This window comes from Saccopteryx leptura, chromosome 1, assembly GCF_036850995.1.
Source record: "Saccopteryx leptura isolate mSacLep1 chromosome 1, mSacLep1_pri_phased_curated, whole genome shotgun sequence".
Classification (NCBI taxonomy): domain Eukaryota; kingdom Metazoa; phylum Chordata; class Mammalia; order Chiroptera; family Emballonuridae; genus Saccopteryx; species Saccopteryx leptura.
Window position 1 is genome coordinate 367,709,193 of NC_089503.1, and position 144,179 is coordinate 367,853,371.

The window sequence follows — 144,179 nt, forward strand, 5'->3', positions numbered from 1 at the left end:
CTGCTGCAGCAGCAGCAGCAGTAAGAGAACTGTAAAAGCGGCATAGGCCTTGAATGTGTTTGACCCCACCAGTCCCTGTGAGCTTGCTGAGAGGTTTGGATGGGGCTTGTGGCAATGAACAGAGAACTTATGGAAAGGGGCTGAGACCCATTAATAAAGAGCTGTATGGCTAATTGCCTGTAACGGACCTTTACCTAGGTGATTTGCACAGACAGCTGGGCTGTCTATCATGAACATGATCATTGAGCAGTGTAATGAACTCTTGGATTGTGACCAGTGTAGGGCACTGGTTCCTCTGCTGGATGGACGTGCTGCTTGGGGACAGTACTCTGAGAGACCTTGATGGGGGGACGTGGCACCTGGGGAGGCCCTCCTGCACTGGGAAGCTGTTCCCATCCAGTTGCAGAGATCCACCAAGGACATTTTCTTCAATGAACAGAGGACATTTCTTCAATGGTGGGAGGGCCTGTATACAGGTGCTACCATGGGGTAGGAGGCTAGAGGTGGGCCCCCAGTTAACTCTCTGAACAGAGCTAAGGGAGACATTGTGAAAGACACCTTTGTAATTATTGTCATTATCTCATAATTTGTGCTGTTGCTGGGTCTGTTTCTGTAATGTACCTCACTCCTTGCACAGAGGCAAGTGTGGAATATACCTGTTGCATAGATTGTGGGGCGAGCAACCCTATAGGGGTGGAATGTGGGGCAGCTGTACTAGGCTTGCTCGCTGGTTTACCTGCTGCAAGCACTTGGCCCGATTACTGTGTGAGCACGTGGCAGCACCATATGTGGATAGTCTATGTGAAGCGACGGGCGCTTGTGCTCAGGGAAGATGGCGGATGTTGTTTGTGAGTTGCCTGCCCGCTACTGTGAGAGGTCAGTTTTGCTGTTTGTTTGCTAGCTGCCGTGAAAAGAGGTTTTCCCCTGCCTGTCTGCTCATCTGCCATCGGGAGACTTTATTAAACGGAAATGGCCCAACACTTTCTGGCTCCACTTTTTTTCTACCATCTGCCCGAATCCAATGTGCACCTGCCTGACCTCAGCCACTGGCGTTACACCATTTACAGAACTTTTCATCTTCCTAGTCAGAAATACTGTATCCTCTAAACAATAACTCCCCATTCCCCTCCCACCGGCCCCTGGTAACTAACCTCTGTTCTACTTTCTGTCCTCATGAATTTGCCTATACTAGGTACTTCATGTAAGTGGAATTATACAATATCTGTCCTTTTGCGGCTGGCTCATTTCACTTAGTATAATGTTTTTGAGGTTCAGCTCTGTCATAGCATGTTAGAATTTCATTCCTTTTTAAGGCTAAATAATATTTCACTTTATACATGCACTCAATTTTGTTTATTGAGCCATCTGTTGATGGATATTTGGGTGTTACCACCTTCTGGCTATTGTGAACAATGCCGCTGTGAACACTGGTGTACGAGCATCTGTTTGAGTCTCTGCTTTCAATTCTCCGGTTATATACCTACAGTTAGTAAAACTAATTCTAAAAATATATGTTACCTTGCCCTGGCTGAATAGCTCCGTTGGTGTCACCCAAAGCACAGAGGTTGCCGGTTCGCTCGCTGGTCAGGAACCTACAGGAACAGAACGATGTTTCTGTCTGTCTGTCTGTCTCTCTCTCCCCCTTTCTTCCTTTCTTTCTAAAATCAATAAATAAAAGTTTAAAATAAAATAAAATGATGTTTTATGCTAAAATAAATGTATTTTTACTTAACCCGATATATTCAAAATATTATCATCTCAACATGTAAGCAGTAGAAAAATAGAGATATTTTACATTCTTCATATAAATTTAATATACATACTTTGTGTATTTAATAAAAATATACATAAATTTCTATTAAATATATATTTAATAAAAATATAGATTCTTTGTATATTTAAAATCCTGTGTGTTTATAGTACTTTTCAATTTACTCATTTATTTTTTAATTTTATTTAGACAATTAATTTTAACGGGGTGACACTGATCAATTAGGGTACATAGATTCAGAGAAAGCATCTCCAGATCATTTTGACATTTTATTATATTGTATACCCATAACCTAAAGTCAAATTGTCCTCCGTCACCTTTTATTAGGTTTTCTTTGTGCCCTTCCCCTGCCGTACTCTTTCCCTCTCCTCCCTTCCCCTCCCCCTGGTAACCACTGCACTCTTATCTATGTCCATGAGTCTCGATGTTGTGTCCCACCTATGTATGGAATCATACAGTTCTTAGTTTTTTCTGATTTACTTATTTCGCTCAGTATAATGTTATCAAGGTCCATCCATGTTGTTGTAATGTAAATGATCCTATGTCATCATTTCTTATGGCTGAGTAGTATTCCATAGTATATACAGTACTTCTCAATTAAATGATAAATATTCACCTAAATTCTTGATCTGTATTTATATTTCATAGAATTTATAGTTGAAAAAAGTAGATTCACATGCCCACATTGTTTCAAATATACTTTATAACATGTGAATTCATTAAAATTAAGTAGAATTTAAAATTCAGTTTCTCAGTCACATTTCAAGTGCTCGATACCCACATGTCATTAGAGGCTTCCATACTGACCAGTGCAGGTCACCGATTGGATAGAAATGTATCTTTCTTTCCCCCACAATCAGGCTCCTTCCTCCCTTACTCAGCCTACCTCCTGCTATTCCCCATCATGTATTCTAGATCAACTGATTCTGAACATTAATTCAACAAATACTTACTGGGTCCTGGCAGTGTGCCAAGCATTGTGCTGCCATAAAAGCAAACAGAACCATGCCTACATGGAACTTCAAAATGGAGGGCCAGCAGACAGAACAACAAATAATTGCCCAAATAAATATACAATAGACCAGTGGTAGTCAACCTGGTCCCTACCGCCCACTAGTGGGCGTTCCAGCTTTCATGGTGGGTGGTAGCAGAGCAACCAAAGTATAAATAAAAAGATTTAACTATAGTAAGTTGTTTTATAAAGATTTATTCTGTCAAACTTAGCAAAAATTCAACATAAAGTACTTAGTAAGTAATTATTACTATATGCTTTAACTTGCTGTAACTCTGCTTTATAAATTTTATTAAGGAAATTTACTTCCCTACTTTATAAATCACCATTACTGTGGAACCGGTGGGCGGTTAGAAAATGTTACTACTAACAGAGATACAAAAGTGGGCGGTAGGTATAAAAAGGTTGACTACCCCTGCAATAGACTATAGATTGTTATAAGCCCTGTGTGGGGGAAAAGGGTGAGATAACAAGACAGGCAGATATGTTACAGATTATGATAAGTGTGTGGAAAGGGAAAAAAGGGGTCTGATGAGAAATGTAATAATGGGCTTTATTTAGAAGGGAAGCTTCTCAGAGGAAGCAACTTGAAGCTGAGATGGACAGAGAGGAAGAGACAGGAGTGAAATGATAAGGAGGCAGAAGGGACAGCATGTGTAAAAAGCCTGGGGTGAGAAAAGCGTTCATCTCTGAGAAGCAAAGAGATGAGCAGGATGGTGTAATGTAGACAGCGGTGCCCCGGATGGAGGTAAGCAGGTCAGCAGACCCAGCTCATGCCGGTCTTTACATCATATATAGTATTAAGGATTTGGGATTTTGTACCAAGTCCAATGGGAAAGCTATTTAAGAATGTTTAAGGTGTTGGACTGGCATTTCTTTTTCAACGATTTTATTGATTGATTTTACAGAAGGGGTGGAGAGTGAGAAATATGAACTCATAGTTGCTTCACTTTATTCATTGCTTTCTTGTCTCATGTGCCTTGACGGGGCTAGCCCAGGGTTTTGAAGCGGCAACCTCAGTGTGTCAGGTGGATGCCTTATCCACTCGGGGCTGGCATTTCTTTTGAAAGATCACTCGTACCGCTTGGTAGAGAAAAGTCCCGATTCCTCAGCTTGGAGCCTAAAGGGGCCTCTTTTCCTTCCTCTGCATTCAGACCTACACTGCTGGGTCAAAGCTCACCACAGCTGCCAGAATGGTTGCCTTGCATTTATTGTCACTTTGGGTGCCGCCTTTCTTGACTATTATTCCTACACTTGCCTCACTGATGTGTCTCCCCCCAACTGTAGTTTTTTCCAGCTGGCAGGAAAAGTTTCTCAGCTGTCCTTGCATGCCCACAGCATGGAGCAGATATACTGGGCCAATCGGTTCAATCGGATTGAGTTAAGTCTGCTTATAGTTTGCTACTTTCTCTCCCCAAAAAGGATTCCGTGACCTAATTAACTCTGTCTTTCATCCAACTTTTCTGTACTCTGCTTGTCACAAAGACTGAAGTCCTTGAACAAGCCTTGGGCAGCCCTCCAGCATGTGGGCCGGTAAGACTGAATTACGAAAAGGGGTTTTGTTTCGGGTCAGGCTAGGGTTATGAAACACATCAGCCCATAAATGACCTGGCATTTCAGAGCTCCTACCCTTCAAAGTTCTGGCATGAAAACTATGCACTTAACAGAGTTCTTAAGAAACTCAAACCCATCTCCAAGAGGTGCTTGCACTTGGCTAGACACACCATCCTTAGGTAAGGGCTGCAAAAGCATTGGATTCCTTTCCACCTTTCATTTATTGTGGATTAAAATTTCATGATCTGGGGGAAAGAAGGGTGGAAAGGGCCCAAACTTTGTCACAAATTGTGACCTTGGCCAGATTAATCTCTGAGCCTGCTTTGACATCAAAACTGGTGATAATGCCTATATGTGGAGATTGGTTAGAGGATTAAATGAGAAGTGAAAATATCTAGCCTGTTTGTGGTCAAACTGCTTTCTGTGCCTTTAAGGCTTTTTTTTGGGGGGGGGGGGAGGAAGTCGGAGTGAACTTTGCCACCAATAGAGAAGCCACAGGTGAATTTTTAAGACATTATGAAAAATATCTCAGAATGGGGGGGAAGGGAGGGAGTCCACTTATGAAATATACCAAGATAAATATTTTCAACATCACATAATTTATGATACAAAAAGTAAATACAATTTTAACATCAACAGGAGCAGCCTTTTATTTTACCCTCATTCTTGGCAGCCTGGAGGAGCATTAACAAAATCTACAATACAGGGCTAATTCACGGATTACAAAAGATGACTGTGAAAGCTGAGTGATTAATTTAAGGCTTCTCTCCAGAGGCCCTTCCCCAGCACCAGACTTGGGCTGAGAAGCCTGCACAGACACAATTTCTTGCTGCCAGTCAGGTGTCTCGGAACTGGCAAGGTCCGAAACGGGGATCTGGATGCTCTGAGCTCTGCATCCCAGCGGGCGTGAGACCACCAGCAGTCAAGCCCACCCTCCAACCTATTCCCCACGCCTCACAACCCTCCAGTTCCAGGACTCCGCCCCAGGTTCGCACAACTCTCCTCTGCCTCACTCAGCCCCTCCCCCCTCCCCACCGCTAGTCCTCCCGCGGGGGTCAGCAAGAGGACGAGGTCCGGTCATTGCCCCGGAATAACCCCGCCCGGGAGCGAGCTCCGAGCGGGGAAGAGGCAAGCGCGCGCCCCACGAGGCCCCGCCCCATCGCCAGATGCAACGTAGTTTGAGCGCGTTGATTGGCGGGTGCGGCCGCGGGATGAATGGTGTGACCGCAGCAGGGGAGGGGCTGGTGGGCGACAGCATGGCACCGCCCATCCGTGCTCAAGCCCTAGATGGTCCCCGCGCCCTGCAAGGGGAGGAGGGGGCTGCTGGGCCGCCTGGTCCAGGGTGGGTGTAGCGGCCAGGAAGTGATGGGGGCCCGAGACTGGGGGGTGGGAGCGACAAGGAGACTTAGGCTTAAGCAAGTTGCACCCAAGCCAGAGGATCCCTACTGGGTGTTCGAGCACCGAGTACAAAGATGGCTGGGCTCATCAGAGAGAGAGAGAGCTATGATTGGAATCCAGGTCTGGACACTCACGTCTGGAGACCCAGCATTTTTCCATCCCTACACCAAGTACCCGTTTCTGACTTCACATTTCACATTCAGTCATTCGACAAATACGCGCATAGACTTTATGTCAGGCACACCAACTAAACAAGGCAGACTTGTTTGTGCAAGCCTGAAGTTTAAATAATGGGAGAGTCTGGGTACAAATAAGTGAAACAATTACTGATTGTGAGAAATGCTGTGAACTAAGTACGGGGGGGGGGGGGGTGTCCTCGAGTTACAACAGTCTCCACATACATTTGGAGTTTATAACGTTCACTCCCATAAAAACTTTAAAAATTTGTCACGTGAGTGTTGCACTTATGCCGTTAGCGTCGTTTTTTGTCATTTTTTCTGTTACTGAGTACAGTGTACAGTACAGTATGTTTACGTGCTTTTCCTTTTTTTGTGGCTTAGTTGTGTTTTTATGTTCTAGATTATGATTTTACAACTGTTAGAATAGGTAAGTGACTTAGGCTAGGGTGTGTTTTGAGTTACATCAAAATTAGGGTTACGACAGTAAGAACGGAACTGTGTCGTAACCCAAGGACCCCCCTGTACAAACTAGGGGCTGAGGAAGGGGAAATAAAGAGGAGAGACCGCTTTTAGCCAGAGTGGTAGGAAAGACCAATCTGAAAAGGTGACATTTAAGTTGCAACCTGAAAAGGGGGAGAGGAGCAGTTTCCGGTACTGGGTGTAACCTTTGCTAAGGCCCTGCTCCTTCAATCTCCTCTTCTCCTGTCCTCTACAACATCTGAATTCCCATAGCACATTTTTTCTTTTGGCACCTCTTAAGACACATCACTTTTACCAAGTATTGTAGTTTTATTAGCTCAATTCCTCACACATACCAGGTCCCCAAGGAATACTCACTAAATACATCCTTAGCATCCACTGACTTCCAGATATCCTGCTAGGTTTCCAGGATAATTTAAAAAGTGGATAGAGCATTTATGAATGTTTCCTGAATATTAATTTTTGTCTCTTTTATGCTTTTCCTATATACCCACTGTGACACCATTTATCCCTAGTCTTTGGGAATTTTTCTTGATTATATAACCACAACCCATCTTTCCAAGCTTTCATACTTTCCGAGCTTAGTTACTTCTTAATTGGCTTATCCAGTAAACTAATTGGGTACACCCATTAGTGAATGAAAGCACTGTACAATGCATTATTCTTCTTATATAATGTTCATACTTATGTTTGTGTTTTAATAGTAACCTGCAATGCCTTAATCTAAACTAATAAATGACATGAAAATTTGAAGCACTTGACGAGTCCCTGGAGAAGATGTTTATTGATGAGTTGGAAGTGACAGTCCCTTTCCAGTAAGCCTTCATTCAATGAAGCAGCAGCTGAATTTGTTTACAGAGTGGCCTGCCTTGATATCTACTGCCTCCTTTTGAAATTTGATAAGCTATCCCCATATGTGTAAATGTTTTACTGTGATAGGAGAAAACCATACTGGGAAAGACAAATACTTATAGCTGAAATATTGACACAGTTATCAAAATACTAGGCATAATGTGATTATTCTGACAAGTAAAATAAATAAACTATTTCAATTCTTCTGCCTCTGATTCTGTTTTAAAAAGTTAAACTATTGATGCCATCTGTACTTGTTCTCTATTGCTTCGTAACAAATTACCCCAAAACTTAATAGCTCGAAACAACATGCTTTTCTTTATCTCAAAGTTTCTGTAGGTGAGGAACTGGGGGCATTGCTTACTTAACTGGGTTCTCTGCTTCAGGGTTTCTCAAAGGCTGCAATAAAAACGTCCACTGGGCTGGCAGTCGTCTTAAAGCTTTGTTGGGGAAGTTCACTTCCCAGTTCACTCATGTGGTCTGGCAGGATTCAGTTCCTTATGGGCTGCCAACTGGGGACCTCAGTTACTAGTTGTCTATTAGCCAGAGGCCACCCATAGTTTGTTATATGAGCATCTCTAACATGACACCTTGCTTGAAAGTATGCAAGCCAAGAAGCTATTCAGAATGCCAATAAGATAGAAGCCACTTCCTTTCTAACCTAATCTTGGCAGAGTCATTCCATCATTTTTCCCATGTTCTTTCTTTCCTTTAGGAGCAAGTCACTAGATTCAGCCAATGGGCATTAATATCATGTGCCAGAGATCACTTTCAGAAGCTGCTAACCATCTTATCAAAGCCTATTAAACTGATGAAAGAAATTTGAGGCTCCAAAAGTTTTTCTTGCATATTCTGAAACAGTCTACTATGCATTTAAAATCATTTTATTTTAACTTATTGAGGTGATATTGGTTAATAAAAGTATTCGAGTGTCAGGTGCACAATTCTACAATACATCATCTGTATACTGCATTGTGTGTTCAGCACCCCAAGTCAAGCATCCCTCCATTGACAGCTATCCCGCCCTCTACCCAACCAGCCTGCTATGTCTTAATTTGCTTTAGCATAAAGATAGGAAAGTCTTTTGAGAGTCTAGTTCAATAAGTATTTATTAAATGCCTACTATATACTGGCATAGCACAATGCTAAAGGAGCAAAAATGAATGAGATATTTTCTGGCCTTGAGTTGGGGAAGAGAAGTGGAAACAAGTAAGTACAATATTAATATTATAAGTGCCCTGGCCGGATAGCTCAGTTGGTTAGACCATCATCCCAAAGTGCAGAGGTTGCAGGAACCGATAGATGTTCCTGTTTCTCTCACTCTCGTTCTCTCTCTCCTACCCCTCCTCCCTCTCTAAAATCAATAAAAATAAAAAAAGAAAAATGTTATAAATGATAAAACAAGGTCTACATGGGGTACTCTAGTTATGAGGAGAATAGGAAATAAACATTCTGTTCTCAGTCACATTCAGAGAAGTAAAAAGGGTGGTGGGAGATGAAAAGAATTGAAAAGATTAGATATAAATTAAGACTATGTAGAAGTTAATCTTATTGATCAGCAAAATGCCAAAGTAATAACATATTGTACTTTTTATTTTATATACTTTAAAGAGCCTAAAGTCAGTTCAATTTTATACATCTAGGGCATTTATCTGATAGCTTTTTAAGTTTTTTACCTGAGTCCATTCCACTGAAATACGTCTGATAGAGGGCAGTTTGTCATTTTATCATTCAGATTAGAAGATAATACTGTAACGCTATTTAACCTGAAAGGGAATTGAACCTGACATTAGGGAATATATGAATTTGGGGGGCGGGGGGAGTGCTTCACAATCAGATGCCATGCAATACTTTGCAAAGTAATTGAACTGCAACACACAGAGAATTTCCTGAGTCTTACAATACCACCTTCTCTCTCAGCAAAATGTGACCTTGAGATTGTATTGTACAAAGAAATTATACTACTAGTTTTTTATATTACCAGACATGTTAGAGCAGTCTAATATTGCAGGTGCACAAAAAGCAAGGCCTTTTATGACACATTATGCATATAACTAAAAGATCACAGGACCTAGAATGGCTAAATCACTAATATTTGGAGAGCTTGTTTTGTAAATGATAGAGTTAGCCAAAGTATATTCTGTATTGTGTAATCAGCTCCAAAGTCATATAGAGCGCTTGTAGAATACTGATTAACAGAACACTGCTCAACAACAAAAACCGCATCACTGCCCTTTGCCAATTGCACGCAGGTTTTGGCCCAAAGTTTGGTTATCATCTGCTTTGTCTACATCCTAGAAATCTTTAGCTCTTTACTATGTTATAGAATGCAAAGCAATTATGAAATTAATCTTTCGATAATCAGCAAAGTAAAAGACACATTGACAATCTGTCCTGGTTTAACATCTTATCTTTAATATCGCTAAGCCTTGAAGAAGTTGAGAGCTGAGACCTGAGTTCAGTCTTAATTCTGCACTAACTGGCCTTGCAGCCTTGGGTATGCAACTTAAACCTGTCATCGCAATGTGGTGCTGAAAGCAGAAACTGAGAATGCATTGGGAAAGGCCTTAGAAATTCATAAGTAACAAAGGAGAAAAAATTAGTACCAAATTTGATTCATCTTGAAGTAAATATCATGACAGTTTCAATTTCAAGAGAAAGTGCTTATATTCGAGGTAACTGCAACATCTGTAAAAGAGTAAGCTATCCCCAATTCATACCAGTTTAAGACAATGGTATTTTTTCTTCATGATAACCACAATTAGAGTCTTTCTTCCTTTATTGCACTTTTACACTGTTAAATATTCCTTAGACCATGTCAATTTTTCAGATTTTATTAGTTCAGAAAAGTGGCAGGCAAAACATATTATCTTGAATTTAATGGGGTACAGAAAAATAATCCCCATAAATAATTATATTGATAAATTATCGTAGTTGGGTCTTTTCCTTCTCTTAGACTGAATTTGTGGTCAACTGGTTCTAGTCACAGCATATCTTACTGATTTGCATTTCAATTTTTCCATTTTTGTGTTCATTCATTTAGCCATTGAATAAATATTTATTAAGCTCTTACCAGGTGCCAGGCAGTGTTCCAAGTGCTGGGGGTACAGTGGTAAATAAACCAAAGTGTGTGCCCTCAATGAGCTTATGTGAAAGGGGGAGAAAAACAAATGCTGAAGGTAAACAAACCTATAGGATGTCGGGCAGTGATGACAGCTAAGGAGTTAAATAAAGCACAGTAAAGGGTTCCAAAATGCAGGAGACAAGGAAGGAGACAAAGAAAATTCAAAGAAGGATCAAGGAGAACTTTCTAAGGGGATGACATTTATAGAGATCACAGTGAAACATGGGTGCAGTAAGCCTTGGAGCTTTCTGGATTGATTATTCTATGCATTGGGAAAGATTAAGTGCAAAGGCCTTGAAGCAAGTCGAGGGCGTGGTGTACCCAAGGAATAAGAAGGAGGCCTTTGTGGGTGGAAGACAGAGTAGCTTTAGAAGGTCAGAGAAATGATTACGTGCTAAGTCACCAAGGACCTTATAGGCCCCTGTGAGGGTTTTAATTTGCACTCTTACTGATATGAGAGGTTGATAGATGGTTTTAAACCAACAAGTGACATGATCTGGCTTTGGTTGTAAGAGGATCACTCTGGCTCCTGGATTGGAAATAGACTGTAGGAGGCAAAGGCAGAAATAAAGATCCAGTTAGAGGGTTATTACAAAATTCTGGACAACTGATAGTGACTTAAACTCATGGTTTGGTACATACTGTAAAAAGTAAACAGATTCTGATGTTTTGAAGATTGAGTAGACAGGACTTGGCTGATGCATGGAGGTAGGACATGAAAGAGAGAGGGGAGTCAAACAGAAGTCTAAGGTGTGTGGCTTGAGAAACTGGATGAATGGAGCTGTCATTTCCAGAGCTGGGAAGACCATGAAAGGAGCAGGTGTGGGGAAAAAAAAAAATCAAGAGTTTCTTATTATTCTCAACTTAAGATGCCTTTTTGACATCCAAGAGGATAAGTCATTAATAGACAGTTAAGTATAGTATATAAGTCTGGAATTCAGGAGAAGTTCATGCTGGAGAAATACGCGTGGGAATGAGCAGAATATGGACGGAATGCAAAGCCATTAAAGTGGGAGACAATATCACCTAGGAAGTAGGTGTAAGAAGAGAGCACTGAGGACAAAGATTCCCTTTCCAGTCCACTTGCTCCCAGATAGCAGGAGCTGACTGAAGATGAAGGAAAGATTAGAGAAATACATACCGTATTTCCCCATGTAAAAGACACACGCTTCTTCGAAAAATTTGGGGGTCTAAAAACCAGATGTGTCTTATACAGTGGTTGTAGATATTTTTACTTGCATTTCCCGCTTTTTTGTGCTTGTTTTTGTGTTCGTTGTTGAAGACAGTGATTTGTCATCAGACACAGATGAGGACAAGCTAATGGATGGGAGTTTTGACAGTGACGATGAGTTGTACGAATTTTATGATGAATAAAACTTGAGTTCAGCCTGACCAGGCTGTGGTGCAGTGGATAGAGCATCGGACTGAGACACAGAGGACACAGGTTCAAAACCCCGAGGTCGCTGGCTTGAGCGCGGACTCGTCTGGTTTGGGCAAAGCTCACCAGCTTGATCCCAAGGTCACTGGCTTAAGCAAGGGGTCACTTGGTCTGCTGTAGCCCCCTGGTCTAGGCACATATGAGAAAGCAATCAATGAACAACTAAGGTGCCACAACGAAGAATTGATGCTTCTCATCTCTCTCCCTTCCTGTCTGTCCCTCTCTCTGTCTCTGTCACACACACACACACACACACACACACACACACACACACACACAAAACTTGAGTTCATTAACTTTATATAATACATATTTTTTCAAATTTCAAGCCCCCAAATTAAGGTGCATCTTATAAATGGGGAAATACGGTAGTTTAAATTTTCTGATCACTCAGCTGATATTTACTATCACTCACTGTTTGGCAGAGGTTCCACTAGCCATCAAGAAAACAATATGGCAGACAAGGCATGTGCAGTGCCTTCAGGTACACTTCCACCAAAATGAACATTGAGGGCAGGAAAAGAGCTTAGCCTCAGTACACATTATTGAATAGCAACGAAGAGGAGTAGCAGCAAGTCACAATGGGCGTGTGGAATTAACTCCAAGGTCTGAGGAGGAAAGGTAATTAACACCTTTACTCTCTATCTGCCTCCAGCAAAGACAAGCCAGGCCAATGGGAACCCCTGGTAAAAAGATAATAAAAAATACAAACTAGAAAAGAGGGAAAAAAGCAAGATCACAGGGAAGAAAAAAAAAGTAGAAACCACTGGTGACTACATAGTGGCATCCTTAGCGTAAACAAGCGTACATTTGGCCTATATTTTAGTCAACTTTCAAATGTCCAGAGATAAACACAGGCTTGTTGTATCTTATCATAAGAGGCAGGTTTCATCATGTCACACAAATACTTCTAAGGACATATAGTATGTCATCCTTAAATAAAACAAGTCTCACTAATTAGAATTTTATACTAATGAAACTTTTGATTGCATTTCTTTAAAGAATAATAAAGAATTGTATTTATTGATTGATTTTAGAGAGCAAGAAAAGAGAGTGAGAGAAAGAGAAACATCAATCTGCTGATAGTATTTCCTAATCCACCTACAGGTGCAATAGCAATAGATTTCTCAGGATGCAGTGCACAGTCACATCCACAAAGACTTTTAGAAGGTGATGTGTTTCAAGATCAGCACAAGAATATTTCACACTTACTTGTGTCTGTAGCAAATGTTAAAAATACAAACTAATTTGGGAGGATAAATAAAAGCCACAAAGGTTGTATTGAGCACAGAAACAAAAACATTCCCAGGATGTTAAATACTTTCCTTCTCAAGAGCAGTATTGAGGCAATCTTCTTAAAAAAAAAAATGCACTTGGGTATGTGGTGGGAGGGGATTTGAGATCACTGATGAAAACTAAGAGAAGGAAAAATGCTACCCACTTTAAATAAAAGCAGCAGGAGGAAAAGAAGTAGGAAGAAAGTAGTAACTACTTAATGAAGATGATTCAACAGTTATTTCTAGGGGATACTACCATATGGATGTTATTAAAGAAAGAGGCAAGAGTTTTAGGGTTTGGTTACTGCACCGTACCTGGGTTCATTTTTGATAGACTGAATATAAGAACTGGAATGGCGCCAGCACAGTGTCTAGAACCCAGAAGGCCAAGAATCTGATTGTGATGCTAATTAAAACACTTCCCATGAACAGTGGCATTGAATCCTGGGCACTCTTTTGATTTATTTTGAGTTGAGGAGCCTGACCTGTGGTGGCATAGTGGATAGAGCATCGACCTGGAATGCTGAGGTCACCGGTTTGAAACCCTGGGCTTGGCCACTCAAGGCACATATGGGAGTTGATGCTTCCTTCTCCTCCTCACTTCTCTCTCTCTCTCCTAAAATGAATAAAGTCTTAAAAAATAAAGTAAAATAAAATAAAAAGTTGAGGAGTCATTTCAGTTCTTGTGCTTTTCTTGCAGCTTTATCTATGAATGTAATGGTGCTACGAGAGGGAGCGATTCATCCAGTGGTCATGATTAGTTTACACTGTTGGGTGTAAGATGAGGTGTGTATGTGGGAAATTCCTCCTAACATATATGTATTGGGAAGCCCAAGACTTTTTTTGTGTGTGGGGGGAAGAATAAGAATATGACTTTACTAACTTAGATTTCAGAGGAATCAATAGTCCTGGGACATGATTATCTGACAGAGGGTTGAAACTCTAAAGCACAAATGGAAGCTCCAGGGTGATGATGGTAATGTTGAGAGGGAGTAAGAGTTGACTCATTCAAAACATATTTACTAAGCTGTCATTATACACAGTGACGGTACTGAGATCTGCAGATAAATAATAAGCAGAATTCAACATTCCCCCTCCAGTGGAGTTTATGATCTAAAGCAGTAGTCTTCAGGCTGACCAAGCAGTGGCACAGTGGGTAAAGTGTCAGACTGGGACACTGAGGACCCAGGTTTGAAACAACGAGGTTGCTGGGAGGGCGGGCTCATGTGGCTAGAGCGCAAGCTCAACAGATTGAGCATGGGGTCATAGGCTTGAGCGTAGGAACATAGATATGAGCCCTTCAGCCCAAAGGTTGCTGGCTTGAGCCCAAGGTCACTGCTCAAGCAAGGGGTCACTGGCTCAGCTGGAGCCCCCTGGTCAAGACACTGTATGAGAAAGCAATCAATGAACAACTAAAGTGCCACATAGAGTTGATGTTTCTCATCTCTCTCCCTTTCTGTCTGTCTGTCCCTGTCTGTACCTCCTCCCACTAAGATTAAGCAAATAAAAAAATAAAGCAGTAATTTTTAAAGTGGGGATACAAGCATCCTATGGATTCAGCAAGAGGTATAGTCAGGAAACAACAACAGTGCAGAGTAAAAAATGCGATAATGGAAATGAAAAGGCATCCTTTGTGGGACAGGAATAAGATATTAGAACTTTATTTTAAAATAAGAAAAAATTTGAAATTTAATGTATGCCTTGACAGTTGTATAAGTCAGCAATTTTCAGCCTTACTCATCTCATGGCACATATAAACTAAATTCTGTGGCACACCAAATATATATATATATCTTATATATACTGCCAATCTGATTGGTTTACAAAAAATAATAATAGTAATTACCTACTCTATTTACTCCAAAATGACTTTAAAAAAAGCAAGTGCCTATACTTGTATATAAGGATTTCTGGTACCAAGAATTAACTGAGCAGATGCAACCTTATTATGCAACGTGACCAATAAGATGCAACTAACTCTATTATATGACCTACATATTTATGGCTCAAGACAGGGCATTCACAGCCCGGCTATTGCTGAGTTGGCGGCTGTCATTATTTTATTCGACAATCTAAGAGAAAAGATGTCAGTGCCCCTGACTGAATAGTCAGGTATTGCATCTTTTAGAAATTCTTACATCACACAGGTTAAAAATCACTAATATAAGTCCACAATTTGAAATATAGATATTTTTAGTTATATGGATTTAAACATTTTAATAGATGAGCACAATAAAACAATTGAGCGTGACATAAAACTTGAGATTTTTGGAATATCAAGTTAAATTTGAAACTTTTAAAACCTGGACAGACAGAACTTGGAAAGGGTGACACAGTTGAACCAGCTCAGGTCTTGGGCTGCTGGCAGAAGAGTGAAGATACCTTTTCTAAACTCTTCTATTCCTCTAGTATGTTTTCCACATGTCCCTTGACAAAAAATTCTCAATCTGTGTATCTTGGCTTCCACTGTAGCATTTACAACTCTGCACAGTAGTTGTTTCTGACTACCTTTTTACACGCGGAGGGTGTTTTTGAAATTTTTTTATTCCTAACACCTAAACATAGTATCCAACAAACTGAAGTAATTCAGTCTTTGGAGCAACTGACTGTTAAAAAACTCATTTGTATATGTTTAAATTACCTAATTTGTACACAGTTTGTAAACCTACTTTCCTACTTCAAAGGTCCAGTGCCTGGAACACAGCTGGCACATGATAAACATTACATTGTAAATGTAAAAGAATAAATTTGGCTACATTAAATGGTTAACTAAATTGGACCCAAGGACATGGAGTAGTAGAAATACAGCAAGAGGGCACATAAGAAAGACAATTTCTGGGGGTTGCTATGGGGAAAGCATAGGATTCGAAGACGATGAAAACCTCAAATCATCCAAATATCAATGAAAAACAGAAAGAATCTTCTATTTGTGCCCTGAGCACAAAGCATTTTCTCTTAAGTGCTTAAATTTGTACAGCTGAAAAGATGTCACTTACTCCACCACCGTTTCTCCTTTTACAAGCCTTTGGAATAATTTCTGGAGTAGAAATAGCATTGGTAGTGACCTCCAAGGAAAAATCAGAATCCCCAAGAAAACCACGGTAAATCTATCAAAAGGGAGTGAAAGTATAAACATCAGTTCTGAGCGGTTTTTGTCATTGATTTATCTTGTACAACTGCAGACCTTCCTTCCGGGGGGTCTCCGTAGGAATTTAACCCTTTGAGTTAAGACCAAGGAGAACTAAGTCCCTTTCAGAACCCTAGAGAGGGCGGCTACGAGAGCTGACTTCAAGCGGTCTAAACACGACCACGCAACCCTGCCACGCCTGGCACAGAGAGAGTTCAGGGCATCGGGAACTTCACTGCCGCTATTGCGCAGGCTCTGGGTTCCACGCAGGCTTATTAGGAAGAAAGGAGCTAAAATTGCCCAGAGACCCAATGAACCAGAGAGGACCGACCCCGGGCCTGGGCTCCCCACTGCACCGGATTCTGAAATTTACAATCACGAAAGTTCTATTGTCTCGCGATTGGCTCCGAAGCTGCATGACATCATAGCACTTGATTCATCCTTGGGATCCCGATTGGCTGGCCGCGCCATTGTGACGTCACGGTCAGCCCACGTTCTGATTGTAGATAGCCGGCGCCTTCCTCTTCCCATCGCGGCGGTTCCTGGCGACCGTAGCCTCCCTACCACGTCCTCCTCGGCTCCGGCTGGCCCCCGGCGCCCCTGCCGCCGCCTCGCCGCTTCTCCACGCCGCTGCTGCCCCTCGGGCTAAGGGAGGTAAGCCGTCAGCTCCAGGAAACTTCGCCTGGGGCCGCCTCTCGGCCATGACACTCGCCCGAGCGTGCGGCCGGGACGAGAGGGCTGCGAACCGCCGTTAGGTCCGGAACCCGGTGCGGAGCAGTCGCTGCCAGCGCGGCCCGCGATCCGCCCGCGTGGCTTAGGCGCCCCGGCGGCCCGCGGCCGTCAGCCCGGCGGGCTTCAAGGGTCCCAACCCGGCTGCCCAGGACGGACGGCGGGCGCGGAAAGAGCTGTGCGGGCGCGAAGTGGCTCGTCCTGGGCGCCTCGGGAGTTTCCACCGGGATGCTGGCTCACCTGTTCTGCTCGTGGAAGCAGCAGGCGGGCAGTTTTGCCCGCTGACAGGCGCCGCGGGCACACACGCTGTGCCCAGACCCGAGGCAGGATGGATGGGGTTGTGCGCTCGGATCCGCCCGCTCGCGACGAGCTCGCGGGTGGGAGGTCCAGGGAGGCGCCTTCTGAAATAGAGCGCTTTCTTTGGGGAGAACAAAACCTGGGTGAGTTCGGAGAGCTTTCGGGGATTGTGGGTCCGGTCGGCAACAAGAACCAGGGCGCGCCCGCCTTGGTCCCGCGCGGAGCCGGCGGCTCGGGCACCCTCTGTCTCGCTTCTGCCGCCACCCCCCACCCCCCGTCCCCAGAGGGAAGCCTGCTAGCCCCGGACCACTTCGGTGTTTATTAAAACCAGATAACTTGCCGGAGGTACTCTGGGAGGGATGAGGCGGGTGCGAAAGCTGGAGGGCGGGGACTCGAGGGGGACCCGGCGGCCCTTTAAGGAGTCCGGGCGCTGAGAGGCGGGAGCGGCTGGCGGGGAGGGAGGCGCGCGGCCCGGGAGGGGCTCTGGGCTGGGGGAAGAAGCGCTTGGGTCGCGTCTGTTGGGAATTGTAAGAAAAAGTGCTCTTTACAGTTTCCGTGCCAGTAATACTCCCCCTACCCGCGGACTCCCCCAGTCCTCCCGCCTGCCTTGGGGTGGAGGTAGTCATGTTTGGAGCAAACGACTTGTTTTTTTCAAACTGTGTCTCGAAACCGTTCCGTGTTCTTGCACTTTGAGGGTGGTGTTTTCTCCACGATTGTTGTTAAGGCGGTCTCCTAGCTTCTTGCTTGCAATTTTAAAGAATGCATTTGACCAGGTTTGGGGTGAGGGTACGTATGGATGAATCCTGTGCATGACTTAATAGCTGGGCTGGGGAACCGAGGGGTGCGGGCGGGGGAATTGAGTGGAGCAAGCAGCCTTTATTCTTTAATAGCGGACCCGTGGCAGGAAGTGCTTTACAGGGTTGTATGGAAGAGCTAATGTTGTTTGTTAGGCTTTGTAACTTGTTCCCCTAACTGCTTGGTAGATAACCTGTTGGTTTGCACTTGTTTTGCCTGCACATCTCAGCTGACAGCATTTGGTGAAGAACATACAAATGCAGACACAATTAATTGGTTCTGCATTCTATGACAGTGGAAAAACACTTTTACTTTCTTCTGCTCTAGGGGACAAGTGAGTCACTTTTTTAGTCAGTTTAGATGCTGCCTGGGATTCTCCAGGAATACTCTGCACTTAAAAGAGAAATGTCACTCTTGTCCCTTTGATATTCCTACCCTAGATTATAACTTCTCAATGCGGGGGAACTTTCTGTGTTTCTCTCTCTCTCTCTCTCTTTCTGGATTTTCCTTTTCCATTTCTAACTGAAGACACAAGAGGACATGTTGATGGTAATAGATGGCTAATTTTACAGATTATAGAGTAGAACTTTGCTGAAAAGTTAAAGTAGAAAACATATCTTAAAATTTGTCTGGTCCTGGCTGGTTAGCTCAGTTGGTTAGACTTAGAGCATCCTCCAGAAAGGACAAGGTTGCGGGGTCCCATCACAGGAAACAACGATGAATGAACCACTGAATGGAACAACTGATGAATGCTTCCTTTCCTCCCCTTTCTCTCCTTTCATTGCTCTGTCTAAAATCAATCAAATAAAAAATGAAGCCCTGGCTGGATAGCTCTGTTGGTTACAGCTTCGTCTGGAAGCACAAAGCTTGCTGGTTCCATCCCCAGCCCTGGCACATACAAAAACAGCTTGATGTTCCTGTCTCTCTCTAAATTTAAAAAAGAAAAATTGATTGTCTTCAAGAACAATACCTCATCATTTAAAAAAGTGCCCCCACCCCCTTGACTCAGTTTCTTTTTCTGTCTCTAAATGGGGGGTTTTATGTTACAAAATTGTTATGTGGATTTCAAGAGAGGATACCAGTTAAAGAACCCAACTTGGGTCTACCAAATGTTTTATTTTTTCTTCTTGGGGAAGGGGAAGTGAGGTTGCAGTGGTCGGCAAACTCATCAGTCAGCAGAGCCAAATATCAACAGTACAACGATTGAAATTTCTTTTGAGAGCCAAATTTTTTACACTTAAACTATATAGGTAGGTACATTCCTTATCGAGGTAGCACCCGCACGTGGTATTTTGTGGAAGAGCCGCACTCAAGGGGCCAAAGAGCCGAATGTGGCTCACGAGCTGTGGTTTGCTGACCAGGGGAGGGAATGTGGCCAACAGTGAAACCTGAGAATCTCATATAGCTGGAAAAATATTCGAAACTAGGTTTTCACAAACATTAATTGAAAATGAGGTAAGTTATCTCATTCCCTGAGACCAGCAGAGTTTTTGTTTTTAGGTTAGAGCCCTCAATTTCTGGATGTTCCTTTGCAGGGATCTTTCTGGGACTTTGGTTTCACTAGCTCCTCGTTTCCTCTCAGCGTGATTAGCGGTTGTCCTCTTGCTGCTCTTGCTGAGTATATCAGTCCTCGGGCGTCTTATTTCCCACTGGAATTATACGAATCACAGTAAACCTGGTTCCTTTCCTGAGGGTAGCTCCGATGCCTGATGCCTACGCAGACATGGAGGGTGTGAGTAATGGTTTCACTTCGTTCTTACTCCACTACATCCTTTCTCTCCCCTAAGACATACTGTAATTATTTTGAACTTGAACTCCTTGTCTGTTGCCTCTCAACTGTTCTGTTCCTGATGGGATAATCGTTCCATTAGTTACCCATAAATAAGTCTTTTTTCGTTCTTTTTTTACAGATGGTTATAATAACCACGATTTCTTTCTTTTTATTAATTTTACAGAGAGAGGCAGAGGATGAGGAGTGAGAAGTATCAACTCATAGTTGCTTCACTCTAGCTGTTCATTGCTTGCTTGTTGTATGTGTCTTGACCTGGCAAGCCCAGGGTTTTGAACCAGGGACCTCAGCATTCCAGATCGATACTTTATCTTCTGTGCCACCACAGGCCAGGCACCCATAACTAAGCCTTTGCATGCATTCAGTTTCAGATTTATTTATTTTTTTACAGAGACAGAGAGAGAGTCAGAGAGAGGGATAGCTAGGGACAGCCAGGAACAGAGAGAGATAAGAAGCATCAATCATCAGTTTTTCCTTGCGGCACCTTAGTTGTTCATTGATTGCTTTCTCATATGTGCCTTGACCATGAGCCTTCAGCAGACCGAGTAACCTCTTGCTCAAGCCAGTGACCTTGAGTCCAAGCTGGTGAGCTTTGATCATACCAGATGAGCCCACGCTCAAGCTGGAGACTTCAGGGTCTCGAACCTGGTTCCTCTGCATCCCAGTCTGACGCTCTATCCACTGTGCCACCGCCAGGTCAGGCTCAGATATTTTTGATGTTAGTACCTTTCTGTAAATAGTTGCTTTCTACACATAATTCTTACACCATCCTATGAGAAGTGTTATCCTTACCTCCTTTTTTAAAGAAAGAGAACTAAGGCCTAGGCGTGCCAAGTGATTTTTCCAGGTTCACATAGCTCTGTCTCTTGTATCATACCTGCTCCTTTGTCTATCCTTGCGCTGCTGAGATTTCTTTAGTGGGCTCTCTGCCATTTATGTAACTCTGTAACTTAAAAACTTAACCTCATGTTTAAAGGCCCATCTTCAAGCCATCCAAGATTAATTACTTGTTATCTTTCAAATCTGTCTAAAATCTCTTTCCTTTCTTTTAGCCCATATTTGATTCATTCTTTTTATTAATTCATTGACTTGTCAGTTATTGAATGTGGTGTGTATGTATGTGAGAGAGAGGGGGGGGGGGGAGATATGACAGCAGAGGTTATATACAAAGTTGAATGATAAAGTTCCTGACTGCAAAGGGCTCCCTGAATTAGCTTACACTTTAATCCTTTCATACCTATCCTCGTTCTGCACCTTGGACTGAAAGGCAGTCAGAAACAGATGGCAGAGGACTTGTCTAACTGTATCTGGGAAAGCTTTATGGCAGAGCTGTCTATATTAGACGTATCAGTGCCTAGTACTCTGGAATTGGTTAGGGTGCTTGTGGTGCAGGAGACAGAAAACCCAACTCAGTTGGCCTTAAATGACCGCCTGACCCGAAAAGTTTGATGGCTGAACTTTTTAAAATTGGATTTTAGTGAGAGAGAGAGAGGAAGGTAGAGAGAGAAATATCAGTTGGTTCCACTTATTTATGCATTCACTGGTTGGTTTTTGTATGTGCCCTGACTGGGGGTCAGTCCTGCCACATTGGCACATCAGGACGATGCTCTATCCACTGAGGCCAAGGCTTTGATGGCAGAACTTCTGCTGTTTCTCCGAGGTGCTCTTGGATGTTATTATTTCCGTAGTCTGATTTGGCAAGATGACTGCCAGCAAACAGTTTGGACCGTCCTGTTAGCATCTTCTCAGGTGGGAAGTTTCCTTTCCTCCACCTTCCAGTGAGGGTCCTTGGCCCCAAAGTGAATGACTTAGGCCTTGTTTACTTGAAGTAATAACTAGAACAGTATATATAAATCTGATAACCTGGGGCCCATCCCCTAACTGAGGAGTAGATTTAATCTCACCTCACCTACCTAGCTGTTACTAGATCTTTAGGAAGAGCCTGCGTGGACGTGGGGAAGGGAGCCACAGGGGTGGATCTAGGAGCCTCCAAGGATGTCAGCAGTAAAGAGATGATTGGGTTAAACTTAATAGACTTGAAACTGACATTTGAATTTAGGCCTACATTTCATGGAGCGATCTTAACATACAGAGATAGTAGCACAGGCATTCTATGAGAGGGGTTTTGGAGAGCAAAACAGGGGTCCCCAAACTTCTTACACAGGGGGCCAGTTCACTGTCCCTCAGACTGTTGGAGGGCTGCCACATACAGTGCTCCTCTCACTGACCACCAATGAAAGAGGTGTCCCTTCTGGAAGTGCGGCAGGGGACCGGATAAATGGCCTGAGGGGGCTGCATGTGGCCCGCGGGGCTGTAGTTTGGGGATGCCTGGTAGAGTTAGTGAAGTAGCCCTGTGGGCTGAAGCTGATAGAGAGGGCAGATGTGGAAGAAAAGGTTAGAAAGGCAGGTTGTTAATAATAATGGCTAACTTTTATTGAGCTATTATGTGTCAAATCTGGCACTCAGCACTTTTTACATGGATTTATCTTAACTACTAACAGTTGGTACTGTGAGCATTCAACTCTACAGGTGAGGAAATGAGGCTCAGAGAAGTTTAGGCATTTGCCCAAGGTCACAAAGCATTCCAGCCAGGTTGTTGTGCCTCCTAGCCTGCTCTCTCTACAGAGATGTTTGTTTGGTAATGGCACCCTTGAAGCTTTTGAGCTAGAAGGAGTGCATTATGCATCCTGTGTTCCAGGAACATGAGTCTTGTCAGAGTGTGTAGGATGGATTGTGTGTACAGAGACTGAGAATGCGGAGGTGGGTTGGGAGGCTGTTAGAGGAGGCCAGGGCTGTGGTTAAGCCCTTCCCGGAGCCGTGGCCATGAACACAGGTTGGAGAGAGCTGATTGAACCAGCTTTGTGACATGACTTGGAAACCAATTGGATTCAACTAAATTACTGGAACTATGAGTTGATGCTTCTCATTTCTCCCCCTTCCTATCTGTCTGTCTATCCTATTAAAAATGCTAATGGCCATTCTTAAGACTAGATGGTAGAAGAATCATGCTATCATAAGGGGAGAAGGAGGAAGCTTTAATCAGGTGGAAATACCTAACAGTCCCAATACGGGTCCCCACGAACCATTTCTTCCCCTGGAAGAAGCGTCAGGTTCCTCCTCTTGGCCAGCGGTCTCTCAGCTGCCTTGTTGTTGCCCTTCTGCGAGTATGTGTTTCCACCACATTTCGTCCATTTTCAGACTCAGCTTTTCACATTTTAACATCTGGGTAGAGATGCAGCTTATAATCAGTGGCATATTAAAATCACTACAAGCATTTTCCGCATTTAATATTACAGTAGTGAGGATGCTTTCCACCTTTTAATAAAGTGTCGGTGGTGAGAAGAGGCAGATCCCAGGATTCTGAAGTTCACGCAGCCTGTTGCTGGTGGAGTCAAGAGTAAAAACCTAGGCTTCTGCTTCCATCAGCTGGGTTACCTCAACTCACCTAATAGATATTTAAATAAATGTTGCCTCATGATACAGGATTATAATAAAGCATATGCATAGTTCTTTGTCTATTACAATTGAAGTAATTTGAGAGGGTTGGGAGGCATAGTTGTTTAAGGTAGGATGTCTCACCCTTTTATAGAAGCTAGCTGCTATGGCGTCTTGTCCTAACTTGCCATCAACTGTAAGAAAATCAATTCTGGGCAATGGCCTCTCTTTCTTTAAAAATAAAAGATTAAACTAAGGTGATTTCCAAGTCCCTTTCAGAACTAAGTTCTTCAGTTTCCCTTTTGCCAAGAACAAATCTTTTGTTTATGTTTGACCAATGAAAGTTGAAATCATTTAGGTCTTAGAAAAGTAGATGTTAGAACTCAGTGATGGCAAGTACAGTTTTCTCTTTAAGTGGTTAAACATAACCTCGCGAGATGTTTTGGCCTTTGATTAGGAAAGTAACCTGACATAATTTTGAGTTTCTGTGATAAGAACTCGGCCTCCCCTCACACCTCCAGCCCCAACTTCAGCCTATAAATGTTGCAAGCAGTTTGCTTCCTTCTGGGCTGCCGCTGACATGTTCCTTCCATGGGAACATTTCTATTTGACTTGTTGGCTTTCACTTTTAGAATCATGTGGTGCTTGGATTTAAAATATTCATGCTTGGTGAGTGTCCAGAAAGACAGAATTCCCATCCTCCCCCCTTCTTTCCCTCCATTACTGTTTCAAAGACAGTTGTGTGTAATGTTTTCATATTCCTCATATCCTCATATAGACTTTGGTCTTCTTGCTGACTGAGATTTATGAAATATATAGTTTATTTGTTTTAGGATTTTTCATGCTGGTACTGTCACACTTCCTCTGGTTAGGAGAATAGCCATTTTCTTGAAGCATACCTGCAATAACTGATCCTGTACTGGGCTAGCGTCCTCCTGTGAGCGCGTGCTGGTGACAGGTCCACCTCCGGTAAGGTCCACCTCTCCCCTTTCCTTCCCGGTTGTCAGCCTTTCCACCCTGTCAGGACGAATCTCTGCGAAGCCCGTACTGAACAGACCTCGTCACGTCATGTCGGAGAGTGCCGCTTGGGTCTTGACTCTGTCTGCGTTATTCTGCACCCCACAGTCCCTGACCCCCTTTGTCTTGGCACAGCAAGTGCTATTACAAAGTATAAATAATTGTTAGGAATTTCTCTTTCCCCAAAGAATAATTCTCACGATACCAAATTCAATAATTACTCATTTGCTTCCCTGAGAGTTTGGCAGTGTGGTGTCTCTCCCTAGGGGTTGTGTTCAGTGTACATCTGCTTTGTTCTTTGGCAGAAGAGTTAAATAATATTAAAATATTTTTTTAATTGATTGAGTTTAGAGGAAGGGGGGCGAGAGAGAGAGAGAGAGAGAGAGAGAGAGAGAGAGACATCAACTTCTTGTTCCACATATCTATGCATTCATTGATTGATTCTTGTATGTGCCTTGACTGGGGATCAAACCTCCAACCTTAGCATATCAGGATAATGCTCTAACCAACTGAGCTCTCCAGCCAGGGTGGGTAAATGCCTTTAATATTTAAAGAAGTTTCTGACACCTCCATCTGCCCAGTTTGTGAGCTGATATACACCTCTGTGAAAATTTGAGTGTACTTTTTATACAACTTCTGAAAATTTATCACTACTATAAATCTGAGGTACATTGATAAGAGCACCTACTGTTGCTTAAAAAAAAATAAGCAAAGCTGTAGGAAGCAGATTGAAGAAAATACCTTTCAGTTTAGCAGTTACACATCTGGGCAGGGTTCCAGCTCTGCCACTTATGTGTGTATCAGCTTTGGCAGTAAGAGGCTCCACTTCTTTGAGACTTCTGTGTAGAACCTCGAGGTGACTATTCCTGTGCCTGCTTTGGAGGGTACTCAGACGGTCTGTGTTTTACATGAAAGTTAAATAGGGGACTGACTTAATTTGATGATCATGGTAAACAGTGAACATCCCTCTGTTATATAGGATGTTCACTGAAGCCTTGTTTGTCATAGTCAGAGATTGAAAGAGTAAAGGTCCTCAGGATAATAAATTACCTATACCTGGGCAGTGGAATACTTTGCAAGTTATGAAGAATGAGGCTTATCTGTAAGGACTGAATACAGCCGCTCAATACCACATAGCAGGCACTTTTCTAAAGTCTTCTACGTATATTAATTTTGGCCTTACAAACCTTCCTGATGTAGGTACCCCAGTTTTGCAGATGAGGAAACTAAGGCGCAGAAAGCTTACGTTACTTGTTCAAGGCTCTGCAGCTAGCAGGTAGCAGCCAGGGTTCAATCCCAGGCCGGCCGGCTGCAGTCTGCTCTTAGCCACCCTGGCAAGCTGATCGCCTGTTAGACCTAAATAGTTCTCTTTGCATTTGCAGCTCTTGATACAGAACTAGAGGAGACAAAGTTGAATTTCTTATTCAGCATTACATCCTGGGAGGTTGACAATGTATCGAACATAGAACTTTTAACAGTAACTAATCATTAGAGAAAGTAATCTAATAAGGGAATAACCTTTATAATTCGCCCTTGAAAGGGTGACCTTTTGTTCCTTTCTCAGAGATTATGCAAGTAAGTCTCCTCTTTTTGGTGTAATATTGCAAACACAGAAGAGCTCTGTAATTGTTGGTGTCAGAAACCAGGGTCCAAAGCCCAGTTGCCAGTTGGCTGGACTAGTATGACTAGCCAAGGGCATCCATCTGGCATTGATTTCTTTATTTGGCCTTACCTGGATTTGATTTACAAGGTGTAGAACACCTGAGAAGTGTGGGCTGGGAGGAAGGACACCCAGATCTTCTAGGGAACCTCCATCTCCAGATTTTCTGATTTCCCTTGGGCAGAGGAAGCCATGTATATTTTGAAAACATCTACATAATCTGACACAGGCCCCACTAAGGGCTATTTGTTCGTGCTGAAGATAGACACATTTTCCACCACCTTCAGTTCCCTTGGGATTAGTAGACTCTTTTAGAACTTCCTTATTTTCTTTCTGGGTGTGGTCACTAGGTCTGACAACAGTATGTTGGCTATGAATACAATAATTCCTAAAAAGGAGAATCACAAAATGCACAGAATGGCTTATACATTAACATGGAATATGACAATTTCTATAAAACACTTCTATAGCTACTCTATAGGAGAGATGAGTAAATGATTACTAGATTGTGCTTGCTTTTAAAAATGCCACATTGGCCCTGGCCAGTGGTGCAGTGGGTAGAGCATCATCCCTGAGTGCGGAGGTTGCTAGCTCAACCCTGAGGGCACTAGCTTGACCTGAGGTCTCCAGTTCAAGCCCCGGTCAGAGCATGTATGAGAAGGAATTAACGGGTGCACAACTAAGTGGAACAAGAAGTTAATGCTTCTCTCTTTACCTGTCTTCCTTCCCTCTTCCTCCCTCTTAAAAAAACAAAACAAAACAAACAAACAAACAAAAAAAAACACACCCACATTGACCCTGGCCACATGGCTCGTTGGTTAGAACATGGTCCAGATACCCAAACGTTGTGGGTTCGATCCCTGGTCAGGGCACATACAGAAAGAGACTGATGTTTCTCTCTCTCTCTTTCTCTCTCTCTCTTCCTCTCCCTCTCTAATCTTCTCCCTCTAAAATCAATAAATTTTAAAAATACCACAGTATAGCAAGCTTTTTTTTTAACAGATGGTCAGAAGCACCACCATCCACTAATTTTATAGGCCATCAAGTTGGCAGCAGTACCCGGGTCCTTCTCTCTTCCATCAACCACATCTTTCTCCTACCCCTCCACCTGTGTTCACCACATATTGTCCATCCAGGCTCTTCCCTGCCCCCCTCTGCCCCCCTCTGCTCCTCTGCCTCGTTCTGCCCCTCTCTACCCCTCCCTGCCCCCCTTGCCCTTCTCTGCCCCCCTCTGCCCTCCTCTATCCCTCCCTGTCCCCCTCTGCCCCTCTCTACCCCTCCCTGCCCACCTCTGCCCCTCTCTGCCCCCCTCTGCCCCTTCCTGCCCCCCTCTTCCCCTCTCTACCCCTCCCTGCCCACCTCTGCCCCTCTCTGCCCCCCTCTGCCCCTCTCTGCCCCTTCCTGCCCCCCTCTGCCCCTCTCTACCCCTCCCTGCCTCTCTCTGCCCTTCCCTGCCCCCTCTGCCCTCCTCTATCCCTCCCTGCCCCCCTCTGCCCCTCTCTACCCCTCCCTGCCCACCTCTGCCCTTCCCTGCCCCCCTCTGCCTTCCTCTATCCCTCCTCTATCCCTCCCTGCCCCACTCTGCCCCTTCCTGCCCCCCTCTGCCTCTCTCTGCCCCCTCTGCCCCTTCCTGCCCCCATCTGCCCCTTTCTGTCCCCTCTACCCCCCCTCTGTCCCTCCCTGCCCCTCACTGCCCCCCTCTGTCCCTCCTTGCCCCCCTCTGCCCTCCTCTATCCCTCCCTGCCCTCTTCTGCCCCTTCCTGCCCCCATCTGCCCCCTCTACCCCCCCCCTCGTTCCTCCCTGCCCCTCTCTGCTTCTTTCTGACTCTGTCTTCCCCTTCCATTGTCTGCCCCTGGAAGTACATCAGTCCTTTCCTACAGTTTCTCCCTGGCTCCCTGCCTCTTCCTCTCCTCATTGACCCCCACACCCAAACAACATTTATAAAATGTTGGTGTTCAGATTCAGTTTTTAAAAAGAAATGTGTTTTAATGTCACATGCCTTATTTATATTACATGCGTTTGAAGTTATGTTTCTCCACCCTCTTTTAATTTCTGCTACAGCGACAGCACTGCCTTTGTATAATTTGTACGAATGAGTTTGGGGAACATGATAATTTATTTTGACTATTTAAGCAATCACATAAGTTAAGAGGCTGCAATCAGATAAGCATTATTAATTGCATATAGCAGAAAATGTGTCCTAAAAGCCTCTTAAATGTTTGTCTCCCAGCTGTTTGTAATTACAGTCTGCTTTAATGTTAGGAATATGATTGAGGTAGAGCTCAGCCTCTTCAAGGTCTTCGAGGGACCCAGTAGAGGCATGCATAGGATCCTGAGGTCCATGACCGGCACTTTAGCAGTCATTGTCCTCTGTACAGTGTGCGGCGGCCGAGAAGGTGGCTGCCCTGTGAAACAGGTCGGAACGTCTCCAGTGAGCTTCTGAAGCACCCCCGGACTTCCGTGTCCCCAGGAGAGTGCTATAAATACTGTGCTTGCTTTATTTTCACAGTAGCTCCTTCTTCTTTATTTGGCAAGGAATGGTGGGTCTGGAACAGGCTCGGCGACCCTCGAGGAAGGTGGCTGCGACTGCGTTGCCCAGTGAGGGGGTGCTTTTCACTGGCCCTGGCACAGAGCTTCATTCTTGAGTTTCTCAACTTTTTAAGGAATGGAACTGCATATTTTAAAGGGCTTCCCAGAATTTTAGATTTAGTTAAATAGTATGCAAGGTACTATTGGAAAACCAATTTTCATTGGTGGTCTAGTTGGATTCACCACACACACACACCCAGTTACTCATTTCAGATATGTACTTATTTCCAATCCACTTCTTTCCTCTAAACTCCATGCTCATAACTTCTCGTCAGTGAGGTTCCCCTGGATCCATGCAAACCCCTTTCCACCGTTGGCCAACATGGCCAGAAGCACCACCATCCACCAATTTTACAGGCCATCAAGCTGGGAGCAGTGCCCGGGTCCTCCTCTCTCCCATCAACCACGTCCTTCTCCTCCCCCTCTACCTGTGTTCACCAGGTGTTATCCAGGCTCCCCACTGCCCCTCTCTGCCTCCACCTGCCCCTTCCGTTGTCTGCCCCTAGAAGTACATCAGTTCCTTCCTGGGTGACTACAGTTCTCCCCTGGCTCCTTTCTGACTCCCCAGTGTTCTGGTCCCGAATCTGCATGACAGTGCTCTTCTGAGGTGTTGATAGGGTCATTTCACACCCTGTAAACTTCATTTACTCATCTTTGGGGCTATTCTGGGTCCAGCTTCATTTCCTGCCACCTGCACTTTTGACCCAGAACACACCACAGACTTCATTTTCCCAAATGTACCTTGTCTGCTCCCATCTCTGTTCCATACAAGCTGTATTTGAATGCTTCCTCATCAGTTCTCCCTCCGAAAACAAAACCACAAAAGCAGGCAAACCTAAAAAGTCGTGTTCTTCATAGGGCAAAGCCTCACATTCTAGGACCTTGATTCTGTTGTCTTAAATGTTCTCCCCGTTCATACTTGTGCAACCCTGGTTCTGATACCTAACCTTTGTGTGCCTCAGTTTCCTTATTCTTTTTTTTTTTTTTTTTAAGTGAGAGGAGGGGAGATAAAGAGACAGACTCCTGCATGTGTGCTGACTGGGGTCCACCCAGCAACCCCTACCTGGGGCTAATTCTTGAATCAACCAAGCTATCCTCAGCACCTGGGACCGACACTGGGACCAAGCTATCCTCAGCACCCAGGGCCAATGCTCAGACCAATTGAGCCACTGGCTGTGGGAGAAAGAGAGAGAAAGAAAGTTGGGGGAAAGGCAAGGGGAGAGAAGCAGATGGTCATTTCTCATGTGTGCCCTGAGCAGAGTTTGAACCCGGGACAGCTGCATGCCAGGTTGATGCTCTATCCACTGAGCCCACTGGCCAGGGCCAGCTCCTTATTCGTGAAGTGAGGATAACCGTGTAGTTCTTTCCCTTCCTCTTTGCAGTGTCTGTCATGTTACTCTCTGTATCCTCGGTACCTATATACCATCTGACAAACAGTAGATACCTAGCAATTCTTTGCATACATATTTCTCTAGATACATGCCTTTCAAGTGTATTCCATTCAGTAATCTGTGCTAATATCTATGTGAAGGTTAGTGTACCTTGATAGCCTGAGAATACATACTATTTCACGAAAGGGAAGTCCACCCTCACAGGGGCTCTGGAGGTCTGGCTTCCCTGTACAGCGTTGCCATTATCCCCTCCGAATTAGAGCAACAACAGCCTACAGATCCTGCAAATTGCTAGACATCCCCAGGAACAGAGGTGACACGCTGTTATTTTAAAGGGCCTCATTTGCATATTTCCATGTAAAGCATTCAGGTAGCATATGCCTGCTGGAGACCACACTGGTGGCATGTCTCCAAACAAGCAATAGCATGACCTCTGGTGTCTAGACACCTGACTGTTCCATGATAAAATAATGGTGGAAACAGCCACGCTTTTTAACCTTACTGTGGCCACCACATTGAGCCCAGGTGAATTAGACCGTATAGATTGGGCAGAGCCTATCTGCTTCAGTAGCCACATGGTCGCTAGTTCATTGGTCAGTCACATTCACTCACTGTTGAGGATTTCTGTGTGCTACCTTCTGCTAAGGAGCATAGATTCGGCTGGGACAGATCACAGTCCATCTATTGGCAAAGAGATTATAATCCAGTAGAAGAGGTGAGGTATGTACTTGAGGCAACAGATAATTGTTGGTGCTGTGGATATGGCTATATGTGTTGTCCTTAGGTTTGGCTGCAAGTGATGGTGATCCTAAAATAGTCATGTCCCAAATAAGGGGATCTCAAAACAAGGTTGAAGTTTCTGTCTCCCATAGAAGGCTGGCAGGGGGAGAGGGTGGTAGGCCTACAGCTGTGTGCCTGGCCATAGGCTCCTTCTAGCTCAGTGTAGGCAGGCCTGGGGAGAGACAAACGGTGGACAGGGCAGAGGGATTACTCATGCTTTTTCCTAGGGGAAGTTCCCAGAAACTGCACCTAGACGGCCTTGTTTCTGTCTCTTTGGCCAGGACTTTAACCAGGAAACGGGCCCTGGAGAAAAGCGGGAGTCTGTAATGGAAAGAGGAAGTAGGCGCTCGAGCAGAGGCTCCGGGGTGAGGGGGCAGGTAGCTGGGGGTGGGGGAGCACGTGGGCGTGGGGGAGCATGTGAGGAGCAGAGGGTCAGTGAGGAGGAGGAAACGGGCCTGGTCGTGTGGGTTCTGGAGCCACAGTGAGACTTGGGACATTTTCCTAAAAGCCTTTGACCAGTTTGGGGGAGGGGAGTAACCCAGAAAGGTGCTTCTGAGGGGTTGTGGAGCAACACAGCATGGCAGGCAGGGAAGACCTGTTAGGAAGGGAGTATGTTTATCAGTTGACATGATGGTGGCCTTCATTATTAGGTAGTGGCTTCGGGGATCAAAAGTGACAAAATCCACCTGACCAGGGGGTGGTGGAGTGGGTGGAGCATCGGACTGGAACCCAGAAGATGCAGGCTCATCGGCTTGAGCGCGGGGTTGCCACTTGAGCATGGGATCATAGACATGACCCCATGGTCGCTGGCTCGAAGCCCAAGGTCACTGGCTTGATCAAGGAGTCACTCACTCTGCTGTAGCCCTTCCACCTCCATCAAGGCACATATGAGAAAGCAATCAATGAACAACTAAGGTGCTGCAACAAAGAATTGATGCTTCTCACCTCTCTCCCTTCCTGTCTGTCTGTCCCTATGTGTCCCTCTCTCTGACTCTCTCTCTGTTAATGTAAAAAAAAAGAAAAACAATTTCACAGAGCTTAGAAACTGGGAAAGAATTTTAAACCAATGTCAAGATGTTACGTGGCTTGCCCGGGATCACGCAGCTCGCTGAGGAGCTGCACCAGAAACAGTTTCGAGTTTTTTTAAACCCTTTTGTTAGTGCCGAATGTGCCAGTTGGGGGAACGGGGCATTGTGGGTATTCAGAGAAGGCAGAGAGATAGAGAGGTGGGTGGCGTTGGGCCTGGGCTAGAAGATAAGTTGAATTTGGACAGGAGAGTGGGGGGGCCTGCTAGATAGAGCAAGTTCTGTGAGAGTTGGTGGGAAGGAGGAGCCCAGGTGTGTTTGCTGCTGCTCAGTCCTGCAGTTTGAGAGTAGCGCTAGGGTGTGTTCAGGAAGGTAGTGTGAGATAATAAATGCTATGGAAGGGAGAGTAGCCGCCCTGGATTGTTTGGGTGGGCTCAGTGTAATCACAGGGGGATTAACTGGGAAGCGCAAGGCAGAAGACGCTAGAAAGATGGCAGCATGAAGAGACTGGGCCCGGGGTTGCTGACTTTGAAAGCAAGACAGTGGGACCATAAACCAAGACATGCAGGCAGTCTCCAGAGCTGGAAAAGGCTCGGGAAGGGATTTCCCACTGAGCCTCCAAAAAACACAGCCCTGCTGACACCGTGATTCTAGTCCGGTGCGACTCGTTTGGGAATTCTAAGAGAAATGTGCTGTCTTCAGCCACAGGTTTGCGGTGGCTTGTTAGAGCAGCCCTGGAGGACTAATACGGGGGTCAGTGTTTGCCGAGTGAAAGAGAGCTGTCCTCTAAGAGACCAATGTGGCAGGTTCATTTATGAGTTGGATTGGATAGGAGGAGGTCCTGGAGGCCAAGGACTCCCTAGAAGACAGTTCTGGTGAAGAGGTGATGAGCAGGAGACTGGAGATGGGGGGTGGAGGTAGAAATGGGGGCCGCTGAAGTTGCAGCACTGTCAGCAGGACCCGAAGCCTGGGTGGCCAGCTACCCAGTGCAGGGTGAGGGATGGAGCATGCATGCTTTCAGGACTGGCTTCCTGGGGAGGCTCGGGGCTCCTCACACAAATAAGGACAGAAGGAAGACAAGCTTGCGAGGGAAGTGTGCTGGATTCAGCTTTTGGCTGGTTGAGCTGGAGTTCAGGAGGACCTCGTGTATGTGGGTGGAGAGAGACCGGGCAATCTGGCCTTATCGCTGGGATTGGAGGTGCGGGACTGGGCACATGATGCCGCTGTTCTCCGTGAGCTTCTCCAGGGAAGAGTCTCAGCATCCCCTTTTAACAATCCAAGATGTCACTGTCCTTAAAATTAAGTTTTTCTTAGTGTTTTACCGAAATTATATTTGCTGCCATTTTAATTCTGTACAATATAATTTTTTAATGCATAAAAATAAGGTAATACTAAGTGAATAATTAACACATTTAAATAAACTAAATAACACAATTTGGTAACACCCCCTGCTCCTTTGCATATTTTTACCTTGTGTTGCTGGTCCTCTTTTCAGAAGCCTGTCTGCCTCTTTGTCACCCAGCCAGACACTCAGGGTCCTGTGTCCCTCCCCCCGCCCCCACAGTGACACTGTCAGATCTCACCCAGTGAGTGAGAGAGGATGGAGCTGTAAACAAAACTTGGCTTGTGCTGAAAAAAGGGAAGTGGGTGCTATTTGCTATAACATTTTCACATCTGTCTTTAAAATACCTATTTGCTGTGGAACTATATATAGACTTATTTTAGACATGGTTGCATCCTGGAAGTTCTTGGTTTCTGAATTCCTTTGTTCTTCATAATGAACTTGGTAGTAACCATTGAGATTATATCCTATTTCCTGAGAAATGGAGAGAACAACTATAGAATGTGTTTGAACCTTAGAGATTTTTTTCCTGTGGCATCACATTAGCTATGATGTTGTTTTATGTCTCTTTGATCACTGTCCTTCTACTTGGTGGCATTTGCACTATGTATTTATAATTTGGGCTTATGAGTAAAAAGATTTTCAATGGAAACTATAACAAATACAAATTTTAAAAAAATTTTTTAAAGTGAGAGGAGGAAGGATATAGACTCCCATACACACCCCTACCAGGATCTACCCACCAACCCTTGTCTAGGGCCTATGCTCAAATAAATCAAGCTATTTTTAGCACCTGAGGCCAATGTGCTAGGACTAAGCGAGCCATCTTTAGAACCAGTAGCCAATTGAGCCACCAGCTGCTGAAAGGGGGAGAGAGAGGAAGGAGAAGCAGATGGTCACTTCTCCTGTGTGCCCTGATCAGGAATCAAACCTGAGACATATGCCAGGCCAATGCTCTATCCACTGAGCCAACCCACTAGGGCCAATTTAAAAAATATTAAAGCCTATAAATTTACGAGGTATGGCTACTGATAAAGTAATGACTTCCATAAACTACACATGAACTTCACTTTCGATTTCAATTTCTTTCTCCAAAAAAGGCAATAAGATTGAAATAAGAGGAAATAAGATTGAAATAAGTTATTCTAACTTGACCAACTACACTATTCTTGTTTCCCTTTGATTTAATTAAAATAAGATTTATGTGTGTAATATTCTGGGTTGTCATTTACATCAGTATCCCTAAAAGACAAAGCCGAACACCCAGAAAGCATCAGCTGAGTGCAGCACAATTAAGCCATGTTTGAGGCAGGAGAGGGAAGAGATGATGTTAGTCCTGCACTTCAGTGCCCATTAGTACATTCCAACTGTACTGACCACACAGTCATGATTCTTTTGTTTTCCTTCTTGAAATCAAGTTGTTGCCCCTAAAGAAAACAGTCTACTTGGCTTGCAGGCACTTCTCTGTAATGTTTTCTGAACCAAGAAAGCGAACAGAAAAAAACATTTTGTAGAGAAAAACTTGCAAATATCTGTTCTGTGTTCATAACTAAAAGGTGAGTGCTCTGAGCTCTAGTTTAAAAGCACTGAGTGTCTTCCTGAGAGATGGGAGTATGTAATGTGCCTTTATATTAAGTAAGTGCTAAGCTTCACACAGGATTGTTCTCTCATTGACACTGCTGTCTTTCCAAGGGAGGCGCTTCTGAACAGTGGAAGCCATGCTTGGAGAGGTGAAATGTCCCTTAGAGTCTTAGTTTGGAGGAGAAGGGTGTGTCATGTCATTTTCTCCCTCTTTTATTTCTATTCATTCCTTTCATTGTGACTTTTGCTTACCTGATTTTCTTTTTTCAGCTGGAATTCTGCTTTCCTTCTGGTAATTATATTCCTGCATAATGTCAAGACCACACCAGCAAGTGACACCCCATTTAGAGGAAGAAAGGGAACCCACAGGCCCGGCCACTGATGCTGAGAGTAGATAGCAGCTGCAGCCTGCAGGGGAAGGTGGCTTTTTATGTGAGGAGGCCACGCTATGAATTTGGGGAAACCTCCTGCACAATGCTAACTTGATCCGATGAGCAGAATGAGTCAAAGAAATTAGGAGCTGGTGAAAATCGGACAACTGAGGCAATAGACAGGCAAATGGAAAGTGTTGTTCCTAAGAGGTGTTTTGTTGTGGCGAGTTAAAGTCAGGAATATGCATTTTTTACTTTGATTCTGAGCAAGCATTCTCTCTTTCTCTGTATGTAAATCAATAAACACTTCAGCATTTGTGTGTTTTTTGATGAAAGTGAATACAGTCTCGTTGCAGTACTGCCTAATGTGAGTTAGCCACAGGAAGCTTGTGTCTGTCATTATTTATTACTTAAAATTTTAGTTTTTGGTGACTAAGAGTATCCTCATTTGGAAAGGGTTAGTAACATGCTTTGCCTAAAAGAAACTTTCAGAGGTTTTATGCCCACATAGTAACATGAAAATCAGCTTACCCTGTTACATTCATTGGTGTTGAGTTTCTCATTATATTATAACATATGACATATGATTTGATAAGTTAGTAGAAAACCAGGAGGAACTTAATTATTTCAGAGTAAATTATTTATTGCAAGCTTTGTTTGTTACTGTTAGCTTACTTTCAAAGTGACTATATTAACAAATTTCAAGGATTTAAGTGTTTGGTTTTTAAACTCTGTACTCCAAGTTAAATTTAACTCCTCAAGTATAAAGACATTCTTTATACTTAACTTTGGATATTTGCCTTTAAGTTGGGAAGCTAATTTTTTTTTAAGTGAGAGGAGGGAAAATAGTGAGACAGCCCCAACCAGGATCCAACTGGCAACACTGTCTAGGGGTCAATACTCGAATCAACTGAGCTATTTTTAGCTACTGAAGCTGATGTGCTTGGATCAGCCGAGCTCCTCTCAGTGCCGGGGCATCGCTCAAACCAGTAGAGCCACTGCCTGTCGGAGGTGAAGAGAGAGAAGGGGAGAGGAAAGGGAGAGAAGCAGATTGTTGTTTGTCCTGTGTGCCCTGAAGGGGAATCGAACCCAGGATATGCACACGCCAGGCCGATGCTCTATCCACTGAGCCAGCTGTCCAGGGCTAGAAATATAAATTTAAAATATGTCTTTTTAGAAGTAAAACCTTATAGAGAGGAAGATTTCTGTACACAATTTTTAGTACATCAGCTCTCAAACTTTTGGGTTTTAGAACAAAAATTGAAGACTTCAGGGAGCGTTTATGTGGATTGGTATATACAGTCTTAAAAATTCCTTTGGTGTGTAATATTCTGGGTTGTCATTTACATCAGTATCCCTAAAAGACAAAGCCGAACATCCAGAAAGCATCAGCTGAGTGCAGCACAATTAAGGCATGTTTGAGGCAGGAGAGGGAAGAGATGATGTTAGTCCTGCACTTCAGTGCCCATTAGTACATTCCAACTGTACTGACCCCACACAGACATGGGGTGTCACTTGCTGGTGTGGTTTTGACATTGTGCAGGAATATAATACCAGAAGGAAAGCAGAATTCCAGCTGAAGAAAGAAAATCAGGTCAGCAAAAGTCACAGCAAAAGACAGAATGAATAGAAATAAAAGAGGGAGAAAGTGACACGACACACCCTTCTCCAAAATAAGAATCTAAGCGACATTTCACCTCCAAGCATGACTTCCACTGTTCAGAAGCGCCTCCCTTTGAAAGGAGTAATTTTTAAATAAAAAGTTTTTAAATTAATCATACATCTAAAAATAACAATTAGCCCCATTATATAACATAAATAACATATTTTTATAAAAAATTTTTTTTCCAAAACAAAAGAAAATTGTGAAAACAGACATTGCCATATGCCAATCTCTTACGTATCTGGCTTAATGAAAGGCAGCTACTTGCTTCTTCATCCAATCTTTCGAGATCACAGATCAGATAACCTGTGGGACACTGTACAGTGATGAGAGAGATGATACTGAAAAGGTCCTCAATTAATAGGATTACAAAACCAGTGTCGATCTTACGGAAGCTCTGAAGAGGGTCCAGGGACCCTCAGAGACGTCTAGGCTAAACTTTGAGAACCTCTATTCTAACCAGATCCTATTGGTTTTTAAGATATTGATCACCCTTCTACTTTTCTTCTTCTTCAGCAACTATTACCTCTTGTTTCCTTCTGCCTGAGTAAATGTCTTGATTTATGTCACGTGACCTCTCACTGCCACCTTTGTACTTGAACATCATCGAGTGAAGTGGTTTTGACCATTTTATCAAGTAGCTGTATCTCCAGGGCACCCTCTTGTAGGCAGGATAATATTTAAAAGTAAACTAAGGTCTTCTAACAACGCTGGTTGCTTGCATGGATGTTCTATTGGAGGTCTATAGTGATAAGCTAATTTGTTTGTTTAGAAAGTACGTTTATTAAAGCAGGGGACAATGACACAAAGAGGGGTTTAAGATAGAAGAAAACAATAGGAGAGCCTAGGAGGGCTTCTTTGGGTCATTGGAAAGTCCGAGAAAAGGGGGCATTGGAGACAGGTTCAGAGGGTTAGCCTGGGACAAGCTGCCACTGCCCACTGCTCCCCTACTTGTAAGTCTCATGGGGGCCCGTAGAGTTTAGGAGATACACGCCTGTGGGGGAAAAGAGGGAGGAGGGAAAAGGTGTGAGCATGCTCCCGGGGAGAGAGCCTGTAGTGTCCTGTTCTTAAAGTAAAAATCCAAACCAGAAAGGAGTGAGGAAGAGATTGAGGTCTCACTGTAACATAAGCAGCATTTTAGATGTCCATTTTATTTTTTTATTTTTCCCATTCTCTTTGCTATCTGTACATTGCACTATTGGGGCCTTTAAACTGGCTGTTCTTTGGAATAGTTTTTAAAATAGCTACTTCCTTTTTTGTTCATGCCTGTTTGATACATACTACTTGACCTTTTATTAATGTTGACTTTGGACAGTACTTTTGCCTTAATAAAAATGCACTGCATCATGTCCTACTCTCTGCCTTTTTTTTTTAACCATTTAACATTTATAATTTCATGTTACAAAAAGGTTCCTTTGGCCTTTTTTGGTATAATGTCTGATTATATAGAACTCTGTTTGGGGGATTAGTAAATGCTGCACCTGCCCGACCCGTGGTGGCACAGTGGATAGAGCATGCACTTGGGATGCTGACGTCCCAGGTTTGAAACCCTGAGGTCGCTGGTTTGAGCATGTGGTCACCAGCTTGAGTGTGGGGTTACTGGCTTGAGTGTGGGATCATCTACATGATCCCAAGGTCGCTGGCTTGAGCAAGAGGTCACTGGCTTGGCTGGAGTCCCCCCATCCCCATCAAGGCATGTATGAGAAGCAATCAGTGAACAACTAAGGTGATACAACTACAAGTTGATGCTTCTCATCTCTCTCCCATCCTATCTCTCTCTCTATATCAAAAAAAAATTACTGCATTATAGGGAAATCTATCAAGCTGTTTGTGATCTAGGTTCTGTATTATCTGAATCAGGTACTTCTACACATTGAGCTTCTGTATTTTTAGATACTGACATTTTTGTATGGATTATATTTTGTACTGTCAGATGTATGTCAGTAGCCACAGGTAGTCACTGAGCACTTGAAATGTGGGTAGTGCAACTGAGGAACTGAGCTTTAGTTTAATTTTAATGAATGTAGATGTCCACATATGACACATGTCCCAGTTACTGAACAGTGCAACGCTAAGGGTATCTGGCGTCTTCAAAGAATCATGCCTGTCTCATTCACGGCCTGAATTTCATTCAGGTTCATCCACTCATTTTCACAAGCGCATCTATCAATTTAGAAGTGTAGCAGGTAGTCCCTACGCCCTCTAGATAGCTTATTGCCAGAAATGGAACTTGAAGGGAATGTTGGAGCTGAAAAAAATGGAAGCTGTTGATATTGGCTGCTTTTTATGAGCTCTCGAGACGGTTCTAGATGGGAGTCACGGGAAAACAGGATTAAGGAAAGATTTTAGGTTGGGGAGATTTGAACCCATGTGTCAGCAGAGAAGAGGCATCCTACGGAATGGAAGAGAAAGGGGACAAGATCCAGGTGCAAGTAGGATGGAAAGCCGCTCTGTGAGCTAGGAGGGGAAGATTGACTTTTTAAATAAGTGTTTGAATTGTTTTGAAGTGAAATTCGCATAATTTAAAATTTATCTTAAAGTGGTCAATTCAATAACAGTAAGTGTTGTGCTTCTGTGACTTATGTATAATTCCAAAATATTGTCATCACTCCCAAAAGAGACCCTGTGTCCATCAGCGGTTACTCTGTTCTCTGCCATTCAGCCTCCGGGCAACCACTGGTAGCTCTTTCTGTGTATTTGCCTTTTCTACATGTTTTCTATAAATATGCAACCCCTTTGTATTTTTTTTTCACTTAGTATAATGTTTTTGAGGTTCACCCATGTTGTAGCATGTAAAAAGCTATGTGATATTTTAAGGAGAGGGAATTTTAAGGAATTCATGTTTACGACCTTAATCTCAGCAAAACGGCCAGTCCATTCAGCTGGGTTCGCCTTGCATTGAGACTCCACGGAGGTGGATGTGGCATCAGCACATTTACAGAGCGGCTGAGTGGGAGGCACGGTCCGAGCAGGGAAACACACCCTCAGCGCCAGAGCCGCGCGGGGCAGTAAGATCTGGGTCTGGTGCTGGTCGTCATCCAGAGGGAGCTGACTGCGGGGGCGAGGGGGATGTGGAGGGCGGGAGCTGCATCGAGAGGGGAGGATTGTTCTGTTTCAGCATGGGGTCAGTTTGGGTTCTCATGTCAGAGTAGACATGTGGAAGCGTGGGCCCACCTGAAGTGGGGGTGACCTCTTCTGTGTGTTGATCCGTGACACCCATAGCTGCCCACTGCAGATGGCTGGACCAGGTTTCCAAGGAGACCAGTGGGGTGGGGGATGAACCTCGCCCTGCAGGGTGACTGATGTTGCGCTGCTGCTCTGAGGGCTTCTGGCTCAGCTGGAAGAAGACAGACCTTGGACAGCAGACCTTGAGTTTCTCTCGGCTCCTTTGATGAAGGTTGGTAAAGCGGAGTCAGCCGTTGTGGTTGGTGCCCAGAGCGGTGATGAAGACCAACAGAGCCCACAGCAAGGCCAGTGCCGGGCCCAGCTCTCTTCTCCCGACTGCCTACAGAACAAAGGAATAAAGGGTAAAGGACTTGAGTGGCTTTCAAGGTCTTCCCATTTTGTCCCCATACTGCTCTGCACTCTCTCCTCAGATACGTACTGGGTACCCATTGCGTGCCAAGGGCTCAGTGGGTGCCACATGGCGAAGCATGCACAGCCTTTTGTCCTCAAGGACTTAGAGACTAAGTGTTATTGTGTGTTTGGAGTGTGATTGGAGTGTAAACAGAGGGTCCTAAAGTAGCCAGTGATTTGGGGGGAGGACTCAGAAAAGATGTCCCTGGAGCAAGTAATCTTTCAGCAGAGATTTACAGCATAAATATGAGGGAAGTGAGCCCTGGCCAGATAGCTCAGTTGGTTAGAGCATCATCCCAAAGCACAAAGGTTGCTGGTTCGGTCCCCAGTCAGGGCACATACAGGAACAGATTGGTGTTCTGTCTCTCTCTTTCCCTTCCTCTCTCTCTAAAATAAACATTTAAAAATATATATGAGGTTAAGTGGGAAGGGGGCTGAGAGAGCAAAGGAGCTGTCCTGCGTGGCTCCGCGTGAGTGTGGGGGCAGTGGAGGAGGAGGTGGGAGCAGGAGTGGGTGGGGGACACTGAGCAGGAGCAGGGGGCAGCTGGGTTGGAAGCAGGGGTGAGCCAGGGCATAAAGGGGCTGTAGGCCAAGTGAGGGACTGTAGGTTGTTTCTAAAGAGTAAGGGGACACATTTGAAAGACTCCAGGCAGGAGTGGCCCTGTCCATTCTGGGGGGTCTAGAAAGATCGCTCTGGTGCAGTGTAGGGATAAATAGGAGGACACGAGCAGATACCTGAAAAGCCAGCTGGGAGTCCAGGTGCTAGAAAACGGTGCCCCGGTCTGGAGTGGTGGCAGGAGGAAGTGGACCTACAAGGTGTTTGGGGAGATAGCATCAGCAACAAAGATGATTGCATTGCTCTGGTATCCCGTCCCTTCCCCTGTGTGTCCTCTCATGACTTCAGGCCTCTTTTCATGCTGTGCCTCCTGCTTGAAATACCTGCCCACATTCTGCCTTGTAAAGTCCATAGTAACCTGGCCACATGTCACGGGTGCGAAGCCGCCTTCCCTGATCGCTGCTCAGAGTCAGTTCATTTAGCAAATATTTGTAGAGTGTTCACGTCCTTGATTGTGCTTCCGATCGTGGCTGACTAGGTTTTCTGGAGGAGTGCTCATCACATGTCGATGGTTGCTTGGTAAAGTTAAGGCAGAATTTGAAACATTCCAAAGATCCACCCAGGATCTCGGCTCGTCACAGCATGGCGGCCCACTCCAACCTGCGTTCCTGGTGTTCGGGCGCCCTTCCTGCGTTCCCTGGCCCCCTCTCCTGCTCGTCTTTTCAGCTTCGGTTCAAGCCCCACTCCTCCAGGGAAGTCTCTTGTTGCCCCAGCCTGTCTCTTCCTCCCTCATCAGCCCTCACCCTTTTGTTGCTGTGTGGTATTGGTAACTTTCTGTTGCTGATGGCAGTAATGTCCAAACCTGTAAATAATTTTTATGAGAGCTTTACTTGAGCCCACACTGTCAATAGTAGCTGGGAAGCCAGACCTCAAATGCTCCAGAGAAGGACAGTTTGCAGTTTCTTTTATGCATTTGGAGGGAATTAAGGAAGGAATTTAAGGAAGATTGCATGAAGGTGGGAGAAAGCAGGGCAGAGATTGGATTATAGGCAAGCTAACAGCATTATGTGCTCTTGAGGGTGGTTATTTCAAAGGTGTGTTAACCTAGGTGCACAGAAACAATGGATAGGGTTTGCTTAAGAGAAAGAAACCTTTTACTAAAGGAGTTGTGTCCAGGGCATGACTAACCCACCATGACCTGCTCAGTTAAAAATCTATAGCCCTGGCCTAGTGGTTCAGTGAATTAGAGCATCATCCCAATATGCCAAGGTTGTAGGTTCAAACCCCTATCAGGGCACATACAGGAATTAACCAATAAATGCATAAATAAGTGGAACAAGTTGATGTTCCCCCCCCCCACATCTCTCTCAAATCAATCAATAAGTTAATTTTTAAAATTTATGATTAAGACACTTAGTGAGGTTACCGTCTATAGAACCCCTTTTCTGTCCACACTATGTATATGTGACTCCTGTTAGATTGGACAATTACAGACTCACTTGGGTCCACTCTATCCAGAATGCTTGCAAATGTTTGACATGCATAAGTATCTACAGATGGTTCATAATTTTTATAATTTCCCATAAATGACAGATAAGATATGGGCAATTAAACAAACAGCATTTGGATGTGTTGTAATTTGGAGTATGACACAGGAATGGATATGTTAACCTAGCATTTGTGTTTAGATTGAGTGGTTCACTTTGCTGTGTCTTCCCATAAATTGTTCATGGATAAGACATCCACACGAGAAGTTGGTCAGTAATAAATTGTTCATGGATAAGACATCCACACGAGAAGTTAGTCAGTAATAAATTGTTCATGGATAAGACATCCACACGAGAAGTTAGTCAGTAATAAATTGTTCATGGATAAGACATCCACACGAGAAGTTGGTCAGTAGTAAGTGGACTGTGGCACAAACGGCTTTTCGGAGGGTAAGGTGTGAACTGACCTTCCTGAGATAACTGAAGCAGAGCCCAGATTTTCCCGTTGGAAGGGAGGCCTGGAGGGTGGGGCAGAGTCAGGAGATGCGCTGACCTTTCACACAGTGCTTTTCTCCTTTCTCCAGGCTCCTGGAACAGGGTTCTCAGTGTCCAGAAAGAGTCCTTGGCCTCACTCGGGTCAATCTGTTCTTCCAGTCATTGAAGGGGAGTGCTTATTTATGCAGGACCCAGGGCCTTTTCTAGTGTTTGCATAGTTCTGAAAGTTCTTCCTTAAGTCAGACCTCAAGCTAATACTTCCTTGTGACCCTCTTTGGAGATGGAGACATTCTTGTTTTTTTATAATAGTTCATTCTTAAGCTTTTTGTTTTTAATCTAAGACTAAGTAGTTACCCCAACTCATCACCAGAGGCCCATTAAAAATAATCTTTTAACTCTATATATCTGTATATTTAAAAACATGTATTCTTAATTATATAAAGTTATATAGTTAATCTCTAGAGCTAGATCTCTTACTGATTTTATTATATGTTGCATACCCATAGTTTTGGGGGACTCGGAAAAAGTCATTACTCGCCCTGGCTCTGGAAACTGACCAGTGTCGAACATGACAGACACATTTCTCATTCCGTATCGTTATCCTCCAGTGCGCTCGAACCAGAAGTTTCCCACTGAGGTATTTTTCAGTCATTAGCCTCACTGAAATCACTTTATCACTATTCTTTGCTTTTGTGTCAGTTTCTTAGCAGGCCTGCTACCTGAGAGTTAATATGACTCATTTATGCTGTCTACAGGAACTAGTCTACCTAATGATTCATTTGAATGAGGAAGAAAAACTGAGTCGTGTGTTACATAGGCACTGTAACCAGTAGTAACCATTGGCTCACTGACACTGTTCTGGACGCCTGTTGCCTTGGACATAAGTTGTTCCTCGCAAAACCTGAGATTACTACTTACAACCCATGAGTATGTTATAGGTATTTGTAGGTTGTTAGTTTGATGCACTTTTGATTTCCCCAGCAGACAAGGTTAAAGTTAGTGTAATTTCACTACAAGAAGCAGGTAAGAGCTCAGGAGGTGGGGTCCAGGCAGCCAGGTTTTGAATCTCCAAGGCTCAGTGATTGTGTGCAGTAACTTCTAGTATGTGAGCCTTTATTTCCTTTGTAAAGTAGAAAAAATAACTTTACAGGGTTAGTGAGAAGATCAATGGCGTATGTAAAGTACATAATACTAAGTTTCCAGTGTTAGTTACTATTATTATTACCGTTGTTGTGTTTTCCATTTTTAATGATGTTATCTTGAAGCTAGCAACTCTCTTAAGAAAGAATATTATGGTTTCATAATGAAATCCTCTTAACTCATTAGTGAGGCGTTACAATCTACAATGATGCGCGATTTGTTTGATGCTGGAGCCAATTAGGCCAGAGTTAATGCCCTTTTATCCTATTAGACCTTGGATGGCTTATCCCAGTGCCTGCCGAACACTTTGCTATCGTTTCCTTTCTGTGTGACTTAATTCTCGGACAGTGGGCCACTTGTCATCGTGAGGATTTTTATGACCCAAGTAGGTGTTGGCTGATTCTAAATTGAAGCTGCTGGGCCCTACGCCACTTATTTATTCTGGGTGTGGTCCCTGAGCTGAGAGGTGTGGGCACTGGGATTCTAGGGTTTCTCATTTGTGTCCTGTGAAATACGTATGAAACGTCTCTGTGAGCAAGTCAGATGTTTTTCTAACTGCTCGCTCAGTGCCTCCACATGGGATTGGAAAAATCAAGCTGTTTCATGATGTTTTACTGACAGTATTTACTAATGACATAAACCAAAATTGGCTGACTTGGCTACTGATTAGCAAAACTGACCTATCTTATGCAAAATGTTATGTTCACAGTTAAAAAACAAACCGAAAGTCCTCTTACTCCAAGTTTCAAATTTCATAAAATATTTGTTGTCTTAAAGCTAGTTTTCTGAGCCTCTTTAAATAGAATTGAATTTACTGGTTTACAGGGCTTGTTTGTGGTTGAGTTTGTAGATTCAGTGTTTAAAAAAAAAGGGTTCATGTCCCTAGACTAGATAGTTGCTTAACAAATGCTTTACTGTGCTTCTTAAAACCCATACGTGTTCTCAGAGATTATTATTGTTTATGGAAGACTTAATGCTTCTCTTAGAGTTTTAAAAAACGGTAACTGCCTGGCCTGTGGTGGCACAGTGGATAAAGCATCAACCTGGAATGCTGAGGTCACCGATGCAAAACCCTGGGCTTGCCCGGTCAAGGGCACATAGAACTAGCAATCAATGAACAGCTCAAGCAACTATAACTTGATACTTTTCATTACTCCCCCCTTGCCCTTCTCTGTAAAAGCAATAAGTAAAATCTTTTTTAAAAATGATAACTATACTTAGTTCCTTGGTTTGAGAGGGAATTCTTGTGAAAAGAAGGCAGTTTCATTTACAAGTTTCCCCTGACACCCAAAGATAGAGTGTTCCTGTGAATTCCTATGAAACCTTTGGTAAGCCGAGATGGTGTGAAGAAGCAATCACTAATGATTTATATGAAAAAATTCGATGTCCAGACCCCATATGCAGAGCATGCACAACATCTAGTTCATTCACCATCATGGAGATGCTTAATTATGTCCAGTTTGATGCTAAACAGAACACCCTTACGAGCTCTCTCAGGCTTCTCCGATACCGCAGGACATGTCTTGCTAACACAGACGCACAAAATGAATGGAGATGAAGCTCAGATGCTCACGGACACAGTGCAAAGCTCTGGCGGCTCGATGCCGAGATGCTGAGTGTGGTTCCTTTCTCTGCAAACTAAACCTGAACTTTGTTCTCACTGCACCATTTTTCGTAAAAGCGAAAATGCTCTTAAGATTTCTTCCAATTAGTGAAATAGAGGCACTTTAAAGTGAAGTGGCAGAATGCAAACTTTTAAAAAGCAGGGAACACCTGTACTAATAACCTGAGTGAAGGAAAGACTCTTATGTGATCAGTTAACAAATGCCAGCTTATATTCACAATCCTTTAGAAAGTGGAAGGTGCACAGAATTTATCACTCATTTTTCTGTTCCATGGATTAAGCACAAATGGTTTTTTATTTATACAAGTTTTCTTTTTTATTTTATTTCTCTATTACAGTTGATACTTAGTATTACTTTACATGAGTTTCAGGTGTATAGCTGAGTGGTTAGGCAATTATATAATTTACAAAGTGATCCCCCCAAAATTTAAGTACCCACCTGACACCATACATACTTATTACACTATTATTGACTCTTCCTTATGCTGTACTTTACATCCTTGTGACTATTTTGTAACTGCCAATTTGTACTACTTAAACTCTTCACCATTTCACTTATCCTGTCCTAAACCCCCTTCCCTCTGGCAACCATCCATTTGTTATCTGTTTGTTTCCTTTGTTTATTTTTTTCTTTAGATTTCACATACAAGTGTATGTACATAGGGTATTTGTCTCTGTCTGATGTATTTCACTTAGTATAATACCTTCTAGGTCCATCCATGTTGTTGCAGATGGTAAGATTTCATTCTTTTTTATGGCTCAGTAATATTCCATTGTATATATGTACCATACCTCTTGATCCAGTCATTTATAGTTGGGCACTTGGGTTTGCTTCCATGTATTTTCTATTGTAAATTACTCTAAAATCAACATAGGTGTGTGTGTATGTGTGTGTGTGTGTGTGTGTGTGTCTGTATATATATTATATCATATTATATTATATATATATATTATATAAATAATATATATAGAGTGTGAAAGAGAGATATCTTTTCAAATTCGTGTTTTGGATTTCTTTGGACATATACCCAGAAGTGAAATTGCTATCTTATAATGTAGTTCCATTTTTAATTTTTGAGGAATCTCCATACTGTTTTCCACAGTGGCTGCACCAGTCTGCATTCCCACCAGCAGTGCAGGAGGGTTCCCTTTTCTCCACATCCTTGCCAACTCTTGATGTATTAATGATGGCTGTTCTGATAGGTATGAGATGCTATGTTATTGTGGTTTTAATTTGCATTTCTCTTGACTAGTGACGTTGAACACCTTTTTTATTGGCCATCTGTATGTCCTCTTTGGAAAAGTATCTATTCAGGCCCTTTGGCCGTTTTTAAATTGGATTGTTTGTTTTATTGATGTTGAGTTGTAGGAGTTTTTTTATAAATTTTGGATATTAACCCCTTATTTATATAATCTTCAGTATATATATCCAGTGTTTGTCTATTCAGCCAATTCAGCTATTGGGATTCCTGTATGATTTATAGTTTTAATATATGAATAGAGCATTTTATATTAGACTAAATTAGTAGGAGAAGTTTTTCCTTTATGTAATTATCTAGTCCTGGCCACAGTGCAGTAATATATATGCTGCTCGTATAGTCTCTGCTGGTAGTAACATTCGTAGGTAAAAATGTTTTGGAGAGAAATTTCGCAGTATACATTAAGACCCTTTGACCTACGTTTTGCTGGGAATCTCACCTAAGGAAATAATTTAATATACAGCTAAAAGTTTGTATGCAAAGATCTTCATTGCAATATTATTTAAGAGTCAAGTCTTGGAAACAAGTTAAATGACCGATAATGGGCAGTAATTAAAGCATTTACATAAATATTGCTCCCGAACTCAAATTATTGTTATCCTCATCTCAAGGTGAGTGGGAGACTGAGGCTTTCACAGCTGACTCTGTCTCCAGGGTGCTCTGCCTGCAGCACAGGGGAAAACAGGGACTCAGCTACATTCCTGGTTGCTTTTATTTTAATTTAAAATAAAACAAATAAAAAGCTTTTCTCTACATTGTAGATTTTCTGTAATATACATCTTTAAAATTTCTTTTTGTGCTAACATGAGGAGGCAGGTAGGTGTAGTGGTTAAAAGAGCAGGCTCTGGAGTCACTCTGCCGGCTGTCAGTGTGACGGGACAAACGTCTTAATTGCTCTGAGCCTCCGTGTGCTTCTTTGTGAACAAGGGGTATGTACAAAGGCTGGCATGAGGGGCAAGTGAGATCATCCTTGTAAATTCATAGCAGAAAAGCTACTGGTACTTAGTAAGGACTGAGTGTTAGTAATTATAACCATTATGATCTTCAAAGAAAGGGACTTAAATTTAAAATAGTATCATCTGGCTGAAGTTCTCAACAGTTATTAGATTTTCTTGGAGAAATATTAACGTGATGGAATGACTTTGGGAAACTCCCTTGTAGCAGCCAGTCATTAGCGGGCCATTTAGTGAAGAGGAATCGCGATTTGCTAAATAATTCAACCTCTCGAAGTATGTTCATTCATGGTGGAGCAGAGCTGCCTTTATGTTTTCTTAGGACAAGAGTTTATAAATCCCTAAACAAATAATATATGGCTCGGGTTCCAACTTAAGCTTGACCTTCTATATTTAAGAAAATTTTCCCTATAAGCGAACATGTCAGTACAGTGAATTTTCACTAATTTGCAGTCCAGTAATTCAAATTATATGGCCTGTCTCCTGACCTCACAGGCACACGTGAAACTGTATACAGTCTGTGATGGATAGGATTAGTGGCAGAGAAGTATATTTCTAGATGGTCAGAACTGTCCCCGTTCCCGTATTCCAGCCTGCTTGCCCCTGTGCTCCCTGATTCACTGAATAACACCCCCATGCGAGGCCTGGGCCCTCCGGTACCCCCCCTCGCCATCACCCCCCCCCCCCCGTGCGGGGTGCAGAGTGAGGAGCTGGAAGCCTGGGCCCTCCGGTACCCCCCCTCGCCATCACGCCCCCCCCCCCCCGTGCCATGGCCTTAGGGTGTCCTCCATCTCGCATGTGGACTGATGCAGTAGTTGACTGCTGCAGTAGTCTAACCAGCTCAAGCTGGTTCACACCCTCTTTCCAGCCTCCTGTACATCGCACTCTCAACCCCTCCCCTGTTTAAAATCAAACACTAGAGCCCTTAGCTACTTCTCCAACATTTTTCTCTCCCCCATTCCACCCCCACTGGCAAACCTTAACTCAAACAGTACTCTGGAGCCCCACCTGACCCACTTGTGCCTACCTAAAATCAACTATTGCCCCCCTCCTGTGCCTTCCTGTACATAGTTTGTCCGGGCACCTCACTTTATTGTAGTTATCACTTCTCTGTTCCTTGCTAGACTCTGACTTCTCTGTCCAGGCATCCCCAAACTACGGTCCACGGGCCACATGTGGCCCCCTGAGGCCATTTATGCGGCCCCCCACCGCACTCCCGGAACCGGCACCTCTTTCATTGGTGGTCAATGAGAGGAGCACTGTATGTGGCGGCCCTCCAACGGTCTGAGGGACAGTGAACTGGCCCCCTGTGTAAAAAGTTTGGGGACCTCTGGTAGGCAGATCGAGTTGTGGATTTCTGTGTCCGAGCACCTGCCACAGTGAGTTAAATGTATATTCCATGGATATTTGCTGATGAGGATTTTAAAAATAGTTGCCATGAACTGAGGTGCTTATGCACTGTGCCAAGTGTTTCATAGACTCTCAATCTTCACAACAACCCCATGAGGTGTGGGCGTGACCATGCACTTGTTATAGAGCAGGAAACCGAGGTATAGACAGGTCTAGCGGCATGCCAAAAGTCATGTCACAGTGTTCCGTCAGAGCACAGAGCGTGTAATTCAGATCATACGTACTGTAGATTCTGTTTTCTCATAGAAACACTGAGAATCTTTAGTCCTATAGGTACCACTTCATTATCAATTGAGTAGTTTAGGGCTCATCTGGGTATCTATCAACCACATGTAAGTAGGGTTCTTAATTTGGGGACTAAGGGTTCCTAGAATTTGTGGGACTATAAATGACACTTTACCCAAACTCTTTGTCAGTAGAGTATAGAGGGGTCTCTTTTGCTTTAGTTAACTTTTATAATTATTGTGGGACCCCCAAAATGTTAAGAACTAATATAACATATTTTCTATAGAAAATAGAATTGGAAAGTAATTCCCAAAAGAATTTTCCAAAGGCCAGAGGACTGGTTTACAAAGTAACATCTGGAACATGACCCTTTTGTAAAGTAAAGATTATATGTTTTGATAATTTGAATGAATGAATGAAAATGATCTGCCTTAGAAACTAGGTTTTTAAAAAGTAGCAATTTTCTCTAGACTGTATAAACAGTGATTCATTCTCTTTACCACGTAAATGGGAAACCACCTCTCTGTGATGGGCCAGATGGGCCCCCAAATTCATATGTTGAAGCCCTAACCCCATCATGGTGATATATGCAGGTGTGGGGCCTTTGGGAGGTAATTAGGTTTAGATGAGGCCATGATACTGGGGCCCCTGGGATAGCGTCAGTGTGCTTATAGGAGGAGGAAGGTCAGAGCCTTCTCGCCCCATCTTGTGAGGTTGAGGCTACAGCTAAAAGGTGGCTGTCTGCAAGTTGGGAAAAGGGCCCCCACTGAGAACTACCCTGCTGGTGCCTTGTCTTGGACTTCCCAGCCTCCAGAACTATGAGAAATCAATTTCTGTCTGGTATTGTTATAGCTGACGTAAGACACTCTTCCCTCCCTTCGCCAACCTGGTGGCATATATTAAATTGTTCATGTAGATGAAAAAAAGAAATCATTGGGGAAAAACCCGTAATGCACTTTAAACACATCACTGCTTCCATTGTCACATTAATTTTCTTCAAGTAATTGTTTTCATTTGGCTCTGTATAGGAAAATGTATGCTAGCTTTTCCAAATCAAAGTTGGATGTTTGTGGCATTCTGCCCCCCCAATAAAATATTCATGCTGTTCAGATGTGTGTGTGTGTGTGTGTGTATAAGTTGAGCTAGCTGTTGTGGATTTGTGCTATGTTCCTTTGTTTTGAAATGAGCTAAAAATATGGATTCCAACCGGATGACAGCTAGATTTCTGAGCTTGCGAGAAAGGACCACACTCCCTCTCTACCACCTACGGTAATGCCTTAAACACATTTGGTGCTCAGTCAAGGCATGTTGTTCAACAGTGATATGTGCCATTTTGCAGCCTAAATTTTTTTCCTAAAATTTTCAACTGAATGACTTCTCCAGGAAACAGTTTTATAAGGTCTATACACAACTAGCTATTTTTTCTCTGTTAACTATGTTCTTTTCATTTTTTGGACCTGTTAGTGTCTCTTCCTTGGTGTCCTGGCTGTAGGTAGGCAACTGACTTCGTGTTAATTTGATCACTGGCTTCCCTTTCTTTAATTTGTTACAGCAAAATGGCTTTTATGGCAGCGTAGAGTTGAATATTGGTACTTGGGGAGAATTGAAATGAAGAGAAAATCTTGTTATTAGTCAGAATATTCTGTCACATTAATATGACTTGCTAAAATACTTGCAGTTCCACTAAATGTAATCACCTTCGAGCCGAATTCTCAGTATTTCACAGGGGGGGTTAGACACAGTGGCACATTTGTTGAAAGTAGCACTTGGTGCAAAGAGGAAAAGCATTGCTAGCAAGAGATCTGATCTTGCTGGGGCGTTTCCTGCGAGGGTCACAGAAGGAGTCATCTCAGCCCTTTCTGGAAGGTGTCCACTGTCCTCTGGAGAGCTGTGGGCACTGAGCGGCTCCTCCCTGTCCTCTGCAGAGCTGTGGGCACTGAGCGGCTCCTCCCGTTACAGACTACAAAAGGCCCAGGACAGAGCACTCGTGACTCCAACACAATGCTCACCCCAGTAAGCTGCAGTCACATAATGATAGGACTCCTTCACTCTGTAAAAGTGCTTCTTAAACCACTCTGTTCTGCCTGTCAGTGGATTGACAAGAAAACGATGCAAAAGAAAGAAGGCGGCACAGTTTTCATTTTTCATGCTGCGAAAAGCTTTTATTATTTTTATTATGAAATAAATCTCAGGTGGTGAACATAATACAGTATACAGATGAGATATGGAATTGTACGCTGGAAACTTACGTAACTTTATTAGCCAATATCACTCCAATAAATTCAGTAAAAAAAACCAAAACCATCTCAAATCTGACAACCCGGTACTATTTATCATGCTCGCTTCGGCAGCACATTTACTAAAATACTATTTATTTAAAGTTGTCTACGTTCCGTTTATGAGCCTGGAGAGCGGCGAGGGCATGGCCAAGAGCAGGACTTGGAGACTGAGAGCAGAGACACAGGAGATGGACAGACTCACCTCAGTTATAAATACAGGCCTCTGCATCCGCAGTTCTGTAACACAGGGTTTGGCATTCCTGAGTCTGACTCTGAGACCCTTCAGGATCATAACATGTCTCTGTATCATCAGATTAAATTTTATCGGGAAGACGTTTTTGGATAGATTTAATGATTTTCTTATTCTATGAAGACTGCCCTGTGTGAGATGCACGACCCCTTGAAGTGAATCAGAACATTAGATCGGTCAAAACAATATTCCCCGGTGCCTGAGTCATCGGGATAAATGTTTCCTGGAGGCTAGTTAGACTGCTATGACAATTTAAACAGTGAAAACACCAGCGTGCCGGGGAAGGAAGGGTTAATGTTTTATGAATGGAGTCATAGTGCAGACTGTTCCTGTCAAGCACCAACCTGCTCCCTTTACAAGTATATATTTACAGGTGCCAAGAAATCACACCCACAAGGGGTGGTAGTTGAATTTTTAAAAAATCAAAGTCTTAGTCTTTTGTTCATTGTTTTTCTCACTTTTGTAGATGTTTTTAAAATGTAGCTTTTTATTTTGAGATAATTCTAGATTCATAAGCAGTTGTAAGAAATAACAGAACCCTGTTACATTTAATTTTCAAAGTAAAATGATAAAAAGAGAACTAATACAGACCCCAAGTCCCCTCTACCCGGTTTTCCCCAGGGGTGGCACTCGACAGGCTGGCCGCTGGGCATCGCCCCTGGACCCGGGCATCGCCCCTGGACCCGGGCATCGCCCCTGGACCCGGCCATCGCTGCGGTCAGGACCTGAGCCGCCTCCCCTGTCCTCCTGCCTCCCGACCCCCGGGGCCCCGGCAGACGCTCCGCTCTCCTCCCTCTCTCTAATTTTACCTTCTCAGAAATGATCTCTTAGACAAATGGATTGACTGTCTTCACTCAGCATAATTCTCTCAAGATTCGTCCATGTTGCTAAGTGTGTCGATAGTCTGTCCTTTTTACTGCTGAGTAATGTTCCACGGTTTGTTTAGTCAGTCACCTGTTGGTGAACAACTTGGTTGTTTCCAGTTTGGGGCTGTTATGAATAAAGCTGCTATGAACATTCCTATGCAAATTTTTATGTGAACATAAGAGTTTATTTCTCTGGAATAAATGCCCAACAATTTAATGATGCCATAATATTTAATTATATGCCTATACCATAATTTATTTTAGCAGGTTACTTTTGGATAGATATTTAAAGGTATTCCTCTCCGCATTTTTCTGCTGTTACACCAGTGGTGACCATCTTTTAGGTTAGTCTTAATGCATATCCGCTGTTTATTTCCTTGGTATAAGGATTTCTAGAAGTGGACTTGTATATGCGATATTTTAAAGCTTTTTAAAAATAAAAAGTACCTTTCCATTTTTAAAGTTTATTTTTAATTGTTTTAAGTGGCTGTAATTCCAGAACATTTTTATTACCTCAGAAATTCCATCCACGTAAGCAGTCCTCCCCATCATCCCCCTCGCAGCCCTTGGCAACCACTAATGAACTCGGTCTGTGGGGTCAGCCTGTTGTGGACGTGTTGTATAAATGCAATCATACAGTATGTGGTGGTGTTTTATTTTATGACTGGCTTCTTTTACTGAGCATAGTCTTCTCAAGATTCGTTCATGTTGTAGCATGTGTCAGTCTTTCATACCATTTTATGGCTGAATGGCATTCCATTGTATGGATGTACTACATTTAGTTTATTCATTCATCTTTGATGGGCATCTGCGTAGTTTCCATTTTCTGGCTGTTATAAATAATCTCGCTCTGAATATTTGTGTGCAAGTTGTGAAACGGACATATGCTTGCATTTCTCTCAGATATATACCTCGGAGTAGAATTGCTGGGTCATGTGGTAGCTCTGTTTCACTTTTTGAGGACCCACCAAACTATTTTCCACAGCACGTGCCCCATTTGACAATCTCACCAGCAATGTATGAGTGTTCCAGTTTCTCTTTATCCTTGCCAACATTTGTTATTGTCTGTCCTGATGATTGTAGCCACCCCGGTGGGTGTTATGTGCATGTCTTTGAAAGAGAAAAGGCCGAGCTGTTTGGGCTGTGCCAGCTTGCTGGTAGTTGCCCCTCCTGACCTACCAGGTGTGAAAACCACTTGTGCACGGCTTATGTTGAAGTGGATTTAGCTGGCTGTCTCTGGGCTTCTGCACAAGAGAAAATTGTGAGCCTGTGTACTCCTGCGGGGGTCTAGCCAGGATGCCTGAGCCATTGGAGAGCCTCCCTGCTGGAAGGGCCGCCGTGGAGGCCCCGGGGGGAGTTCCTCTCTGTGCATGGTAACTGAATTGCTGTTTTGAAACAAGTTTGCAGAAGTTCTTACACTGAAAAATTTCCATGCTAGTTTGTATCATAACAACGGCAATTGTTTTACTCTTTCACAGGAAAAACAAAAAAGTTTTTCTTGGATACTGTGAGGCTAAAGACTAGAAAGGCTTGTGGTTTTTATTTTCATAGGTGACATTTCAAAATACATTGCTTATTGTAAAGTGCCAAAATGATAGCTTTAAAATGGGCTTTTAAAAAAATGAACTGTGGTGACTTTCACCAGCACAATATTTGGACATAGTAGGGTACCCAGTGTTTCCAGGACTGGCCTTGACTTTTGCATCTTGGGAAACTCCCAAGGTCTAATAAACCAGGATGATTGGCCACCTGATACCATATAACCCTGCAGTTAACTCAATGGTTCTATTTGTTTGAGCAAGTTATTTAGACTCTCTGAACGTCAGTTTCCTCATCTATAAAATGAGGTTAATTCCTTAATGAGTCTTTGAAAAGCTAGGTGTGCAATCGATAATAAATGTTAGCTCTTTTGTCTGATAAGTTTTAAGCTAGTAATAAGTAATAATAATATGTATTATTTTCATAACCAAAGTCTGTACTTCAGATAACAGGCCTTTTTATTTCCTTCTCATTTCAATTAAATCAAAAGGGGGAGTTGTTTTTTTAAGGCCACGCTTCTAACCGGTGCCTTGATCCTGTATGGTAACCAAGAGAAGAGCTAGCCAAGGGGAAAGAGAGTTGACTTTGAACCCCACTGACCTCATTAGTTTCTTGGTCTTTTATCCATCACTGAGTAACAAGTTACTGAAAAATTTCAGCAGCTTAAAACAGTGAACATTTATTTTCCCACACAGGCGCTGAGGGGCAGGAACTCCAGAGAAGTTTTGCCGGGTGGGTCTGGCTCCGGGTCTTCATGGGGTGGCAGTGTAGCTGCGGTCACTTGAACTGACTGGGGCCAGAGGATCTGCCCCCAGGCTCACTCAGGTTGGTCACTAGCGGAGGGCCTCCCCATAGGACTGCTCACAATACGGAAGTTGGCTTTCCCCAGAGCTGGTGACCTGAGAGACAGAGAAACATCCTGCTTGACTCAGACGGAAGTCACAATGTCCTTTGTAAGCTCATCCCAGAAGTGCCTTACCCTCCTTTCTGCTGTGTCCTGCTGGTTGCTCACACAGTCCTGGTTCAGTTCAGGAGGGGGTCGTTGGGGGCCGTCTTAGAGGCCTCCCACAGTTACCGGCTTCACTTGAACCCTTGACCTCTAATTCAGATCGTGAGGCTGTTAGAAAGTGCCTCCATTTAGGACTGATGGTAATGGGGCCTGAGCCAGAGCCCACATCAGCCAGTATCCAGAGTCTCCCCATTGCTCCCCTTGTCTCCTTCCAAGCAGTATGTACAGTTGGCTGTGACCATGTATGTGCCATGGTGGCCGGCAGTGGCAGCCACTCGGTGGTACCTCACACTGTCCCAGTTCAATATGACTGGACAACTGGTCGCTCAATTCCTTCTGTGTACTAAGAACAGCTGCTGGGGATTACAGGGAACAAGGTAAATATGTTCTGGCCTGACCTGTGGTGGCACAGTGGATCAAGCGTTGACCTGGAATGCTGAGGTCATAGGTTCAAAACCCTGGGCTTCAAGTAAACCACTTAACTTCACACCTTAAGGAACTAGAAAAAGAAGAACAAAGACAACCCAAAACCAGCCGAAGAAAGGAAATAATAAAAATCAGAGCAGAAATAAATGAAATAGAGAACAGAAAACAAGGAGCTGGTTCTTTGAAAAGATCAACAAAATTGACAAACCCTTGGCAAGACTCACCAAGAAAAAAAGAGAAAAGACTCATATAAACAAAATCCAAAATGGAAGAGTAGAAATCACCACGGACACCGTAGATATACAAAGAATTATTGTAAAATACTACAAAAAACTATATGCCACCAAATTCAACAATCTAGAAGAAATGGATAAATTCCTAGAACAATACAACCTTCCTAGACTGAGGCATGAAGAAGCAGAAAGCCTAAACAGACCAATTAGCGGGGAGGAAATAGAAAAAACTATTAAAACCTCCCCCAAAATAAAAGTCCAGGCCCAGACGGTTATACTAGTGAATTCTATCAAACATTTAAAGAAGACTTGCTCCGTATTCTACTCAGTCTTCCAAAAAATTGAAGAGGAAGCAATACTTCCAAACACATTTTATGAGGCCAACATAACCCTCATACCGAAACCTGGCAAGGATGGCACAAAAAAAGAAAATTACAGACCAATATCTCTAATGAATACAGATGCTAAAATACTAAACAAAATACTAGCAAATCGAATACAACAACATAAAAAAAAATACATCATGATCAAGTGGGATTCATCCCAGAATCTCAAGGATGGTTCAGTATACGTAAAACGGTTAACGTAATACACCATATCAACAAAACAAAGAACAAAAACCACGTGATCTTATCAATAGATGCAGAAAAGGCATTTGATAAAATACAACACAATTTTATGTTTAAGACTCTCAACAAAATGGGTATAGAAGGAAAATGCCTCAACTTGATAAAGGCCATATATGATAAACCATCAGCCAACATCATATTAAATGGCATAAAACTGAGGACTTTCCACCTTAAATCAGGAACAAGACAGGGTTGTCCACTCTCTCCACTCTTATTTAATGTGGTGCTAGAGGTTCTAGCCAGAGCAATCAGACAAGAGAAAGAAATAAAAGGCATCCATATCGGAAAAGAAGAAGTAAAGGTATCACTTTTTGCAGATGATATGATCCTATACATCGAAAACCCCAAAGAATCCACAAAAAGACTACTAGAAACAATAAGTCAATACAGTAAGGTCGCAGGATACAAAATTAATATACAAAAGTCCATAGCCTTTCTATATGCCAACAATGAAATACTACAAAACGAACTAAAAAAAAAATCCCCTTCACGATTGCAACAAAAAAAATAAAATACCTAGGAATAAACATAACAAAGAATGTAAAGGACTTATATAATGAAAACTACAAAGCATTGTTAAGGGAAATCGAAAAAGATATGATGAGATGGAAGAGTATTCTTGTTCTTAGATAGGAAGAATAAATATAATCAAAATGGACATATTACCCAAAGTAATTAATAAATTTAATGCAATTCCCATCAAAATCCCTATGAGATTTTTTAAAGAAATGGAACAAAAAATCATCAGATTTATATGGAACTATAAAAACCCCCAAAAGCCAAAGCAATCCTAAGGAAAAAGAATGAAGCTGGGGGCATTACGATACCTGACTTCAAACTATATTATAGGGCCATGACAACAGCATGGTATTGGCAGAAAAGTAGACACTCAGACCAATGGAACAGAATAGAAAGTCCAGAAATAAAACCACATATATATGGTCAAATAATTTTTGATAAAGGGGCCAACAACACACAATGGAGAAAAGAAAGCCTCTTCAACAAATGGTGCTGGGAAAACTGGAAAGCCACATGCAAAAGAATGAAACTCAACTACAGTTTGTCCCCTTGTACTAAAATTAATTCAAAATGGATCAAAGACCTAAACATAAAACCTGAAACAATAAAGTACATAGAAGAAGACATAGGTACTAAACTCATGGACCTTGGTTTTTAAAAGCATTTTATGAATTTGACTCCAAAGGCAAGAGAAGTGAAGGCAAAGATAAATGAATGGGACTACATCAGACTAAGAAGTTTTTGCTCAGCAAGAGAAACTGACAACAAAGTAAACAGACAGCCAACTAAATGGGAAATGATATTTTCAAACAACAGCTCAGATAAGAGCTTAATATCCAAAATATACAAAGAACTCATAAAACTCAACAACAAACAAACAATCCAATAAAAAAATGGGAAGAGGACATGAACAGACACTTCTCCCAGGAAGAAATACAAATAGCCAACAGATATATGAAAAGATGCTCATCTTCATTAGTTATTAGAGAAATGCAAATCAAAACTACAATGAGATACCACCTTACATCTGTTAGATTTGCTATTATTAACAAGACAGGTAATAGCAAATGTTGGAGAGGCTGTGGAGAGAAAGGAACCCTCACCCACTGTTGGTGGGAATGTAAAGTAGTACAACTATTATGGAAGAAAGTATGGTGGTTCCTCAAAAAACTGAAAATAGAACTACCTTATGACCCAGCAATCCCTCTACTGGGTATATACCCCCAAAACTCAGAAACATTGATATGTAAAGACACATGTAGCCTCATGTTCATTGCAGCATTGTTCACAGTGGCCTAGACATCGAAACAACCAAAAAGCCCTTCAGTAGATGACTGAATAAAGATGTGGTACACTATGGAATACTACTCAGCCATAAGAAATGATGATATCGGATCATTTACAACAAAATGGTGGGATCTTGATAACATTATATGGAGTGAAATAAATAAATCAGAAAAAAACAAGAACTACATGATTCCATACATTGGTGGGACATAAAAACGAGACTAAGAGACAAGGATAAGAGAGTGGTGGTTACAGGGGGGGGGGGGGCGTGGGAGGGAAGGAGGGAGAGGGGAAGGGGAGGGGGAGGGGTACAAAGAAAACTAGATAGAAGGTGACGGAGGACAATCTGACTTTGGGTGATGGGTATGCAACATAATTGAATGACAAGATAACCTGGACATGTTTTCTTTGAATATATATGTACCCTGATTTATTGATGTCACCCCATTAACATTAATAAAAATTTATTTATAAAAAAACAACAACAAAGAAAAACAAACCCTGGACTTGCCTGGTCAAGGCACATGGGAGAGTTGATGCTTCCTGCTCTTCCCCCTATTCTCTCTCTCTTTCCTCTCTAAAATGAATAAATAAAATGTTTTTATAAAAGATAAATACGTTCCCCACCCTCACTGAGCTTTTGTTTGCAAACTCGCCCACCACCGACACTTGACATAGAAAGTGACAAGTTAAGTGATCTCTCCCACTGACAGTGGTCTTCTTTCCGACATGATAGAGAAAGAGTTTACAGTTCTTAATGCGTGCTTGTTGTGTATGGTGTGTACTAGGTACCAGGATGTTTGACAGATAAGAGAACTGATTTCTAATGTAATGGGTTTTTTTTTTTGTTTTTGTGTTTTTTTAAGGCAGAGATAGACAGGGACAGACAGGAACGGAGAGAGATGAGAGGCATCAATCCTCAGTTTCTTGTTGCGCGTTGCGACTTCTTAGTTGTTCATTGATTGCTTTCTCACATGTGCCTTGACCGCGGGCCTTCAGCAGACCGAGTAACCCCCTGCTGGAGCCAGGGACCTTGGGTCCAAGCCGGTGAGCTTTTTGCTCAAACCAGATGAGCCTGCACTCAAGCTGGCGACCTTGGGGTCTCGAACCCGGATCCTTCCGCATCCCAGTCCGACGCTCTATCCACTGCGCCACCGCCTGGTCAGGCTGTAATGGGGTTTTATTTCAGCTTGAGAGGTGGTTTGAAAGGCAATGATGGCAGAGCTAAAGCAAACGGAATTATAGCAGAATTTGTAAGAATGAAATATATTTTATCCTTGCCCACTATCCCAGTCTCGATCTGTGAGTGTAGTACTGGCAATATATGGCTATGTCTGGGTGACATAACTTCAGGAGCTGCAGGGGATTTTATTAGAGTCCAGAGCAGAATTTATTTATACAGCACTAGCTCCCAGAGAAGGCTGCTCATCAACATCACCCAGGGAACTTTTCAAAAAGACAGATGTTTAGGCTCTGGACTGTTGATTTAGTTTCTAGAAATCCGTGTTTTGAAGCTCAGACGTGATTTGAGCGGCTGTAAGATTGGGGAAGCCATTGATGTGAAACCGAAAGGCGTGGAGGTGTGCAGGCTTCCACTCACTGCTTCGTGGTCTCCACCAGCCGCCGGCACTCTGTCAGGCACGGGTCCAAGCCCTGTGGAGCCCCAGACGGGAACTTCAGAGGTTTGGCCCTAGAAGAACTTAGAGCTTAATGGGGACTGTGAACAAATGAGCAGATAATTACAGTATAACTGATCATTATAACACTTAAAAAACAAACCTGCAATTTTATCACTGACTGAGATACAGTGGAAGTGAGGACGGGCATGTGAAAATGAGGCCAAGGAGGGCTGCCACCGCTTTTTTCACTGTCTTCCCGTATAGATCTTTTTTTTTCTTTTTTGGAGACAGACAGACAGGAAGGGAATAAAAGAGCAGAGGGAGGAGAAGCATTGACTTTCAGTTGATTCACTTTTAGCTTTTCATCGATTGCTTCTTGTACATGCCTTGACCAGGAGGGCTCAGCCACGCCGGTGACCCCCTTGCTGAAATCAGCGACCATGGGATCATATCTAGGATTCTGTGCTCAGTCTGCGACCCCACGCTCAAGCCGGATGAGCCTGCACTCAAACTGGTGACCTCATTTTTGAGCCTGGGACCTCAGCACCCTGGGTCAATGCTCTATCCACTGTGCCACCCCTGGTCAGGCCCATGTTGTCTCTTTTTTCTTTCTTTTTTTCTTTTTTTAAGCGAGAGAGAGAGGGACAGGCAGGAAGGGAGAGAGATGAGAAGCATCAGTTCTTCTTGTGGCACCTTTGTTCATTGATTGCTTTCTCATTTGTGCCTTGACCAGGGGGCTTCAGCAGAGCAAGTGACCCCTTGCTCAAGCCAGTGACCATGGGGTCATGTCTATGATCCCAAGCTCAAGCCAGTGACCCTGCACTCAAGCTGGTGAGCCCGTGCTCAAGCCAGATGAACCCGCACTCAAGTTGGCAACCTCAGGGTTTTGAACCTGGGTCCTCTGCATCCCAGGCCAATGCTCTATCCACTGCACCACCACCTACCTAGTCAGGCAGATAGGTCTTAATTACAAAGATTTCTAAGACCTCTATTATCAAACACTATAGGTTAATACACCAGTTTTTGTTCTTTTTTACCTTAATAGTGTTATTTTAAAATAAGCTATTTCTGTATCTTATTCTCATAGTCAAAGTTATGTGAACTCAAACTCAACTAATACATATTGTCACCATCATCTTAACACCATGTGAAGATGCTTTCTTGAGAAGACATAGTTGGGGTTTTTAAGAATGGGAGGTCATAGGGCAGGAGAATGTGGGTCAAACTTTAGCTCCACCAACATTCTGTGATCTTTGGCAACTCAGACACCTCTCCAGTTGTAGACAATAACTAAATTTATTGGGCATCTACTATATGCTAGGTGCCGGGAGTACAAAAAAGACATGTCAAATACGAACTGACTTATGCTCTGTCCCAAGGATGGCAGGAACACTGATCGTCTACTCATAAAGAAGTTGATGACCAACATCCCCTTAATGCTCGAGAGCAGCAGTTTTCAGCCGGTGTGTTGAAGAGTCTTTATTTATTTATTTATTTATTTATTAGCAATAATTGCGCCTCAGATAAACCTCATTGGCTATGATACTGCTACTGCGCAAAGCTGTTGTTGAAGAGTCTTTAAAACATGCAGCACCTGACTGCTTAGTCAGGGGCACTGACCTCCTTTCCCTTAGATGATCAAATAAAAAAAGTGAAAACAACCAACACAACAATAGCAGTTTGGTGTGAATGAATCAAAATTCTACCTATTTTGTTGTTGTTGTTCAGTTCTGTAAAATATGTATTTTTTGGTGTGCCACAGAATTTTACTAATTAGTTTGTGTGCCATGAGGTGAGAAAGGTTGAAAATCACTGCTACAGAGGGATGTATCTATTGAGTCTTTAAAATCCCTGGTTCACAAGTATCATCATGCGATTCCATCTGAAGTCGGGAGTGACAGAGCTGGGAGGTGTGACTGTGGGGAGTCTCGGTGCCTGTGCGTGGTGCAGTGGCCGCATTCACGCTTAGCCAAAACCTCGTCCACGAACACTGAATGTGAAGTTGGTCCATGCCAACCAAACATCTTTGTAATGATCATAATACGAATGTTGGCAGCATGTATTGTATACCATGCACTATTCTAAGTATTTTACGTACGTTAACTCATTTAATGACATGAGGAAGAGACTCTAATTACTTACTTTATAAAAGAGGACAGGAAGGCATGCAGAGGTGGAGTAACTTGCCTGAGGTCGTTGTGGAGCAGGGATTTGAACCCGCTGTCAGGCTCCAGAGGGTGTGTGCCCCTAACCACTGCCACCCGAAAGCGATTGACCCATAGGTGTCTTTGCAACCCGCTAGGTCGTGTCTGTCCCTGTCACTGTGTTCCTGACGAGCAACATACAGCCTGGCGCATAGTGAGCACTCACACGCTCTTTGTCCGTTTAGCGAGTCAGCTACCTTTCACGTGACTGGGAGAGTGGAGGGCAGGGATTCTGAGGATGTTTGGGGCGCACAGAAATAAAACAAGTCATGGGATGACCTGATCCCAGCGCTTGGTGGACCTTTTACCTTGTCTCACAGCAGCCTTGTGGGGATTAATTAGTTACTGTCAGCAGGCTGTTTGTGAGAGCAGAGTTCTAAGTCCAGCAGCAGCAGGCTGGCCTTCATGCACCAGCAGGGAGCATTCTGTGTGTGTGTTAGTGTTGCTTTTTCCTTCCAAATATGTAGCAGAGTGTGCTCCAGCCGGAGCAAAGTCATCACTGCTTCGTGCTCTTGTTTCAGATGAAAATTAGATCATCATCTTTAACATGATAAACTTCTACAAGAGTAGTTTTTCTACAGTGAACCCTCTGCAAATGGTTGTTGGTTAAGTGACTTGGGGCATTGGGGTGTGGGGTCCTTTTCTCCCCCTGCTGAGAGCTGGAGGGAGAATTTTGAATTCAGTGGTATGTGCTCTTCTTGAGCTACAAGAACCACCTGAGAACACAGATCTAAATCATGTTACTCTTCTCGATGCTGAAAAATTGTGTTTGAGTTTCTTAGATCACATGTATTTATGTATTACCTTCTAAAAGGAGAAAAAAATACATCTCTGTCTCTTGGATTGGGAAAAAAATCTCTTGAATGTTTAAGAGGGTGTGTGTGTGTGTGTGTGTGTGTGTGTGTGTGTGTGTGTATGTATGTTATTGTTTTGGTATGTGTTTCTTTCACACCTTGCAAAGTACCTTTACTGATCATGTAATAAGCAGGAGGAGAATGTCTTTGTTAGAGTTCCAGGTCACTAACGTGGAGGACCTTCTCTCTGAGGAAATGTCCTCTGTCACTAGGGTTCAGTATATGTTTTGGGAAGCTGCCTTTGTGGGCTCACATGTCAGTGCTGGACACGTTTTCCTCCTGATATTGCCCCACTTACAGTATAACCCATGGATAATTATTGTACACAGAGAACTAATTAGATTTGGGCTTTACCTGAGGATGTAAAAAGTGTGTTCCCATCATACCTGAAAACCTAGTCTAAGTCATATAAAGATTGCGGTTGCTCTCTGCTAAATGAGCCCAGACCGTGAAGCATCAAGAGGACAAGGGGTGCCTTTGTGGCATCCGGTTTGGGCCTTGGAGACAAGATCGGACGTGAAGGCAGCAGAGCAGGAAAGGAGGCCAGAGGGATTCACTGGAGATCAGAGCCACTGGGTGACTCTCCGTTGCCTTAGAAAGACGTCCTTCTCCAGGAATCGTTAAAATAGTACTTTTTAATTAACTGGTGGCAACCAAGGAGTGGGAGGCAGGGGCTTATCTTTTAACTCATCTACTCTTATTTTTGTACGAGGGAGTGTTGCAACATTTAGAAAAAATTCCCCGAATGTCCATTGTACCAGAATGAGGTGGCTCAGCCTCCTTTCACCTTGGAGCTGACCTGGAGCAGTGTGACCAGTACTCGAATTCTGGCAGTTTCTTATCTGTGGGCCCCAAATAGGGCTGTGTTCTTTTTCTACATATTTAATCTATGGCAGGAAAAAAACGACTGTTACCAGAGAGTCGTTATTAACCAGAGTTTGTTATGCCTTTAGAATGGCGGTTAGCAAGTATGAGAATTCTATGAGGGAAACAAAATAAGCTCAGGTTTCTGGATTGTAAGAATGTGGCAGATCTTTCTCTCCAGCCAAGATTTAATCTGGAGTTATTTAAAGCTTTTCTTTTTATTGATTGATTGATTGATTTTATTATTTTTTAAATGTTTATTTCATTGATGTTAGAGAGAAAGAGAGAGACAGGAACGTTGATCTGTTCCTGTATGTGCCCTGACCGGAGATCAAACTGGCAACCTCTGTGCTTCAGGACGATGCTCTAAACTGAGCCATCCAGCCAGGGCAATTGATTGATGTCAGAGAGACAGAGAAAGGAAGGGAGAGAGGGAGAGAAAGAGGCGTTCATTGGTTGTTCTACTTAGTTGTGTATCCATCGGTCACTTTGCTTATGTTCCCAGACTGGGGATCAAGCCCTCAACTTGGGTAACGCTCTAACTGAGCTCACCAGCCAGGGCCGAAATTATTTATTTAAATGCTGACATTTTAAAGGGATTCTGTTGTCAATTTACTTTCATAGCTGACAGTGTGCTAGTACTTAGATGTTCTTTCCCTTATGGTCTTTATGACAGTGTTTCTATTTTAATATTTCTGACCAAGGTGTGGTTATTTTCTTCCTCTTATTCCTGAGCTGATTTCCTCCAACCTAGAAAAACCTTTTTAAATTCAAGCAGTGTTGTGACTGCCAAGTTAAAAGACCATTTAATTTTTTGTGTTATTGGCAGACAATCTGAAGAATGTCCCCATGCCTGCTTAACACAAGTTGACGGTTAAAGGGATGGATGTGTAGGAGAGAACAGAGAGTAGAGGGAAATTTCATCTTGACCTCTTGTTGCTGGTAAGGCCAGCTCAGGTGACTTATCCTTAGATGAACTGTGACAGTTCAAAATAAATTAATAAAACAGGATATGATGAGGAAGTTCAGCTAAATGGTAGGTAAACGTCTGCAATAAACATTTTGATTCATCTTTATAATGGTGAACATTTATGATGCAGTAAACATTTTTAAACCAAAAGCAATGTGACTTGACTATTTCTCAGGGAAGGGGGCTTTCAAAAGCAAACTGACTGCCTTACAGCAAGGGAAACCGGGGTTCAACCCTAAAGATCTCTTCTGCTCAGCGTTGGGGTCAGCAGATAGCCTAGTTGTGGGTTTAGGAGGTTAACTTTCTTTATTATACTAATTTTTATAAAAAAAATCTTGATGTCCTTTGAAACAGATTTGCCTCAAGACCCCAGTACTTTTCCTGTGCTGAGTTCCCTCTGGCTTTCTCCTGCTCCAGACAGAAACGGGCAAACGGTTAGCATCTGCGTTTTCATCCAGGCAGATGACTTCATGAAGTCGCTCCCATCACAGCTCTCAGCTTCATCCTGAGAGTTGCGGTGGAACAACTTCCTGCGCCGTCTCTCCTTCACCCCTGCGACCTTCCACCCGGGCACCCTGCCCCGTGCTCTCGCGTTTCGTTGTCCCATCTGGGAGCCAAGTGAAGAGGTAGGGGGTGAGGGGCTGGTTTGCTGTAAAGCTTATTGTAGTGTCTCTTTTCCCCACAAGCCTCCCCGAACTCTTTGATATTAGATCCCAGTGAACACGAATGCTTATTTCCCCTCCCGCAGATGTTTCACCTGGGCCCCCGCTCCTGCAGAGAGCTAACGAGTAGATTTTCCACACGAGCACTGGCTGTGCTCTTCGGGGCATCGGTTTCTACCCCTTGTGTTCTGCTGCGTCAGTACTTCCAGGCTCTGTGTCTTTGCTCTGCTAGTTCCATTGTTTCTCTTGACTTGAGGCCCGAGGCTCACCTCAGTCCCGAAATGGTTCTGTGTTGGGGCAAGTTCCTGGCGCCTGTGCTGACACTTACTTCAGGTGGCAGCAGGCCAAACTCTCGCCCACATCCTCTTTTCCATTTTTATTTTTTAATTTCTCCATTGATTTGAGAGAGAGAGAGAGGAAGAGATGTACTTGCCCTTATGGGAGTTGAACCTGGGACCTCTCGCACGCCAGGTCAACACTTTATCTACTGAGCCACCAGGCTAGGGCCCACATCCTCTTTGAGTATAGGGTAAGTTATAAAGAATGACCCGCCTTAATAAATGTCTTTCCCTAGTGAGAGACTTAAAGTGAGGCACAATTATAAATATAACAGTTACATGGTTACCAAAATATTTACTCCTGAATTTGATAGTGGGAAGTGACTTTTGAAAAATGAGCATAAAAGATGAATTCTTTAAAATCCATTCTGATTTACTTACCTGTCTCTGTTTTCTACCTTTACCCCATTTTTCACAGTCTTCATTTTCTGTGGATGACCTTTGAACTAATAGTGAGTTAAGAGCTTTTGATACTGTTATGGTTGGAATATTTTTTTAGTGGATCTTGTTACTCCCTGTCCTGACCTGTAATGCTGGGAAGCCCCATCGGTGGCATGGGTGTCAGAGTGTCCTGTGTGAGATGGGGACGCCATGCCTGGCTTGGTGTCAGTGTGATCTGGTTCCTGGGAGGCGCTGGCCACGCCCTGTTCCTGTCTGCATGTGGGGAACCGAGCAGATCAAAGAATGGCTTATTCTTTTGCTGCCTTTAGGACCAGAGCTCCTCTTGCATGGGCCCAGTGCCTGGGCTTGGTCCCTGCTAGTACAATTGTACAGAGCAGCTGTGTTCCCACTTGGCCCAGCTCGCCCAAGCTGCCTGTCGAGTGACCCGGGTTATTGAGAAGTGATGTCACTGGGCCACGTGCGGCTTGGAAGGTGGGGAACTGTAGCAGTCGGACAGGCTGCAGCCCTGGCAGTGTGGTTGGACATCTTGTGCAAAGTGGGTCACGCTGTTCCCATGATTCCAGATCAACAGGCAGAGTAGCAGGGGTTGTGCAGGGCCCAGTGCCTCCCTCACTCCTTTGGAAAAGTACAGAAGAGTATGGTTCAGCCTGCAGGCCGCTCAGCAAGCGCCAAGCTCACCCAGCGGGGCCGGCCCGCCCAGCTAGCGGTGAAGAATTCATTTGCTGACCCCTTTCGTGCTGTTCCTGCAGCCCAGCCGGGCACAGCCGGGGAGGTGAGAAGGAAAAGGGCTGCAGCCGGGGCGTGAGGGGGTGGCTGCCATGAGAGCGGTTAAGGATTGGCACTCTTCCGTGCCCCCAGCCTGTCGGCCACATGCTCTCCACAGGTCGCGCTGTGACTGATGCCTGCATGCAGACCACCTCTGAGCGAGGTCAGGTCCCCAGCAGGAAGAGGCCTCCCGAGTGGCTGCCAGTTCTCTGCCTCAGCCTGGCCCGTGGTCCGTGAGCATGCCAAGCAGCACTGACCTTGGGACCCTTCCACCCACCTGTCTCTCTCACGGAACCGCCCTTTCTCATGATAGGTGGCTTGCGCTCTGCTTTGGGGTCTCTGGCCTGTTGTCACCTTCTCAGACCGGCCTTCTCTACCTTCCTTTGCCGAGGAAATCCGCTCTGGGGTCCCACCCCCTTTGCCCTGCTTTGTTGCTTCCTGCCCCCAGTTACGTCACCTAACATTTTGTATGTGTGTGTTTCTACCCCAGCCTGGAGTCTCGGCTCCATCGGGGACGTGGTGCCTTCGTGCCTGGCGCATAGGGGGCGCTCGGCAGGTGTGTGGTGTGAATGAGGAGATGAGTTTGTGTGGACATGTGGCTGGCTAGACAGAAACATGGCATTGTGTGGAGGCCGTGCTGGAAGTGACCCTTTGGCGACGATGGCTCCTGGCAGTCTGTGTACAAACAGCCAAGCTGCCTGAGAAGGTTGCAGTACACGACCGGTTGTAGGTGTGGTGGGGGGACAGTTTGGGGAAAACCTTGAACAGGACAGTCAGGCCCAGAGCCAGGCCTGTGATTCACAGATCGGGACCCTGGTCAGGGGTCGGTGGTTCTGGAGACCACCTCTGGACAACGTCTTTTCCTTTTCCATAGACATTTCAGGAATAACAAGCCACTGTCTGAAAATTATGGTTATTTCCCACATATGTCTTCTTATTTTATTTTAAAGATTTTATTTATTGATTTTATAGAGAGGAGGCAGGGAGGAATGAGAAGTATTGACTCAGTTGTTTCACTTTAGTTGTTCATTGATTACTTGTTATATGTGCCTTGACCAGGCAAGCCCAGGGTTTTGAACCAGTGACCTCAGCTTTCCAGGTTGACATTCTATCCACTGTACCACCACAGGCCAGGCCACATCTGTGGTTTTGGGGTTGTTTTTTTTTTGTATTTTTCTGAAGTTGGAAATGGGGAGGCAGACAGACTCCTGCATGCACCCGACCGGGATCCACCCGGCACGCCCACCAGGGGGCGATGCTTTGCCCATCTGGGGCATTGCTCTATTGCAACCAGAGCTATTCTAGCGCCTGAGGCAGAGGCCACAGAGCCATCCTCAGCGCCCGGGCCAACTTTGCTCCAGTGGAGCCTTGGCTGCGGGAGGGGAAGAGAGAGACAGAGAGGAAGGAGAGGGGGAGGGGTGGAAAAGCAGATGGGCACTTCTCCTGTGTGCCTTGGCCGGGAATCGAACCCGGCACTCCTGTATGCCAGGCTGACGCTCTATCACTGAGCCAACCGGCCAGGGCCTCACATCCGTGTTTTTAGAGAATGTTTCACTAGCTATTTTCTATGTTCCTGAGTCTGATTGGGAAAAGTTCTGCAAACCCAGCCCTGGCCGGTTGGCTCAGTAGATAGAGTGTCAGCCCAGTGTGTGGATGTCCTGAGTTCGATTCCTGGTGCTTCTCTTCCTTTCCCTTTCTCTTTCTCCCCCTTCTCTCCCTCTTCCCCTCCCGCAGCCAGCGAGTGGCTTGATGGGTCTGAGCTAAAGATGGCTTGGTGGATTCGAGGATTGGTCCCAGACAGGTTGCCGGGTAGATCTCAGTTAGGGCACATTTGGGAGTATGTATCTCTATTTACCTTCCTCTCACTGAAAAATAAAAAGGGTCTGCAAACCTTAGAGAAGGATTCTCAAGCTGAGAAGAAATGCAGAGATGTGCTGTTGCTGACAAAGTGACCTCTCGTGTGTGCTTGTGTGTAGACGTGTCCCATCAGAGAAGACTGTGCCTGCCAGCTTCCGTGCGGCCTCAATTCAAGATGGACTTAGACTTGGGTTATTCAGGACAGAGGGCTGGTAACAGAATTCTGCAGTATCTCCAAACACTAAATTCTGCACTCTTTGGTAGCCTGCTGCTGGCTAGGTTCAGGACACTTGGGCTGAAATCTTACCATATGTTTAACCAAGCTGCTTTTCTGTTGCCTTGACATTGCCTCATTTCTCGAATTCAGCTTTGTCCGGGGCATTGTCCTTGTAATGATAGGTCATTGATTCCACTTAAGTGCGAGCCTCACTTTATCTATGTCTGCTCATGTTCTTCCCTCCTCCCCCATCTCCATCCCACAGGTCTGTTCCTTACCATTTTTAAACATTTATTTCCCCATTTCCAGCTTTTCTGTATCCTCCTTACATGGAACCAGAACTGGTCACAGCTCTTGAAAGGCCTTAGTTAAAGTTGTAATGCTTCCCTCACTGCTTTTGTCAGAGACATTCCTGATGTCAGACTCCAGGGTACTACTCTTCGAACGTGATTTTTACAGCAAACTGGATTTTGTGTTTGGTTTATTTACTGCCTTTGGCTTCTCTCCCCATTGTGAAGGTCTAGTTCTAGGTGTCCAGCGAGGTGCCTTATTGTTTATTCCAGTTGGGCAATCTTTTGTACACAACAGGACTTTGACATTTGTGTAATTAGTAAGCTCATGGCCAACCTGGGACACTGAGGTCCCAGGTTTGAAACCCTAAGGTCACTGTCCTAAAAGCAGGTGGGCACATCCGGCTTGAGTGCAAGCTCAGCAGCTTGAGTACAGGGTCTCTGGCTTGAGTGCAGGATCATTGACATTGTCCCAGCGTCACTGGCTTGAGCCCAGAAGTTGTTGGCTTGAAGCTCGAGTTTGCTGGATTGATCCAAAGGTTATTATCTTTTTTTTTTTTCTTTCTGTCTTTCTTTTTTTTGTATTTTTCTGAAGCTGGAAACAGGGAGAGACAGATTCCCGCATGCGCCCGACCGGGATCCACCCGGCACGCCCACCAGGGGCAACGCTCTGCCCACCAGGGGGCAACGCTCTGCCCCTCCGGGGCGTCGCTCTGCCGCGACCAGAGCCACTCTAGCGCCTGGGGCAGAGGCCAAGGAGCCATCCCCAGCGCCCGGGCCATCTTTGCTCCAATGGAGCCCCGGCTGCAGGAGGGTAAGAGAGAGACAGAGAGGAAGGAGGGGTGGGTGGAGAAGCAAATGGGCGCCTCTCCTATGTGCCCTGGCCGGGAATCGAACCCGGGTCCCCCGCACACCAGGCCGACGCTCTACCGCTGAGCCAACCAGCCAGGGCCTCCAAAGGTTATTATCTTGAGCAAGGGGTCACTGGCTTGGCTTGAGCCCCACCCCCATCCTGGCACGTATGGCATGTATGAGAAGCAATCAGTGAACAATTAAAGCACTGCAACTACGAGTTGATGCTTCTGTCTCTCTGCCTGCCTGTCTCTCTCAAATAATAATAATAATAATAATAATAACTAGTATGCCCATTTTAGCCTTGTCTCTCATGTTTAAGTAATGTCTCATACTCACAAGTTTCTCTCCCGTGAGGTGTTCTCAGCTCTTCCACCTTTGTTTCTGTCCCCCTAAGGGGTGTTAGGACTTCATATGGACATTGTGGGTTATCTCAACACCAGGGGCTCGCTGGTGGCATTTAGTGGACCAAGCCAGGGACAGAGTGCCGGCAGTGCCCCTGCTGAGAAGATGGAGTTGAACCTGTGGAAACACGCAGTAAGACACCTATACTGAGGGCTACTGCATGCCAGGCACTGCACTACGGACACTATTTGACCTTCTTAACAATCTTAATATGCAATTTCTTTTCTGTTTCCCCCATTTACAGCTAGGAGGTTAAATAACGTCCCAAGTCACATTTCTAGTAAGTTGGAAAAATAAGTTTCAGCCCTGGCCAGATAGCTCAGTTGGTTAGAGCATCATCCTGAAGCATAGAGGTTGCCGGTTCGATTCCTGGTCAGGGCACCTACAGGAGCAGTTTGTTCCTTTCTCTCTCTCCCCCCCCCCTTCCTCTTTCGCTAAAATCAATACAAATAAACGTTTAAAAAATTGGAAAAAAAAGTTTCAAACCCAAATTGTCTAATAAAGAGCCCTGATTAAACCACGTAATCACTTACCAGCCTGCTCCACCTGCTCTCAGCTCCGCCAGGCTGACTCCCGGAGTTCTAGACGCATCAGTGAGCTGTACACACGCAAGTCACAGCAGCATCTAGATTCAGCTGTCTTGGAGGAAGAAGGTAAATCTGTCCGCAGGGGACAGATTTGTCCGTCAGTAATTCTTCCCATAGTCGTGGCCTTTATGACCTCGTTCGTCCTTGAGCAGGGTTTTTATTTGCTTTTGATTGAGGTGCAGGGGACCCTGTACCCGCCATGTGCATGGCCTGCCTCTGTCACAGATCAAGTTAAATTGTGTTAGAGCCACTCAGAGTTCACAAAAACGTGACAGTTGTCTTGCAAAATTTGCATTTGCTAGATGATTTTCAGTAGATTATCATTTTTTTTATAACTGCAGAATTTCTGACAGCCTTTAATAGATAAAGCATTTCTTATTTAAGGGTGGAATGAATCCTCTTTAAGAGGAATTCTGCTGCGGAAAGGTAAAGGTAAACAGGTTCTTCCTAAGATGTTCTAGAATTTTTGTGCCTGGAAGATGTTCAGGCTGGGGAGGAATGTGGCATAGGGTAGGAATGATTTTAGGATACAGTATGCTAAAAAGCTGTTTAATTTTTAAATTTCAGAAGTAACCTAGCAGCCTGGCTGGGTAGCTATTAAGGGACAAAGGTGGTATGCCTAATTGTTGGCACTTGGATGTGTGGTGGCTTCTTGGTTTCCAGACATGGGTTGAGAGAGAGAGAGTCCCCTCCCTGAGTGCCCTCCAGGGCTGGACAGATGTCAGGGCCAGAACGTCGGGAGCTTCTGCTTTCGTTGTCATCTCTGCCTCACAGCTGGGCCGATAGAGCCCATTAGGTAATTTTATGGATTAGCCAAAGAATGCATAAGCTTCAGTGTGGTGAGCCAAGGAAGAGAAGTAGCATTAAATGATTAACAGTTTTGTTAATAAAATTGATTCTTGCCTTTGTTCTTGGAAAGTCAATTATTTGTGGTTATTTCTGTAAGAGTAAGGACCAGGAAAGTTGAAAATGTATGCCTCCTAATGTTAATATAGAAAATCGAGTCAATATGTGTATGAAGAGATGCTTAACTCCCCTATAAATGTAAATCTTAAGTAGGGGGGAATTGTGAGGATTAATGACCTCTTAGAAGATGGAATTAGATCTGTAACTATTGATATGATACTGTCCTCAAGATGTTTAGGTTAGTGAAAACAAGCAACTAATATACCTCAGGTTCTCTGATAACATCATTTCATTATAATGTTGATGAGATGCTGTAAGAACTTTTTTAAAAAATATCAATTAACCTATGGTAAAATTGGTTTCATTTATAGCTTGTTTGTTGCAGTTTGTACTTGACAGCATTTAGTGAGGACTTACTATATGCACTTCTCAAGTATAATAATATTTTTCTAAGTTTAGTTTTTACTGTGACCGCCCCCACAATAAGAATATATTTTATATCACAGCTGAGTACCTCCTACTTAAAACTATGATACAATGACATGAAAGATTTATGAAACAATATCCATTCTTTCTTACTCTGATTATTATGATCAGTTTATTATTTTTAATACCAAGTTAACTTGGTCATCTACTAATACATGCTTTACGTCCACAACCCACAATTATAAAAATGCCCATTTGGCATGACATCTTTTGTGCTTGAAAGAAGATTCTGGAAGTATACTCAGTAAATCGTGCCATTAGGTTCCTTCTGACAGTGGGGCTTTAGGAATTGTGGTCAGAGGGAAGTGGTACAATTTTTTTTTTTTACCACCTCTTCTCATTTTTAATATTTGAATTTTTACTGTGGGGTGACTGAAGTATTAAAAATAACAGTAAAGATAACAAGCAGAGAAAGCCATCTTCTCACCGTGGTACTGCTTCTTCCGTGACGGCCCTTCCTGTCTCTGTTGTCTTAGCTCGGGCGCTGGCTCCTGCCCGGTGGGTCGTCTCCTGTCTGCCACCTCCCAGTCCAGGGCCATGCTGCTCCCCGTGAGGTCTCAGCTTCGCGGGAGGAGTTTTCATGGAACTGAGAGAGAAAGTGTAGCCTGGCACCTCTAAAGTGAAGGCACGGGTTGTGTCTTTCCTTTTGATTTTCAAATTAGAACAAGCACATAAGCTACTTTTGTGAGTCTATAAAAAAAAAAAATATATATATATATATATATATATATATATATATATATATATTTTAGCACAAGGAATTTAACCTATCCATAGCATATTCTTTGAAAAGAATTTGTTCTTGTTCTTTAATGAAAAAAATACCATGTAAAAAGCATTTTGAGTAGAGATTGATCAGTGTCTTTTTTTCTTTATAGGTTTTAAAATGGAAAATTTTGATGCATCACTTAGTACCTACTTCAAGGCGTTGCTGGGCCCCCGAGGTAAGGTGGTTTTTGGCTAACTTCCGCCTCCCTGCACCCCCTGCCCTGTTATAGCCGCTTATAAATAAATGCTGCAGGAGATGCTAGAAAACATCAGCAGTTTGTCCAGGTTAACGAGAGGCTTGGAGAAGCCCTCTGGTGGTCATGGGAATGGTGCCGTGTGCCCTGGCTGTGGGAGCAGACACAGCTGCTGTGACCCTCGGCTTATTTCAGCTGAGAGCAAATTTTGCTGTAAAGCTTGTAGCCTGGAAATGCCAGGACTTTGCCACTGTCACCTGGGTGTGTCTTCCTCAGTTCTTGTCAGTCTCCTGCTGAAACCGGCTTCCAGAATGCACTGCCACCCGAAGAGTTTAAATCTCCTCCCCTTGTACCATTTTTAGGGCTCGTTAGTGTCTTTTCATGTGTGTCAGCTCGCCAAGTAAGTATGTACACTGGCACTCATTTCTTCCAGTTCTCTTAATCTCTGTATCTTTCAGGAAGTACAGTGGCTTCCTGAAAAAAAAAAACCTCAGTTTTGAATGTCTTCTAAACTGTCCCTCAATGTCTTACCTGTAAAGAAGGAGCTCTTTGGGTTCACAGAAAGAATTCACAGAAAAACTGAAGTTTTAAAACAGATCTTTTGGCCTGACCTGTGGTGGCGCAGCGGATAAAGCATTGACCTGGAATGCTAAGGTGGCCAGTTCAAGGCCTTGGGCTTGCCCAGTCAAGGCACATGTGGGAAAGTTGATGTTTCCCACTCCTCCCTTGCCCCCCCTCCTCTACCTAAAAAAAAAAAAAAAAAAAAAAAAAATCAATAAATAAAATATTTTAAAACAGATCTTTTGAAAGATTCTCAGTTCCACTTAACATTTTTAAAATGCAAAAGAAAGCAAAAAAGACTATTTGTATGGCAGAGAGGAAATCGTGTGTGATACCGTTTGTGGTAACAGTGAGGATGTGGAGAAAGAGCCTAAATTAGTGTAACCTCTCGAGAGGGTAGTTGTATCTTCTATTGAAATTAAAAGCACATGCCCTTTGACTCAGCTATTTGACTCCTAAGAATTTATCTTACAACTAATCTTGATCAGTTATGGAAAGATGTGTAAGGAGTTATAGCATTGCTTGTCAAAACGAAATAACCTAGGTGCCCATCAGTAGGGGACAGGTTAAATAGATCTGTGTATAGCCAGCGGGAAAGGACAAGTTAGATCCATCTGTATATGCTTGTGTTGGGACAGTGCTCCACTTCAGCTTTACAGGACCCAAGCATTCCATTTTAGGTGGCTGAAACTATGATAAAACTTATTAGCTTGCATGGCAAGATCGGGCGACTCCTAAGTTATTTCAGATGCTGTACGTTGTTGAGCAAGAATCCTTGTTCTTGTCATTTCCTACTTTGCATCCTCAGCACATCGGCAGCTCTGTCCTCAGAACAGGTCCCCCGACCTTTCATGGTTGCAGGACGGCTGCAGCAGCCCTGGGCAGCACGTCCAGAGGAAGAGAAAGAGATCTCGCTTGTATGGGTTTAAGAACAAGGAAATCCCTCCCTAGATCCCTTCACCAGCTGTCCTCTTCTCAAAGCTCAGTGTCCATACCTGCTTCACATGCCCACATCTGAACCAGTCACCAGAGTGGGTTAGGATGACGAAGATTAGCTATAGATCCCTGAGGATTCCCCACCTGGGGCTGGGGTCAGCCACCCAGGAAGTCCTTCCTAGTCATTGCGGAAGGAGGTTGGATCCTTGTTAAAATGGAAAGATGAAGTTCTGTTATAAAATTTAAAAAGCAAGGTGCAAACAGAGCTTTAAGTAAAGGTGTGCATTTATTGTGTTTGTACTACATAATGTACACACAAACATCTGATGTTAGCTGCTTAGTGGAAACTTGTTTTCTCAGAATTGACAGCTGAACAAAAGGTGTTAGGAACCCCTGGTGAGTAAGTTTCCTGGGACCATTCACTTCCCTGGAGGACTTCTGAGAACCGCCAGTGCAGCTGAACTGCCAGGAGAGAGGGTGGAAGCCATCTGCCTCTGAAGCCAAGGAGGAAAGCCGGGAAACCCTGGAGAATTTAAAGTGGCTCCCAGAAAGCCAGCTGACGGCAGTCCTCCCAGTAGACGCAGGCGCGTCCTACGAGGTCCGGGGGAAAGCACTGGAGAGAATAGTAAGGTGGTCCAGCCAGGAGGTCAAAGAAGAGGCAAAGGCTGTCCCCACTAGCTGCTGTTTCTGACAGGATGCAGGGGTGAGACATGCACGTGCCTGAGTTCCAGAGGCCCCTCGGGGAAGCCACAGGTTTTCCGGGCTCCTCTCCATAGCAGGGCGCGGAGGGGTGTGGGCTCCGGAGGTGGCTTCCTGGGCATCAGCCGGAGGAGGAAGTTCAATCTTGCAGTGAACAGATAACACTGAGGGGATCTGGCTGCCAGGGACTTGACTCCCATCGAGAAGAAGGTTGTCAGATTGCTGCTGGTGGCCACTTGGAACCAGTCTTCCTTTTCCTCCTCATTCCTGCCTTAAAAAAATGGGATGGGAGCAGGTGGAGGCTCTTCTGTACCAGTAGCTGCCTTGAATCCATGTAGGTCTTCTCCCTCAAGCTTCTGCTCATGTGGCTCCTTAATAGTCACTTGCTGATCGTTGCTGCTTCACCCTCACTTAGAAAATACTGTGCCCTGTGCTGTTGACCAGTGTGCTCACAGCACGTGCTGCCTGTCTAGCCAGGGACTGTCGTTAGCTGGCTGAATGGCACATTTGCTCTGAGTCTGCACATGCTGGGAGGACTTGCTGACACTTGACTGAAATGGAGCACTTCAGAGTTCAAAACGGCCATTTCTAGGGTTTCATTATCCCATGCATAATTTAACGAACCTCATTAATAAATCCAGTTAATGGAAAATTTAGCTTTCTCTTCTCAAAGATTTGTTGGTGTGGGTTTTTTAAATTACAGTATTATTTCACTTAGCAAAAAACCCTAAGTAATATATACATTGTTGTTCAGAACGTGTAACAAGGAGCTTCACCTTGTGTGATACAGATTGGAAACTCCTGCTTCCTCTGGCTGCTTTGTTGGCATTAGGAATGTTAGGATTAGGTAACTATCATAAAACCGCTGTTAGAAAAAAATTGTTTTAATTTGAAAAATGTGGCCATTTTTATCTACCTTATTAATCACTAAATATCATTCCTTTATTATTTTCCAGATACCAGAGTAAAAGGATGGTTCCTTCTGGACAATTACATACCCACGTTTATCTGCTCCGTCATATACTTACTAATTGTATGGCTGGGACCAAAGTACATGAAGAACAGGCAGCCGTTCTCTTGCCGAAGAGTTTTAGTGCTGTATAACCTGGGGCTCACGTTGCTGTCTCTCTACATGTTCTGTGAGGTAGGTCAGAGGTGAACACGGCTCCTCACTGAACAGGGCTCGTGGCGCGGTCCTGACTCGAGTTCCTACATGAAGGAGGGTGGGGAGAGAACCGGGAGAGCAAGGACGTTAATGCACTCGGAGTATGTTTTAAGATTGATTTTACAAAATGCCAGAGTTGTTGGTACAAATTTGCCTCCTAGACTCTCTAAAATAAGAGCCTTTGCTATTGATTCTCATGTTTCATATTATATTTAGAAGTAAGTATTTCAGAAATACTGTTATGCAAGCAAAATAGAGTGGAAAATGAACAAAATGTGAAAAACAGATCTGTGAGCATTTTATTATTAAGCATTTAATAAATGGTTCTTTTGGGGGGGTAGGGAGGAAGGAAATGGGTGTTACTTGTGTTTGGTTATGTTTGTGGTAAGTCAGCCTCTCTATCTTGATCTGATAAATTGTAAACAGCTTTGCAATTTGACAAGTTATTTGTTAAAAGCTAAGCAGAGTAGATACGAGATCTGTATTTAAGGTTTGACTAGTCTGCATATGTTCGGACCCATTTATTTCTTCCATATAGCTGGAATGTTGAAAACCATATCTGATGATCTCAAAGGCAAACAGAGCTGAAATAAAAATGGAAGACAAATCAGTAAATGCTTCGTCCTTCCTGTTTTGTGAAGTATAGTAATATAGCCTTTAAAGCTAAGGGTGGTGGCAGCGGCCCTCCAGGGGTGAGCCAGTTTGTGTACATTTTTAGGGGAAGGGCTACACCTTTCAGGCTTACAACACAAAACTATTGTACATCTCTGGGGTGAGAATTAAGCCATACATAAAACGAACAGTTTTATTTGTTCATTTTTTAAATATTTATTTATTGTATTTTTTTGAAGTGAGAAGTGGGGAGGCAGTCAGATTCCCGCATGCACCTGACCGGGATCCACCTGGCATGCCCACCAGGGGCGATGCTCTGCCCATCTGGGGCATTGCTCCATTGTGGCTGGAGCCATTCTAGCACCTGAGGCAGAGGCCACAGAGCCATCCTCAGTGCCCGGACCAACTTTACTCCAATGGAGCCTTGGCTGCGGGAGGGGAAGAGAGAGAAGGAGAAAAGAGAGGGAGAAGCAGATAGGCGCTTCTCCTGTGTGCCCTGGCTGGGAATTAAACCTGGGACTTCCACACGTTAAATATTTTATTTATTGATCTTAGATAGAGGAGAGAAGGGAAAAGGGCAGGGGGAGAAGCGGAAGCATCAACTTGTAGTAGTTGCTTCTTGTATGTGCCTTGACCTAGCAAGCCCAGGGTTCTGAACTGGTGACCTCAGCGTTCCAGATCAGTGCTCTGTCTAATGCACCACCACTGGTTGGGCTAAAGTGAACACTTTTAAACAGCCCTATTTAAAGTTTTAACCTTTTATTGTGGCTTTAATTCTCAAAGGAATAGTAAAGGGGATATGGGAAGGAGGGAAAGGGGAGAAATCAATATGAATCTTAAAATTAGTGTTTAAAGAAAGAATAAATTCACCAGCAGCCTCAGGCTGTGATGCCTCCCTGTTTGCGTGTGGCTGTGTCTGAGAGTGGGTGTGAGTGTATAAGCTACGAAGACCATTGGTTTGGTCGTCAGAGGTATTATAGCTGTGGGCGGTCTGTGTCTTGTTCTTGTGTGTTTCATAAGCCATGGTAAAGATTTTGTGACCACAACACTAGATGCTACTATTACTACCTTTGTGCTTAACACTCTATCCAATGCTTACAAATCTTTTTTTGCTTTTTTCTGTCCTATTCTAGAATGAAGGCAGTTTAATTAGCCTCCAGGATGGATATGGCAGGACTGGAGGCAGGGCCAGTGCCAGGAGGGACTTCTGGGCCCAGCACTGTGCGCCTCTGTGTGTTCACGGGACAGACCGCAGCAAGCTGTCAGGTTTTCAGAACAAACTGTTTACTTTCCCATAACTGATAGAGCTGTTTCCTTAAGAAAGCTTTTATAGAGTTTATTATTACACTAGCAGTAGTCTAGAGAAAAAATAAGATGAGTAAGTCATATAGAACGTAAGCGTCTGCCTTAAATATTGCTCTGACCCTGGAGATATAGCCGTACTTTGTAATTGAACCTCTCTTAAACAGACGTTTTCTCGGTGGAGAGAGGAGAGGAATTGCTGTATAAATTGCAGCTTTGGGTAAAAGTGAATTGGGGGGTTCTGAATGCCTTGCAATAGGAAGTATAGATTTCTTCTGACAGCTTCGTGAGAACAGAAGGCAGTGAGCAGTGCCTAAGCATTGAGCACAGAGTTTTAAGAACTATACAGAGGAGGGAAATAACTATTCTAATTCACAGTTTAAAGTACATAGAAAAGTATGCCTTGGTCGGATAGCTTGGATGGTTGGAGCACCGTCCCGGAGTGCGGAGGTTGATGGTTCGATCTCCTGTTGGGGCGTGTGCAGCATTGGATCGATGTTACTATCTCTCTCTCTCTCTCTCTCTCTCTCTCTCTCTCTTTCTTTCTTTCTTTCCCTTTCCCTTTCCCTTTCTCTCTTGCTAAAGTCTATGAATAACTGTTTTAAAAAATAAAGTACATCAAGAAATAATAAATAAGGGGGCAGTAATTCATTAAATCAAGATTATAAACTCTAACCAGATCAGATATACCTGAGTTTAAAATAAGCATTGGTACTCCAACTTAAATGATATTTATACTTGATTTTTTCCCCCTGACTTTTTTCCTGTACTTACGTAAACTCATCAGGAATACCATTATAACATATTATTTGTCAATCTTTTAATTTCATTTTAGCGACTGGTTTTTCTTTTTCTACTTGAGCATTTCTGTTCTGGTGACCACTAAAACAGGGGCATCGAGGAGGTGTACCACAGCACAGGGGCATCGAGGAGGTGTACCACAGCACAGAGGCATCGAGGAGGTGTACCACAGCACAGACCCGGGCTGCCACAGAGCCCAGTCCGGCCCCTGGTTTCAGAGGAATATCCCAGGAGTTAGAGCCATTTGCCTGTGTCACACGGTGGCATGGTCATCATTGTTAGTCTTCATTTTCCCTCTTGCTTACTGACATATTTGGATCTGTAAAGAGGTTTTTTTTGTTGTTGTTTTTTTGTTTTGTTTTCTTTACAGAGACAGAGAGAGAGTTAGAGGGACAGACAAGAACAGAGAGATGAGAAGCATCAATCATTAGTTTTTCGTTGCGCGATGCAACACCTTAATTATTCATTGATTGCTTTCTCATACGTGCCTTGACCGCGGGCCTTCAGCAGACTGAGTAACCTCTTGCTCGAGCCAGCGACCTTGGGTCCAAGCTGGTAAGTTTTGGCTCAAACCAGATGAGCCCTTGCTCAACCTGGCGACCTCGGGGTCTCGAACATGGGTCCTCTGCATCCCAGTTCGACGCTCTATCCACTGCGCCACCACCTGGTCAGGCTGGATCTGTAAAGAGTTTAAAAAATATTTAGTCATTGATATTTGTTTATTTAATCCTGTGACATGAATTCAAAGCTGCCTTTGCAAGTTCTAGGTTAAGACAAATAAAATTAATTGTCACTAAAGCAAAGAAGGGAGATCAAAAGGAAAGGGGAGGATCATGAAAACTTTAAAATTGCTGGATAAAAGAAAATAAATGACAGTTTCAAAACCGAGTAACTGAGTTGTAAATGTAGGAAGGGCGTAGACTTGTTCATAGTCTATGCACTTGGTAGGAAGAATATTAAAGGAAGGGTCATGGCATTACTTTTAATTACACTATGTCATGAACTTTTTGTTTATTTATAGCAGAAAGGTCATAGATCCCTGATTAGAAGTCTATTTTAGCCTAACCAGGGAGTGGCGCAGTGGATAGAGCATTGTCCTGGGATGCTGAGGACCCAGGTTCGAAACCCCAAGGTTGCTGGTTTGAGTGCAGGCTCATCTGGCTTGAGTGCTGGGTCACTGGCTTGGCTGGAGCCCCCTGGTCAAGGCACATATGAGAAAGCAATCAACAAACAACTAAGGTGCCACAATTATGAGTTAATGCTTCTCATCTCTCTTCCTTCCTGTCTGTCCCTCTTTCTGTCTCTTTCTCTCACTAAATTAAAAAAAAAAAAAGTATATTTGAATAGTGGTATGTTTTAGATTAAAGTTATAAGACTTCATGGCAAGCCTTTTAGCTTTTATTTGTTAAATTAGGTGTTGTCTAAGATTACAGTCAATGGTAAAGGCTCAGAAATAAAATTAAGTTATAGACAAGAAACAACTTAGTTTGCATTAGTCAGCTTTGTAAAACTTCCCTCATAGCAAACATAAAAATTTTGTGTTCCTTTCTACCCCCAGAGATTCAGGGCATATTTCATCTGAATAAATGCTTCACTTTTTAAAAAACTATCTATATGTCTTTCCCCTGTCCCCAAGCCCGAGATTGGGGGTCTTCACCTATGAAACTGTGGCTATTTCGAGTTATGTAGTATATACCCAGGCTGGACTCAAGTTTCCCTTGACCCGCCCAGCAAGCCTTCTGAGCCACTTCTGCCTCCTTTGTTGTAACATGTCAGTATGGGGTCCCACTTAGGCAGCTGCTCTGTAATGATGGGGGACCGTTTGGTGTGTCTGCTCTCTCCTCTCTGCCTCTGGCCTCACCGCTCTAAGCAGAGATGATCTAAGTGTTCAGTTTGTTGTTACAGCCCCAGAGCGACCGTCCCTGTTGATCAGCCCCATCCCGTGCACTGGTCCTGGGACTGCTCAGTAGCTGCTGGGTCGGTATTGCATGGTCCACGTGGCTTTGAACCGAGAGAACTGCTGCTGACCTTTCTTGGGAGGTAACACTGAACTCTCTTAGCCTGTCCACATGCCCCGTCTCCTCAACTCCTCCCTGCCCCCTCCAGCACCAGGCCCCTCCATTCCTCAGTCCCCACCTGTAAACATTCCCTCCTCCTTTCTGACCTAAGCCCACCCCGGTCTGATAACCTCCATCTCATTTCTGAGGACTCTACCCAAGGACCAGTCCCTCTAGGAAGTTGTGAGAGGACTGAGCCACAGAGCAGTGATGTCTCAGTGTAGAGCGCTTCCCCCTTCCCAGGGAACGCACTCTCCCATTGAAGAGGCCTGGTGGACGTGCGCTCTGGCGTCCTCTCTCAGAGAGGTCCCTGGCTCACAGGACGACTGTCACTGCGCTGTTTCCTCCTTCTCTTCCCCCCAGTTGGTATGGTCCACCAACTGTCCTGAACATTAGGATAGAAAAGAGCAAATGCCAGAACCACGGTTTTACGTTCTTTAACAAAAACAAATCACAGATTAAAACAAGATTATTTTTTTGAGTGTTTATGTACGTTTATTCTCTTAATGCTCTCACCCACACACACATTTGGAACATTAGAAATGTAATTTCAAAACAATAATTGACAGCTAACTGGATAGATGGATCTGGATTGGCACAGATCCAAAACTTATTCCTTCTTTTGCTTTGTAATTTTCATATTAAATTGTAATTTTGGACCTACTTTAAAATATGGAAAATAAAATCACACAAATTATATTTATACACCTAACAAATAGGGAGATTTTCTTATTGATTTGAATTTTTTGTCTATAAAAGAAAACATTACAAAATGCATTTAAAGTACAGCTCCTTGGATGTCACTTTCTTCTAAAGTTCATTTGCTTTTTCTCTATATATTTGTTTGCTTTCACTTCCTATGTGTGTGTATATGTACATGACAATATACAGTACATGCTGAGACACTCTCTAAAAGTTTACATAGAGGGTATGCTGTTTATACTCCTTTTCAAATAACTTTTCTAGTCGATATTTTGAGATGAATCCATGTTGAATCTTAAGGCTTTAATTTACTAACAACTTCTCTGTGTTGTTTCAGTGTAAGGATTTCTTACGCCATTTTATCTGGGGTGATTTGGATGGACGTACAGGCTTCCAATAACAGTTATGTTGGTGTCTTTGGAGCTGTCTCCTTGTGCAAATGTGATTGTGTTTGTTTTGTTTTGATCAGATATTCGTACAGAAATAGAATGGCTGAATCTGATGGTCTCTTGCCTTTTAGTGTGGAAATTTAAGCCATTTTCATTTAGCCTGTTATTTATTTATTTGAAATAATTTCTGTCTTTTTGTGTGTACATGTTTCTGTTTCTTTTTTTTCTGCTTTCTGTTGGATTTTTGTGTATGTTTTTTCACCTTACTAATTTAAAAGTTTCTCATTCTAAGTCGATTAGTTATCCATAAGTTTTTATGCATTTTTTACTAAGAAAAGTCTGATTATTTCTATTTTCCTGAATAACACAAGGACCTTAGAAGAGTTTGTCTCTGATTCTGCCTCCTCCATGTTATTCTTAGCAAGTGTTTAGCTCCACATTTCCCTAAGGTCCTGTGCAGTCGTCAGTATCACAATGTTTCCTGCGGTTTTTTTCCTCTCGTTATTGATCTGTGAAATCCACTCTTTCCTTTGAGGTTCAGTTTTCTTCTTCTGAAGTAGTTCTTTGCTGTGAAGGATAAACTCTGTAAGTCTCTGATATCACTTTGTATGCTTGAATAATATTTTAGCAGGGTGTAGAATTCCAAATTAACCATTATTTTTCCTCAGCACCTTGAAGATTTATTCCAGAGAAGTATGCTACAGTCTCATTTCTGTTCATTTGTAGGTAACCTTTTTCTTTCCAGGTATTTTTAAATTGCATTTAAAATCTTTATTTACCTCATTCGGGGCTTGTGTGCCAGAAGTCTGAGAATTCATGTTTCATTAACCTGAGAAAGGACTCAGGCATCGTCTCCTTGGCCCTGGCCTTTCTCCCTCCACCCCCACTGCCTCCAGAGCTCCTGTTAGACATGTCTTGGACATCCTCAGACTCACACATCTTTTCTTTTGTATTTTTTTGCAGCTTTATATCCCCTGCATTCTTCTCATTCACTCATACTTTCAGTTGTCTCATCTGTTTCATCCATTTATTTTTCGTTTCAGTGACTTTTATTTCTAAAAGTTCACTACTCGTTCTTTTTCTCATTCTATAATGATAGATTGTCTCCCCCACCCCCATGATATAGCTGTATGATAGTGATCTCCAAACTTAACCATTCACTACATTGCTTTTAAAAATATCCTTTTAGCCTGACCAGACGGTGGAGCAATGGGTAGAGCATCAGACTGGAACACAAAGAACCCAGGTTCGAAACACCAGGGTTGCCGACTTGAGTGTGGGATCATAGACATGACCCCATGATCACTGGCTAGAGCCCAAAGGTCACTGGCTTGAAGCCCAAGGTTGCCAGCTTGAGCAAGGGGTCACTGGCTCTGCTGTAGCTCCCGATCAAGGCACATATGAGAAAGCAATCAATGAATAACTAAGGTGCTGCAGTGAAAAATTGTTTCTCGTTTCTCATTTCTCTCCCTTCCTGTCTGTCCATTCTTCTCTCTGTCTCTATCACAAATATATATATATTCTTTTAAAAGTTTTCTTTCAGCTACATGTGGAAGTCATTCCACTGGGAATAAATATTAAATCTATGTCAAATTTCTTTACCTTTTAAAAACAAAAACAGAATGGTTTGTCGGGCATCCTGTGAAGCATACCAGACTAGCATTGGGGTCCTCTCTGGTGAACGTGCCTTCCCCAGATAAAAGGGAGATTTCAGAAGGACTTGAGTGGAAGCCAGCTTCCTCTGTTCAGAGTCACTTGGAGGCCGAGCATCTCCCCTTGTAGTTAGGCATCCGTGATGTTGGAGGGTTTCTTGCTGTGATCCGTGTGGCATTTCTGTGTTTGTGGCAACAGTGGGGGAGGTTGGTTCCGCTTTTGTTCAATTCGCTGCATTGCCAGGACCAGACTTCAGTATTTTTGAAACTTCCTTTGAAGATTTCTGATGCTGCGTTATTGGAAAGATGAAAGTAACCGAGCATTTGATGGGATGAGGGTGTTGCTCTGCTTCCTCACCTCTGTTACTGCGGGGCGGTGCTGGGCCCACCCCCACCCCCACCCCCACCTGACAGGCAGTTCCTCCAGGGCTCCCGCTTAAGGACCGTAGAGCAGTTGCTTTGGAAACATTATATTCTAAGCTGTCTTGTTTTTCTTTCCCTGCAGGCTCTCCTAAAATAGATATGTTATTGTGAGAAAATGAGATTTGGAAAAACACTTAAAAGGTCTTACAATTGATTATTGAGTTTTATAAAAAAAAAAAAGTTATTTTGTTTGCCAAAATACTTTGGAAAATATATTTACTATTCTGCTTTTTCCCATTTAAAAGAGGTACAGAAAAGTTGAGCTGTCTGGTGAGATCAGTCTTTACAAGGCCTGACGATGCCTGCAATACCTCTCACCCTTAGGGCCCTTTGATGCCTGCAATACCTCTCACCCTTAGGTCCCTTCGATGCCTGCAATACCTCTCACCCTTAGGGCCCTTCGATGCCTGCAATACCTCTCGCCCTTAAGGGCCCTTCGATGCCTGCAATACCTCTCACCCTTAGGGCCCTTCGATGCCTGCAGTACCTCTCACCCTTAGGTCCCTTCGATGCCTGCAGTACCTCTCACCCTTAGGTCCCTTCGATGCCTGCAATACCTCTCGCCCTTAAGGGCCCTTCGATGCCTGCAATATCTCTCACCCTTAGGGCCCTTCGATGCCTGCAATACCTCTCGCCCTTAGGGTCCTTCGATGCCTGCAGTACCTCTCACCCTTAGGTCCCTTCGATGCCTGCAGTACCTCTCGCCCTTAGGGCCCTTTGATGCCTGCAGTACCTCTCACCCTTAGGTCCCTTCGATGCCTGCAATACCTCTCACCCTTAGGGCCCTTCGATGCCTGCAATACCTCTCACCCTTAGGGCCCTTCGATGCCTGCAATACCTCTCACCCTTAGGGCCCTTCGATGCCTGCAATACCTCTCGCCCTTAGGTTCCTTCGATGCCTGCAATACCTCTCACCCTTAGGGCCCTTACAGCGAAACTCTGGTGCAGAAGGAAACCCCAGAGCAGCGCTCCGGTGTCCCTGGCCCCTCAGGGACCTGGTGCCGCCCCGAGGGAACGTGGGCAGGGGCGAGGACGTGGCGGAGACAGCCTGTCCTCACCCCCCCCACACCCAGGGCAAGACGGAGGAATGCCTCTAGTAGAGAGGCAGCTTTGGGGTTGGTCCAGAGCCCGCTTGACTCCATACTGACCCTGCCAACCTTTGGTAATAAGGCTTTGCAGCTGGTTTAGCAGGTGCACATCACTCTACAAATGCTCAGCTAAAGCAGACTTAGGCTGCAGGTCTCTCTTTAAATTATGCAAAGCAGTCTGTGGTGGGGCTGCTGTGCGCGGGCAGAACAACACCCCGTGGACCCAGTCACGGGCCTTCAACGCTGCAAGCAGAAGTGGGTAACATTTGCTGGAATCAGAGCAAAGGCTTCTCGAGGGCCAGGTACCGGCCTGACTTGTTTGATGTGCATCGCACTATCGTCTGTGCTCCAGACCATTGGGAAGTCCTACCTCAAAATGCTAAGTCTTAGCTTGGGGTTCTTCTCTCTGCAGCCACTAACACCCCCTGCAATGGAAGATGAATGTTTCTTGCCAGGTGTGTGGAAGCAGCCTTCCTGAAAGTACCTGTCAGGGGCCTGGACGGAGAGAGGAGGACTGCTGGCGCGAGGACAGGGCCAGGTTCAGAGGGAAAGCAGCCTCCCTGAAAGCACCTGTCAGGGGTCTGAGCGGAGAGAGGAGGACTGCTGGCGTGAGGACAGGGCCAGGTTCAGAGGGAAAGCAGCCTCCCTGAAAGCACCTGTCAGGGGGCTGAGCGGAGAGAGGAGGACTGCTGGTGCAAGGACAGGCCCAGATTCAGAGGGACAGCAGCCTTCCTGAAAGCACCTGCCAGGGGGCTGAGCGGAGAGAGGAGGACTGCTGGCGTGAGGACAGGCCCAGGTTCAGAGGGGCATGCCGGGCATACCTGTTTCAGGTCAGGCCCAGGACAGGCTGTTTCTCTGTGCTTTGTTCTGAAGAGTTCTCTAGTGGACAGAGCCTGTCCTTAGGACTGCCACTCAGCTGTCGCCCCATGGTGTTCCTGGTCATAAGGAGGGAAAAACACTTTAGGGGATCGTGGGTGTGAAATGATCTTAATGAGCATCCCTTATGCCCAGGACTTTAAAGATTTAAAATTCAAAACCACTTGCTTTGAGCTGACCCTGTTCCATAACTGCACTGCCAACATTGGCCCGCTGACCCCTGGAGGGAGTAGTTACCTTTAATTTTGGAGTAGCTGCTGGTTAATTTTAAACCAAGCATCTGCTGAGGATAAAGACTCAGCTGAAGGCCTGCTTTTCCACAGATTTCTTCGTGGGGAGAGTATCCCCACTGTGCCCTTACTAAGGATTCCAAAGCAGACAGAGAAGCAAGGGAGCGGGGAGCTGCTTTTTCAAGTTGCATTTGTACTGGGAACCAGGGTCCCTGGGTGCCAGTCCCAGCAGTGCCTCCAGGAAGCCAGATGACTTCACGCCATACACGTCACTTCTCGTCTCTGCTTCTTTATTAAAAACATGAGCTTCTACCACATCTAGCAAGTATATACTTGCAGACTCACATAGAAACAAAGTTGTGAAAATGTCAACCCAGACACTTTTGGTAGTGTTGCTTAGAAATGCCCCTTGACACATTTGCCAGTGTGGAAAGTCTGTTCTCATCACCTCTGTCCCAGTCTGCGTGGGGAGTGATAACCACGCGGCTCGTCGAGTCCTGTCACTGAAGGCAGCCAGCCCGTTCTGGGTCGGGGTTATCTTGTTGCGCTGATGTGTTGGGATGATGGGGTGAATAGCTGATGAGGGCCACCCAGAATGACATTTTCTTGCTTGTTTCCGAAGACCTTGTTGCTTGAGCTGCTTTGGTAGCATTCCAGAAGTTACAGTAGAAACGGATGGCACGCTAAAGGTTATAACTCATGTGTGGTTAAATGTGGTGTTAGATGAGAAAAGTCAACTCTCAGCATTAGAAATGACTCCCTGCATGAACTGCGTCGTCCCGGACTCAGCGGTGATCTCACCCAACTGGAGAAGGTGTGGGAAACCACCTTTAGTTATTGACTTTGTCTTGTAGGCGGAGCAGAGAGCTCACTCAGCTTTCATGGAAGCTCTTCACTTGTTTCTGAACTGATTCAAGTTTGCTTTACTCCAAAGAAGGAGACAGCACTCGTGGTCTGCAGTGATGCATCTTGATGGCCTGGGGGAAGTCGGGTAGGGTGAACAGGCTCCCGGGGAATAGCTGGTGGAGTTCAGGGGACTGGGCACGGAGCTGGGAGCTGTTCTCTGGGGCCTGCTTCTTCACTGGAGGGCAGAGCTGAGGCCCAGAAACCTCACCTTGGTCTAGCCTCCTAGGCCGGCTCCCCCTGTGGTGCTGCTGCATTTGCAGGACTGACCAAACTAGCTCTCTGGAAAGAAGCCAGGCCTGAGCCCTGCAGGGAAGTAGTGGCTGAGGTGTCTGACTAGAGGCACTGTCCCCTGCGGGGCTGAAGGGAGGGCCGAACTTCTCTAGGAAAGCCTCCGGGCCGGTTGGTTACTCAGTGATGAGTCACAAAGGATTTGAAACTCAGAATTCTCTGGTTTTCTCCTGACAGGGTGGGGGGAGAGGCCTGACCTTGACCCACTTTATGGAGGATACCTGAGACTTAAATACAGCTAGTGCTCGACTTACGACCACGATTTGTTCCGACAGACCAGTCGTAACATGATTTGGTCATATGTTGAGTAGGCTATATGTACAGTACTGTGAAATGATGTTATAAAAATTTTAAAGTCATATTTTATCACAATTTTCTTTCATTATTGTTATATATCATAATTTTCTTTGTTCATTTTATGCCATTCGTATCATCTCTACACCATTTTGTTTCTTATTTTTATATTCGTCAGGTTAAAGTAAAACACTGCATTACCAGTACAACTGGTTTAATATTTGCAAAAAACAATTTCCTCTTGGTAGACATCTTGGGAGGGGTTTGATGAAAAATATCCAAGACACAAAACACAAATTGCTGTACCGAGTCTGGGATAACAGTTGAAATGGTGCACGTGGAGATGGTAGTGCTGCCGGAAGCTGGTCCGCACTGTCATACACCCAGCTGGGCAATGCTTGCGCTGCCGGAAGCAGAGCAGTCGTGGCTAGTGATTGTGATCGTAAAATCTAATGGTCGTAAGTTGCATAGGTCTTAGGTTGATCAATATTTGTGTATAAACTTGAACTCAAGTGTTGCTCTGTGTCTGTGCAATGATTCTGTCCCTTCTGAAGCCAAGGATATTTCAGATTGTACTTTTTAGCTCATCGGTATATTTCATGAGGACCGGTTTTCACCTTGTCAACAGAATTCAGATGAACATCATCTCATTCAAGCCTCATTAAAATACATTCTTGTATTTCAGTTTCTCTATTTGCAAAGCAGAAACGACACCCCCCCCCCCCAGTTGCAAATAAAACATTAGACCTAGATCTGGGGAGCAAAAGCAGCACGTTGAGCCTTTTGTCATTAGTTTAGCAAATATTTGTTCGGCACCTCTTGTGTCCAAGTGCCCAGGCTGGTTTCTGTGTTTGCAGGAGCTATGGTCACACCCCCAAGAGCTGGTGGAGCTTAGAACAGAACCATTAACGAAGGGCTTAAGGGAGCACACGGGCAAGTCAGTACAAGTCATGGCAGGAGCTTGGAGGAAGGAGAATGGACTTCAGGCTGGAGTGCTCAAGGGAGCAGTCATGACAAACGTAGGATTTTAACTGAACTTTGAAGGGTAGATAGGATTTTAAGAGCTGGAGGTGGGGTACGTGGTTGCAGAGAGCATTCCAGTAGAAAGGAAGAACTTAATGGTCATTGCTTACATTTGTTGTGCTGATCCTGCATTCCAGGTTGGATAAGAGAAGCACTACTCACTTCATCTCCCTAACTTCTAAGCCTTAAGAGGCAGGGGTATTCCTTTTATCCTGTGAGAGGAGTGAGGAAACGGAGGCTATAGAGATTAACGTGCCTGTCCAAGGTCACATGTGGTGGTTCAGGAAAGGCAGGCTTGGAGAACGAGAGGGGGTCCGGTCTGCTGTTGGTAAGGGCAGGAAGATCAGCTTGGAGGAACATTATGGAAGAACATGTATATTTGAGTACTGGGCCTGAGACCAAGGATTTCATTCTGGAGTCAGTGATGAGTCACGGGAGGGTTTTAAACACAGAATGCGATGGTTTGAGAGGCACAGGGCCCCAGTGGAAGTGCTGAGAGGCAGCAGTGATCAGGGGGTGTTGCATTCCTGCGGAGCCTGGAAGGGGGAGGCGTGGTGGGCGCAGGACAGGGAGGCGGCCCGGACGAGAAGCTTCTGGTTTGTGTACTTCCTTTATGGGCAGTGTCGGGGAAGTCCACAAGGGAGAGGCGTGGTGGGCGCAGGACAGGGAGGCGGCCCGGACGAGAAGCTTCTGGTTTGTGTACTTCCTTTATGGGCAGTGTCGGGGAAGTCCACAAGGGAGAGGCATGGTGGGCGCAGGACAGGGAGGCGGCCCGGACGAGAAGCTTCTGGTCTGTGTACTTGCTTTATGGTCAGTATCGGGGAAGTCCACTGCCCAAGACCCACGTTTGAGTTCTTGAGCCTCCAAAGACAGGTTTCTTATACAGATGTGTTTTGTTTTGTTTGTTGTCTTTATGAGGAAAGGCAAATGGAATTTTAAGTTAATTAGCTTAAAGAGTCAAGGCAGTCTCACCTGGATTCCTTCTGAAAGACATCTTAAAGGAAAGGAGGCATGTGCCAGAGAATGCCTCCTGCTGGAATTAACAGACCCCTTGAGGTCGAGGCATCTGTGGGACTATGGGGAAGAATTTGTCATCATCTTTCCCAGAGAGGTCCCTTGCTTTTCCCCACCCCTGACGAGGTAGGTAGACATTGGGGAACGCAGTCATACTTAGCTCTCCTGTGTGTGTGCGCGCGCGCACACACACACACATACACACACCAGCCATCCATTCTAGAATTGGCAAAAGAACACTAATCCAGGCATTTTAGGACACCATAGACAAAAACAGCTGAAAAGTAATGATGGTGGGTCCTAGAATTTTAGAATTATAAGATGATAAAATAGGAAAAAAAGCCATCTTAGTAAATTTTTAATTTTGCTCAGTATGGCTGTGTTTAATAAAGGTATATTTTAAATTGTACAAATTTATCTTTATGAAAACTTTGCCTGTGTTTTTCTTCTTCTCATTTGTGGTAGTCCTATGAAAATTTCATCAGGAACCATCAATCCCATAGACAGTTCACCGGTTCCCTCGGGGTAGAGGGAAGGGCAGCGAAGAACGGACAAGACAGCAGCTCCTTCTCTGCACCTCAGGTCCCTGGAACCTGCAAGCCGCTAACCCCACCCCCACTGGCACTTTCTTTTTTACTTTAAATAATTTTTTTATTTTTCAATTACACTTGACATAGTATATTATGTTAGTTTCAGGTGTACAACCCAGTAGTTAGACATTATATAACTTACTAAGTGATCATCCCAATAAATCTGGTACCTGCCTGGCACTAGATTTCTAGTTATTACGATATTCTATCTAGGCACTATGCTGTACTTCACATCCCTGTGACTCTTCTGTGACCACCAACTTGTCCTTCTAATCCCATCACCTTCTTTACCCATCCCTTCACCTTCCCTCTCCCCTCCCCCCTCCCACTTGGCAACTATCAAAATGTTCTCTAGGAGTCTGTTTCTTTCATTTATTTTAAATTAATTATTGCTGATAACAATCTATTGCTTTGGGATAGTCTTTTTTTTTTAAAGATTTTATTTATTGGTTTTACAGAGAGAGAAGTACGGGAGGATGAGAAGTATCAACTCATAGTTGCTTCACTCTAGTTGTTCATTGATTGCTTGTTGTACATGCCTTGGCCGGACAAGCCCAGGGTTTTGAACCAGCGACCTCAGGGTTCCAGGGCGAGACTATCCATTGCTCCACCGCAGGCCAGGCTATGAATCTGTTTGTGTTCTGCTTATTCTTTTATTTTGATTTTTAGATTCAGTTGTTGATAGGTATGTATTTATTGCCATATAATTGCTCATACTTTTGATATTTTTTTTTTCTTCTTCTTAAAGAAGACCCTTTGCTCTGGCAGGATAGCTCAGTTGGTTAAGAACGTTGTCCCAAAGCACTGAGGTTGCCGGTTCAATCCCCAGTCAGGGCACTACAGGAACAGATTGATGTTCCTCTCTCTCTCTTTCTCCCCCCCCCCACCCCCCCCTCTCTCTACCCCTGTCCCTGCCTCTCACTAAAATCAGTAAGTAAAAAAAATTTTTTTTCTTTTTTTTAAATTAAGAAGACCCTTTAACATTGCGCGTAATACTGGTTTGGTGATGGTGAACTCCTTTAGCTATTCCTGGTCTTGGAAGCTCTGTCTTTTGGTTCTAAATGATTGCTTTGCTGGGTAGAGAAATCTTGATTGTAGGTCCTTGTTTTCCATCATTTTGAAAGTTTTGTACCACTTCCTTTGCCTGCAAAGCATTTTTTTTTTTTCTGAAGTTGGAAACAGGGAGGCAGTCAGACAGACTCCCACATGTGCCCGACCGGGATCCACCCGGCATGCCCACCAGGGGGCGATGCTCTGCCCATCTGGGGCATTGCTCTGTTGCAACCAGAGCCGTTCTAGTGCCTGAGGCAGAGGCCATGGAGCCATCCTCCGTACTCAAGGCCAACTTTGCTCCAGTGGAACCTTGGTTGCAGGAGGGGAAGGGAGATGGGCGCTTCTCCTATGTGCCCTGGCCGGGTATCGAACCCAGGACTCCTGCATGCCAGACCGATGCTCTACCACTGAGTCAACCGGCCAGGGCCTGCCTGCAAAGTTTTTGCTGAGAAATCAGCTGACAGTCTTATGGGAGCTCCCTTGTAGGTAACTAACTGCTTTTTTCTTGCTGCTTCTAAGATTCTCTCTTTATCCTTAACCTTTGGCCTTATCTCCATGATGTGTGGGCCTCTTTAGGTTCATCTTGTTTGGGACTCTCTCTGCTTCCTGGACTTGATGTTTCTTTTCTTCACCAGGTTAGGAAAGTTTTCTGTCATTATTTCTTTACTTGAGTTTTCAATTCCTTGCTTTCTCTCTTCTCCTTCTAGTACCCCAATGATGCAAATGTTGGTACACTTAATGTTGTCCCAGAGACTCCATATACTATCCCTATTTTTTTGGATTCTTTTGTCTTTGATATTCTGATTGGGTGTTTTCTGCTTCCTTATCTTCCAAATCTCTAAGTTGATCCTATGCTTTATCTGCTTCTATAATGTGTTCCCTGTAATGTATTCTTCATTTCAGTTAATACATTTTTTGTTTTTGACTGGTTCTTTTTTATGTTTTTTAGTTCTGATTTTATGTTTCCAATCTCTTTGTTGAAGCTCTGAGTTCATCTCCCCTTTCCCTGAGTTCATTGAACACCCTTATAACCAGTGTTGTGAACTTTGCGTCTGGTAGATTGTTTACCTCCGTTTTGTTTAGCTGCTTTTCTGGAGTTTTGTTCTGTTCTTTTATGTTCCTTTGTTTCTTCATTTTGGCAGCCACCCTGTGCTGGTTTCTATGTACAGAGCTGCTGTGTGGTCTCAGGCTTTTTATCTTGATTCCTGGAACTTCTCATAGGTCTGTATGTGCTGTGCTTATCTCTTCATAACTTTAGAGAGTTGTGGAAGACCAAAAAGAGAAATTACCTTCTAATAAATTACATTTTGGGTGCTGGTCTTTCAAGGATTGGATCAAGAAGTCTTAACATAGACCTTGTAGAAAATTAGAATACATTTAGATATATTTCGTCCAACCTCGTCTTTTTACAATAAAAACAACCAAGGCCTAAGGCAGGGGTCCCCAAACTTTTTACACAGGGGGCCAGTTCACTGTCCCTCAGACCGTTGGAGGGCCGGACTATAAAAAAAAAACTATCCCTCAGATAGTTGGAGGGCCGGACTATAAAAAAAAAAACTATGAACAAATCCCTATGCACACTGCACATATCTTATTTTAAACTAAAAAAACAAAACGGGAACAAATACAATATTTAAAATAAAGAACAAGTAAATTTAAATCAACAAACTGACCAGTATTTCAATGGGAACTATGCTCCTCTCACTGACCACCAATGAAAGAGGTGCCCCTTCTGGAAGTGCGGCGGCCGGATAAATGGCCTCAGGGGCCGAGGCCTGTAGTTTGGGGACCCCTGGCTTAAGGGAATTAGTGCCTAACCAGCCCTGGCTTTCTGCTTCTTAACCCTGGTGCTTTTCCCTGTGGAATGCTGCCTCCCCTCAGGTGCTTTCTAAATCTCTGCTGATCTTGGGATATGAAAACCGTGTTAGATCTTAATGCTTTTTTATGTATGAGGTGACAAAGCAGAAGTAAATAACAAAGAGGAAGTTAATAGAAGAACAATCATTCTAACCCCGTAAAGTGGCTACACCCATTGCCAGGATTTATTTCTGAGATCAGACGGGGTGGAGGTTTAACACTGGACTGTGTCTTTAGATCCTTGTAATCCTTTGTCCCCTAAAGGAGTGGTGTTGCTCACCCAGTTACACTCTGCTCAAGGGCAGGGGTGTGGGGAGGCTCTGGAATCCTGTGTTGTTGGTTACATCTTTCTCAAGGCACTAGTAGATGAATCATTCCTTGTTTGAAGTAAAGGAGCTCAAAACTAGTTACACATCAGAATTACTTTGAGAACTTTGTAAGCTGTCTTCAAAATTCTGGTGCAGTAGTCTGAGGGGAGGCCAGCTATTAGCAGTTTGTAAAAGCCCCCCAGGCCATGCTGTTATGCAGGCAGGATGGAACCATGGCTTTCAGCCAGTGTTTCTCAAACTGGAACTGCGTCAGCTCACCTGGAGAACCACCCACTTGTTATCGCACAGATAACGCGTGTTATCGCACAGCTGGGACTCACACCCAGACATTTCTGAGTCAGTAAGTGAAATGTGGGGCTGTGAGTTCATATTTCTAACGGATTCCTGGGGGATTCTGGTGCTGCTGGGTTGGGACCACACTTAAACCACAGAATTAGATTCTCAGATTGTAAAGCCAGTATCCAGGGCCACCACCACAGCCGCCTGGCCCATGTAAGTTCGCATTGGATTCGGACAGTCGGTAAAGAAACAACGGAGCCACAAACTGGTGGGCCATCATCTTTAATCCTAGCTTGCACCCTGCGGGCAAATAAAAACACACACTGGACTCCAAAACCCACTCACATTCAGTGCTTACAAAGCTACTGACTTATCCGAGTTTCCTAGAATCAGAGGTTTCTAGCTCACCAGACTTATTCACCTCTGTTCCCCATCTCCTTCCTTCTCCCTGCACAAACTCTGCACAAACTCGCTTCTCACTGAACACTCTGTCATCTTGGCTGCTTCACCTTGCCTCCTCCACGTGGCCTTTCTCTGCTCTCTCCTCTCTGCTCTCTCCTCTCTAATATTAATCTCAGGAACCAAGAGAGCAAGCTCGCGTTCTACCCCCATTTTATAGTGTAGAAATCAAACCTTTAATCCAATATACAAAATAGGGAAGTCTCTAATACAAAGTCACTTTTCTGGGGCATGATGGGATTGTACCACCCCACATCAAAAAGAGTGGGAAAGGCTTAATCCTAAAACCAAGCCCCAGGCTACAAGCATCTTGCCTGCCCATAGCCCACCCCCAACACACATTAATATCACCTGGGTGACGGGCTTCCATGTGGGCAGCGCCATCATTAACAAAGTGAGCATAATATATTTTATCTGCCCAACACAGAGGGTCTGTGATCCAGGACTTGGATGCCCTGCCTTGATGTCCGTCCCCAGAGTTTTTGTTTCGAAGGTCTGGAATGGGCTCAAGAATTTACGTGTCTTGTCTGACCAGGCAGTGGCGTAGTGGATAGAGCGTCAGACTGGGATGTGGAGGACCCAGGTTTGAGACCCCAAGGTCGCCAGCTTGAGCGCGGGTTCATCTGGCTTGAGCTAAAAGCTCACCAGCTTGGACCCAAGGTCGCTGACTTGAGCAAAGGGTTACTCGGTCTGCTGAAGGCCCGTGGTCAAGGCACATATGAGAAAGCAATGAACAACTAAGGTGTAGCAACGAAAAACTGATGATTGATGCTTCTCATCTCTCTTCGTTCCTGTCTGTCTGTCCCTATTTATCCCTCTCTCTGACTCACTCTCTGTCTCTGTAAATAAAAAAAGAATGTATGTGTGTTACAAGTTCCCATGTGATGCCAGTGCAGCTGGACTGGGGAACGCACTTGAGAACCAGGGCCGTCCTCGGGTTGGACACCAAGGTGAGAGCAGGACCAAGGCCAGCCACCTCTGCTCTCCCCCGTCTGGTGCCAGTTGGCCACAGAGGGACCATCACCAGGAAAACTCCAGGTTGCCATAGGTCAGTGGTCGGCAAACTCATTAGTCAACAAACAGAGCCAAATATCAACAGTACGATTGAAGTTTCTTTTGAGAGCCAAATTTTTTAAACTTAAACTATATAAGTAGGTACATTCTTATCGAAGTAGTGCCCACACATGGTATTTTGTGGAAGAGCCACACTCAGGGGCCAAAGAGCCGCATGTGGCTTGCGAGCTGCAGTTTGCCGACCAGGGCCCTAGGTTTTCGGAGGAAGCAGGGAGCTATCGTTTACATGGATGAAGAATAGCTTCCTGAAGATTTGTCTATAGCAGTGGTAGTCAACCTGGTCCCTACCACCCACTAGTGGGCGTTCCAGCTTTCATGGTGGGCGGTAGTAGAGCAACCAAAGTATAAATAAAAAGATAGATTTAACTATAGTAAGTTGTTTTATAAAGATATATTCTGCCAAACTTAGTGAAAATCCAATATAAAGTACTTGGTAAGTATTATTATATGCTTTAACTTGCTGTAACTCTGCTTTATAAAATTTATAAAGTTACTTCCCTACTTTATAAATCACCATTACTGTGGAACCAGTGGGCGGTTAGAGAATTTTACTACTAACAGAGATACAGAAGTGGGTGGTAGGTATAGAAAGGTTGACCACCCCTGCTCTAGGACATAGTAGGACAGGCACAGGGTGGTCGGACCTTCCCTCTGGGCTGTTAGTGGGTCTGGGGGTGTCTAGGCCAGGCGTTCTCATTGTGTGCACGTGAGGGAAGTAGGCCCCCACAGTGAGCTGCTATTACTAGAACTCGCACCCCGAGTCTGGGGTCCTTTCTTTGACACCACCGTGCCTGTGTGCTGCCTGTGAATTCTGAGGATTGGACACAATTTCCTGTCTTCAGAGGTCTAATTCGTGGATCCAGGGGATGACACAGCAACAGGAAACAGTGAAGATGACAAGGCTGGACTAAGTCACGCTAGGCTTACAGCAGGGGGTCCCAAAGTGTGGGCACTGGTCAGAAACAGGAAGTCCTGGAGCCGCGCCCCAGGCGGCTTGCTGACCGTCAGAAATGCCCAGCAGCGATCAGTGTTCTAATGTGGCCTTGAGGTGATTCTCGTGCTGCACACTCCAGTCTGAGAAGCAGTGGCTGATTGTGACATGGGGTCTCTTGGAGGCCCCTGGGAGCCTGTGGTTGGGTTTGGCAGGGCGTTGGTGATAGCCCCGGGAATGGAGGACTCTGGGGAAGTCAGCTTGGGAAAGCACTTCCTGAAAACAGCAGCCTGAGTGATTCCCCAGGCACACTGCTTACGCAGCTAAGGCGCAAGTCGTTCCATCTTCACCGTTATCACACTCCTCTGCCATGTGCTTGCTCAGAGTAAACCTGCCTCAGCCAGCCCAAGGTCAGTTTTCAATAATGAAATGAATGAACTTTTAAAAATTGATTTTAGAGAGAGAGAGACAGGAACATCAGTCTATCGGTCTGTTTGTGTGCCCTGACTGGGGATTGAACGGACAAGCTCTCTCTAACCGCCCGAGCTCTGGCCAGGGCTGAAGCTAATGAGCTTTGATCAATTAGGGCTTCCTATGGGTCTGATATGTTGGTAACTGGCTTCGTCTTTTTTTTCTCTTTCCCCAGTTAGTGACAGGAGTATGGGAAGGCAGGTACAACTTCTTCTGCCAGGGCACACGCAGCGCGGGAGACGCAGATATGAAGGTACTGTTCCTGTCGCTTGAAATAGTTTTTTTAATAAAAAAAAAATTGTGCAAAGAAAGAAAAAGACAAAATGGCTTATAACCTCGCTGTCCAGGTGACCCCTGCTGACATTTTAAAAAAGGATCTTCAAAAGCAATACTGTGTGTACACATAACATGAAATTTGAACATGAAAAGGTATAAAGTGAAAACTAAAGTTTTCTTCTCTATAAAAGTGAGTCCTGTTAACAGTTTCCGGGGAGTTGGGGAGGGAGTGAATACTTGCATTTGTCAGCATTTATCCATTATTTATGTGAACAGGATCATAAGAATAACATCTTAAAGGCTTCATTTATCCCTCTCAGTGTCCTGAGTGGTGGCCCTGAGACCCTGAGCTCCACTCCTGAGTGTTTTGTTCTTTGCACGCAAGGCGGCGTGGGCTGAGCATGGGCCAGCATTACCGGGCAGCTCCTGTTTGACATACTCAATAGGGCGGGACCTGGCACCTTCCACACCAGCTCCTGAAACCAGAAGTGCCCTTCATGTGGCTTTTCTGTGCTGATGCCCTGCAGGCTCCTCTGAGGAAACAGGTCAACTTCAGGGTTTTGAACCTTGAGCCTCCTGTTTTGTTTGAGTCTTGAAGAGTGACAGTGGCCCTTTTCAAAGCTTCCCTGTTGTCACTTCAGACCTCCCGCCACCCCCAGTCATGCTCTTCGGTTAAAGCCACTTGCCGAGTGACCGGCACCCCGACTGCTGGGCGGCCCGCAGGGCGCTCGGGCTCCTCTGTGCTAACGTGGGGTTCTGGGGTGTTAGTGAGCACGCCAGAGGTGTGTTCCAGGGGTTCTGGGGTGTTAGTGAACACGCCAGAGGTGTGTTCCAGGGGTTCTGGGGTGTTAGTGAACACGCCAGAGGTGTGTTCCAGGGGTTCTGGGGTGTTAGTGAACACGCCAGAGGTGTGTTCCAGGGGTTCTGGGGTGTTAGTGAACACGCCAGAGGTGTGTTCCAGGGGTTCTGGGGTGTTAGTGAACACGCCAGAGGTGTGTTCCAGGGGTTCTGGGGTGTTAGTGAACACGCCAGAGGTGTGTTCCAGGGGTTCTGGGGTGTTAGTGAACACGCCAGAGGTGTGTTCCAGGGGTTCTGGGGTGTTAGTGAACACGCCAGAGGTGTATTCCAGAGCCACATTGATGCCTCCTTCCTCTTAGATCGTCCGAGTCCTCTGGTGGTACTATTTCTCCAAACTCATAGAGTTCATGGACACCTTCTTCTTCATCCTACGGAAGAACAACCACCAGATCACGGTCCTGCACGTCTACCACCACGCCACCATGCTGAACATCTGGTGGTTCGTGATGAACTGGGTCCCCTGCGGCCACTGTGAGTCTCATGTGGAGGGTTTGGGGAACAGGTGTGAGCAAAAACGCTGCCTTGAAATGAAGGCTTTTAGAAAAGGCGCCGTTTCTGTAGATTTTTCTAGGTCAAGTATTTGAACTTTGGGTCCAGGACGCTTCAAATGATAGTCTGTGGACCTGTGCGCTCAGTCAGCTGACAACACCTTTCTCTAGTTCAGTAAGTGTCCTGTGCTGATTTTGGCAAGAGGAGGGAAATAATAGATCCCTAGCCTAGGGCATGTTAGAAATAGGGACAGTGTCTGTCATACCCGCTGTTCCAGGGTATTTCTCAGTCTTGCTTCTCTGCAATTTGGAAGATGTTTGACTGACAGGCAGGCAGGAAGATGGAATTGCACCACTGAGTGAGCACCAAGACAAGGCTGATTGTGGATTAGAACTTCGGCTAAGTCTCACATCAGAGAGTCTGTACATACTCGAATGTCACGACCCCCACGTTCCATGAAACACGTTGAGCTGGCAGGACGTGGGCAGCTTTGGGAAGCTTGTGTGTGAACTCTCTTTCATTGTCAGACATTAAGTTGTCACCTTAGGGTTCAGCTTGGGAGCTCTCACAAATGTCCCAATCAAAATACCTGCCATCCATCACTGACAAATTTGACTGAGAACCTTTGAGTCTATTCACATATTTTTTCCCTAGGCTAGCACTGCCCTTTATTAGCGTGGCCTGCCAGTATTCACGTAGCCGTAGAGTTTTAGAACTAGACGACTTTCTGTCTATACACAGCTCCTTTCAGAGTAAGATGAAACAGACGGAGGAGGCTCGGGCAGCCGGCCGGCAGACCCCTCTCTGGTGGTGGTCTCTCTCCGTCTCACCTCATGACTGTGGATCAACTGACTTAACTTTCTAGTAGAAACAGCACTTTGTTACCTTTGAAAAGTGTTTTAAATTTTCAAAGAACTTGCAGGGTGACAGATTTTAACCAACCAGAGGTTGATGTGGCTTGTCCCAGGTGACACAGCCAGTTGCTGTCATGGCCAGGAGTGCAGACTCCATCCCCGACCCCAGCCTCGTTCACCGCCGGCTGCACGTGGGAAGGCCAGACAGCTTTGTGTGGCCACCTCCTGCAGGGAGGAGGACAGGGAGTCTGAAAAAGACTGGTGGTCCTATGGAAGTTAAAATTAATGTGATCAGATGCGGGTCTTTTCATCACTAAGGCATTGGACTCTGAACCGCATTAGCAATAAAAATTATGGCCTCAGTACTGCCGTCCTGGGGAGTAATTAGGAGGGGACTTCAAAGGCCTCTCCAGACCTCGGCCAGTGTGTAGAGACAGCCTGCTTTAAGCATAGTGCTTGTTGCTGCCCCCCCCACCCCCACCCCCAGCCTTCAATACAGTGATCCAAGCACTGGGCTTGCAGAGAAAAGCAGCTGCAGGGCGGGGGTGTGGTGGGGTGAGGCTCTGGCAGCAAAGCCTTCAGGTGTCAGGGGAGCAGGTGGTTTCATGGCTCCCGTGGTAGCTGCCTCCCTGGAAGCTGCACTAACCCTGGGCTCAGAGCAGAATTCCTGTTACGCATTCATGGCGCGCTTGCTGCAGAGTTGGCCAGCCCCTGTTCAAACGCATCTGATTTTCAGATTTAAAAAGAATCTTGGATTTTTTTTTAACCTGTTCTGTACAAAACACTGATGCGTCGTCCTCTCCAAATCTGCTCTGTTCCTGCAGCTTATTTCGGGGCCACACTTAACAGCTTCATCCACGTCCTCATGTACTCGTACTACGGTCTGTCCTCTGTCCCTTCCATGCGCCCGTACCTCTGGTGGAAGAAGTACATCACGCAGGGGCAGCTGGTGAGTGGTCGCTCCCTTCCCCAGCCCTCGCTGCTGGGGGTGCCCAGCTCTCCGCCTTCCCGGCTTGACTGTTCTTAATAGCACAGCAGTGTGCCTCTCCCACCCTTTCTCCTTCGTTCCCATCAGAACTCCGCGAAGCAGGCAGAGCAGGGCATTTTCTTCATTTTAATCAATGGAGAAACTGTGCCTGTGGGCAAACAGCTTGTTGCAGAACAAAGACTAGAATCTTAATTCTCTGACTTCAAGTCCGGTCCTTTGTTCTTGGTTTGCACACAAAGCACGTGTGCATATATCTGTCTGTCTACGCGTCTTCTAATTACAATCCAGAATCCAAAGTGAAACCTGTTTATCCGTGTTTCCAGGAGTTCCAGACAAGCTGTGGAGTGGCATGAGTCCAGGTGCTTGCAGCTTGTTAGGCAGCGAGGATGTTTGCTAGGGCAGGTGCCGGGGGACCTGCGGAATGCAGCACCCGTCGGCGAGAAGGACACGCGCCACGCTTCAGCTGAAGCTGCCTCCCAAGGTCCCCTGCGCCAGGGCCACCAGCAGCTTTGCACCTGTGGTTATTTCTCACCATCCTTTTCCTAAGTTCTCCCTGCTTGGCAGTATATTATAGGTCCCTGTTCTCTCCCCACATGGATTCTTTCACAACTCATAATTAATACTATTACTGCTAATGGTAAACGCTGACATCTGTTGAGTTTACTATGTCAGGCACTCATGCTAAGTAAGCAGTATTTTACACGAATTGTTCCAATAACCTGCTTTCGTGTTGTTATCCCCATTTTGGTTGAACCTGTATGTACCCAGAGTAGGGACTGAACCAGGCAGGGCACATACAGGCAAACTTGGTCTATCAGGAACACGCTCTAACCAACTGAGCTACCCAGCCAGGGCTGTCCACATCTCGTAGAAGAGGACACTGAAGCGGCAGGCCCAAACCAGCTGACTGGGCGGCTTAGACATGAAACACTAGCCTGGCCTTGCCCAATGAACAGGTTTTCTAAAAAAACATGGCCGGTTCAGATCCCTACAGGTCAACTGTGAGTTTTCAATATTTAGAAAATAACAATCTGGCCTAGTCAGGTGGTGCAGTGGATAGAGCCTCAGACTGGGACGTGGAAGACCCAGGTTTGAAACCCGAGGTCGCTGGCTTAAGCGCGGGCTCACCAGCTTGAGCTTGGGGTCGCTGGCCTGAGCCTGGGGGTCGCTGGCTTGAGCAGGGGGTTACTCACTCTGCTGCAGCCCTCAGTCTGGGCACATGCGAGATAGCAATCACTGAACAACTAAGGAGCTGCAACAAAGAATTGATGGTTCTCATCTCTCTCCCTTCTGTCTGTCCCTATCTGTTCCCCTCTCTGTCTCTCTCTCTCTCTTTCTCTATCACAAAAAAATAACAATCTGGAAAAAGAGTTGGAGAAGATCTGAGCTCCTTGTGTGTTTGACATTTCATTATCACATTTTGCCTGCTGTTATACCATCCTTGTTAATTTTTCTCACCCACCTGTGCGGAAGGATGATTGTTCTTTAACCTTCTTGTTACACTCAAGGGGAAGCAATGGGGAGATTGATTTCCACTGCACGGCTGTGGCTGCACAGAAGCAGAATTTAAAGAACAGACTGGGGAAGTTGGTCTCCTATGAGGCTCTGCCTTTTGAGGAAGAAGATCGCATGCAGTTTGCCTGGATTTATTTTAAACACCACTTCTAGTTATTGCTCACTGTAGAGTACTTACCTTAAAAAAGAAAAAGAAGCCTGACCAGGCAGTGGCGCAATGGATAGAGCATTGGGACTGGGACGCAGAGGACCCAGGTTCGAAACCCCGAGGTCACCAACTTGAGTGAGGGCTCATCCAGCTTGAGCGCGGAGTTGCTGACTTGAGCATAGGATTATAGACATGACCCCAAGGTCACTGGCTTGAGCAGGGGGTCACTCGCTCTGCTGTAACCCCAGTCAAGGTACATATGAGAAGCAATCAATGAACAACTAAGGAGCCACAACGAAGAACTGATACGTCTCATCTCTCTCCCTTCCTGTCTGTCTGTCCCTATCTGTCCCTCTCTCTGCCTTGTCACACACACAAAAGAATAAAAACGAAAAAGAAAAAACATTTCTTCCTATAGCAGCGCTGGTGGCAGGGCCAGGGCCCGGGCCCCGCCCCCCTGTTCTTCCTCTCGAGGACGCGCCCTCTGGGAGCCGCGCTCTGTTTTCACCCCCTTGCCTGATTTTCCACGCACTTCCACGTGCTTGTCAAGATTTACTCAGGAATATTCTGTGGACTTGGCATTATATCCTGATAAGATTTTAAATCTGCTCATCAGCCTTCACCAAACTAAGAGGGAACACAGGTAAAGCAATAGCAAAGTGTCCAGTGGGACCAGACATTCCGCAGAGCTATCGCTGCTTCCCTGTAAAAATACACCCTGCACCTTTTCTTTTTCCCTTAGAAAACAAACAAAAACACCTTGCATTTCTCTTTCTCTCTGTATTGTGTCCTTGAAGTATGCCTGTGTGTTTTGGGGTTTTTTTAATATTTTCTTTTTGCCTACAGCTTTATTGAGACACAGTTGAGCTATAACATTGTATAAGTTTAAGGTGTACAGCATATTGATTTGGTAATATATGTATATTATGAAATGAATAGCAGAGTAAGTCAGTTAACACATCCACCTAGTTAGTTTTTGTTTTCTTGGGACGAAAACTTTTAAAATCTACTCTGAACAACTTTCAAATATATAAGACAGTATTGTTAACTAGTCCCTGAATTTCAGGAAGGGTGGTATAGTGACTTGGAGGGTGGGTAGAATAAATATAAAATAAATACAGAAGGATACATTGTTTGGGATAAATTTAGTGTATGCTTTGTGTGTGTGGTTCCGACAGAAAGGTTAATGAGTGTAATTCTCAAATGGGGGGTGCAGAGGGGAGAGCCCAGTCTGGCATGGCCCCGTGTCCGTGGGCTGTTGCCACGCGCTCAGCTGTCCCCTCTCCCCCACCAGCTTCAGTTCGTGCTGACAATCGTGCAGACCAGCTGCGGCGTCGTCTGGCCCTGTTCCTTCCCGCTCGGTTGGCTCTATTTCCAAATTGGATACATGATTTCTCTGATTGCTCTCTTCACCAACTTCTACATCCAGGTACGTCTCCCTCTTCCGTGGCGGTCGGGAGGCGGGGCTTGATCAGCAGGGGCCCTCCTCTGTTCAGGGAAGGGGGACACACGCACGTGGAGGCCCTGCTGGGGGCCGGGCAGTGGGCACTCGTTTAGCCTCTGGGAGGGGAGGTCACTGCTAGCGTAGAAGGTGCTAAATCCGCCCCAGGCCTAAGTTCTAGAGTTTTGGGAAGGGAAACTTGGGATTTATGGGGAAAGCAAAACTGTTCAGCACTGCGTCCTGAGTCCTGCAGCAGACACATGGCAGGTGGTTCAGTGGGAGGTCTCCCAGCTGCTGCTCTGAACCTCACGGCTGAACTACCCGTCCGGGGAAGTTTCCGTCACAGTCTATCAGCTATAGATAGCTGCCCTTTGTCTGTTTCCTGGCACTCCCACTCGCATCTTGGGCTCGGTTCATTTCCAAGGGCATGATGTAATGCAGGGTTCTGCTCTCAGAAAGGTCCGTTTAGGGCAGATTAGTCCAGTGGAGCCTGACCACTTTGCGGCCATGGCTGCCTCCCCTGCCTCCCATCGCCCCTGGATGGCGTATGCTCCCGCTCCCGTGGGCAGTGCCCGGCTCCAGGAAAGGCACAGGAGGTCAGGAGCAAGGACAGAGGGCATGGACGCAGGGCACGGACGCAGGGCCAGGAAAGCCTGGTCATGTCCAGCCGGCACCTGGGGGTTCGGCCACGTTTCCTGTTCGCTGTTCCCTCCTGTACCTTGATTCACACACACCGGGGTGCCACATTTGAGTTGAGTTCATATGCCGCTGGGCTAATAGTTTATGCTACACTTTGGGACAGTCAGCAGGTACAAGGGAGGTTGAAGGCCAGGACCAAGTGAAAGGGCAGTAATGCTTCCTTTTGTAGAGGAGCAGAGCCCTTTGTACGTAAGGGCCGAAATAGCTGCTGGAGTAATGGGCGCATTGCGGACGGGAGGCGTGAGTCCAGGGAGAGATGCTACAGACTGGGAGAAACCAGTTCAGCCCATAACCCCTGTCCTCTGCCGTCCAGATACTGAAAGGGCACAACAATAAGGTTTAATTTGAATTTTCTATTTAATTTTTAAAATACATAGTATTTATATTGCGGCCCTTGACTCTGAACTTACTTAAAAAGCTAAGTCTCAAAATACGGAAGAGTGCTTGAAACCAGTAGCAAAACAAAAAAAAGAAACCAGAAAACGTTTTCATGGTTGCTGTCCTATGGAGAAGTTCCTTCCTGATAGCAGGGAGTGCTGGAAGGAAACTAGGTTAGTGCGAGGGATGCGGTCCCCAGCAGGGTCCCCTGCAGAGCCCCTGGTCAAGTGCACCGTCTGCCCTGTGTGTTCCAGACTTACAACAAGAAGGGAGCCTCCCGGAGGAAAGAGCACCTGAAGGACCACCAGAACGGGTCCGTGGCTGCTGCCAACGGGCACACCAGCCGCTTTGCGTCCCTGGAAAACAGCGTGAGGCCGAGAAAGCAGCGGAAGGATTGAGGTCACAGAGCTGCAAGCTCCAAACCGTGTCGTCTGATTGTAAGCACAGTATGAGTTGTGCCCGATGCTCGTTAACAGCTGCTGTAACTAGTGCGGCCTACAATAGTGTGATTCATGTAGGACCTCTTCATCAGTTCAAAACCCGTAGAAAATGTACAGATTAGACAAGTAGGCATAAGGTTTTTAACATTTCTGGGCTCTCACCGACCCCTGCGCTACACTGCGGAGGGAGTGTTCTTGTAGTATACAACACTGCTGTTGCCTTATTAGTTATAACATGATAGGTGCTGAATTGTGACTCACAATTTAAAAACACTGTAATCCAGACTTTTTTTTTTTTACTGTAGATCATGCATGTGATTGTAAATTTGTACAATGTTACAGTAGAGAAACACACATGCCTTAAAATTTAAAAAGCAGGGCCCAAAGCTTATTACTTTAAATTAGGGTTTCACCTTTTTATTCATTTTTAATAGCCCTGATTAGAAAAAAAAAAAACGTGAGTTACGGAACTAGCGTGTGACATAATTTCACGTGACTTGCACAAGTGAGATCAGAAACGGCACCTTCGGGTTTGTGATACTGGCTTTAAATCAGGCAGGCTCAGATCTAGTGGAACCAACAGTCAGTTTAACTTTTTAACAGATCTTATTTTTTTATTTTGAGTGCCACTATTAATAATGTAAAAAGGGGGGGCTCTAAAGCAGTCTTGATGAAACTTAAATATATATTCTTTATCTTTAAAGTTTCAGGAAGTTTGTAGGATGAGTAGGCCATTTTTAATTTCTGAAGTGCTCAGTGTTTTTATACAGGAAACAAAGCTTTCCATTCGTGAGCGAGAGGAGATGCACAGGGCGAGAGGGAGGGTAGATGATTTAACGTTTGATGGAGTCCCATAAATGAGCAATGGTTGCCAGGGTCCAAGTGTGGGTTGATTTCTGTACTGCTATCTGTTTTGACACAAACTTCCTTTTAAAATGTGCCTAGCTTACCAAAATTAATAAAGGGGTAAAAAGGACCTTCCTTTAAAAATGTTTTTTAAGGTAAAATTAAACAGATAGCTATAACTTAAGAGAACTGGGAAATTGGATAGAGATCATTTGTTTAATGTAAATCTAATAGCACCTGTAATTTTTTCTGCTTAGAATCTAACGATTTGTTTAGAACCGCTTGTTTAAAAATTATAGACTACTTAAAAAATCATGTCTCACACCTGTGAGGCAGTGGTCAAACAGGTAAGGTCTATTGTGTGTGTCCTTTTAAAGTGTCAAAATCTAGTCTCTGAATTCTTTCTCCATTGGGGGGAAAAATATTCATTGAACCACTCATGACATCTTAGAAAGTCATTGACAATGTATAAACTAATTGTGGTTTGATATTTATGTAAATATCATGCTTTAATTTTGCACATTCATATTCTAGGGAGCCAGTTGGTTCTCTTATTAGTCTTGTGGGTTTTCTGTTTGGAAGGAGTCACAGCATCTGTTTACATTTACCTTATCAAATCTAGAATGTGTATATTTGTAAATGTATGTCTTCTTAGGTACTAGTTTGCAAAAGTCTTTACATATTTCAATACAGAAACTATAACATTCAATAGTGTGCTGTCAAAGTGTGCTTTAGCTCATCTGGATATACCCACACTGTTAAATAATGTCCAAACATTAATCATTAAACATTTTTGATTACCTGTACTTGTGTTTTGCATGGTTTTCGTGCTGCCAGTTATGAAAGACTGGAGGAAAACCCACTTTCTTCCCCCTCTAGGAGCTCACCCAGATAGAGGTGAACAATTCAGTTGGAAAGTTGATGTTATGCCCCGGCCAGATAGCTGGTCGGTTCAGGCACCGTCCAGAAGCAGGGAGGCTGCTGGTTCGATCTCCAGTCAGGGCACATACAGGGGCAGATTGATGTTCCTGTCTCTCTCTTTCCCTTCTTCTCTCACTAAGATCAATAAATAAAAATTATTAAAAAAAAGAAAAGAAGGCCCTGGCCGGTTGGCTCAGTGGTAGAGCGTTGGCCTGGCGTGCAGAGGTCCCAGGTTCGATTCCCGGTCAGGGCACACAGGAGAAGCGCCCATCTGCTTCTCCACCCCTCCCCCTCTCCTTCCTCTCTGTCTCTCTCTTCCCCTCCCTCAGCGAGGCTCCATTGGAGCAAAGATGGCCCAGGCGCTGGGGATGGCTCCTTGGCCTCTGCCCCAGGCGCTAGAGTGGCTCTGGTCGCAACAGAGTGACGCCCCGGAGGGGCAGAGCATTGCCCCCTGGTGGGCAGAGCATCGCCCCCTGGTGGGCGTGCCGGGTGGATCCCAGTCGGGCGCATGCGGGAGTCTGTCTGACTGTCTCTCCCCGTTTCCACCTTCAGAAAAATAAAAAAAATAAAAAATAAATAAAAAGAAAAGAAACTGAAAGTTGTTGCTCAGTTGTCGCCCAGTAAGGCATGCTGCTGGTCCCACCCTAAACCTTTCCTCCCCGCTTTTCCCAGCTTCCTCCACCAAAGGCCCTGCCTCTAAGAACACTCCTTTTCTCCTCTTCCTTCTCTCCCTCCTCCCTTCCTCCACACCCCAGGCTGTTCGAGTTTCTTTCCTAAGTCTAGACCAGAGGTTCACCTAGTTGGCTGACCCCCTACTCTAAAGTAATGAGATCCCACCTTGGTCCCAAAGCTCTATCACTTTCTTTGCCAGAGACCATTTCATGCCCCTGGCCCTGCCCCTCCCAGCCCAGCCCAGCCCACTGTGGACTCGGGTCCATCCACGTCCTCCGTGGGAGTGATGGCATGAGTGCCCCTCCTCCTCCCTTCTGCTTCATACCTCACAGCCCGCAGCGTGGGCTTGTGACCCTGCTGTTCAGTGCCTTTTAGTTTGTCACTGTCCTCTTTTAAATGGCATCAGAAACTGCATTTAGTATTTGGGACATTATCTGAAAAGTACAAAAGGACTATTGGAGGTTTGGTGGTGATGATTAATCACATCCTGTTTTTGCCCTCTTTAGGTCTAGAAACATTGAAGAAAAAAAAACACAGGGCATAGAAATCAAACTCCTGGAAATCAAAATAGCGAGTCCCTTACTGAGAAGACTGGATTGGTGAAGCCAAGGTCACAGCAGGGCTGTCTGAACACCCAGGCTGATAACCGTGTTGGCTTACGCTTCCCAGGGCTGTGCTGGCCACACCCGTGGCTCATGGCCTGCCTCTGTCCTGGTTGCTGATCTGGTGATGAACTGGTGATCAAGCCAGTGTGAGTGTCAGCCCTGGAATTGACCCGCTTAAACTACAAAGCTCTCCCGTAGTGTTCCTTTCTGCCCTGACGACCTCACTGTGCCGGGAAAGTGAGCTCAGTGGCACCTCCCAGCCATGGCCGGCAGAAGGCCGCCCTCCAGCAGTGAGCGGGCCAGAGGGCAGAGCCAGGCGAGCGGTGTGCCCTCCCATTGCCCCTCTTCCTCAGCCTTGCCATCCATGTGGAAAGGCAGCATTTGGGGCCCCCTTGCCTGGTTGGGCCCTGCTGTAAGAGTTAGGGACATGGCTTCAGCTTTGCCTCAGAATTCTCACCAGCTCAGTGGGAAGAACATTGCTGCCTCATTACAGGGCCCTTCGGAGGGTTTCCTGCACTGCTCACAGCTGCTAGGGGGCATTTCAAAATGAACATGAAGCGATAAAAGAAGCATTTGGGTTTTTTAGGGTTGTTGTTTTTTTTACAGAGATAGAATCAGACAGAGGGATAGATAGGGACAGACAGACAGGAATGAAGAGAGATGAGACGCATCAATCATCAGTTTTTCATTGTGACACCTTAGTTGTTCATTGATTGCTTTCTCATATGTGCCTTGACCACAGGCCTTCAGCAGACCGAGTAACCCCTTGCTCAAGCCAGCGACCTTGGGTCCAAGCTGGTGAGCTTTGCTCAAACCAGATGAGCCCACGCTCAAGCTGGCAACCTTGGGGTCTCGAACCTGGGTCCTCCGCATCCCAGTCCGACACTCTATCCACTGCACCACCGCCTGGTCAGGCTGATTTGATTTTTTTTTTTTTTTTTAAACAAGAACATCAGAAAAGCAAATGACAAGCCTGACCAGGGCTTGTCCAGTGTCAGACTGGAAATTGGAAGACCCAGGTTCAAAGCCCCAAGGTCGCCAGCTTGAGCGCAGGCTCATCTGGTTTGAGTAAAGCTCACCAGCTTGAGCCCAAGGTCGCTGGCTTGAGCAAGGGGTCATTCAGTCTGCTGTAGCTCCCTGGTCAAGGCACATACAAGAAAGCAATCAATGAACAACTAAGGTGCCACACGAAGAATTGATGCTTCCCATCACTCCCTTTCTGTCTGACTCTCTCTGTCTCTGTCACAAAAGAAAAGGGAAAGAAAAAAAACAAATTAAAGAAAGCTGTTGATTATGCAAATGAGAAGCAAAACCAACTTTTATTTCATTGGTGAAAATGCACTGTACAAAAAGGCTGAAAGTACAGGAGTATCTGCATGTTCCCTGATCCCCTAATTTTTGAGGGCAGTGTAGAGAAATGACAACGCTGTTGGAGCCCCATCTGGCACAGAGTAAATACTGAAGGTAACTGTCCCCTTCAAGAGCGTGTTCTGCTCAGCCCACCCCACTGGCCTCCGAATCACCAGCTCTTGTTTTGCTGTTATTTCTCTGGCTGGTCGCTCTGGTCATCCTGTCAGAAAGGAAAGGAAGTTCATGTGGATGACACTTACTTTGTTGACTCAGGAATTGAAAAGAAACCAGCAGTCGTTAGGCGTCAACCTGCTCGCCATCTTGTGTATATTCTGTATTTGGCCAGAGTTTTACATTAAGCTCACCATTCTAGAGTTTTTAGAATCTACTTCTTTTCCCCTTTGGTAAACAGGGCCTTGTTTTCAGCCTCTGGTCTTCTATTCATTGTTTCTCGGAGTTTCTAGTTCCTCCAGCAAGGCGGCAGCCGCACCCCGGCTTGTTTCAGCGCCTGGGTGTGTTTCGTTGGAGCTCATTTCAAACAGGCGTCTCCGACTGTCCACCCCTCATCAGTCTGAGACTTCAGCCACCAGCCCTGTTTTCCTCTGCACTCTCCCTCTGGGGAGCGCTGTCTCCACTGGAGAAGACGGTGTTGGCCTTGTTCGGTCTCTGCTCTCATGGCATGCACCAGTAGCCATTAGTTCTCATTCCAAACAGATTTAAAACATGTTTTTCTCATCCTGGACATTTAGGAGCTTCATCTTCTCTTTTCCAATCTATTTATGACAGTTACCCGAAGGGACAACGTTCCTGCGCTGATTTTTGCCAGGGTTTGTGTCGGATGTCTGCGCCCGGCTTGTGGTCTGAGGTCCTGGAAGACATCATGGGCTCCAGACTGGAGGTTGTAGAAACAGCCGAGTGGGACCCAGTAGCTGTGGGTGTAGCGGTGGCAGAGGTCTGAGCGGTGGCTGCCGGTGGTTGTCCCTTTCTCAGCTCAGTCAGACTCTCCTGAACGGTGCTTACTGCTCCCTCTGTCGCCCATTTAGTGTTCTTTAGTTCACTGGTCCCCAACCTTTTTTGGGCCACGGACCGGTTTAATGTCAGAAAATATTTTCACGGACTGGCCTTTAGGGTGGGATGGATAAATGCACAAAATAAAATTATGCGACTGGCATAAAAACTGTGGTATTTTTAAATATAATTGTTGAACTTACGAGACAAGCATCAAGAGTGATTATTAGACGGATGTAACAGAAGGAATCTGGTCATTTTTTAAAAAAATAAAACATTGTTCAGACAACTATAAATAAAACGAAAATAATATAAGTTATTTATTCTTTCTGTGCAGACTGGTACCAAATGGCCCACAGACTGGTACCGGTCCACAGCCCAGGGGTTGGGGACCACTGCTTTAGTTGACCAGACCTTTGAAGAATATTGCTTGCTTCCCTGCTTGAGTGTTTGGTACAGAGGACTGAGTCAGGCATATTGAGCAAACGGGGATCTGTGAGAAATGACTTTAGTCCCCGCAGGAGTCTTTGCAAAGATTGGGATCAAACAGACCCGCAGATGACTTCAGCACAGGATGGTTTGTGGCAAGTGCCGTGCGACTGATATGAACCAACTATGGGAGTCCAGGGAGAGAGAAGTTGCCTAGCAAGGTGAGAAAGAAGAGCTGGATGTGAAGGAGTAGGCTTAATCTGACCCTTCAGAGCCAGTCTGGATTTCAGTAGTTGGTGACTGAAGGTTGCCTGGGAGACAAGGTCTTCCTGGTACTGGAGATGCCATGAGTAAACGAGCTGCAGGCTGAGACAGTGAGACAGAGCGCATACCACTGGACTATTGAATGGTGAAACGGCTTATGTTTAAAATAAGAGGTAGAGGGGAAGAGGGTGGAACTTGGGTGTTCTCATTGATGGAGTAGTATGTTGCTTCGAGCTCCCCGGGGGAGGTAGTAATTCTGCCTTAACAATGCGTCCTCAGCTCCACCTCCTGCCCCCACGCTCTCCTAAGCAGGAGCTGGAGGTAACTGTGCCAAGACTCGGGACTCGTGTCTTAGTTATGAATCAGTTGGGATCATCTGTCAGATGGGCAGATTCAAAGAGGGCCTCAGCCATTCTATAAATCTCTCCAAACCAGACATGGCATTTGAAATCTGAAAACCTGGTGTACCTGAAGGAATGTGTCATGAGTAGGATTCCATGTCACTTTGTAAACAAAAAATTCATAGGAGACTGGCATTCTTTTCTTTTTTTTTTTTTTCCTTTTTTTTTTTTGTGTGTGTGTTTTTCTGAAGCTGGAAACGGGGAGGCAGTCAGACAGACTCCTGCATTCACCCGACCAGGATCCACCCGGCATGCCCACCAGGGGGCAATGCTCTGCCCATCTGGGGCATCGCTCTGCCACAACCAGAGCCATTCTAGCGCCTGAGGCAGAGCACAGAGCCATCCTCTGTGCCCGGGCCAACCTTGCTCCAATGGAGCCTTGGCTGCAGGAGGGGAAGAGAGAGACAGAGGAAGGAGAGGGGGAAGGGTGGAGAAGCAGATGGGTGCTTCTCCTGTGTGCCCTGGCCAGGAATCGAACCTGGGACTCCCGCACGGCAGGCCGACGCTCTACCACTGAGCCAACCAGCCAGGGCCGAGACTGGCATTCTTTGTTCAAATAATAGACATAGTTGTGCATTTCCCTTAACTGATGAATTTAGCAGTGTTTTAAACCAAACTAGCACTTTTCAAGGCAAATTGAATGCCTTCCCCGTGACAATGTTCCCAGTCAGACGGGCCTATTCGTAGCAAGCCATCAGCCCCAGGTTCCAATGACCTCGTGCCTTCCTGTACTCCCTCATGAAATGCTAAGGTCGTCAGGCCTTTCGGAGGCCACGTGACCAGGGGTTGACCTGTCTGCTCGCTCACTGTGCTGTTTACGTACGGCTCTGGCCCTCTGCTGTAGGAGGACTGGGTAAAGTATATGTTAAGACCAAGGCAAAAAGTTACACGTGCCCTTACAAGGGAATAGTCAGAATTCAAATCCTAAGAACACAGTGCCTATCTTAAAGGGCAAGGTGCCCAGAGAGGCACAGAAGAGGGAAATTGTTATGTACAAGTACATCTTAAATTGCACTTTCATTTAGAACTGGGTGCAATGGGATATGTGTCTTAGGGCACAGAGAGCCCTCCTATCTGTGCTGGAAGGGGGTCTGTGTGTGTTTGGAGGTGACATAACACACTTCTTAGAATAAAGCCTTGCTATTTACTGTGGGACCGAGAGCAAGTTAATCTCACTAATGTTTGGAACTTCAGTTTCGTCAGCTGAAAAGGAAAATAGGCATGCTTAGCTCAGATGGCCGAGGTTAAATGCGGAACTGCAGTAGAAAGGGTTCAGCTCAGTATTTTACAGTAACAGTCACTTATTAAGGAAAAAGGTGAGCGTTGGTCAATTTGCATCAGAATTTAAACTCCATTGCTCAAGGCAAATTATTTGCACAACCTTATCCTCTTATCCTTGATTGAAGCTCAGTTAGTATGAGCTTTTGGTAAAGAAGCTCAAATTTCTTAAAAAAAAAAAAAAAAAGGATAAATTAAGACAATTGTAATTTAGACAACTACATAACACTTTTAGCATCACAAGAAAACTTGTGAGCCCAAGTTTTTCCCAGACACTAAAGAAATCATCTGGGCCACAGGTAGGTATGATATATGCATCACAGGGACGTGCTGCTTCCCCAAGCCCTGTGCCAATGCTAGGACGACAGGATGGGAGCCTTCTCTGCTCTGGGCACCTGGCCAGTTGCTGGGAAAACAACAATGAAAAGATAACCTCATCTGGAAGAAAGACAAACAAAATAATTACAAATTCTGGGAACTATTCTGAAGGGAACAACCGGGATATTGACATCAAGAATAATCTTAGGCACTGTTTATAACTGAGATTATTTTGAGGCATACGTAAGGATATTGGAATTTTTATCAATGTGTTTAAGGTGGGATTTTATATTTTCGAGCTGAATATCATTAGAAGTTGTATACCTTCTCTGGAAAGTCGTCTGGAAGCTGTGGATAGAGCCATCTGTTTTCCAGCTGAGTGACAGTCCCGCACTGCATGAAGGGGCCCTCCCCTTGGCTTGACGAGTGTGTGAACACTCAGGGACTCAGAGATGGCTGCCCTGGACTGCACTGCCCACACGTGATGGGCAGGCTTCCACATTAATAACTTGTCATGTTAACTGTCATCGCAGGGTGATCTTTAAGTAACAGGGATCCAAATGTAAGCGAAACCTCATCGCGAACTCTAGTACCAATGTCAACCAAGGGCAGGTGGGTCACTGGATGCTTTTCAGGCGTGGCCATGCCACATCCCGCCTGGCAGCTGGCAAGGTCCTTTAATGAGAAGAATAAGGCAGCTCTCTATTTCAGAAAGTCTGAAGTGTGTGTGTGTGTGTGTGTGTGTGTGTGTGTGTGTGTGTGGCGGGTGTGGTCTCTGTGCATTATAACCTCACTCCATTCTGGGAGAGGTAGGATTCTAGACAGCCCACTCAACTCTAAGACACTTGCTTGCAGGAACTTTTTTTCTTTTTTTTTCTTAGACAGGAAAGGAGATGAGAAGCATCAACTCATAGTTGTGGCACCTTAGTCATTCACTGATTGCTTTCTCATATGTGCCTTGACTGGAGGCCTCCCGCTAAGCCAGTGACCCTGCGCTCAAGCCAGCGACCATGGGGTCATGTCTATGATCCCACGCTCAAGCCAGTGACCCCGCACTCAAGCTGGTGAGCCTGCATCCAAGCCAGCAACTTTGGGGTTTCGGACCTGGGTCCTCAGCATCCCGGGCCGATGCTCCATCCACTGCACCACCACCTGGTTAGGCAAGAACTGTCTCATATCTGTGTGTGCCCAGCATAGCACAAAACACACAGATGATCGTTTTGATGAATGAATGGAAGTACTCAGGAAGGACTATACCGTATAGTACAGAGTAAGAAAAACAGGCTTCCCAGGTAGATCTGAGTTTAAATCCCACCATCACTTAATAACTGCATGTCATGGACTGAATGTTTAGGTCCCCTCCAAATTCCTATGTTGAAACCCTCCCTCCCAATGTGATTAGTGTCCTTATGAGAGAGTCACAGAGCTTGCTTCTTCTCTGCGCTCTGCCACATGAGGAGACAGTGAGGAGTCAGCCACGTGCAACCCAGAAGAGAGCCTCACCCGAACCCACCCATGCTGGCACTCTGACCTCAGACTTCCAGCCTCCCTCCATAACTGTGAGGAATAAATTTCCATTATTGATAAGCCACCTGGTATGGTACTTTGTTAGAGCAGCCCAAACCGACTACAACACAGTATGACCGTGTCAAGTTTCCTCACCTTCTCAGAGCATGATTCTCAAGGATTGGATAAAATACAAATATAAGGGGTCCTCGGGTAATGACACAGCTTCGTTCCAACAACAATGACGTAACTCAAATGTTGGTGCAAGTTGAAACACACCCTAGCCTAACACAAACGGAACGCTTGCACTTTTAACAGTCCAATATGGCGACGGCAAGCATCCTGGGGACGCCAGCTTCCTCACTCATGTTCCGTGTCCCTGCTTATTCTACTGCTGCATGCAGCCAAACTAGTCCGCCCATGTAGTCTGTAAGTACGACACTAACGGCATAAACCAAAACACTTGCATCTCAATTTTTTTAGGTTTTATGGGAGTGAGAATCATAAACTTGAAATGTATGTCAAGACTGTGGTAACCCAAGGACCTCTATTCACCACTTGGTCTACAGGTGGGACTCGGAAGGAATTTTGATCCCTACATAACAAGTTGAGGTCGGTGGGAGGTGGTGTGTAGCAGGAATGAAGTCAGCCTCTGTTAAAAAATAAAAATCTCGCCTGACCTGTGGTGGCGCAGTGGATAAAGCATCGACCTGGAAATGCTGAGGTCGCTGGTTCAAAACCCTGGGTTTGCCTGGTCAAGGCACATATGGGAGTTGATGCTTCCAGCTCCTACCCCCTTCTCTCTGTCTCTCTCCTCTCTAAAAATGAATAAATAAAATTAAAAAAAAAAAACAAAAAAAAAACCCAGGGCTTGCCTCGTCAAGTCACATACGGGAAGCGATGTTTCCTGATCCTCCCCTTCTCTCTCTCTCTCTCCCTCTCTTCTTTCTCTAAAAATGAATAAATAAAATCTTTAAAAAAAATAAAAATAAAAATCTCAGGACGCTGGCAGGAGGGTGGACGGGCTGGTGGCAAAGTACTCCGCGCGGCTACTACGGCAGGAAAAAGAGATTAAGTCGCTGACTGCTGAAACTGATCGGTTGAAAAACGGTGGCAGTTTAGAAGCTTCGCCAAATTTGGACAAGTTGTGGGAAGAAAATTTAAAATTAAAATATCGACTGAATATCCTTCTAAAGAGTCTTCAAGCAGAAAGGAACAAACCAGCTAAAAACATGACGAACATCAATAGGCGCCTACAGGAGATCTTCGGCCGAGCCATAAGGCGGCGTACCCAGACCTGGAGAACCCTCCTCTGATAGTGACCCCGAGTCACAGCCCAAGTTCGGGGACTACCAGTGTAACAGTGCTATGGGCATCTCTCAGATGCTGAAAACAAAGGAACAGAGAGTTAATCCAAGAGAAATTGCCGAAAACATTACCAAACACCTCCCAGACAATGAATATATTGAAAAAGTTGAAATTGCTGGTCCTGGTTTTATTAATATCCACTTAAGAAAGGAGTTTGTATCAAAACAGTTGATCAATCTCCTGGTGAATGGTGTTCAACTACCTGCCCTTGGAGAGCACAAAAAGGTTATAGTTGACTTTTCCTCTCCCAACATAGCTAAAGAGATGCACGTGGGCCATCTCAGGTCAACTATCATAGGAGAGAGCATGTGTCGCCTCTTTGAATTTGCAGGATATTATGATGTGCTGAGGTTAAACCATGTAGGAGATTGGGGGACCCAGTTTGGCATGCTCATTGCTCACCTGCAAGATAAATTTCCAGATTACCTAACAGTGTCACCTCCTATTGGGGATCTTCAGGCCTTTTATAAGGAATCCAAGAAGAGATTTGATACTGAGGAGGAATTTAAGAAGCGCGCATACCAGTGTGTAGTTCTGCTTCAGAGTAAAGACCCAGATATTGTAAAAGCTTGGAAGCTTATCTGTGATGTCTCCCGCCAGGAGTTTAAGAAAATCTACGATGCATTGGACATCTCTTTAATAGAGAGGGGGGAATCCTTCTATCGAGATAGGATGAATGATGTTGTAAAGGAATTTGAAGATAAAGGATTTGTGCAAGTGGATGATGGCAGAAAGATTGTGTTTGTCCCAGGATGTTCCATACCATTAACCATAGTCAAATCAGATGGGGGTTATACCTATGATGCATCTGACCTGGCTGCTATTAAAGGATAACTGAGGAAGAAGCAAATATGGTTATCTATGTGGTGGACAGTGGACAATCTATTTGCTGCTGCTCAAATGATTGGTTGGCATGACCCTAAAGTGACGCGAGTGTGTCATGCTGGATTTGGTGTGGTGCTCGGGGAAGACAAGAAGAAGTTTAAAACACGCTCAGGTGAAACAGTATGCCTCATGGACCTTTTGGAAGAAGGTCTAAAACGATCCATGGACAAATTGAAGGAGAAAGAAAGAGACAAGGTCTTAACCTCAGAGGAGTTGAAGGCTGCTCAGACATCCGTTGCGTATGGCTGTATCAAATATGCCGACCTTTCCCATAACCGCTTGAACGACTACATCTTCTCCTTTGACAAAATCCTGGACGACAGAGGAAGCACAGCCGCTTACTTGCTGTATGCCTTCACCAGGATCAGGTCTATTGCCCGTCTGGCCAATGTGGACGAAGAGATGCTCCGGAAAGCTGCCCGAGAGACCAGGGTCGTCCTGGACCACGAGGAGGAGTGGAAGCTGGGCCGGTGCACCTGACGGTTCCCTGAGATTCTGCAGAAGACCTTAGATGACCTGTTCCTCCACACTCTCTGTGGTTACATCTATGAGCTGGCGACGACTTTCACTGAGTTCTACGACAGCTGCTACTGTGTGGGGAAGGATCGGCAGACTGAAAAGGTATTGAAGGTGAACCTGGGCCAGATGCTGCTGTGTGAGGCGGTGGCCGCTGTCATGGCCAAGGGCTTTGACATCCTGGGGATCAAACCCGTCCAAAGAGTGTAACCCTTCTGAGGTTTGAACACTGTCTTTTTACCAAAGTGGCCATTAGCACCTTTTGCTTTTTTACAATCATGTGGATATAAAAACAAGTAAAGGAGATTTGTCAACTAAAAAAAAAATAATAAGATAAATAAAAAAATTAAAATCTCAAAATAAATAAATAAATAGATAGATAGATAAATCTCTCATCCTAGCCTCACCAGATGGTGGCGCAGTGGATAAAGCATGAGCCTGGGACTCAGGATCCAGGTTCAAAATCCCAAGGTCACTGGCTGGAGTGTGGGCTCATCCAGCTTGAGCCCAAGGTCACTGGCTCAGCTGGAGGTTCCTGGTTGAGGCACATATGAGAAAGCAGTCAGTGAACAACTAAGGTGCCACAATGATGAGTTGATGCTTCTCATCTCCCTTTCTCCCTCTCTGTCTCTAAAAAAAGAAAGAAAGAAAAAAATTTCATCCCAGGCCCAGTGGATAGAGCTTCGATCTGGGATGCTGAGGACCCAGGTTCAAAACCTCAAGGCCACCGGCTTGAATGTGAGATCATTGACATGACCCCATGGTCGCTGGCTTAAGCAAGTGGTTACTGGCTTGGCTGGAGCCCCCCGGTCAAAGCACATATGAGAAAACAATCAATGAACAAATAAAGTACCACAATAGAGAAGTGATGTTTCTCATCCTTCTTTCTTCCTGCCTCTTTCTCTCTCTCTCTCTCTCACACACACACACAAAATATCATCTTAGTAGACCTAGGATGCCTCATCTGAATTGTAAAATCACCGAGAAGGTGGGCCTGGCAACTGCTGTGACCATTGCACAGGACCCAGAGACTCTCCCCAGAATCCCTAAATGCTTCTAGCTTGTCGGGACCCAAGGTGGGCACTGCTGGATTTGAGGACTAGTAGTCTGCAATGAGTGGCTACTTGGGAATGAGCATTGACCCCTTAGGGCCACCCTTAGACAACTGCTTTGCAGCAGATAAAATCCTGAATTTCCATGATCGACGGGCCCTCCCGAAGCACCCTCACATCTCCCTCTCTTTCCCCTCGCTCAGTGTAGCCAGCCACCCTCGCCTCTGCTGGGTCCCCTGTGGGGCTCTTCCCACCTAGAAGACTTGGTCCCTGCTGCTCCTCCCCAGATAGTTATTTCCATGACTTGTTCCCCCAATTAAATGCCACCTCCCCCAAGAGGCCTTTCCTAACTACCAGATCTAAAATATCACCCCATACCACCACCGTCCTGCCCCACACACACTCCATTCTCTTTCTTGGCTTTATTTTTCTTTCTAATGTTTTCATTGTTAAGTATTTGTTTGCTTGTCTCTCTCCTGGAAGACAAGGGCTATTTTTCTTGCCTGGCACACAAGAAAGTTTCAAATATTTAAATGAATAAATTTGTGAATGAATGAACATGAGGTGAAGAGTATAGATGTCCTTCACACTCTCCCTTGGAGGAGAGGGTTGTGACCTTGTCACGCACAAGAAGAAGAACACTGTTGTTTAATAGCCCTGCTTTTATCAATAAGACATCTTAATCATCTCAGAAAAGCAGACCCAGATACATTTCGGAATGGAGCATGTGATGTGAACAGCCAAATCCCACCAATGTTAAGAATTAATGAGCTGTCTGTTCTCTTATGAACAATGTATAAATTCTGCTGCTCTGTGCCATTCAGATTTAGAACTAAAGACAAAAATAATTGTGAAAGTGAAGGACAGCATTGGGAACTATTCTTAGAATCCTGCAAAAAATCAGATTTTTAAAGGCATTGCATTGAGCCTTACTTGATTTTATGACCTCTCTTATTTGTTTCTTGAACTATATCTTGGAAATAATGATCATCTCCATTTCTCTGGTTGTTATTTAGAACTAAGAGACCGGTAATGACTAATAGGAAGGGAATGGAGGGATAGTAACTTATCCAGCGAAGACATTAAAGAAATCCAGAGGTCACACCATTGCTAACGGTTGAACTCGCTACCACTTCCCGGGGCAGTTACAGCTGGGTGTGCTGTACCCACCAGCAAAATGGCACAGTGGTTTGCGAAAGGGCTTAGTAGGCACGACGTAAGCTATCGCAACAAGGATTCTTCATTTGCTGCTCTTACAAGTCTCTTTTCAGGCACTGAGCTGAGACACAGAAAGCAGCCCAATGAGGTGGGTTCCCATATGGCAGTGGGGAATGCCACAGCGGCGGGGAGAGCGGCCCAGCACCTGCAGAGACGGTAGGCTGAGTCGTGGGGAAGCCAAGTCAGAGGTCAGAATTAAGGGGAAAGAGGGGACCTTGACCGAGGAGACGCTTGAAATCATCAGCCTCGCTCCTGTCCAATAGACAAAAATCAAACTAATGCCTATTAACTTCCTCTGTTTCTTCCCCGTTTAAAATTTTTCACAAACCAAGGCCCAGACAACTCACTTAGTAGAAACATCACTAAGCATGCCTGTTTAGGTGGTGTTTATAATTTTAAAAATTGGTAACAATTTAAAAGCCCCAATGAGCGAGGTAAAGTAGGGACATCATTCAGAGGCCGTGTATAATAGAGTGTAAGCGGAACCACCCGTAACGGAGGCAGAGCCGCCAGCCGGAGGAACTGCCTTGCACCTCTTCCGCCCCCAAACTGGGGCACGTTCCACAGGGCGGGGCAACCTTCGTGCTGAACCTACACAGCATTGTGTCTCAGAGAACCGCCTGCAAGGATAATAAGAAAGCAGGTATGACCACTGGACTGAAAATAAAAACTTTTTTGAGTTTCTATTATTATAACTTTTCATTTTTAATTTATTGTGTTAATATCATTTCAAGTGTGCCGCCTAGTGTAACACCCTCAGCCCCCTCATCATGCCCCCGTGCCCCATGCAAAGTCTCTCTCCAATCCCGTTCCTGCTCTTTGCTCCCCTGTCCCGCCCTCCCTCCCCTCCCCTTTCCCTCTGAGACTTCCTACCTTGTTGTCTGTATCCATGTGTTCTGTATGTATATATAATTCTGCTCCTCCCTTCACCTTCTTTGATCCCGTTCCCTCATCCCCCTTCCCTCTGACAGCTCTCCACCTGTTTCCTGTCACCTTGTCTCTGTTTCTATTTTGTTCCTCAGTTTATTGTGTTCATTGGATTCAACATATAAGTGAGATCATACGATATTTGTCTTTCTCTGCCTGACTTATTTCACTTAGCATAATAATCTCCAGGTCCATCCACGTCATCACAAAAGGTAAAATTTTCTTCTTTTTCATGGCCATGTGGTATTCCATTGTGTATATGTACCACAGCTTTTTTTTATCCACTTATCCACTGACGGATACTTGGCTGTTTCCAGATCTTGGGTATTGTAAACAATGCTGCAATAAACATTGGGGTGCATATCTTCTTCTGAATTAGTGTTTTGGGATTCTTAGAATATATACCTAAAAGTGAGATAGCTGGGCCATAAGGTAGTTCCATTTTTTTTTTTTTTTTTTGTATTTTTCTGAAGCTGGAAATAGGGAGGCAGTCAGACAGACTCCCGCATGTGCCCGACCAGGATCCACCCGGCATGCCCACCAGGGGGCGATGCTCTGCCCATCCAGGGAGTCACTCTGCCACAACCAGAGCCATTCTAGTGCCTGAGGCAGAGGCCATGAAGCCATCCTCAGCGCCCGGGCCAACTTTGCTCCAGTGGAGCCTTGGCTGCAGGAGGGGAAGAGAGAGACAGAGAGGAAGGAGAAGAGGAGGGTGGAGAAGCAGATGGGCGTTTCTCCTGTGTGCTCTGGCTGGGAATCGAACCCAGGACTCCTGCACACCAGGCTGACGCTCTACCACTGAGCCAACTGGCCAGGGCCTCCATTTTTAATTTTTTGAGGAAACGCCATACTGTTTTCCACGGTGACTGTATGAGTCTGCATTCCCACTAGCAGTGCAGAAGGGTTCCCTTTTTTGCACACCCTAGCCAGGACTTGTTTGTTGATTTGTTAATGAGAGTCACTCTGACAGGTGTGAGGTAGTATGTCATTGTGGTTTTAATTTGCATGAAATTAAAAACATTCTTTAGAATTAGCATCACTCATGACAGCTTATCTGCACCCATGGAAATTCCTTCCTTCTATTGATTTAATGGTTACCCTTTCCTTTCTCATAAATACCCTTTGCCATCACCTCTGTATTGGAACATTACTTGGGCTTTTGCTTGAATGGGTACTTTCTGAATAGTTTTTTTTTGTTTGTTTTTGTTTTTTATCTCAAATAATTGTTGCCTTTCACTTTGGTCTTTTATTTTCAGGCTAACAGACAGTGTGCTATGGATCAAACATGCTGTGAAAACTTTAATGATGTGAGAAAATGGGCATGGAAATATCATTAAATGAAAAAGCAAGTTATCAGTTTATACCACCTTTTTTCCAATTACTTGAAATATGTTCATATATGTATGAAAAAAGACAAGAACAGCCCCTACCAAAATGTCAACAACAACTATATCAGAATAGGAGAATTACAGGTGATTTTCATTTTCCCCTTTTGTGTTTTTCTAACTTTCCCAAAGTTTCTGCAATAAACATTTATTTTTTGTACAAGGGCAGGTGGGAAGAGTCCTTAACTGTTTTTGAAAGGATCAAAATTTCCCAATGGTTCAAATTCTCTGACATGAATACTTTCCACAAAATAGGAGGAACCTTTTTATCCTGTGTAGATGCTGCTGTTCTTGGTTTCTAAGCAATGCTTTTTGTTATCTTTTATTTTTTGAATTTATTGGAATGACATGATCCACCAAACTACGCTGGTTTCAAGTATACAACTGAATATAACACCACCTACATACTGCGTCGTGCCCCTCCCCCAGGCAGTCTCTTTCTGTCACAGAGAGGGAGAGATAGGAGAGAGAGACAGAGAGAGAGAAGGGGGGAGGAGCTGGAAGCATCAACTCCCATATGTGCCTTGACCAGGCAAGCCCAGGGTTTCGAACCGGTGACCTCAGCATTTCCTGGTCGAGCAATGCTTTTCTAGAAAACATTTTGATTTTAGAGGGTGGCAAGTAGCCGTGTCATCGTGCACAAGCCATAAAATAGTTTTGAAATGAACTGACAACCCCTGGTGTGTTAGAAAAGACACAAGTCAAAGGTCCAAGTTCACGCTCTGCCACTCAGAACCTGGGACCAGACAGCCTTCTCAGAGTGAGCCCCCCTCCCCCCATCTATATCATAGGGCACAGTTTCTTTTCTGTTTACCTCACAAGATTTGTACTGGGTCCAAAGAAACCCACATTACACGGAAGGTAAGGTAGGACCATTCTCTCAGAAATATAGTCAGGCGCTGGCTGGGTAGCTCTAATGGTTAGAACGTCATCCCAGTAGCCAAGTTTATGGGTTTGATCCCCCAGTCAGGGCACATACAAGAATCAACCAATGAATGCATGAATATATGAAACAACAAATTGATGTCTCTCTCTAAAATCAAATAAATTAATATATATATATATATATATATATATATATATATATATACACAGTCAAGACTCCTTTTTCGACCTAGGGGATCCTGTACTAGAAAGCCACAGAGCAGGCTGGTTCTGATAGATAAATCCATGCAAGGAGCCAACTGCCAGAGATGAGCCATGAGTCACTCTGAGTCACTGAGGCAAATAGCAGAGGAGCCAGGAAACATTATCAGACAAGAGCCCACTAAGATCTGCAGTGGAAATGCAAGTTCGGCCTTTTCCCAAACACAGCGTGGGCTTTACAGCTAAATATTTTGACTGCTCTGCCATCTGGCAGTATCTACAGCCAGTCTGGTTCTGAATCTCTCGGCCATCTCAGCACAGAAAGTGGGGAGAAACGTTTTTTGGTTCTTTCTAGCCAACATTCAGTTTTAGGGGCACAGTCAGGCCAGCACTTGAAATCAGCACCCCAAATTTTCTTTTTTGATTGTCCCATCTTTCCCTGACCTACATGCTTTCCTCTTCCTCACTTTGAAAATACTCCCTAGTAGTCATTTACATGCTAGTAAGAATTTGAGTCTCTAAGTCTCTGCTCCCAGTAGCATTTTAAGCTTATTTCTTTTGATACAATGAACGGCTCTGTCCAGTGCTAAAAAAAAACTGAAGACAATAGTGAATAGGGTGGAAGGGGAGGGGGGAGCTCAGGTGACTTTAGGGGAAATACTGCTCACTTTCCAGGGCAGGGGCACTCACTCTCTTATTCTAAAGTCTGGTCTTAAAGCAATGTTAGTGGCACCAGCTTTAGGGGAACCACCTCTAAACTGGAATATTTATGAAACTCCGTAATAGCAGTGCTGAGGAGATGCCTTAAAATTCCACAGGGCTAGGGGGTGAATACTCAGTATGGTGCACAGAGATGTACTGTAGAATTGGGCACCTGAAACCTGAATAATTATGTTAACTACCGTCACCCAATAAAATTCAAAAGAAAAAAGAAAGAGAAGAAAGCAAAATAAATAAAAATAAATAATAAAAAAAAAAAGATATTCCCCAGGTCAGAACAAAAGGCAAACTCTTCACGCCGGCCTGGTGCCTCAGATAATCGGGCCACCGCCCACCTCTAGGGGGTCATATCTACAACCATCCCCGCCCCTCTGGTCAGCACACTAGGCTTCTTCCCGAACGAGCAATGCTCATTCTGCCTGGGAAGACTTGTCCTGTTCTCCCTCCTGGCACACTCACTCCTGCATCTCATTCAAGGGGGCCCTGTCGGAGAGTCACCAGACAAGACACAGAACACCTCGTTCAATCTGAACTTCAGATAAATGACAAATAATGTTTTAGTACATGTCTGTCCCAAATATCACATGGGACATACTTAGACTGAAAACATATCGTTTATCTGAAACTCGAATTTAACTGGGGTCCCACATTTTTATTTGCTAAACCTGTTAACCCTCCACAGAAAGCCTGTCCTAACCCCCTCATCTAGACACCCTCCCCTACCCAAGTGCCTTTCCGTTTCATCAAGCGATCTCCTGACCCTGTTTTATTTTTTTAGAAAACTTAACAACCACATGAAATTATATGTTTATTGTTAGGTTCACCACCCACTAGTCAAATAGAAAGTTTCAGGATTCTGTCCTGGCTGGGTGGCTGAATGGATAAGGTGGCTACCTGGTGTGCCCGAGGTGGCGGGGTCTGATCCCTGGTCAGGGCACATACGAGAAGCAATCAATGCGTGCACAACTAATTGGAACAACTAAGTGAAACAGCAAGTTAATGCTTCTCTCTCTCTCTCTCTCTCTCTCTCTCTCTCTCCCTCCCTCCCCCCTTTATATCTCTCTCCCTCCATATCTCTCTCTCTCTCTCTTAAGTCAGTGGAAAAACAAAACCAAAAAAGTTCCATGGTTTTATGTATAGAGAGACGTTATGTATCTCGATGCTGGCTAGCTCTCTGATACTTGGAATATGATAAAGACAATTTCATTTGGACGGCTGGATTGATGGAAGGGTGAAAATATAAATGTGAGTTTTTATATGTATACTTTCTTTTCCTGAATCTTTTAATTTAAGAAAAAGGCAGATAACTTCCAACATGAGTTTTCAGTTCAAGGTTTTCTGTTTGTTGCCTCCTTAGCTCCTCTTGTCCTCTTCATCTGCCCCTGGACCCTTCAATGACTCTGCCTTTCTTTCTGAACCGCCTACTGTGCCTTCGCCCAACCCCCCCTGCCCACCCCCTGCCCACCCCCTGCACTCCGGGGCGCCCAGAGCAGGCCCCGCCCCTCTTACCTACGCTGACATCTGAAGATGCAGCAGGCCCCGCCCCTCTTCCCTACGCTGACATCTGAAGATGCAGCAGGCCCCGCCCCTCTTCCCTAAACTGACATCTGAAGATGCAGCAGGCCCCGCCCCTCTTCCCTAACTTCGCTGACAGCTGAAGATGCAGAGACCCATTACAATTCCTTTAAGTCTTCAAAATGCAAATGTTCCTCAGAAGATAAGTTTGTCCATTCTCCTTGGTGTGAATGAATTAACCAAATTCATTCCTGGGAGCTGTTGAGAAAGGACAGAGGGAAGCTCCCGGTCCCAGTGATTGTGCACAGGAGCCCTGAATAGAAAGAAGTGGATCGGAAAAGTGAAATTGGGGCAAAGTTCCATTTTATTAGGTCAGTGCCTCCTGGCCGCACTAACCCTTCTCAGCCCTGGGCCGCCGTAAGAGTTGTCAGCAGCCTCCTCTGTCCTTCCCTTCACCGTCAGCTCCTGAAGAGGGCAGAACAATGCCTTGGGTCCTGGTTTCAGACCTTATAAGCTGTCATTGGTCAGCAAGGTACAAAGCCATCCTTGTGCCAGAGGTTAGATTAGCATCTCTTTACTGCCCTGGAAATCGATGCCCCAAGGTCAGTCCCTAGTCCTGGCTCTGGACTCAGGTCTCTTGGGCAGTGCCCTAACTGGAAAGGCAAATGAGTCCCAAGTGGAGAAGCCTTGCGGTGGCTGAAAAAGGAGGCTTGCACTCCCGTCGTCAACCAAATTGCTCCTGCAGGACCTCTTGATTAATTCTGGTTTTCTTTGCGTGCAACTTTGAATCCTGTCTGATATTTGGGTCAGAGCAACAGGAAGGACACATGACTTGCTTTAAAATTAGCCTCCAAACGCATTGTATAACAGCTCTCATTCTCACTAAACGGAATGGTTTCTCGAGAGGACAAGCACGGCATTTGTAATGAAGTCTGTCTGGTCGAGGGAGCCAAAGGAAAATCCTTTCGATTCACCAAGACTCAGTGTTTCCACCTGTAAAATGGGGTAGGTTTTGTCTGAAAGAAAAGAAATAAAGGGTAGAAGAATAAAAGTAACCAACACATCCAGACTTCCTGCACCCAACACACAGAGTTTTTGGGCTTGTCAGCAGATAAGAACAATCTCTTCTAGATTAAAAAGTACAGTGCTGGCTGGATAGTTCAGTTGGTTAGCACATCCTCCTGAAGCGCAGAGGTTGCCAGTTCAATCCCCGGTCAGGGCACAGACAGGCACAGACTGACATTCCTCTCTGTTGGTCAAATAAGTTTGTAAATATGATATATATGTTTGCTCGTTTATAGTTTGCATTGGGTGTGGGGGTGAGGCTGTAAGCAGGCAGTGTCATTATAGCCTAAGGCTTAGTTTTAAGACTAAGCTTTTCCCCACACCCTTGACTATTGCATGATGTGGGGTGGTGCACTCTCATGAAGAATCCCATTATGCCTCAGATAAGTGACTTTGTTTCAGAGACTTTCTTGTTTGTATATTGGATTAAAGGTTTTGATTTCTGCACTATAAAATGGGCCAGAGGAATCCATGCTGGAGCAGAGCAGAGAAAGGCCACATGGAGGAGAAGAGAAGCAGCCAAGATGGCGGAGTGCTGAGAGAGAAGCCAGTTTGTGCAGAGAGAAGGAGATAGGGAACAGAGGTGAATAAGGCTGGTGAGGTAGAAATCTTTGATTCTAGAAAACTCGGATAAGTCAGCGGCTTTGGGAGCCCTGAATGGAAAGGGAAGTGTTTTCTCACTGTGTGTATTTCTTGCCCGCCAGATGCAAGCTAGGATTAAAGCTAATGGCCCACCAGTTCTCGGCTCTGTTGTTTCATTACCGTCTGTCCGAATCAAATGCAAACCTGCATGGGCCAGGCGGCTGTGATGGTGGCTGCAGCAAGTGGCTTTACATACTCTCACTCTCTCTTTCTCTCTCTCTCTCTCTTGCTAAAATCAACAAGTAAATAAAAGGTTTTTTTTATTAAGTGAGGAGTGGGGAGGCAGCAACAGACTCCTGCATGTGCCCCACGGGGATCCATCTGGCAAGCCCCCTACAGGGTGATGCTCTGCCCATCTGGGGCTGCTACTCTGTTGTTCAGCAATACAGCTATCTTAGCGCCTGAGGCTCAGGCCAGGGAGCCATCCTCAGTGGCCAGGGTCAAGTTTGCTTAAACCATTCGAGCCATGGCTGTGGAAGGGGAAGAGAGGGGCGGGGAATGGATGGAGAAGCAGATGTTCACTTCTTTGGTGCCCTGACTGGGAATCGAATCTGGGACTTCCACATGCCAAGCTGACGTTCTACCACTGAGCCAACCGGCCAGGACCAAAAAATTTTTTAAATGCAAATTGGCAGTTACAAAATAGTCACAAGTATGTAAAGTACAGCATAGGGTATGTTGTCAATACTAGGTGGGTACCTGACTTATGAGGGAATCACTACATAAGCTATATAAATGTCTCACCACCATGCTAGACACCTGAAACTTATAATATGGAATGTCAACTGTAATTAGGGAAAAATATATATAAATAAATAAATAGAGCAAGCCCTTCTAGTCCCTAAAAGACAGGGAAAAAGTAGAAAAGGGAAAAAATGCTTAGTGTCTAAAGCACACCATCACCAGCATCTCATTGATGTTCTGGTAACTTTATGAACTCAGAAGATGTATTTTAAGTCTTGGGAAAACAAACTTTTCTTTCTAATCATTTCTCCTGGGACATTGAGCTAGCCTTCACACAATTTCAAAATCAGCAAAAAAAGAAACAAAAACTCATCCTGATCGCTGCCCTTCCCCAAGGACAAATAGTTTCTCCAGATTTCTGACTCATCTTGGCAACATCAGCAAATAAAACCGAATGACCCAGAGGCTAAGTAGACGCGAAGAGCTATCATGATTGTGTGTACCTGAAATGTTTCTTTCTGACAGAATGGTGTTCCCATGATCTCCTGAGTCAGAAGAATGGTCGATTATAATTTCCATCTCACTTCTGAGGTGGTGGTAAATTGCTGAGGGTTGGAAGAGAGGTTGCTGTAAGAATTAGGTCTCTTTTTTTTTTTTTTTTTTTTTTTTTTGCCTGATCAGGCATTGGCGAAGTGGATAGAGCATTGCCTGGGATGCAGAGGACCCAGGTTCAAAACCCCAAGGTCACTGGCTTGAACGCGGGCTCACCAGCTTGAGCACGGGGTCACTGGCTTGAGTGTGGGATCATAGACATAACCCCATGGTCGCTGGCTTGAGCAAGGGGTCACTCGCTCTGCTCTAGCCCCCCAGTCAAGGCACATATGAGAAAGCAATCAATGAACAACTAAGGTGCCACAACGAAGAATTGATGCTTCTCATCTCTTTCCCTTCCTGTCTGTCTATCCCTATCTATCCCTCTCTCTCTCTCTATCTTACACACACACACACACACACACACAGGATTTGGTCTTTTTTTAAGTAAGGGGACATGTAACATTCAGCTAGAAACCACCAAGCATGGGGTCTGTCTGTGTTGAGCCGGGTGAATGAAGAGGCAGGGAAGCTTCCAGTGCTTAAAGGGGATCTTTGGAGTCAGCCAGTCCTGGGTTCAAATCCCAGCTTGCCAGTCATGGCCGTGGGCAAACTACTTTGCCTTTTTGAACCATACCTTGCTCCTCTGTAAAATGGGGTAAGAACAGCATCTATCTCGTGAGGCTGTTGTGAGGTTTAAATGAGATAATACTTATAAAAAGGATTTAGCAGAGTACCTGGCGCATAATCAAGTTTAATAAGTGCTTAACATTACAAGTAATTATTGGAATTAGCCCTAATATTCTAAGGCTGCTCATAACAAATTACCGCAAATTTGGTGGCTTAACACAGCAGAAATGGGTTCTTCTGGGGACCAGCAGTCTGAAGTCAGGGTCTGGGCAAGGCAGTGCTCCCCTGAAGGCTCCAGGGAGAACCCCTCCTGCCTCCTCCAGCCTCTCGCGGCTGCCAGCATTCCTTCACTTGCGGCTGCAGAACTCCCGTCTCCGCCTCCACAGTCACATGGCCTTCACCACTTCTCGCTCTCTCTTCTCTATTTGTCTCCTTTAAGGACCCGTGTCACGGCAGTCGGGGCCCGCCCAGGTAGTCCGGAATGACCTTTTCTCAAGATCCCTAATTTAACACATCTTTAAAGACACTTTTTTCCAAACAAAGTCATATTCAGAGGTTCTATGGATCAGGATAGAGACATATCTCTATGGGGATGGGCGCCATTCACCCACAAACTACATGACTATTTATATGGTTCTTTTAACAAATAGTGCGGAACTGGCCATAGACCTGGGCAGGCAGTCCAGGCCCACTTTATTTTATTTTTAAGATTTTATTTATTGATTTAGAGCAGGGGTCCCCAAACTTTTTACACAGGGGGCCAGCTCACTGTCCCTCAGGCCGTTGGAGGGCTGGACTATAAAAAAAACTATGAACAAATCCCTATGCACACTGCACATATCTTATTTTAAAGTAAAAACAAAACGGGAACAAATACAATATTTAAAATAAAGAACAAGTAAATTTAAATCAACAAACTGACCAGTATTTCAATGGGAACTATGCTCCTCTCACTGACCACCAATGAAAGAGGTGCCCCTTCCGGAAGTGCGGCGGGGGCCGGATAAATGGCCTCAGGGGGCTGCATGTGGCCTGCGGGCCGTAGTTTGGGGACCCCTGATTTAGAGAGAGGAGAGAGAGGTTGCGAAGGAGAAAGAACCATCAACTCATAGTCATTGCTTGTCGTACGTGCCTTGACCAAGCAAGTCCAGGGTTTTGAACCAGCAACCTCAGTGTTCCAGGTCGATGCTTTATCCACTGCGCCACCACAGGCCAGGCCTCGGCCCTCTTTAAAGGCCCGCTGGCACATGCCACTCAATACTAGCTCACTACAACAGGCAGCCTTGAATGTCTACCAGCTGGTGACTACATCTTTCAGGTAGAAATCTTCCATCTTCTGCCCCGTGTTCTCCAACCAAAGGTGCCCAGGCCCAGAGGTGCAGGGTCTACAGGGCGCGCTGGTGCTCAGAGGAGACGCAGACACTGCCTGGAGAGTGAGGGAGGCCGCGGCAGTGGGAGCCCCTACAGGGCAGGAAGGACAGTGAGCTCTCCCAAACCTCCTCTCCCACAGCCCGAACGTAATAGCTTCTGATTTCAAGTTCCAACTAATGGTTCTGTAATTTCTCATGAACTAGCACAATATTCACCACATTTCATGTTACTCTAAAGTGTATGCATATGTGGCTGCACATGTAACACACATGAAATAATACGCATGAAACAGGACCTCGCCCCTTTATAATCCTAAATGGAATTAGATTTTTAAAAACAGTATATACTGTTTTGTGGACTCGAATGAACACAATAAACTGAGAAACAAAATAGGAACAGAGGCAGCGTCACAGGAACAGGTGAACAGCTGTCAGAGGGAGGGGGATGAGGCAACAGAATCAAAGAAAGGGAAGGATTAGCCAAGTATACATAACATATAGAGGCAGATGAGAGGGTAGCCAGTCCCAGAGGGAAAGGAGATGGAGTTAGGGGAGGGGTCAGAGGGGAGAAATGGGAATGGAGAGAGACTGCGTGGGACACAGGGGGCACAATGCGGGGGCTGGGGTGTTATATTGAGTGGGACACTTGAAACCATATTAACACAATAAATTAAAAATCAAAAATATAGATGAAAAAGACATTGTCTTAAGAGATTTTTGAAAATCAATATAAATGATTGGTGATTTAGGATGAAATTAAAATATTTGTAACAGTGTTTGTGGAGGCAATATCTCCTATGAGATCCAATTACAATGTTTGATATATAAAGGTCTGTTTCTAAATTGAAATTTTAGCCTGACCAAGCAGTGCCGTAGTGGATAGAGCATCATCCTGGGATGCAGAGGACCCAAGTTCAAAACCCCGAGGTCGCTGGCTTGAGCTCAGGGTCACTGACTTGAGCCCAAAGGTCGCTGGCTTGAAGCCCAAGGTCGCTGGCTTGAGCAAGGGTTCACTCGATCTGCTGTAGCCCCACGGTCAAGGCACATATGAGAAAGCAATCAATGATAAACTAAGGTGACTTAATTATGAGTTGATGCCTCTCATCTCTCTCTCTTCCTGTATGTCCCCCTCTCTCTCTTAAAAAAAAAAAAAGAGAAATTTTACTTTAAAAATTTTATTGACAATTTTGATCACTACTGCCTCTGCAGAGCAATATTTCTCCAAGCTGAAATTTAAAAAAATTGAAAACTTAGATTTAAGAAAGGTAATTTAGTTTGGCATCACTATCAATAGGACACAATTTATGTTAAAATATTATAAGAACATAATATTTTGCTGAAATGAAAGCAAGGAACATTAATTTTATGGATAAATATGTAATTACACATGACTTTTGTAATGTATTTATTGCTCATTTAAACATAGCCAGTTAGCAGAACATTCACAAATGTGCAATAATAATGAAATCCAGCTATTGTAAAATATTTTGCCAACTTTCAGTTAGATAAAAACCATAGGTTTACCCAGTTTTGTTGCTATGAAGGTATATTTACCCAAGTTCAAGGGTATTTGAACAGTAGACCTTAGACGTGTGAGCCTCCATTCCTACTTCTGCCCACACCCTGCAAATGTCAGGGCCGGCCTGGCTCGGTGGTCAGGGTCTCCATCTACAGCAGGAAAACATCTGCACTTAGTTTTCTTGATTTAGAATCTCATTCTCTGTCCTCTGGCAAGATGACACCCAGGCCGTCTAGTGTTCTGGGGTCATCAGAGGAATTTCACAGGGATGCACACAGCAAATCATGATCTGCCCTGGGGAGCAACATTTCCTAAACTAGAGGCCTCACCTGACCTGTGGTGGCACAGTGGATAAAGCGTCGACCTGGAAATGCTGAGGTCGCCAGTTCGAAACCCTGGGCTTTCCTGGTCAAGGCACATATGGGAGTTGATGTTTCCTGCTCCTCCCCCCTTCTCTCTCTGTTTCTCTCTCCTCTCTCTCCCTCTCTGTCTCTCTCTCCTCTCTAAAAAAATAAAAAATAAAAATAAATAAATTAGTTAAATTAAACTAGAGGCCTGGCTGGAGCCAGCAGTGATATCACGGAGGCGCTTTCACAGGTCAGCCAGCCCTGTTCGCAGATGTCCCCCTCATCCCTGGGGCCTCAGTTTATAAACTAGTACAGGCTTTTCCAGACAGACACGCATAGGCATCCAGGTGCAGCCTCTCCTAGCTGTCCATTTTGCTTTTTCTTTCCTTAGAATATTCTGAACGAGCCTGACCAGGGGGTGGCGCAGTGGATAGAGCATTGGACTGGGACGTGGGGGACCCAGATTCAAGACCCGGAGGTCGCCAGGTTGAGTGAGGGCTCATCTGGTTTGAGCAAGGCTCACCAGCTTGATCAAGGTCGCCGGCTCGAGCAAGGGGTCACTCAGTCTGCTGTAGTCCCCAGGTCAAAGCGCATGTGAGAAAGCAATCAACAACAACTAAGGTGCCGCAACAAAGAATTGGTCCCTCTCTCTGTCTCTGTCACACACACAAAAAAAAAAAAAAAAAAAAAAAAAAAAACATATTCTGAAGGACCTTTCACTTATTCCTGCAGAACCTATTGCTTTTGTTTCTGACCACGTGTTGTCTTAAAACTCAAACTTTACTGGTAAGAACGTTTAGGACCTCTCCTAGCTAGGGGCTCTCTAGCGGTACATCTGACTCCCAAGGTTTGCACGTGCAAACCTCTGTCTCCTGTGACACGTGCGATGCAGCGTGGGAGACAGAGCTGGCAGGTGTTCACGGGCAGAGCGCTGTGCTGAGTGGGGCCAGGGCTGCAGGTGAAGTGCCACCTGCTCTCCTAGCCCCACCCGCCCCGAGGGACACCCTTTTCTAATTCATCCAGCAGCGGTGCACTTTGTCTAATTTGCATAAAGTCATCAGTAATAGGCTTGTGGAGGCATCTCTCCACGGTCCTTTTCTCCTTCCTCTGCAAATCAGGGCTCAGAAGGATTGGCAGCTAACCTAGATGAACTGAAACAAGATATAGGTCCCAAGCTGTTTATACCGCAAACAAGCATATCACCTGCCCAGGTGAATTGCCTTTTAAAGCCTTGCATAACAAATAGGCAATTGCCAGAGTACAGCCCCTGAACGAATTATACTTGAGGTCTCCCGACCTGAGAGCTGCCACAACCAAGTTAGAGACCAATACACCTGCCTGTCCTGCTGGCTCCCTGCCAGCCCAGGAGCTCCAGCAAGAGGCCCCGTAGAACGGTTCTTCCTCTCCTGTCCTTGCCGCCTGCGGCTCTCTCAGCTCGTGCGCGCCACCTGCTGGTTCACTGCCTCCCTTCACCTATTCTCTCAGTCTAAACTAGCGATTCTCAACTGGGGCGATTTTACCTCTCAAGGGGACGTTTGACAATGCCTCAATGCCTGGAGACGTTTTTATTTGTCACAACAGACAGAAGGGCTACTAGGGGCAGCAGGTGGGTAGAGTGCAGGGAAGCTGCTGACCTTTACTACATTGCATGGGACAGCTCCCCACATCAAAGAAGGATCGGGCCCAACATGCCACGAGAGTCCTAAGGCGAGGAACCTCAGGGGGCGCCTCCGCGCGGATCCCTGGACTGAAATGAGGTTCTTCTGCGTTATGGGCCCTTGCACTGATGCTTCGGTCTCCCTTGGACCCAAGCCCACTCTCTTGCATGCCGATGCCCTGTTCCTTTTTTGTTCCACATCCAAGAGCCACTAAGCAAAGGCAAGGCTGCGCTCGCCTTACCAGGTTCCTGCCAATTCCTTCCAACTCTTCTAGGGCTCTGCCATGACTCGGGCCATTCTCCCGGCTCCCCCTGAAAGTCAAGGCCCTACAGGACCAAAGTAGTCAATGCTAATGCAGCCTTGCTTTTTAAATGGTGTGAGTGTTAAAATTGTTAGTTCTGTTTTGTGAAGGTCTGATATATAACACGAAAAAAGAAAGCCTCCTCTCTGTACAAAGGTTTAATGTGCTTCTAACACTGTTAACTAGAGTTGTTGTATTTTTGTTTGTGTTGCAACTTATCTCCTCTCTTGGATTTTTTTTTTACCTCATAACAACCTCCTCTACTTTTTTGTACCTCACAGATTATTAAGGCTAATTTCAATTCTTCATGACACCCTTTAGCTTCTCTACAACTGTACTTCTTTATTTTAATTTAATTTATTGATTGATTCTAGAGAGAGAGGAAGGAGAGACAGAGAAAGAGAGAGAAACATCAATGTGTTCTAAGTATTTATGCATTCATTGGTTGACACTTGCATGTGCCCTGACCGTGAATCGAAACCACAACCTTGATGTATCAGGATGACACTCTAACCAACTGAGCACCCCAGCCAGGGCCACATCTCTACTTCTTTAAACAAAAAGTTCATCATGTGGTAGGCAGAATGACACCCCCACTCCTAAAGATGTCCACCCGAAGTCCCCATGTTTGTAACTGTGCTTCCTCACATGGCACAAGGGACTCAGCAGATGTAGTCAATCAAGGACCTTGAGAAGGGGACTAATCGTGGACTATCTGGGTGGGCCTACCTAATTGTATGCTTCCTTAAAAACACAAAGACCTTTCCCAGCTGTGGTCAGAGAGGTAGATGTGACAGGGAAGAATGGTCAGTGAGATGCGATGTTATTGGTTTTTAAATGGAGGAGGGGGCATGAGCCAAGGTGTGGAAGTAGCCATTAGGAATTGGAAAAGGCCAGGAAGTAGATTCTTCCCTAGAGCCTCCGGAATGAATTCAGACTTGCTGACACCTTGATTGAGCCCAAGGAGACCCATGTTGGACCTCTGACCTCCAGAACGGTAAGATGCCACTTTTTTTTAAGCTACCATGTTTGTGGTATTTTGATAAGGAAACTAGAGGAAACTAATACAATCCCGTTATTTCCCATCCTTTATACTCATTAACATATGTTTCCCTTTAAAACTATTCTTGACTTCTAAAAGATCTTTTTTTATCTTAAATATTTTTTACTTCCTTTATCTCTCGTTAGCAAAGATTTACCGACACCCCTTCTTAATGTCTCTAGGAGCTGTGAAGTGGCAGGATTTTAGTTTGTTGGGAGGCCGCCTGGTGAACTCCTCCAGATCTCATTCTGCAAACGAGAACGGGAGGCTCGAGAGAGGGCCGGGGGCTTGGCAAGTTCACGCAGCTGCCCGCAGGCCGGCACCACCCCCGTGTCCTGACTCACCAGTGCTCCTATCTCCATCTCCTTCTTCTGAAAAAAATAAGACCAGACCATGGATTCGCAAAGAGCAGACTTGCTTTCTCCATGGATGGGCGTTTGTGTGTGTGTGTGTGTGTCAAAAAATATACTGATCGTTGATACTGTATAGAACAAGTTTTCCTGCCAAAAGTCCCATGGAGCTACTAAGACAGAATAATATTGAATGTTAACTGTAATTGAAACTTTTATTTAATTTTTTAAATAAGTAAAATAACATTAAAAATAAAACATCTTTATTCACTTGGGGAAGATAAGAAGTCCCATGGAACTTAGTTCAGGGAGATACCCCTGCCTGAGTAGGTGGTGGCGCAGTGGATAGAGCATCGCCTGAGACACAGAAGACCCAAGTTTGTCATCGCCTGCTTGAGCACAGGCTCATCCTGCTTGAGTACGGGCTCACCAGCTTGAGCGCAGGGTTGCTGGCTTAAGCATGGGATCATAAACATGACCATGGTCACTGGCTTGAGCCCAAGGGTTGCTGGCTTGAAGCCCAAGGTCGCTGACTTGAGCAAGGGGTCACTGGCTCCACAGGAGACCCTGGGGCAAGACACATATGAGAAAGCAATCAGTGAACAACTAAAGTGCCGCAACTACCAGTTGATGCTTCTCATATCTCCCTTCCTATCTCTCTCTCTCTCTCTCTCTCTCTCTCTAAAAAGAAAAAAAAAAAAAGAGAGAGAGAGAGATACTCCTGGGAATATTTCAAAAGTTTCTACAGTGAAACAGCCTGGGAAAGCGGCGTGTTTATCCTTGCCTTGGGAAGTCATTGCGTACCTAAGCATGATAAACTTCTCGGGACTCCTGCAGACAGAAACGAGTTCTACCCCAGAGTTTTCCCTTTGCATATAACACCCATTAGCAGGCAACGGGACATACTACAGTAGATAGCCTTTCCACGCCCTCTGTGTGGCTCTTCACCTTATTGGGTGGTTGCTTTAGCACGCTACGTGAACTTGGCCCGACAACACTGCGTGGGACCCTCTGGGAGTCAAGCAGGTGAATGCTGGGACAGAGCTGGTTACTATCCATTCTCCCTTTCTTCCTCATTAACAGAACCCCACTATCTACTTGCCCTAATCACCCATGGCCAGGGACCAGACACCCAGGGACAGCCTTGTGCTCCAGAGCTGTGTCCCCAAGGACCCAGGTGAGCCGCTCTATCTCTAGTCAGGCACCATCAGAAGTCTCCCAGAAGTTTTCTCAGCCGGCTTCCTGCCATGGGCCAGAACTGCAGGACCCGCTCATTCCTAAACCAATCACTGAGGAGGACAGCGGGCGAATGAGAGCAAGTGACTGGCTCGCACCTGTCGGGGCTTCTCCCTGAGGCTTGGGTGGGCTGCTCGTTGGCAAGGGGCTGGGGGCACTTGAACAAAATCAAGATTCTGGCAATGAGGACCATGTAGGCAGAAGGGCTGAGTTGGCAGTGAATAACTCAGGTACATTATCTTCTATATGAGCCAAGGAGAAGCCAGCTGCCCTAGTGAGAAGGGAAAGACAGACCCGGAGGAGGAGGGGGAAAGCAGGACGAAGAGCAGGGGCAGTTGAGGGCCTTGGGCTCTACTCACAGAACACACTGCCTGAACAAAGCCTTCCTTAGAACCAGCGTCACTCCCCCATTCTTCTGTCTGAGGGTGGGTTGTGTAACTGCTGGCACATCTATCTGACTGCTCTCCCACTTTGCCAGTTTGGGTCAGGGTGACATGACCCAACTGCCTCCAAAACTTTCCCAGCCTGGGGGCCCGGAACACACTGTGGACACATGCGCGAGCTGTTGGCTGCTGATTGGAAGTCGTCTGCATGCCCACGATGGAAGAAAGCAGGACGTGTGTATAATCTTCTCCCCCATTCGGACGGGAAAGTGCTATTTGCTTAAATGGTAGTTGGTGTCGTCAAAAACATTGGCCTCCTTCATCTGGGTATGGAATAATCCAACCCAGAGAATCAGAGGCGTGAGGGGACCAAAAAGGTTCAGCTTCTTTATTTGGTAGCTGCGCGACACCAAGTTCATGTTGAAGTGACTTGGCCAGGGTCACGGAAGCGAAATTGAAACTAAAACTGAATCTAAGTCTCTTGCTTCAGTGTTCCTTCTCAAGCCACCTTGTGGAAGAAGGTTCTATGTCCAATTCTATGCCAGACCAATAACCTTTATTTTTGAAACACAAAACTGCTGGCTAGCATGTTCCAACAGTCCTTCATGTCCCTTTGAAAGTGCAAACTATGCTTGATACTGAGACAGGCATTTTAATATTGTCTAATTAGATTTTCAAGCTCCACCCTTAAAACGTTTTATCTGGTGTTTACCAAAATAGGCCAGAAGTCCAGTAATTGATTTTGTCAACCACTTTTGTTGCTCTTCCGTAAGTTATGTAGAGAATTATCGAGAGTAATTCTTTCCCAAGTGACAGCAAAAATTAGAGACTTCAAGTCTCCAGTTCAAGAGTTCATTGGACTCATTACTTCAAAGAGAGTATAAGTAAGCTTCCTGAGATGATCTCTCTACAATAACTCCTCTCTCTGCCGCTGACTTGCCGACCGGTGTACTTGACACAGACCTATATCACTGGGTACAATGGGCTGAATGGTGTTGGGAGAACATTCCAAATTTTGCCTTCTTAGATACTTTTTACACTTACCCATAGTTTCTTGGTTTGATTGAAGAACTCAAAGGGGAGCCTCATTCAGCAACTTATCATCCTTTGCTATAGCTTTTCTTTACAAGATCCATTATGACTTTGGAAATGTGGTGACATTTGTCTTAAGGGACTGTATTAAAGGTAAACTCTGGTAAGGCAGCTCTAGGAGAGAGGGAGAGAGTTGGGAGGAGCAAGGAGGAAGAAGATAAATTTTGGAGTTACAGTTATAGCGCCTGGAACAAAAGGATGTTTCAACATATATCCATAATAAATGTGGTTTTCGTTATTTTTAGTTGGTATTGTTGTCCCCAGAAAAATAATCGAAGGCATTCATAGGTTAAATAAATGATTCGTAGAAGATCATCTAAGGCAGTCTGTTCAGTAACTGTTGTTACTTCCTTCACTGATTTTTCAAGTTGCCAAACCACTATCGGGAAAACATTCTTAGTTAAGCAAACTAAGACTTATTTGTCCTCACCCACTTAGGCACACAAGTGAATAAGTTAATGTGGGTTAGAAACAAACTCTGATTAAACAATTCATCAAATGTACATTGGACACGTGTGATGGAACCTGTTCTGTGCTGTGATGAGAGAAACTGTGAACCAAGACCACGGGTTTTAATTTGGTGTAATGCAATGATAGAGGTCAGGACAGCAGGCATGGAAACACACTGCTGACGGACCAGTCCTGGTCTGGGCAAGGACACAGTCTGGAAAGTTCTGAGGAGGAGGTGACACATCAGTTGAATGTGGAAGGATGGGGTCAGGGCTAGGCGGACACGGAGGTGGAGGGAACAGGAAAACAAAGGCTGGCCAGTGCACAGAGGGAGTAGGGCAGGCTCAAGGACCCCAGGTCAATGTGGCAGAGGTCTCAGGAGGTAGGCAGGGAGGGAGGAGGGGGTGGGGCAGAAGATCGGGTGCCAGCTTATGTGGGCTATCAGACTAAAGCCTGAGCACCGTGGGAGCAACTGAAAGAATCATTTCGAGCAGATTTATGTGGGGTTTTCCTGGATGAGTGGGGAGGTTGATGTGTTTGATAAAGAGAGAAAGAGAGAGAGAGATTAGTCTTGTTTGGACAAGCTTTAAGTTCAGTAAAGGACAACACAAGGCATTTGGGATCAAAAGAATGAGTACATTCTGTTATACACTATTGCAACATTCTCTTCATTGACGGAGCACGTTAGGATGAGTGTATTCCCCACAAATATTTTCTGTTTCTTTAACATGAGGGCACAGATTTTTTTTTTTTTCATGTAGGAGAGAGAGCAAAGAAAAAAGACACCAAACTTCAATGACCTTCTTTATATGTCTCAAGATCTCACTGCTGACATCTCACACTATATTTCAGACAGGCTTGCTCAAATGTTTGTTTGGTTTTGTTTTTTTTTTTATCAATGTCTTAAAAACAGGTGACCTTAAAAACTGTACACAAAGCACTTTTGGGGGACGTGTTTTCTCCCTTTGTCTCCCTTCTCCTCGCTCATCTGTGCTTCTACCTAAAGGCATTTGTATTTCAGAGTTCAACATCAGGTTCTTTAGATCTCAGATGCCAAATTTCATTTGCTTGAGCCATACTGAAGAAACTGAGAAATAATTTTTTTGTGTGATTTGATTACTAGGAACTTGGTAAAGAATGAATAGTACAGTTTTCTGTCAGATTCAGGCTTTGTTTCAAACCTGTTCTAGCGAATTAAAGGACAAGTTATATTTATTTAAAATTTTAATCATTACATCTCAAGAGCCACCATAACCAGTCTCAGCACAACTTGAAAAACACATCCCCTGATTTTGACAGGTCACCCCATGCATCCATTTTTCCTTGCAAGTTCAAGTTCACTTAAGGTTCTGCATTTAATTTCAAACATCTTTTTTGGCTCCTTTCCTAATTACCATAGCGACATCTTAAAAAAAAAAATACCTTTCATCAGGTAAGTCAATATTAGGAGCTATTTACTACTCACACAAAGCATGGTTTTTGTTTTGTTTTGTTTTAGGTACACACATCCCCAAATATAACTAGCTGTGCATATATAGCTCTTAAGGAAGTTGATCTGAAAGATACTCATAGTTTTGAACTCAATAGAAAAAATTATGATTTTTCTGTCTGAAATTTTTTTTTTTACGATTAGTAAAGGATAGTTTGGCAAAAACAAAACACAGAATGAAGCTAGATTTTACAAGTATTTTGTAGATTTAGAAATAAACAGTGACATCATCTGCCAACTCTATGAAAGACCAAGGAAGCTCTGAATAAAAGCGTAAATGCTGAGCTGTGAGCCTCCCCTACCCCCGTCCCCAGCTGCGGTATTCTAACCACATCAGCTGCGTAATGCTATCATCTGTTTGAAGATCCAAAGCTATCGCCCCTTTGAGATGCCAGAAGAGTTTGACTGGACTTTAAAACATGATTAAAGGTTTCTCTTGCAAGGTTACTACCTCCCAAACAAGTCATGGTCTTGGAGATCGAGTAAAGATTTTAGTGGTGTGGTGGGGGGAGGGAGGGAGGGACAGAAGATGGAGAGGTGAGGAAGGAGGGAGGCAGACTGAAATGGGTTTTTTTGTTTTGTTTGTCTTGTTTTAAGAAAGACACCCGGTCCCTGTCCGGGGTTGAAAGCACTTGCTTCGCCAGCAGCAGCTGGTGAGGAAGCATAGGTTAAATGGGAAGGGAGACACTAGGAGTTAATCATTCAGGGTACAGGATGAAAGCAAGGAGGAATTCTAAAAATAATGCCTTCTCCTTCCAAACCGAAGCAGTCTGCAGAAGCAAGCTTGGAGAGCTTATTAGCTTGACTCCTTTGCCCTCTGCCGCTGATGGTGCCAGTTTCAATCCCCAAATGGCAGTCCGCTCTGCAAAGGTCAAAAGCATACAGGACACCGGAGAACATATATCAGGTGAGTTTGGTGGCACAATCTCGCGTCTGTGTTCGGGGGCTCCTCCGACCTCGCCATTCTCGTGGGTCTCCACCACGGTGACGGAACAGGCAGCCCCCGATGGCGTTGTTGTTGGCGGGCGTCCTGTCGGCCCAGCGCGATGTCATCTTGCGTTCGTTATCAGTCGCTTTGGGAGGAACAAGGGAAGGGGAAAGTTGCTAAGGCCCTCGATTATGTGTGCCCTTCAATTTCACCCTCTGTGCCCTTTAGGCAAAAGGGGCCCTTAACACAGCTCCCACCTCCTCCTCCACACTGGCCTCTCCCGATGACCTCATGCCTCTCAACAAGCCCTGTAAGTTGCTTGAATTCATATCGTTGACCCCATGACCCTTGTTACGTGATAAATCCCTTCCTCCTTTCTTCTCCTCCTTCCTATTTTTTTTCCTCCCTCAAACATTTTGGGGGCCGACCTACGTGGTAAAGATAAGAAGACCAGACTATTTCCTGCCCTTGAATTATTATTCTCAGTCCAGTGAAGGAGAACCAAAATTGAGGTCTGAAAATGATGAATATTACAGCAATTTGTCACAGAGCTCCTGCTCACATGGGAAGTAGAATTGCCTTCTGACTCATAATGAAGACCTCTGTGCTCATTGCCTCATGAAAAACATGTGCTATTTATAAATGGATAACTTCCATCAATAAATAGATTTATCATTTCAGAAAAGGCTATTTGTGCCAAGACAGCAGAACTACAAGTACTAACTTATCTTCCTCCCACTGCCTGAATGGAGACCTTATTTGAAAGACTATGTGAGCTCAGCACTAGAGAGGCTGACTGGGAACTCAGGCCTTTCTTACTCAATAGTTTGCAGCTTATATGGAAGGTCCCCCCCCCCCCTTCAAAGGACACCTCCCTGCACTGTCATTTACGAGCAGTGGAAAGGTGGGCAAGGCTCTCACACTTTCTGAGCCTCGGGTTTCACATCTATGACACGGGGGTAATACTTCTTTTTCTCATGAGGTGGTTGTAAAGCCAGTAGCCACGGCCACCATCACAGCTGCCTGGCCCATGCAGGTTCGCATTAGATTCGGACAGACGGTAATGAAACAACGGAGCCAAGAACTGGTGGGCCATTAGCTTTAATCCTAGTTCGCACCCGGCGGGTGAGAAATACACACAGTGGGAAAACACTTCCCTTTCCATTCAGGGCTCCCAAAGCCACTGACTTATCTGAGTTCCCTAGAATCAAAGATTTCTACCTCACCAGCCTTATTCACCTCTGTTCCCCATCTCCTTCTCTCTGTACAAATTCTGCACAAACTGGCTTCTCCTTCAGCACTGCGCCATCTTGGCTGCTTCTCCTCTCCTCCACGTGGTCTTTCTCTGCTCTCTGCTCTCTAATGCTAATCTCAGGAACCAAGAGAGCAAGCTCCTGGTCTGCCCCCATTTTATACTGTAGAAATCAAAACCTTTAATCCAATATACAAATAAGGAAGTCTCTGATACAAAGTCACTTATCTGAGGCATAATGGGATTCCTCATGAGAGTGCACCACCCCCTATCCTGCAACAGTCAAGGGTGCGGGGAAAAGTTTAGTCTTAAAACTAAGCCTTAGGCTATAAGGACCCTGCCTGTACAGCCTGTCCCCCACACCCAATGCAAACCACAAACGAGCAAACATATATCATATTTACAAACCCATTTGACCAACAGTGGTCAAGATATATAAAGTTGGATACTAGCAAACGTAAGTGTGCAAGACATGCAGGTGGTTGCTGTTTGCACAGAGACTGTCCTCTCCTCTCATTACAAGTCCCCTTCCTGAGAAAGATGAAAGAGCAGGTCAGGCTAGCAAGTGGTCTCACCAGCCACAACACCTGCAAAGCTCTGCTTTCTGGAGGGACCAGGGCCTGGCGGGTGTTGTGTCTGTGATGCAGTGGAAGCCGAGGTTCAGGTCTTCCAGAAAAGTCTTCCGTGTGCATACAACAGAACGTCCCCTTGCAGCTGGGCTTCTGGAGGTAGACAGAGAGCAGCCCCAGGGAATCTGGGTTGAAGAGATGAATGCCAGAGACCGGAAGACATGCCAGGAGGGATGAGATGTTTACGGTCTATCAATAGGCTGGTGAGCCTGACCAGGTGGTGGCGCAGTGGATAGAGTGTGGGACTGGGATGCAGAGGACCCAGGTTCGAGACCCCAAGGTTGCCAGCTTGAGTGTGGGCTCATCTGGTTTGAGCAAAGCTCACCAGCTTGGACCCAAGGTCGCTGGCTCAAGCAAGGGGTTACTCAGTCTGCTGAAGGCCCACGGTCAAGGCACGTATGAGAAAGCAATCAATGAACAACTAA

General features: G+C 44.9%; 1 protein-coding gene, 1 non-coding gene and 2 pseudogenes across 3 annotated transcripts; 2 read left to right on the forward strand and 2 right to left on the reverse strand.

Moving 5' to 3' along the window:
* Positions 1 to 16,576: 16,576 nt before the first annotated feature.
* ELOVL5 (ELOVL fatty acid elongase 5) lies at positions 16,577 to 105,917 on the forward strand. Of its 2 annotated transcripts, none has more exons than XM_066359188.1 (8): positions 16,577 to 16,866; positions 73,596 to 73,661; positions 76,832 to 77,019; positions 97,916 to 97,993; positions 99,174 to 99,345; positions 101,042 to 101,166; positions 104,163 to 104,297; positions 105,641 to 105,917. In XM_066359188.1, exons 2-8 carry the CDS (start codon positions 73,604 to 73,606, stop codon positions 105,782 to 105,784), a joined length of 900 nt encoding a protein of 299 aa, XP_066215285.1. In that variant the 5' UTR covers positions 16,577 to 16,866; positions 73,596 to 73,603; the 3' UTR covers positions 105,785 to 105,917. The 2 variants fall into 2 exon arrangements, with proteins under 2 accessions (XP_066215285.1, XP_066215286.1); XM_066359189.1 differs by lacking the exon at positions 16,577 to 16,866 and adding an exon at positions 66,908 to 67,124.
* LOC136390162 (U4 spliceosomal RNA) lies at positions 61,473 to 61,621 on the reverse strand (annotated as a pseudogene).
* A 6,862-nt stretch (positions 105,918 to 112,779) lies between the features above and the next one.
* Positions 112,780 to 112,855, reverse strand: TRNAG-GCC (transfer RNA glycine (anticodon GCC)). The gene has a single exon. It is a non-coding gene; the product is annotated as a tRNA-Gly (tRNA).
* A 2,810-nt stretch (positions 112,856 to 115,665) lies between these two features.
* Positions 115,666 to 118,483, forward strand: LOC136388463 (arginine--tRNA ligase, cytoplasmic pseudogene; annotated as a pseudogene).
* The last annotated feature ends 25,696 nt before the right edge of the window (positions 118,484 to 144,179 follow it).

What these genes read in the sequence shown, in the direction of transcription:
- ELOVL5 (XM_066359188.1), top strand. Translation starts at nt 73,604, where the DNA reads ATGGAAAATTTTGATGCATCACTTAGTACCTACTTCAAGGCGTTGCTG. An exon ending in GGCGTTGCTGGGCCCCCGAG is followed by an intron (nt 73,662 to 76,831) that starts GTAAGGTGGTTT and finishes ATTATTTTCCAG; the next exon opens with ATACCAGAGTAAAAGGATGG. An exon ending in CGGGAGACGCAGATATGAAG is followed by an intron (nt 97,994 to 99,173) that starts GTACTGTTCCTG and finishes CCTTCCTCTTAG; the next exon opens with ATCGTCCGAGTCCTCTGGTG.